Genomic DNA, 132,124 nt, shown 5'->3' on the forward strand with positions numbered 1-132,124 from the left:
TCTCTATGGTTAAGAGTCTGATTTTTTTTGTTTTGTCTCTTTTTTCCTTTGTTCATTTGTTTTGTTTCTTAAATTCCACATGTCAGTGAAATCTTATGGTATTTGTCTTTCTCTGGCCTATTTACTTAGCATTACACTATCTAGATCCATCCATGTTGTTGCAAATGGCAAGATTTTATTCCTTTTCATGGGCAAATAATATTTCACTGTGTTTGTATGTATGTATGTATACATGCCACATCTTTTTAAAAAAGATTTTATTTATTTCTTCATAAGATACATAGAGAGGCTGAGACATAGGCAGAGGAAGACTCAATCCCAGGACCCCAGGATTACAACCCTGAGCTGAAGGCAAACGCTCAACGACTGAGCCACCCAGGTGTCCCACATACCATATCTTCTTTATCCAATCATCTATTGATGGACACTTGGGCTGCTTCCATAATTTGGCTGCTGTAAATAATGCTGCAATAAACAGAGGGGTGCATATATCTTTCTTAATTAGTGTTTTCATATCCTTTGGGTATATCCAGTACCAAAATTGCTGTATCATATGGTAATTCTATTTTTAATTTTTTGAGGAACTTCCATAGTGTTTTCAATAGTGGCTGCACCAGTTTGCGTTCTCACCAACAGTGTAAGAGTCTTCCCCTTTCTCCGCATCTTTACCAACACTTGTTTCTTGCATTTTTTATCTTACTCATTCTGACAAGTTTGAAGTGATAGCTCATTGTGGTTTGGATCTCCATTTCCCTGATGCTGAGTGATACTTAGCATCTTTTCATGTGTCTGTTGGCCATCTGAATGTCTTCTTTGGAGAAATGTCTTCATGTCTTCTGCCCATTTTTAATTGGATTAATTAATTTAATTTAATTTAATTTTAATATTTTATTTATTTATTCATGAGAGACACACACAGAGAGAGAGAGAGAGAAATAGAGAGAGAGAGAGGCAGACAAAGGCAGAGCGAGAAGTAGGCTCCATGGAGGGAGCCTGATGTGGGACTCAATCCCAGGTCTCCAGGATCAGGCCCCGGGCTGAAGGTGGTGCTAAATTGCTGAGCCACTGGGGCTGCCCTAGTTTTTTTTTTTAATTAAAAAATTTTCACTTACGTTTTTTAGATGTGGAGTTGTGTAAGTTCTTTCTATATTTTGGAGACTAACCCTTTATCAGAGATGTCATTTTTGATTTTATATCTCTTGCCTCAGAAAGATATATCTAGAAAAATGTTGGTCATTATAAGAGAGAAATGACTGCCTGTGCTCTATTCTAGGATTTTTATGGTTTCAGATCTCACATTTAAGTCCTTAATCCATTTTTTTTTTGGTCCTTAATCCATTTTGAGTTTATTTTTGTGTATGGTGTAAAAAATTAGTTCAGTTTCATTCTTTTGTATGTAGCTGTCCAGGTTTCCCAATACCATTTATTGAACAAATGGATTTTCCCCATTACATATTCTTGCCTCCTTTGTCAAAGACTAATTGACCGTATAACTGTGGGTTTATTTTTGGGCTCTCTATTTTGTTCCATTGATCTATGTGTCTATTTTAGTGCCAATACTCCTGTTTTGATTTCTATAACTTCGTAGTATATCTTGTTATGTGGGATTGTGATGCCTCCAGTTTTGTTCTTTTTTAAAATTGCTTTGTCTTTTTCGGGGTCTTTTATGATAGGGATTGCATTAAATCTGTAGACTAACAACATTAAATTTGTAGATTCTATTGAGTAGTATGGACATCTAACAATATTTGTCCTCTAATTCATAAGCACAGAATATCTTTCCATTTAACTGTGTCATCTTCAGTTTCTCTTTTTAAAATACAAGCACTCTTTTTAAAATACAAGCTCAGTTGGTTAGGTGTCTGCCTTTGGCTCAGGTCCTGATCCCAGGGTCCTGGGATTGAGACCCACATTGGGCTCTCTGCTCAGTGCGGAGCCCTGCTTCTCCCTCTCTCCCTTTTCTCGTTATCTCTCTCTCAAATAAAGAAATAGAACTTCTAAAAAAAAAAGATTTTATTCACTTATTTGTGAGAGAGAACGTGAGAGCACTCAAGTAGAGGGAATGGCAGAGAGAAACGGAGAAGCAGCCTCTCTACTCATCAGGGCACCCAATGAGAGGCTTGATCTCAATACCATAGGATCATGACCTGAGCTAAAGGCAGATGCTTAACCAACTAGTCACAGAGGCACCCTCATCTTCAACTGCTTTTATCAGTATTTCATAGTTTTTAGAGTACAGGTCTTCCATCTCCTTAGTTAAGTTTATTCCTAGATATTTTATTATTTTTGGTACAATTGTAAATGTCATTGTTTTCTTAATTTCTTTTTCTGCTACTTCATTGGTGTATAGAAATACAATCGATTTCTGTATATTGATTTTTGTATTTTGTATCGTGTGACCTTACTGAATTAATTTATCAGTTCTAGTAATTTTTTTGGTGGAGTCTTTAGGGATTTCTATACATAGTATCACGTCACTGGCAAATAGTGAAAATTTTACTTCTTTCTTGCCCATTTGGATGCCTTTTATTTCTTTCTGTTGTCCGACTGCTGTAGCTAGGACTTCCAGTACTACGTTGAATAAAAGTGGTGACAGTGGACATCATTGTCTTAGTCCCAACTTAGGGGAAAAGCTCTCAGCTTTTCACCATTGAGGATGATGTTAGCTTTGGGTTTTTCATATATGGACTTTATTGTGTTAAGTTATATTCCCTCTACATCTACTTTGTTGAGTATTTATATCATGAATGGAATTTGTATTTTGTGTAATGCATTTTTGCATCTATTATGCTCATATGGTTTTTATCCTTTCTCTTGTTGATATGCTTTTCCTTGTAATAATAGCTTACTTTTATTTCAATAAAAGTAAATATGTATCACCTTTTTTTTTTTAAGATTGTATTTATTTATTCAAGAGAGAGAGAGGCAGAGACATTTAGCCAGAGAGAGAAGCAGGCTCCATTCAGGGAGCCAGATGTGGGACTCGATCCTGGGACGCCAGGATCATGCCCTGAACTGAAGGCAGATGTTCAACCGCTGAGCCACCCAGGCATCCCTGTATCATCATTCTTTTTTTTTTTTAATTAATTATTTATTTATTCATGAAAGACACAGAGACAGAGAGAGAGAGGCATAGATGCAGGCAGAGGAAGAAGCAGGCCCCATACAGGGAGCCCGACATGGGACTCGATCCCAGGACTCCAGGATTATGCTCTGGGCTGAAGGCTGGCGCTAAACTGCTGGGATCCCCTGTATCATCATTCTTAATGTCTGTAGAATATCCAACATATTTCTTTGTTCATTTATTCAATAAATATTCATATATGGACCTGGCACCAAGCTAGATTCTGGAGATGCAATCATAGGTAAGCAAGTCTTTGCAATAACAAATTTACCACAATTAATTTAATTAGTTGGACAATAAAGTTACTCAATTTTGCTGTTTTATAGAAGTTATGAGAGCACCTGACTGTCTCAGTCAGTAGACCATGCAACTCTTGATCTCAGGGTTTTGAGTGTGAGCCCTACGCTGGGTGTAGAGATTGCTTAAAAATAAAATCCTTTTAAAAAAGAGTTATGAGAAGTATCTTGTACATAAATTTTTGTGCCCCTGCTTGGATATTTCCTTTTTTTTTTTTTTTTTTTGGATATTTCCTTAAAATAAATTCCCTGAAACATTAATCAACCAGAAGTAAATAAAATATTTTAGAGGCGCCTGGGTGGCTCAGTTGGTTAAGTATCTGCCTTCGGCTCAGGTCATGATCCCAGGGTCCTGGGATTGAGTCCCAGATTGCGCTTCCTGCTCCTTGGGAAGCCTGCTTCTCCCTCTCCCTCTGCCTCCACAGAGCTTGTGCTCTCTCTCTGTCAAATAAATAATTTTTTAAAGTAAACATTAAAAAAATATTAATACAAATGCAGATTGGCTTCCAGAAACATTGTTCCGATGACGTTCCCATTAACAGTGCTTCTTGCTCCATATTCTTGCCAATACTAGTGATTAATAAGTTTTAAAATCTTTATCAATCTGATCAGCAAAAATTAAAATAAATGTTATCTCTCTCTCTTTGACAGTTCATATCTTTTGCCTTAGGATGTTTACCTTTTCCTTAGTGATTTGTAAAAATAATTATCTAGATTAAGGATTAAGGAAATTGTCACTTATTTTACAAGTATTTCCCAACTTTTTTGTCTTCGGACATAGTTTATATTTTTTCATAGTTTTGGTATTTTTAACCATACTGGACCATATTGAAATTATTCTTTTCCTACATAAAACAATTTCTCTGTGGGGATGCCTGGATGGCTCAGTCAGTTAAACGTCTGCCTTTGGCTCGGTTATAATCTCAGGGTCCTGGTATTGAGCCCCATGTCAGGCTCTCTACTGAGGTGAAGTGTACTTTTCCCTCTTCCTCTGTGCTCTTTCCCTCAAGTAAATAAACCCACAAAGCCACCAATTTCTGTGTGACTACCCATAACTTTTAATAGTGATTGATAATTAATAGGCCTATTGATTGAAAACATTTGGAAACATTGAGATCCAGGTTTTTGTGTGTCGAAACACTAATAAGACATTGTAGGTCCCCAATGAATTCCTGGCAGGGCAAGTGGAGGTCTTCAGGAGCATGTGGGAGGAAAAGGAGGTGACCTGAGAGTCCATTCCTTCACGTGGGGAGGAGTGGTTTCTTCTGGGTGGAAAATGCAAGCCAAGTGACTTGAAGAAAATGAGTGGAAAAGAGGTAACAACCAGTTTGGCTGAAAGACGTCTGGAGAGGAAGATGGGGTGGAAATCAGGGGAAAAAGAAAGAGGTTTAGAGATAATTTTTAGGAAGTTTGTCAGTATGATAGCCAGTTTTCACAAAACCTGTGGTAACAAAAACCACATTACTCACCATACTTTGAAGCTGGACTTGGACATATTCTTGGTTCAAGGCAGGCGCTGGTAAATGCAGTGCCAGCCCAAGACACCCACCTATATTTAAGGTTCCCACTGTGGTCACACTAAGGGTGATGCCCCAACATTCAATCCATTGAAAATAATCCAAGCCACTCACGGTGGCTACTCCCTTGCCAGGGCTCTCTTTAGGAATTGTGCCAATGAGTTGCCAGGAAAGTCTTCCTGGAGAAAAGCAGAGAAGTGTCTCTGCTGATGAAAGAGGACAGGGAAGCATGTGACCTTATGTTGTGTGGTCTTGAGGGGAACTTGCCTTAAAAAGAAGCTGAATGGGTGCATAGCAGAGAGAAAGACAGAAAGAAGCTGGGTCCCTAATGACATTGTCGAACCACTGAATGCACCTATCCTGAAGTCTGCCCAACTTCTACTCTCCCCGTCAAGTGAAATAATAAAAGTCCTTACTCTTTATTCCTGTGGGAGCCAGGATTTCTCTTACTTGCAGCTGAAAACATTCTAAGCAATACACAGAGTAGAATTTGAACAAGTGGGAACCCTGGCAAAAAAAGTACTGAATTCCTAAACATGATAGTCTGGACTTGCTCAAACCAAATATTTAGATTGGATCTTTTTTCAAAAGTCATTCTGAATTGTTCCTGGAATATGCTGTGTTTCCTCCCACCTCAGGGTCTTTGCACATGTTATCCCCACTGTCTAGGACATTTCCCTCCTCGGCTCTTTGTGACCTAGACTGTGGCTCAACTTCAATTCTCTATTAGAAATCAAGGGCTCCATGGGCACCTGGGTGGCTCAATGGTTGAGTGTCTGCCTTCAGCTCAGGGCATGATCCCAGGATACTGGGATCAAGTCCTGCATTGTGCTCCCCACAGGGAGCCTGCTTTTCCCTCTGCCTATGTCTATCTCTGACTCTCTCTCTCTCTGTCTCTCATGAATAAATAAATAAAATCTTAAAAAAAAAAAAAAAAAGAAGGAGAAATCAAGGGCTCCAGAAAGATTTCCCTGTGTCCTCAGGCCTGAGTAGTGTTCCTCCCGTAGGCCCTCAGAGAGCTCTGTGCTTTCCTGGGCACAGCTTTTGTCAAATTGTATTTACTTTCCTATATCTCTCTGTGCAGGCAGGGATATATCTGCTTTGGTCACCATTATCTCTGCAGTGCTGGCATATTGCCATATCACATTCTCAATATTTGTTGAATGAATGAATAAGAGAAGCATTCATTCTTTTTACTTGGGCTTTACAAAGATTTTACCTTTCACAAGAAAGCTGCAATTTGTTACAAACATAGATCCATACAGTATTTAATTGTTTTCTTTACAAAGCAGGCTCTTCAGGGCAGGTGGGTGGTTCAGTTGGTTAAGCGTCTATCTTTGGCTTGGGTCATGATCCCAGGTCTTGGGATGGAGCCCTGCTCAGTGAGCAGCCTGCTTCTCCCTCTCCTTTTGTTGCTCCCCCTGCTCTCGCTCTCTCAAATAAATAAATCAAATCTAAAATGAAATAAAAAGCAGGCTGTTCTTGAACAGAAAAGGCATTAGACAGAAACTAAAGAAACTTGAAAAAAAGACTGTACTGGATTTCAGTTAATAAAAAAAAAAAAGGCAGACTGTGCTAAGTGCTTACCATGTAGAGAGATGAAAAATTGAGATATAAAATTCACCCTTTTAAAGTGTGTAATTCAGGAACGCCTGGGTGGCTCAGCAGTTTAGCGCCTGCCTTTGGCCCAGGGCGTGATCGGGCTTCCTGCATGGAGCCTGCTTGTCCCTCTGCCTGTGTCTCTGCCTCTCTGTCTCTGTCTCTGTGTCTCTCATGAATAAATAAATAAAATCTTTTTTTAAAAAAAATGAAGTGTGTAATTCAGTGCTAGTGTTTTCATAAAATTGGGCAGCCATTACCACTATTCAATTCATCATTGATAAACATCTAGGGTGTTTTTATTTTGTGGATCTAATGAATGACGTTGCTATGAATGTTAGTGCATTAGCTTTTGTGTGCCCCTATGTTTTTAATCCTCAGAACTATATACCTAGGAGTGAAATTGCTGGGTCATGTGGTGACTCTTCATGTAACTATTTGAAGAACTGCCAAACTCATTTCCCAAGTGGCTGCACCATTTTACATTCCCACCAGTAATGCATGAGGGTTCTGATTTCTCCACATTCTAGTGAAGATCCATTTGAGTAAATTTATTTTAGGCAAACAGAATGCTGATATGCAGGAATAGGAATGATAAACCTTCTACCCATGTGTTTTAAGTGTATGAATCAAATGGTCAGTGATAACCTCACCCATCTGCCATTTGACATCTAAGAGCTCATAAGGACAAGGCAAAAGAAAAGAAAATGACTAACTTAGGAACGAATGATTGAGATAACCAAAGTTGTCTGCTTTAAAAAAAAAAAAAAAAGCATACATATTGTGTGAAGAGCCTGGAGTAAATTTCAACTTGAAAGCTACACAGCAGTGGCCTCTGGTGAGCCTCAGCATTCCCCTGCTGGGGTTCAGACGGGTCCAGGCCTGTCTGGTAGACTGAGCTGCCAGAAGCTGATTTGTGAGAGGGACCAATGAACTCAGGAGAGAGAATTCATTTAAGGGAAGAGAGACTCAAACAGAAAAGCTTATTAAATCTTCTGGTGGGAGCACAGCTCCGAATACACAGTATTCCCCAAACTCTAGTCTTGCCTCCTACATACCCAGAACTGAGTCCCAGGAGACAAAGTCCTGTGCATAAAACCTGAAAGCACTGCTTCTGTGCTTCGCATATTTGTGTCCTCCATCCCTGCCTGCTCCCCCTCTCCCCCGCCACTCCAAATCCCAGTGCCCAACGTGATGGTATTAGGAGGTGAGGCCTTTGGAAGGTGCTTATGTTGTGAGGGTAGAGCCCTCTTAAATGGGATTAGAGCTATTATAAAAGAAACCCCACGGAGTTCCCTAGCCCCTTCTGTCACGTGAGGACACAGAGGGAAGGCAGCAGCCTAACCACCCACCTGAGGCCCTTTACTAGAACCCAACCATGATATGATCTTGGACTTCCAGCCTGTGGTATTTCTGCTGTAACAGCCCGAATAGACTAAGACAATTGCTCTCCATAAAAGCTCGAAGGCAATGAATGAAAGGCAGTACTGCCTCAGTCGATATGCTACACAAAAGGGAGAGAGAACTCATGACCTCCAGAATATTCATATCCATATTGATACAGAGCAGCCCTGTGTCTCAGGGCTGGTGAAGGTGGCCATGGGCCTATAGAGGGTGGCTGACTGGTGATACTGGAGGCCACCATGAGACAACTTCACAAAATTGTATGGATAGTGAAGACAGGAGCGGTCAACATCATCAAAGAGGGGCAGGGCAGAAGAAAATGGTGGTGGTAGCTCTTGAACTTTCTGGTGAGCCCAGGTAATATGCTCTCTGGTGATTCCCAGAGGGGGCACTGATGGGGATAGAGGTGAGGAAAGATCAGGACATGTGCGGGTCATTGCTATCTGTCTGTTAAAAGTGTATAGCATCTTGGCTGGTGTGGCCTAGGAAAATATGGTCTAACTACTAATAAAACAAAATTAAAAAATAACTAGGTAGCTCAGAAATGAGCCAAACAGTTTTGAAACGAATGACTAAAAACACATTGTTCTTTTGGGATGACTGGTAGTTGTGTAAAATATATTTTTTTCCACTTCAGAAGTCTTTGCTATTGTGATAACTGATGTAATATTCGTGTTTAATGGCCTTTCCTGTTATAGGTTACTGTGTTGTTGTCACATTTGGGAACTTTCCATTGCTTCAGAGATGAACTTTCTCACAGTTTTCTATTCCATGACATTTGAGTTATAGATGAAAACGTAATTAGTGGTCCGTGGCAGGAAAAGTAAGCCGCTGATACAATATGTAACGTTCAAAAAAATGAAACAAGCTCAACTGGATCCAAGATGTTGATTTAACATAAAGCCAGCACAATGGGGGAGGTGGGTTGGGGGTGGGGTGATGAGGTGATGGGCACTGAGGGGGGCACTTGATGGGATGAGCACTAGGTGCTATACTATATGTTGGTAAATCGAACTCCAATAAAACACACACACACACACACGCACATACACACACACGCACATACACAGCCAGCACAATAGAACCTGTGAGGACAGCAGACCCTGGCATTCTCTCATCTCATGAGGGAACTGAAGATCCACATATACCACCGGTTTAACTTCATGGACATGAAACCATGTGATCACACCTCCATTTTTCTAGTAGGATGAAACACCTCAAGTTCAGGCCAAAGCCCTTTTTTGAAGATATCATAAATTATCATTAGATTCTTTTTCCATCAAAGAATACTTTCCAGGCTTCTAAGAAAGAAATAGAACAGATCTCACCTGTTCTTGGTTTGCAGTGAAGCCTGAAAACAGCTCAGGGACTGGTAGGGAGGTGTTTGTAAAACACCTGAAGGGCATCTGGGTGGCTCAGTTGGTTACAAATTCGGTTTTTCATTTCAGCTCAGCTCATCATCTCTACATGGTGAGCTAAGCCCTTGCCCAGCTCCCTGCTCTGAGTAGTCGGATTGAGATTCTCTCACTCGCCCCTCCCCCACCTCATGCCTGCACTCTCTCCCTCCTTCTCAAAATAAATAAATAAAATATTTTTTAAAAAGACACCCTATACCATCTTCCCTTTGTGTGTGGAAAACACACGGATCAAAGCAATGGTTTTCAAACCGTGGATTCAGTGGGGCACTATCTGAAATTATCCTGGGCGACTGCGGAGGAGCCACCTAGATGCAGAGCCCTCACAAAAAATCAGACTGAGTTTTGATTCCTTTTGTATGTTGGCTCTTGTCTAATATTTGTATTTGAACATAGGGATTTGCTGCTCAAAGAAGGAGGAGAAAAGAAGGGGCACCTGGGTGGCTCAGTGGTTGACCATCTGCCTTTAGCTCAGGTCATGATCCCAGCATCCTGGGATCGAGTCCTACATGGGGCTCCCTGTGTGGAGCCTGCTTCTCCCTCTACCTATGTCTCTGCCTCTCTCTCTGTGTCTCTCATGAATAAATAAATAAAATATTTTTTAAAAAAAGGAGAAAAGAGAAAGACCATGAGAAAGTGAAAGAAAGGAGATTGAGAATGAAAACCACTGGGGTTTGCTTAACTTCACTTCTGCAAATGTTATGGTTTCTCAGGAGGAGCCTTCACTTGGCTGAATCCTGCGTGTTAATCACAGTTGTAGCGAACTCTGTTGCTGTTTTCCTTACTCACACCGGGAATTCATCTACTCCTGGCTCCCAACAGATGGTCTTGGCAGGGCTTGTCATAGCTGCTTTGTCACTGAGCTGCATGGTGGAAATGGCAGAGCCCTTGGCTGGGTCTGTCCCACCAACCCCTGGCTGACCTCTCCCGCTGTACATCTCACATACAGGGGAAGAAAACTCAGGAGCCTTGGACAGGAGATGGCTGAAATGCTTGTCCTGTCCAGAATTTGCTCAGGACAGCTGAGATTAAAAGAGAATCAGGAAGGAGAGGTCAGCCATTCCTTTAAGGGCCATAAAACTTATGGAAATGCCAAAAATGACAAAGCCAGAGGGAGAGCTTGAATGTTTGGCCCCCTTAGCACTTAGCTCCCTGACCTTTGGAAACAGCATGTCAAGCAACGTGGACACTACTGAGTCCAAAACCAGCTTTGATATTTGCTGGGGTTTTGTTTTGTTTTCTTTTTGTTTTGCAGCTTTATATTTAGGCATTTTAAGACACCGTAGAGAGTCTTCTAATGTTTTCCATACATCATAATGGCATAAAACCAGGGGAGGGGCAGGGACAGCCAGAAAGAATTACAAATAGAGAATAGAAGAAAAATATGGGGAAAAGGGGAAATTTGGGTGATATCTGTGAGTATAATCAGTAACTTAATCTGTCAGTGCAAAGTTTACCCAGTTAAAAGCAAAGAGAACCAGTTAGGTCCCTGCCTCCTGAGAGCCCCTGCCCCCACCTCGGGCGAGCTTTTGGGCTCCTTGGGCAACAGGCAGACGTGTCAGTTCCTGCTGGCTTCAATCCTGTCTGGCCCCTGGAAAAACGGCCAAGCACTTGATCATTCAGCATTTCCCAGTCCTAAGCCTCCGAAGGCCACACGTGGCATTATTGGGAATTCTTTGTTTGTTAGTAGGCCTGGAATTTGCCTGCTGCACCCACATCTGGTCCCCAGATGGTGGGGCTGACCCAAGGCTTCCAGGTGTTCACTAAGTTGCAGGTTCCTTGCGCTTGTGGCCAGTTCGCCCAGACTTGTATTTTGCCTGTTTTCTCCCTGGGACTAGAATCTGATCCAGAAGCAGTCAGGAGTTGCCATGCCTGTCCTGGCTCCTGCCAGTCGGCTCATCTCTCTTCTCCCATCTTATGGTCCATTCACCCCACACCAGGCTACACTTGTTACTTTGAAAAATTTCAACCCTACAGCAAAGCTGAGAAAACAGTACAACAAAAAGCCATATACCTTTCACTTAGATTTACTAATTGTTAGCAGGTTACATTTGTTTTTCTTACTTGCTCTTTCTACACATACACATCCATACACACATGCATGCACACATGCACATACTACCATAATTGTCCCAATAATGTCTTTGTGACTATATTTTTTTCAATTCAGGATCTAATCAAGGATCATGCATTACATTTAGCTGTCTTTGATCTAAAACAGCTCACTCGCATTTAAAAAAATCTTTCTTGCCGTCAGTATTATTGAAGAGTCCAGGATTACTGTTTTGTAGAATGTCTAGTTTGGATGTCTCATTATCTCCTCCAGATTAGATGCAGTGGGACCACAAGGATGGTTTATTTTTCCCTTCCCTTGCACTGCTGCACATAGAGCATTTTTGACAGGAATACCCTATAGGTATGACTGCTTCTTAGGTATGGGCAGTGCCTTACCTTAGCTTTTCCTGCACATCACTGCACAGTGACCATCTCCCCCCACCCCCAACAGAAGGCAGAGCAGCAAGGGGGGCCAAGAAGATTGTGCTGGGCAGACCTGGGCTCCCAAGTCAGACTAGCATGATTTAGAAGGGAAACAGTTAGATGTTCCCCCTTTGGGTCCCATTTTCAGTTGTCACAGATGAACTCTCAGACACACTAGGATCTTAGAACTCTGTCATGGTCTAGTGGTGGTCAGGCTGAGAGTAGGCCCAAGAGGAAACAAATGGGGAAGAGATTCTACAGAAGATACATCTGCAGGGCTCTGGACGCCCAAAGGTTCGGGTATATAACCTTTGGTATGGGGACAGAGCTTCTGGACTCAAGCAGAGTCCAGGCAGGCAAAGGGATTGTCATGCTGGGCTTCAGACAGAGACAGGAAGGACCAAGAGTAGTTGAGACTAGATGTCTGGTTGAGTAGAGCAACTTGGCAGCTATCCATTCTCTGCATTAGCAAGGAAGCCAAGTTCCCCCTTGGAAAGGAAGCATGGGTGCTCTAAGTTTAAAAAGTCAAAGTCAAAACCCAAATCCAGAACCCTCAGCAGCTGGAAGAGAGCTTGAACTAGGAATTCCTCCAGGGCAGAAAGCCTTTCCTACTCTTTTAACAGAGCACTATGCTTGGTGGATGAGAGGCACCTAATTCCTGCTGTTGAGTGAATCAATGGATGCTAAATAAATAAATGGATATTACTTCTAAGGAAGCAGGGTCAGATTTAGTACTCAAAAGTTCAATTTAATTGGGAGGATCTAAGAGTCAATACCTAAGGGTATAGATGGGAGGATAGCAGATCAGAGCATTTTGGGATACCTAAATCAAGGATAATCCAGTTGGAGAGTGTGATTGAAGCACATTAAGTTGTTGAATGTATTATAATTTGTCCTCAATCCACCTAACTCCAGACTTTGCTTTTAGGATGACCTCATTGGTGTCCTAGTTTTCTGCATGCAGAGATCCCTTGTCCAGTCCCTACATAGCCAGAAACGTGCCTGCCCCATCAGGGACATGTTCTGCCTCCACGAAGCTGGGAATGGGGCCACCAGGATGATTATTTTTCCTCCCTTGCCCTGCCGCATGTGGTTGAAACTGAAGGTACAATGTGGGCACATACACTCATATAATATCCAGCCGTAGAGTGACATCCAAAGCTCACTCTCTAATATCATAAAAGCTGGGAAGAAATTCCAGAAATAGGAATGGAGAAATCCCATGGAAAAAAAGCCCAGGAAGCTCCTAATAAAACACAGCTTCAACATAAGGTTTTGGCACTTTCTTAAGACACGCAGGAGAGCGAGGGGTCAATGATAGAGCATTCAGCATCTGGAGTGCTAGAAGCTTCCAGCAAGATCTGTTAGACTGATAAAGAGGTTTTGGAAGATCTCTTACTGGATGTAGGCACTATACAGGGGTAAAAAAAAGCCTTGTCAGGTGATTTGGAAGAAAAGTATTTTTAAGTTGAGAGGAGTGCAATTGTATTACCATCCCCACATTTAGAGATGAATAAAAAAGGCACAAAGAAAGGAAGTGGGCTGTTCCTGGGCCTGCCATAACTACAGTCCAGCTCAGCTTCCTTATATAGGTTTCTTTTTACACACATGCTCTGAGTTTAAGTTTCTAAAACTGATGGTTTTTATTTGCAGGTTAGGCAAAACCTAATTTTTCTAAATACTCACTGAAGACAAAGCTGGCAAGACCCTAATTTGTGTTATGGCCACACCTAGTGTCCCCTCCATCCTCTCTTCCTGTCTGAGTCCCTTAAAGAAGGTGGGTGACCTCTTCATTTCTAGAAACATTCCCAACTTTCTTCTCTTTTCTTTTCTCTTCTCCTCTTCCCTTCGTCTTCCTTCTTTCCTCCCTCCCTTCCTCCCTCCCTTCCTTCCTTCCTTCCTTCCTTCCTTCCTTCCTTCCTTCCTTCCTTCCTTCCTTCCTTCCTTCCTTCCTTCCTTCCTTTTCTTTCTTTCTTGTTCTTCTTCTTTGTTTTTTTTTTTTTTTTTTTTTTTTTTTTGCCAACGTGTCAGTACAGCTGAGCCCTCCTGATCCCTGTTGGCTGCACAGATCCAGCTCCAGTTCTGTCCTTTTACTGGGGAACTGATGTCAGCCTGGCTGGATTATAGCCGGCAACCGTTCTGCTGCTAATGAATTGGCAGGGAGAACAAAACACTGCAGCTCTCCTGGAACTATTTTGTCATCTATAGTTGGAGCACAGAAGACCTTGGGTTTTGGAAAAGAACAAATGTCATTGAGTTTGCTTGTTTGCCTTAGGATGTCAGGACCCCCAGCTCACCACACCCTGAGTGTTGATCTGATTACAGAACTCATGCAACTGACAAAAGGTTAAAGAAAACTCCACCCTAGCACCATTTCCCCACTCATTTCCCGCCCTCCTGGCAATCTTGGGTCAGGAAAATTCTTATATTTATAGTCCTGTGAATGAGGTGCCAGGAGCAGCAGGGGGAAGGGCAGGAAGAGGGTGCAGGCTTGGCAGCTTCATAAGGGCTGAGTGAATCCTGGAAACCTGGGATTGAAAGAGCCCATAAGAGCATTAAGACCAATATTCTCCTCTAGAGAAACTGAAGACAGGGAGGCTGCTTGGTGTTATGGGTTGAATTGTGTCTCCCCAGAATTCACAACCAGGACCTTAGAATGTTATATTTGGAGAGAAGGTCTTTACTGAAATATAAAATGAGGTCATTGGAGTGGATCCTAATCCGATATGACTGGTGTCCTCATAAGGAGGAGAAATTTAGACCCAGAGACACATATCTCCCTGATGTACATTACCTGGGAGATAGAGAGAAGGGCATGTGAACAGGAAGACCGCCATTTACAGCCAAGGAGAGAGGCTGTGAAAAGATCCTTCCCCCATGGCCTCAGAAGGAAACAATCCTGCTGACACTTTGATTTCAGACCTCTAGCTTCCAGAACTATCAGACAATAAATTTCTGCTGTTTAAGCCAAACAGTTTGTGTTACTTTGTTACAGCAACCCTAGTAAACTATCATATCTGGCATCTTAGTTCTAGAATGGCCATGCCAGTTGGGTCTCCTGATACTCCTGCCCAAAGCTCCCTGGGTCACTTTGCCCCCTACACTGGACATATGCTATGAAAATAAAAGTACTCAAGAGAGACAGTTTGTCTAAGAATTTGAAAAGCAATATCTCTGGTCTTCCATGGTGGGATCTGTGTCTTTCAAAAGAGGGAGAAAGATGCTCCCTATATACCCTCGTCCTATTCAGTTTTAAAAGCTGCCCCCTTTTAATTCATTTTCCCAGAGCCCATGGAAGTAGGCAGTCCCTTTTCATATAATTATCCTCATTATTTATTTATTTTAAAAATTATCCTCATTTTTTAGTACTTGTCTCTTTAAAAAATTATCCACCTTTCTTTCCTTTTTTTTTTTTTTTTTTGTAAAAACATCCTTAGCTTAACTAATCTCCTCTTATGTTCAAAGTTGTGTTCCTTATTTATCATTAATAACACCTTTGGTTTCTATCAATTTAAAGTTAAGAATGGGCTTGAGGGCAGCCCGGTTGGCTCAGCGGTTTAGCGCCACCTTCAGCCCAGGGCATGATCCTGGAGACCCAGGATGGAGCCCTACATCCGGCTCCCTGCATGGAGCCTGCTTCTCCCTCTACCTGTGTCCCTGCCCCTCTCTCTCTCATTCCGTGTCTCTCATGAATAAATAAATAAAACCTTAAAAAAAAAAAAAAGAATGGCTTTGAACTTCATTTTTATGCAGATAAGCCATGGCACTTTGTTATTGGAGGAAATTTTTTAAAGAATGGGATACGGATAATTTGTAATAACTTCTCCCAAAAGGGTGAAATTCTGACCTCAAAGGAGTTAAAACAATATCATCAACAACAAAAATAGCAAGTTCTTTTCTAGTGATGTACCTCTAAAGGGCGCATTAGGAAAGCGGGGATTGAATGAGAAGATGTGAAGGCTCTGTTGTCCCTTATGTCTAGGTGCTGGGAGAGAGGCAGGGATAGGAAAGCATTTAGAGTATCTGGGAACATCCCAGCGAAATCCTGGCAGACATGTGAAGAGTGCAAGGAAAGCCACTGGAGGCATGAGGGATCAGCCAGTTGGCTCCAGAAAAACATTCTTCTTTTTTTTGTTGTTTTAATTGGGGACTTTTTTAAGTTTTTTTATTTTTATTTTATTTATTTATGATAGTCACACAGAGAGAGAGAGAGAGAGAGGCAGAGACATAGGCAGAGGGAGAAGCAGGCTCCATGCACTGGGAGCCCGACATGGGATTTGATCCCGGGTCTCCAGGATCGCGCCCTGGGCCAAAGGCAGGCGCCAAACCGCTGCGCCACCCAGGGATCCCCAGAAAAACATTGTGTGAGAAATCTGTCCCTCTGCTACCATCCCAAAATTCATCAGTTGGGCTGGCCTCTGATGTCAGGGACCAGCCCTGACACTGGCTTTACAATACAACTACTTTGTGTCAACTCTTGCATCACCAAAAAGGTATATCCATTTGGACTTATGATCAGTGGCTCCCAGAGTTTAGGATTTCATGAACCATGCCCTCCCCCCACTAAAAGGGGCAATGACAATGGTTGGCAGCTTTTAATTCTGCCAAATGAAAATATTATATAAAAATAGTATCATCTATCAACATTTCTTATAAATATGACTATTTTAACAATTTTTTATATTAAAAAGACAAAACAACAGTCTTTTCCTCAAACAACATTTGGCAATCCTCAAGTGACATATTTTTTAATGATATATTTCTAATTTTTTTTCAAATGGAAAAATCACAGCATAATATTTTATTTATCATTGCTGTCTCTGGTACTGTTCCTGGTGCTTGAGCCCTGATGAGTTCTCAGAGCAAGCCCAGTATGCTCCCGGTTTGGCTGGACAGTAGGTATGATAGAGATTCCCTACCCCGAGATTCACCTTCTCCCTTTTGTAGTTCCCTGTTTCTATAAAAACAGATGTCCTTCCCAGAAGTCTTTGCATCTCTTTTCAGAGTGAAGAATTAAAATTTGTTATTACTTAATAGTAGCTCCTTAAAATGCTTTGTTAGTTAATATAATTTCTCAAAAGGATATGTCATACCCCTCTACAAAGGTGATGTCCCCTCCTGTCTTAGGTAGAGTTGTCCCAGAAGCAGATTCTGAGATAAGGATTGAAGTTCAAGTAGGTTATCTAGAAGAGGATCTTGCTAGGGGGAATGGGGATGGAAGAATAGGCAGCCCATAGAGAGGAAGCATGAGCCTATTACCAGTTGGGCAGCTGGGAGACCCCCAAGAAACTGCAGAGAATACCTATTGGAGTGTTGTACCACAATTCCCATCTGTTACCGGTTGAGTTCTACTCCTGTAGGCATTCCCCAGCACTTGCCACCAGCCCCGTGCATAAGCCACATGAGCTCTGATAGCCATAGTAAGACTCCAGGCAGAGCCACAAAAGCCACCTGCTTTTATGCTAACAAGGAGTGCTAGAGGATGTGGGTGGGCACCAAAGGCATCTCCTGAACCCCCTCTGCAACCTCTCAAGGTTTAATATGAAATCGTGCCACTGATCCTGCCCATCAATATAGAAAGTAGGAAGACGTATGACATACTTCAGCCACTAAAGGAAAAAGGAAGGGTCTTCTTCCTCAAAGAGCCACATCTTATTTTTCCATGGGTGGCCAGACCTCCTCAAATAATCTTTGTTTCACATTTGTGGGCAAGGCTGCTGATAGATGTCATGGTGATAGAATGCTTATACTTAAGACACAAATCTCCCACCACTACCACAGAACTTTTACCAACAATGACTCAGACCAGAGATGGTAAACTGACTCCAACAGCGCATCATCTGGTAGTGGCTGCCCAGAACACTCTACTGAGAATTCTGAAGCTTGGGAGAAACAGTGGGTTGAATTACAGTTATAGGATAGCTAGGTACCAATCCATAAGGGTGAAAAAAAAAAAAATCACTGGAAAACTTCAAAACTCCAAACCTAATGAAGTGGAGAAAATTGTATTTTCAAGATCCTTTCAGGAGCATACTATATGTGTATATATGGAATTGGAAGGAATATTTTTTAAGATCCTTGGAAGGTGGGGGATCTCTGGGTGTCTCAGCCGTTTAGCGCCTGCCTTTAGCCCAGGCAGGGCCTGATCCTAGAGTCCTGGGATTGAGTCCCACATCAGGCTCCCTGCATGGCGCCTGCTTCTCCCTCTGCCTGTGTCTCTGCCTCTCTCTCTCTGTCTCTCTCTCTCTGTCTCTGTCTCTCATGAATAAATAAGAGCTTAACAAAAAAAGATCCTTGGAGGGTGAGGGACACAGAAGGCAGCGTGCTCTAGACACTTCTTGAGTATATTTGTTGGGTGGTGTTGCAGGGAGGGGGGTGCAGACAGTCTAGGTTCTTTTGTTGACATGGAAGGTAAAAAATCAGTGTAGGCAAAATGAAATTCATAGGTTAATGACTTTTTTTAAAGATTTTATTTATTTATTCATAGAGACACAGCTAGAGAGAGAGGCAGTGACACAGGCAGAGGGAGAAGCAGGCTCCATGCAGGGAGCCCGATATGGGACTCGATCCCCAGTCTCCAGGATCATGCCCTGGGCTGCAGGCGGCGCTAAACCGCTGCACCACCAGGTCTGTCCTGGTTAGTGATATTCTTAAATTGTCCTAAAGTCCCTAGTACTGGACCCTTAGAAAGTGATAAGCCTGTATAGTTAAATCCCCAGATCCATATGTGATGCAACTTTGCTGTAACAATACATGGTCCCTAAGTAGCCTTCAGAAGTTGCCGCAAGGGGCAGGTCCGATAGGCTGCAGGACTTTTATTTTGGTGAGGGGGATTCCATATGGCAGTTGCCTTTAGCTGCTACCCTTACTCTTCACATGCCTAGTGCTCTGCTCCTATTCTCCTATTAAATATTGACAAAATAAATAAGCTAGCCCCCAACCTCACGTAGTATGTGAAATCATAGATTAATGAGCTAAATGTAAAGACCAAAATTATTTTTTTTCTCCAGTCCAAAATTATTTTAAAAACTTCAATTAAAAGTTCGATAACATCCAATGTTGGCAAAGATGTGCAGGCAGGGTTACAATTTCGTAGAACTATTTCTATTAAAATTTGGACAAGCTGCCTGGGTGGTTCAGTCAGTTGAGTGTCCAAATCTTCTTGATTTACACTCAGGTCATAATCTCAGGGTTGTGAGATTGAGCCCTGTGTTGAGCCCTGTTTGGGCACAGAGTCTGCTTGTCTCTTTCTGCTCCTCCTCCAAGTGGTGTGCATGCTCTCTCTCTCTCTCTCTCTCAAATAAATAAATAAACAAACAAATAAATAAATAAAATCCTTAAAAGAATTCTTGACTTCATTTCTCATTATCTATCCTGTAAAAATACTCATGCATTGAGCTAAGATATCTTATTCACTGTAGCAGTATTTCTAGTAGTGAAAACTTGGAAATAAAATATTCTTCAGAGAAAAAATATTCCTCAAAGAAAAATTGCTAGATAAATTAAGGTACATCCTTGTAGACTGTTATACAGTTTCTAAAAAGAATAAATTTGTACATATTGACATGGAAATAGCTCGAAGACATATCACAGCTCATTTGAATTTATTTTCTTCATCTGTAAAATGGAGGGATTAAACTTAAAAAATCTCAAAGATTCCTTCAAATTTCATTCTAAAAAAAGGAAATGTCATATAGCTCAAGAATTTTGTGATCTTATAAAAACGGAATTGTCCCTTTTGCATTTTTTTCCGTGGGAAAATCTGAAATTCACAAAACCCTCTCTACTTAACTCCCTCTCTACTTTTTCTCCTTTCTCAAAGTGATATCTACTTTATTTCTCAATCCAGAGGATCAAAACATCTTGGAACCTAAAAGTAAATAAGGAAACTGAAGGTAAATATGTCTAAATAACTTCACTAAGAAAAAAAAAAATCCCGAATGCATGGGTTTCAAAGACAATACACTGCAGAGCCCACAGTGAAATGAATCATTCTCTAAACCCTCTGTACAATAATGGTGATATCTATCAGCAACGACCTGCTCAGCAGCAAAAGGGCTCTGTTTGCATCTGGGAGGAGGGGCTTAAGAAGAGGCTCCTCCTAATGAACGACTGAGATGTCCTGGTTCTAATTAGAGGGGATACCAAATTTACATGAGTCAAAAAGCAATCTCCTAGGAACTGATGAAATGTAAAGGATTTCATTTTAAACAAATAGGAAAGATAACCTAAGGAAGCAGAAGTTTTGTTTCCATTTTGACTATATTTCCATAACCACTTGAGAACCCAGAGTTCCTTTGTTGCACAAGTAAAAAAATTTGCTTGGGCAAGTTTTCTGGGCCCTCAGCTTCCTCATATGGAAAACAGGTATGGAACTTTTGACTCATCTTTCAGGGTCACTTTTGAAGAAAGGTGAATATTAGAAAAGCTTTCTGGAAACAGAAGAGAACAAATCAATCACTGAGGGAAAACCAGGACATAGAGCATAACAATAAATTATCCACTGGCTACGACAGTCCTGGATCCAATATAGACAATCATTTTGGTTCTTATTTACAGCCCAAGGGCCTCTGAAGCTCATTAGAGTCTGGAATTACTTCATACAGAGGGTTGGAAATTTCAAAGGAAAATTTCAAAAAATTTTAAAGGAAACTTCCAAATATACTAGCTGCTGTGCTCTTCACTAAATGTTAACTGTACCATTTCCTCTTTAAAATCAGGCTGAATTTTGCGCCGGCAGAGCCAAATTCTGCCTCTATCTCTGGGCAACTCTTGCTGTCGTCAATGTAGCTCTCTGTGTAGACAGGAGAGGAGAATATGGCCCATTGTCCTACCAGATGCAAATTATGGTCCTGATTCAACAAAAAACATCTGTCCTCCACGCAGGGAAAATAAGAAGAGTCTTTGAAGCCAGACTGGTCTTTTGTGACATGGCTTTCTGGCTCTCACAGAAATTCACGTTGTGGCTTGTGATTAGCAAGAGAAAGAGAGAGAGAGAGAGAAAAGAATTCTGAAACTGACCGATTTATAAATATTCTTAGTTTTGAGGCCCATGCTAATGATAAAATCTCTATTAAAGTTCACCCAGAGAGAATAAACTGATAGTATTTTGAAATAGAAAATATTTTGGCATCTGCCTTTGGCTCAGGTCGTGATCCCAGGGTTCTGGGATTGAGTCCCAGGAGAAGCCCGATGTGGGACTCCATCCCAAGACTCCAGGATCACAGCCTGACCCAAAGGCAGAGACTCAACCACTGAGCCACCTAGGTGCCCCCCAGAAAAAGACTTTAAAGAAGAAATTTTTACTTGTATTACATGACACAGTTGATTCTCTTTGGACCTTTGGGAAAACAAAACCCAATAAAAAGCTATAATACAAAAAAAAAAAAAGCTATAATACAACTGATTTTATTATTATCTATAGTTACTGATGATTGTTTCACTGAAGGTATGGGTGACTAAAATAAAGGGTTGGTGGATTACATGTAGATCATACCCTTCAAATAATAAAATATATTTTATCTCTACCTATGTGTATTAGAGTATCTTCTTGAGATTATTTATTTTTAAAGATTTTATTTATTTGAGAGAGTGAGAGAGCACCAACAGGGGGAGGGGCATCGGGAGAGGGAGCTGGCTCCCCAGTGAGCAGGGAGTCCCATGAGGGGCTCAATCCCAGGACCCTGGGATTATAACCAGTGGGAAGATACTCAACCAATTGGCCATCCAGGTGCCTCAGATTTATTTGTTTATTTATTTGAGAGAGAGAGAGAGAGAGAGAAAGCACACACACGTTTGCATGTGGGAGCAGGGGGAGGGGCAGAGAGAGAAAGAGAAAGAGAGAGAGAGAGAGAGGAGAGAGATTGAGACGATCTCAAGCATACTACCTGCTGGTCACAGAGCCTGAAGTGGGGCTCTAGGAGAGGCTCCATCCAAGGACAGTGAGATCACAAGATGAACTGAAATCAAGAGTCCGAGGCTTAACCAACTGAGCCACCCAGGTGCACCTAATAAAATATCTTAATATTAACCTATTAGAGGGGTGCCCGGGCGGCTTGGTCGGTGAAGCATGTGATTCTTGATCTTGGGATTTTGAGTTAAAGCTGCATGTCAAATGTAGGAATTACTTAAAAATAAAATCTTCAAAAAATATTACTTTATTCGAGATTTCAGTTTTTTGTGCTCTCATCCCCCTCCCATCATCCGGTGGAAGAGAGCTATGAGTAATAATAGGCAATTTCCACATAGCTGAGGAGTGCCAGGGAAGGTAGTTTGGCTGCTCTGGGTGCAGTACTGAGCCGAGTAAAGTAGGTCAGGGTTGAGAACCACTGGAACCCCTCCAAACCTTAACATTTTTTCTCAGAGAATCCCCTTGAGTGAACTTGATAAACTAAAATGATTTCTGCAGCAGGCTAAATCTGATTAACCATGAAGCATTAATCATACTCTGGCTATCAGGCAAAAAGTCATGAGAAACAAAAGGCATCAAGAGAGTCTATAAAAAGGACCTAGAAAAACAACAAAATACACCTTGGCCAGGATTTCAAATCAGGATTCAGAGTAGCAAGATATCTGAGATGATTTACACTTGCATAATAAACAATTAAAGGAAACCTCCAAATGACCAGTAAATGTGCAGAAGAGAACAATCACTTGTAATCACAGAGGCTCTGAGTGTCCCATGGGATGTCGCCTAAACTTGACCTGATGCTGCCTTTTGGGATCATCTGAGGCCTAGGAGGTGCTGAGCCCAATGGGCAGGGGTTAGAATTGCTTTGTGAGGGCTCTGCTTCCTGCAGAGGATCTGTGAGAAAGGATCCATTCATGTACCTCACTCTGAGTCCCAGGGGTGCTTTAGTCTGTGTAAGCTGTCTCAGTAGGGACTCATCCCTCAGGGTTTCAGAGATGCTATCCGCTGATTCTGCCATTATATGACGTACTATTTCCCTCATTTGGCACATCCAGCAGGACCCTCGGATATTCATAGCTTCAGGGAATTCCTGGAAAAGTCCCAGAAAAAGGCGAAATGATTTGCTACCCGCTGCAGTGGTTTGTAAGCTGGTGAGTGTCACAGTTAACTTGCTTAGGCCACAGTCTGCAGATATTTGGTTAATCACATCTGGACACTGTTGTGAGGGAATTTTTTTTTTTTAAAGATTTTATTTATTTATTCATGATAGGCACACAGAGAGAGGCAGAGACAGAAGCAGGCTCCATGCAGGGAGCCCGATGTGGGACTCGATCCCGGGACTTTAGGATCATGCCTGGACCGAAGGCAGGTGCCAAACCGCTGAGCCACCCAGGGATCCCCTGTGAGGGAATTTTTTGATGAGATTAACATCTTTGAGTATCAGGCAGATCACCCTCCATAATGTGGGTGGGCCTCACCCAATAACTTGAAGACCTCAAGAAAAAGATTGACACCCCTTGTGGAAGAGGGAATTCTGCTATCACATTGCCTTTATTTATTTTATTTATTTTTTTAAAGATTTTATTTATTCACTCACGAGAGACACACACACAGAGAGAGAGAGAGAGAGAGGCAGAGACGCAGACACAGGCAGAGGGACAAGCAGGCTCCACGCAGGGAGCCCGATGTGGGACTCGATCCCGGGTCCCCAGGATCACGCCCCCAGCCACAGATGGTGCCAAACCGCTGAGCCACCTGGGCTGCCCTCATGTTGCCTTTAGACCCTGATGCTGCAATATCCAGCCTGCTAAACTTCCCTGCAGATGGTAGTCCTGCTGGCCTCTACAATCAGGAGTCAATTCTTTAAAATAAATACCACCTCTCTCCTCCATTCTCTCTCTCTCTCTCTTTTTTTTAAAGATTTTATTTATTTATTCATGAGAGACACATAGAGGCAGAGACATAGGCAGAGAGAGAAGCAGGCTCCATGTAGGAAGCCTGATGTGGGACTCGATCCCGGGACCCCAGGATCATGACCTGAGCTGAAGGCAGACGCTCAACCTCTGAACCACCCAGGCATCTCTCTTCCATTCTCTTCTATTGGTTCTATTTCTCTGGAGAACCCTGACTGCTACAATGGGTAAGAGCTCAAATAACCCTACTTTGGGATTAGACTGAGGCAAGAACTGGGGAGTAGGGTATCTCCATTCCTTTTTATTTCTATTCAGGTTATACAATCACACTTTTGCCAAAAAAAAAAAAAAATTAATAGTCCTGATTTGGGTGACATAGTTAAATACACCAATACTTTGTGTTTCTGTGATACCCAGATATTTTACCACCCAAATTTACTTGAAAACCCCTGATCTGGGCAGCCCGGGTGGCTCAGCGGTTTAGCACTGCCTTCAGCCCAGGGTGTGATCCTGGAGACCCGGGATTCAAGTCCCATGTCAGGTTCCTAGCGTGGAGCCTGCTTCTCCCTTCTCCCTTCCCCTCTGCCTCTGTCTCTGCCTCTCTCTCTCTCTCTCTCTGTGCCTCTCATGAATAAATAAAATCTTAAAAAAAGTATCTTTAAAGTAAAAAAAAATCCTTAAAAAAAGAAACCCCTGATCTGATTGCACAAGACAAGGTTGCTTTTCTCAACCCACTGCCATGCTTCTCTTCTCAAGCAGGCGTCTGCCCCAATCCTGTTAATTATTTTCAGAAATGTAATCCTAAAACTAGGCATTTATGTATCACAGTTTAATAAAGTGTTTTCAAATACAGTATTCTAAATTCTTCTAAATAACTATATGAGTTAGGTAACAGAAATACTATTATAACCACTCCTATTTTGGAAAAGAGAAAACTGAGGATGAATCTAACTTCTGCATATCATACAGTTAATCTGCTCAGTGAGTCTAGGATAAAGCCAGGATTAGAAACCAGTTCTTCTATGCCTCACCTAGTACTTTTTCTTACCGCCCAAATATATATCTGGCCGGGTAAGCAAACTCTCTGCCAAAATAGAGTGCCAATTTAGCACCCTAACAAGGAAATTTATTGTCTGTGCTGTCACTAGTTTTTGACAAGGAGATGAGAAGAAAGGGAGGTTGGAGCACTGGGAATTAGGCCCAGCTAGTACTAGGGATGGCTGAGGGCTGGAAGTTCAGGGAGCAACTGATGAGATATCCCTATTTTTTTACAGAATGAATTCCAAGTCTATCAAAGGGCCCAGGGTTTTTTGTTTATTTTAATTCGTCCTTTCTCCTTTTTCCACTTGTCAAAATAAGTCTAACTCAAATAGACCCTACTCTGGGAAGCAATTCCTAATCACTCAGTCAAAAAAAATTTTTTTTTTTAATTTTTTCACTCAGTCAAAATTAATCACTATTTCTCCTGTGTACTCATTCACATCTTCTATTAAAGGACTACTCATATATTAAGCACGGATCTATCTCCCTAACCAGACTATGAGAGCATTAAGGGCAAGGACTGGGTCTTTTTCCATGCACTCATCCCTAGACATTTATTGCAAGCACCTCTTCTGTTGCAGACAGTGTGCTAAAAACCCAGTGGAGATAAAGTTCTTCATGCTGCTGGGGAAGCATACAAAAAGTATTAATTACAATACAGTGTGACAAACGCTATAATAAAATCATGTATGAAGTGCGGGAGCAAAGAGAAAAGGAGGCACCTAAACTATCTGGGAGAGAGTTAGGAGGGCTGATTTTCAAGTAATGCATTGAAAGATAAAAGCTTGTTGCCTGTACAAAGGAAAAAGGAATAGCAGTTTTGTATGAACTGGTGTGAGGTGAAGTTAGAAAGGAATGAAGATTTTAATTAGAAGAGCCTTAGGTACTAAGGTTGGTCCTTCTTAACCTGCCAACCAGAGTTGTTTCAAAGAGTTTTACAACACAGACTGAATAAATAAGCTGAAATATATGTGTGTATGTGTATACTTGTTTACAGTTTTGTGATATTATAATGATATATTCAAAGCTAAGCAAGTGGTATAGAAGTTATGGCAGCATTTTGCCATTATTTTTATCAATCAATAAACACTGAAAGGTTTATTGGTGTGAGGGTCTGATGGATTTTTATTACTACGAAAAGTGATCCTTAAAATTAGTTTAAGTGATGAGAAGTTGGTGAAAGGTTTTTTTTTAAGAAACCTTTATTGCTGTCTTCATAAAACATGGTATGTTTTACTTGAACACTTTAGAAGATACAGATAAACAAAAGGCAATAAAAAATATCCAATAGTCCTAGCACATAGAGGTAACTGATGTTTATATTTTATATAAATCCTAGCCCTTTATATGTGTATGGATGTATATTTATATATGTGTTTTTAATTCTATAGTTAATTGTAATCTCCCTTCACTCATAGAGACATTGTTTTTTAAGATTTTATTTATTTATTCAGGGAGAGAGACAGAGAGAGAGAGGCAGAGACACAGGGAGGCAGAGGGAGAAGCAGGCATCATACAGAGAGCCCAACGTGGGACTCGATCCAGGGTATCCAGGATCACGCCCTGGGCTGCAGGCGGCGCTAAACCGCTGCGCCACCAGGGCTGCCCCATAGAGACATTTTTTGATGTTACATTTATACCTCTGCATCACTTAAATAGCTACACAGTATTCTGTTAGATGGCTATTCCATAACTTACCTCCTATCACTGGACATTAAAGTTGTTTCTAACTTTTTCACCACAAAGAATAGGAAGATGAACATCTCTGTGTGTGTATGTCAACACTTGTCCAATTATTTCATTAGAGTATGCTCCTGGAAATGAGTCAAAGGCTCACTTTGAAGCTTTGGTGCCTATTGCCAAATAACTTATAGGAAGTCTGTGCCCACTCTTATAACTACTACATATGTTTGAGTGTCCATTTTCTACACCTTTGTCAGGGTACTAATATTATTATTATTTTAATATTTGTCAAGTAGAAAGCATTTACAATTTCTTTTCTTTTCTTTTTTTTTTTGCTAGTAAAGTTGAACTTTTTTCTTTAACAGCTTTGAGGGATAATTTATATACTATAAGATTCAACCAATGTAAGGGTACAATCCAATGATTTTGAAATTATTTAGTGGTATAACTACTACCACAATCCACTTTTGGAACATTTCTGTTGAGTAAGGGACAGGTAAGGCAAGGTAGGGAGAGACAGGTAGCAGACAACATGACTCGAGGTCATACAGGGGGCTATGTAACCCGGCTCACAGAAATTCCAGATGTGGAGAAATGTTACAGACAAGATATTAACTAGAGAGAAGGGAACATAACAAATCTACCTTGTTTGTTCTAAATATAGATGAGATATTTTCATAATATTTACAAATCCACCTTGTCTTAAATGTTATAGCAAGGTATTTACCAAGTTCTCTGATCAGTTCTATATAATAAGACCCAACATAAAAGCCCTCAGTGGCAACTGGTTGGAGACCTCTTTTACCCTAGAGAGCTTTCCTTTGGGTTCTCACCTACCCTTAATAAACTTTCACCTCACTTAATCCTTTTGTCTGCGAGATTCATTCTTCAACTCTGTGGAGACAAGAACTCTGCAACCATACAACACTGTCATCCTAGGAAGGTCCTGTTTAATGTTGAATCCCTATTCCTACACACGGTTCCAGACAGTCATTGGTTTGCTTTCTGTTCCTCTAAATTTGCCTTTCTAGACATTTCATATACATGGAACCATACAATATGTTGTGTTTTGCATCTAGCTTCTTTCACTTACATTATGTTTTTGAGGTTATCCATTAGTTTGACCCTGAACTTTTTTTCTCTTCGTGTTAATTTACAGTTTTTCCTCTGAGAACTGTCTGCTACAAAGGTCCTGGACTTTTTCCTATCGGGGCACCGAATGATTGTAGGAGCTAAGAATGTAATCAATATCATAGTAAATACAAGATTCTGGTAGCACTGGGGAGGATGACTCTGTCTTTCCAAATCTAGAACAATCAGTAAAAGTTTACTGCACGGAATTAGGCTTTATCTACATATAATAAAAGATGATGATATGGTACCAAGGAGTAATTTATTTGAATCATTTTAGTTTCCTTGAGTATCATAAATTTCTAATTTATTTTCTAAAAAAAAATGTTCAAGTAAAAAGATTTTATTTTAGGAGATCCCTGGGTGGCTCAGCAGTTTAGCGCCTGCCTTTGGCCCAGGGTGCAATCCTGGAGTCCTGGGATCGAGTCCCATGTCAGGCTCCCGGCATGGAGCCTGCTTCTCCCTCCTCCTGTGTCTCTGCCTCTTTCTTTCTCTCTCTCTCATAAATAAATAAATCTTAAAAAAAAAAAAGATTTTACTTTAGTAGAAATAGATCCTTTTTGGAATAAAGCAGAGTAAATAAATGTTGTTCTGGATAGCGTGTTTTCTTATATCAAGAGCTCTTAAAAAGCTCCTCATCCCTAAGGTTTGTTAAATAGCCATTGGACAATTAAATAGTATTCTTTGTACTTTTTATCTCTGTAAAAATTAGAAGCAACAACAACGACAACAAAAAAACACTGAAGATCTACCCAAATAAAAACTCTAATCTAAAAAATAAAAAAGTCCTATTTTGATCCCAAGTAAACCATTAATGCATATGTACTCCATGCTACTTTGCTAAATCCTGTTTGACACTTCCAGAAATAGAAGCTCAGACTTGGTAAAAGAATTCTCAAAGATAGCTAAGAAACTGTTTGACATATTGGAGGGCACAAAACTTTTCTTCATTATACCTCCTTCAGCCTCTTAATTGCCCCATCCTTGGAATAGTTTGTAGATGGTTTAAAGTTCAAGCAGCTAAAGTCCTGGCTCCTCCTTTGCATGGCTGCCTTCCTAATTTTGCATGTACTTCCTTAAGAGGGAACTCCAAATAATATAAACTTCCCGCCCCTCAAAACCTGGGTCTGCCCCTATAATAAAAGCTCTCTCACCTGTTCCAAGGGTTGTTTGTAGGTTGCTCTTCCTGGGTTGAGTGTAGATTCATTTCTGCAAGCCTTCTTTTCCATTATTTTTCCTAGACATCCTTTTAGAATATATGTTATGCAGTTAGTAAAGTGAGGATAGAAATGACTTACCTAGAATCCCATCACCTCAGCAAGTCACCCATGTTCATTCTCCTGTGGCCCTTTGCAGTTTTTGTCCACATGTCTATCTAATTTTGTGATTACCCAGGGATTTTGAAACATTTTACCTTGGGATGTCTGGGTGGCTCAATGGTTGAGCGTCTGCCTTCGAATTTGAGGCCCACATCGGGCTCCCTGCAAAGAGCCTGCTTCTCTCTCTGCCTGTGTCTTTGCCTCTGTTTCTCATGAATAAATAAAATCTTTAAAAAAAAAACAACTTTGTCTTTAAAAAAAAAAGGTTTTATCTTGATAATCATGCAACATAGAGTTGCATTTTTTTTTTAAGAAGATTTTATGTCAGAGAGAGAGAGAATAAATAGGGAGAGGGGCCAGCAGAGAGAGAGGGAGAAGCAGACTCCAGGATGAGCAGAGAGCCCGATGCAGGGCTCAATTCCAGGACCCTGGGATCACAATCTGAGGCTTAGGCAGACACTTAGGCAACTAAGCCACCCAGGGGCCCCATAAAGTTGCATTTATTGCACTTATCCTACACTTATCTCTTGAAAATGTGTATGATATGGCTACATCCCAGCCTTCAATGGAGACAGAGCAGAAGGAAAAGGTCAATGCATGGTGTTTCAGTGACACTTAAGGAAAACGACCAGCTGCTGGTACACAGGAGGGTGGGCAAAGGATGCTAAACTGTCAGGGTCACATCCAGTTTGTTCACTACTCTATACTCTGTGCTTAGCACAGGGTTTGACATTCAGTAAATTTTTAAACGTTTACTGAGGGCCTAATCCTGACTCTGACCAAACTAGTTCTGTTTTACTTATTTTGTGGGGGTGGACTGACAGATAAAATTTTTAGAAAATAGTAATTTATTGTTTTCCATTAAAGTCGAATCTCTCTCATTAACTTAATAATATATTGTGTCTTCCATGACCAAATAAAATTGGATCACTTGGGATCAAGTGAGGGCCAAAGGAGGAAAAATCCAGAGAGTATGCTATTTCCAGTTCAAATCCCAATCCTAATCCTTACTTTTATGGCCCAAGATGAATACGCATCTGGAGAAGTTTTTAATCTTTAAAAAAGACAGCCTTATTTTCTCTTTGCAGAAGAGTAGGGAAGTATACATAAATGATATTGAGGAAAAAAAGAAACTCTACTTAGGGAAGGCAGAAAATTGGAGCTCTTTATTGCCCTTAAGTGGCTCTGGAAGATTAAGACACCTAGCTCTTTGCCAGAAGTTGAAGTACACTTAGCTTAAGTGCCACATTCATTTTGTATTATTTTTGCAGGGAGCGATCACAACAGTTTATTGTCCGAAAGGGGTGATCATTTTAGATTTTAGTTAACATTAACCTAGTACATACCTTTCTCCAAAACAGAACACTAAGGGAGGGCTCCTTGCCGCCAAAGGTGACAGAAGCGGCACTCAGTGACTTGATGTGACATGCATTAAATCATTAGAGAAGCTTGACCCTGTGGAAATATGTAACTTCAGCTTCTCTCTGGCCTGAGGTCAGTGCTACTGGCAATAATAGCATTTCCTGGTAAAATTCAATTAAATAAAATCCCGGAGTTGTTTTTCTTCAAAATAATTTTGACTTAATTTCTTCTTTTATATAAAAAGACAACAAATTACATTTCAGAGAATGCTGTTTAGGTTATGAGGTTCCCGTCAGAGCTGTTTTGCAATACGTGTTTACATAATCTGAAGTGAAGTGGGCAGTCAGCTGTGAAACGCCAGCCAGGCCGCCTTGTGCGCATTTCACTTTGGATCACAAACCAATGTAACATTCTATTGTTTAAGTGTCAACTAGATTTAGGTTTTGTTTGGGACATTCAAATTGGGATAAGAAAACAAACTGCCACCACCAAATTCTAAAAAGCAATAAGGTCAGTTTAAACACGCAGCACCAATACTTTTTGCTTTTATCAATGAACTCAAACATTTGACATTTTGACTCCTGATATTTAAGTAAGTCAAGTCTTTGGAGAGAAAATTTTATGGAATCCATTTGTATTGCCCAATATGTTACTACTTATTTCCCCTATTAAGCAACTGTGCTTTGCTGTCCAAGATTCGGAGAAGTGAATAATGTACTTTTAAAAATGCAAAGAGAACAATAAATAGTATACTGAAGCAGTTAAATACTTCTCACAAAATTTCTTAGAAAAATATATTATTTATAATGATATAATACTTAGAATAGTAATTTATAATTGCCAAAATAAAAGCCATTATACTTTACATGATCTCATATGATGGTGAATGTATCAAATATCCAAAATTTTGGAGTTATTAGGAGTCTGAAAATGGGTCCTTGCTGCCTTTTTCTTTTTTTATACCAGTTCTCTCTGAAGATCCCAACTGGAAGGGGTTTTATTTTTTCCAATGGTCCCTTGTATTATAGTTAACTACATACCTAGTTCTTTACTAAAGTTCTTTTAGAATATGAATGAAATCTCACATATCTCAGACTCCTCTAAAGCACTGAATGCCGGGATCCCTGGGTGGCGCAGCGGTTTGGCGCCTGCCTTTGGCCCAGGGCGCGATCCTGGAGACCCGGGATCGATTCCCACATCAGGCTCCCGGTGCATGGAGCCTGCTTCTCTCTCTGCCTGTGTCTCTGCCTCTCTTTCTCTCTCTGTGACTATCATAAATAAATAAAAATTAAAAAAAAAAATTTAAAAAAAAAAAAAAAAAAAAAAAAAAAGCACTGAATGTAGTAGTTTATTTATTTATGGAAACGAATGTCAAAAGAGATTGCAAAATGTGAGTAAAGTGAGTTTTTCCTTTTAATACAGTCCCTATTTGTGGGTAAATTCATTCTTTACTGTAATAATTTTTTTGGGTGTGATGGGGAAACTGATTTTGGATGATTATCTGCAGGTATCAAATGTCTGAGGGCATTTCTTTGATCTTTTTGGCCCAGTATGAGCATAATCTATTTTCATCGAAACTTTCTACGGAAAACTTCTCTAAATAAGCCATTTTAAATTTTATAATGTCCTCAGTTGTGTGTTAAATCAGCAAAATTCAAAGACACTAAGGTTAGCTACATACATCAGAATGGTAAAATAAAATAAGTAAAACAAATTTAATTAGAAAATTCGAAAAGGCAAAACTAGAGAAAGTTTAAAATTATAATGTGATCCAAATGAATTCATATCTCATCATTCCAATGTATGAGCCAGGACATACACACTCCCATAGACAGCATCTGCCCAAGCTAAATGAGCCAAAGGCATCAGTTTCATGAAAAGAAACTTAAAGCAAAATCATTCAGTATAAGCCTAATGTAGCATTTTGGAAGTTCTAAATTATTTAAGTCTTTTATTTTTTTAAAGATTTTATTTATATTTTTATGAGAGACACACACACAGAGAGGCAGAGACACAGGCAGAGGGAAAAGCAGGCTCCATGCAGGAAGCCTGATGTGGCACCCGATACCGGAACTCCAGGATCACGCCCTGAGCTGAAGGCAGGCGCCAAACCACTAAGCCACCCAGGGATCCCCTTAATAAGTCTTTTAAAGAAAAAAACAAATATCCACATTCCTTCTTAATTCAGTAAATAATGCATTGTCATATTGATTTTGATTATTACATGGACAAAGATATACCAAGTTATTTTTCCATGTGTTAAAACTTTCAAGTATATTTCTGAAAAGAGGAAATGAAAATTCTGTTTCTGAAGTTTTCAGAGAGAGGGGACTAGGGATAAATAGGGACTAAACGTTAGTCTTAAGGAGTTAGGTAACTTTTGATTCCTATGTCTCTAACTGAATAAGACTGAAGTCACAAAGATGCAGGAGCTCCCAAGCATAGAGACATTTCCTCCATGTATACTCTAAGAGGTTATCATAGGGATACACTTATTGCAGAATCTTCTAATCAGGGACACCTGGGTGGCTCAGTGGTTGAGCATCTACCTCTGGCTCAGGGCATGATCCTGGGGTGCTGGAATCGAATCCTACATCAGGCTCCTCACAGGGAGCCTGCTTCTCCCTCTGCTTGTGTCTCTGTCTTTCTCTCTCTGTGTGTCTCTCATGAATAAATAAAATCTTAAAAACAAAAACAATAACTTTTGAGCCTGGCTCCATTTACTGCATATTAATGTTTGTGAAGATGAAATAACATAATGTCTGAGGTTGGCTTTAAAATATTACAGTGGAAAAGGAAAAAAAGAACAGATGAAGCAAATACAGCTTAAGATTTATAATTACTAAATATAAGGAATGGGGATTTGGGAGGGTTATCCTATTATTTTCTCTACTTTTGAGTATGCTTGAGAATTTTCATGAAACTTTTACAAAAAGAACTTTAAGAAATACCATGATTTTTCCATACATCTGTCTATGGAATAGACAGAAGTTTTTTCTCAAAGAAATTATGGGTGGTCTGAAATTTTGGGCTCTTTACCAGGCTTTAGAAAAGACCATTTCACCTTTCTTTTCTTTTTTCAAAAAGATTTTATTTGAGAGAGAGAGAGAGAGAGAGAGAGAGAGACAGAGGAGGGGGAGAAGGAGAAGCAGGCTCCCAGCTCAGCGGGAGAACGTGGGGCTCCATCCCAGGAACCTGGGATCATGACCTGAGCCGAAGGCAGATGCTTAACTGATTGAGCCACCAGGTACCCCTCACCGGTTTTTCAAAAACCATTTTGCCTATCTTTCTCAGAAATAGAAAGTAACATAAATATATCCTAGAATGTGGAATGTGTATTAACAAAATATACTTTAAAAAAAAAGATTTTATTTATTTATTCATGAAAGGCACAGAGAGAGAGGCAGAGACATAGAGGGAGAAGCAGGCTCCATGCAGGAAGCCCAATGTAGGACTTGATCCGCGGACTCCAGGATCACATCCTGAGCCCAAGGCAGACATTTAACCGCTGAGCCACTCAGGTGTCCCACAAAATATACTTTTTAACGTTAGCCTAAAATCAGAGAACTAACTTTTCAAGCTGAACATGAAGTCTATATTACATGGAAGACATGGCTTTGAATTTGGGTTTAGATTTTAGTTTGAATGAAAAAGAGGAGAGTTAATTTCAAGAATCCAGATTCCCTAATCCTTTTCTCAGATCCAAAGAGATTTTTCTTATGGGGATTTAATCTCTACCCTGTCAGTTAACAAGTAAGGCAGTGGTGGTGGTGGTGGTGGTGGGGGTCCCCTTCTTGCAAGTCTTACCTCAAAAAGGATTAGTCCTTTCTTGTGGTAAATCAACACTTCAACACCCTACAATATACTGGGCAGGAGGCCTCACTCTTCTGGACCCTTCTCCATTTCCCTTTTCCCTTGTAAGGATTCATGTACCTGAGACAGTTACTTGCTTCCTATATGCTTCCCCACTGGTACTGTCATGACATCCTGTGCAATGCTAAGGGATTCAAATAGCAAAAGAGCCCTTTTGGGTGTATGGAGACAATCATATTGGTTCCTATGCAAAATCTGGCTGGGGGTTCTAGCATTTTGACCTAAATTACTAGTACTAGATTAGAAAAAAGAAGTCAGAGGCAACAAACTCTCCTAGTTTGTTTATTTTGTGTAAGTTTCATGACCAAAGAGCCCCCCTACTGACATTCTTTCTTTCTCTTTTAAATAGAGATAAAGGATGCAGTTAAGAGTTCATTCTATTAACACTGATGCCATGGAGAATTCTTTTTACAAATGAGGTATTTGGTTTACTGTCCCAAACAGTACATGTTTGGATAAACTGCAGAAATGGTCTAGCAAGCAATAAAATGAAAGTGAATACATTGAAACATAAGACAGAAATAGCATCTGGCAATAGTTGCTGTGATACCCTGAGAATCCTTACTGTAGTCAAAATAAACCTACCCACCTTATATCCATAAAAAGCAAAACCCAGCATTTTTTCGAAGGGCATACACTTCTACTCAGAAAAGACAGTGAGAATGAAGGGGTGGTAAATTTGAAAAGAGACAAAGATCATTCTTCTTGCTCCTTTCTCCACTCTAATCCAAATTACTTATTCATGGACTACTATTCCCCACCCCCCTTTTAAAATGATTTTAGGAAGACATTTAGAATTACAGCAACAATAGCATTTACAAGTGAATTTATGTGGAGCTGTTCTCAAAGTTCAAAATGCCATGAAAGATCTTGAGAAGACCTTGAGTATTTCACATAAAAAACTGAACAATCAGGTTAGCCAGGCCCAAAATGATGATGAAAATGTGAAAGATTAATTTTGGCCATGTCAGACGGTCTTCTTGGTGGAGAGATATTATATAGATGAGAGATGGATATATGAATACAAAGGCCAGGCCGCACGCTGCTCCCGAATACCTGCAAAATAAAAACTTTTTGGGTTAATATTCACCTTGCATTTTGCTTTTTCTGATTTACAGTTAAGGTTTATATAGTATAATTTAAACCCTCTTCAGTCTGATATTGCAACAAAGTTATTTTTTATTCAACTGTTGCTGACATAAAGCATTTGAGTTGAAAACATTTTACTTCCTAAGTTAATGTAAAATATTATTTCCTGTTCATCTTTATAGCATCTGCTTGACAGAGTTTTTTATTCATCTCTCCAATTTCCATAGTTCTTCTTTGTCTCCATGTTTGTGGCTATTTCCTCAGAAACATCTGGAGATAGGCTTCCTATCTTTGATCTTTTATAAACTAATTATGCATTCTGAGTTTCTGAAGGACTGCTAGCATCTGGTTAAGAATAAGAACAGATGAGTACCTCTGTGGTGTTCAGCATAATTATCAAAGATACCTCAACACTACACTGACAGAGGAACCTGAACTTTTTTCTCCCTTACCCTATCCTCAGCTTAACAGAAACTTGTAAGTCCATTATATTCAATAAGCACAAGGCAAATACTCTCTCCTTTTGTTTCAAAAAAGTAACTCAGCCCTGCGTTCTACAGGTCGAGGAAGAGAAATCAGATCATTGTAACCTCTAGGTCTTCCATGAGAATCTGAGATCACAACTTTATTCCTCATCTACTCAACCTATCACAGTATTTTTAGAGAAAGTCTAATAACTAAAGAAAAATCTATTAAGTAAAGAGCCATCTGGGATCTAAATTCCTACCTAAACTCATACTTTATGACTGCAACTCACAGCAAAATGCCTTGAGTAGAAATGGATTAAAAAAGTTAAAAAAAAAAAAAAAAGTTAGAACACAGCCACACTGAGATGATCCCTACTGAAAAAAGAGCAGACTGTTCCTAAATCAGAAGAGAAAATTGCACAGAAGAAAAAGACATCCCAGAAGAACTGAAGAAACAAAAATTTTTGGCCCAGATATAAGTTCTGCTAAAATAAATTTAAATAAAAGTAAAAATAGCATAGTGGTTGTCTCTATTATTAAAAATATTTCAACTATTCTCAAACAAAAAAAAAGTTACAACACAGCCTTAAGAAATATAAGCGATCTCCAGGTACTCCAAGAAGTACACTATATATTAATTTTTTTTAAATTTTGGATAAAGAGAAAAAGGTACAAAGGAAATTATGAAAAAAAGAAAAAGAGAAAGGGAAAGATGTCTAAGGGATAATGAGGCTTCTAAAATCAGGAAGAAGCAGTGCAATGGAAGAAAATGAATACCTTAACAGGGAACTATATTTAAATGTTTCCAGTTTTAGGTACTCACAAAAACTTTGTACAATTAAATTAACAACAATGATGAGGACAATATCAACAAGAAAAGCATAAAAATAAAGACCCATACATGAAGGGACACAGTTCCCTTATAGGTTGTACCTTATGATTCCTCCGATGTTTGGGTAGAAACAGGCCATGATCACTCCAGCTCCCACAATAATTAGATTAAGAATCAGCACGTGGAAAATGCTAGAAGTTGAGGAGAGAATTTGGAGGAAAAAATAAAAAAAGGCAAATGATAACCATTAATACAAGAATAAAATTCATTACGAGTATCTTCAAAATGAGAATGTTTTAAACTTGATAATAAAATCAAAAAGCGGAGAAAAGAGAAGCCATCAATAGTAATCAATGCTGGTGATGGTATAATGACCCTGGTCCTTTTGTGCAAATATATGAATAGGTTAAGATTTGTAGGAATGGGCAGCCGGGATGGCTCAGCAGTTTAGTGCCCCCTTCAGCCCAGGGTGTGATCCTGGAGATCGGGGATCGAGTCCCACATCAGGCTCCCTGCATGGAGCCTGCTTCTCCCTCTGCTTGAGTCTCTGTCTTTCTCTCTGTGTCTCTCATGAATAAATAAATAAAATCTTAAAAAAAAAAAAAAAGATTTGTAGGACAGTAAACAAAAATATGAAAAAAGCTATTAGCAAAGATATTTGTGGCAAAAACATTAAGTATCCTAGATATACAGCAAGGTAACAATTTACTTGATGGAATATATTAAAAATTGTTCAAGGGACACCTGGGTGGCTCAGTGGTTGAACGTTTGCCTCTGGCTCAGGACATGTTCCTGGAGTCCCACATCAGGCACCCTGCATGGAGCTTGCTTTTCCCTCTGTTTCTGCCTCACTCTCTCGGTGTCTCTCATGATTAAATAAATAAAATCTATAACTAACTAACTAACTAACTAACTAACTAACTAACTAAATATTGTTCAAAATAACTTATCTTTGTTACCTAAATAGTAAAAATCTATCTAGGCAAGTTGGAAAAAGGGTAGCTAGATTTTTACTACACAAGAAAATCTGAAAACATTTGAAAAAATATCAGAAGGAAATATACTGAAAAGGCAGTCGTGATTGTGCTGATTTGGCATTTGGAATAATTTTTCCTGTTTTCTGTATTTCACAATCTATATTTTACAATATTTTTTGTATTTTACTTTTATAATTAGGAAACTAAATTATATTAAGGGAAAGGCAAAATGGGCAGGTTTTCATTTTCCAGATTCACCCACTTAAAGATATTCAGTGTTTACCATAAATAGAAAAATAATGTAGATAAAATTTGATGCTCAAGAAATAACTCCATTTCCCAAAAAAGATGATTCTTAAAAGCCAAATTTACACATCAAAGCTATCTTGTGAGCCCAAGTTATCAGAGGGCAATTAATCCCAGGTAAAGATTACAGAGAGAACAAAAATGAGGAAAATTATTTACACAAATAAGTAGTTAGTCATATATTCTGATGAATTACAAAGATATTCAGGCTTCCAGATCTTGCTATTTATCTAGAAACTCAACTTTAAAATTGCTCCAGAGCTTTGAGACAATGGCTGGGCCTCTGTTATTTCTATGTCATAAAAGGAAACGACTTTGTGTATTTTCCAAAGAAGTGGTTCTCATAGTATAACCACAAACCCCAGGGAAGGTCCCAATACCCTTTCAGGAAGTCACTGAGGTAAAGATTAATTTCAAATCATAAAAGACATTACTTGCTTTGCAAAAGCAATTGTGGGTAAAACTGCTGGCCCCTTAGCATAGCTAGAGGCAGTTGCACCTCTATGTATTTTTTACTGTATGCCTTACTGCCAAACACTCTCAAAAACATAGACCTTCAGAGAAAAGTAAAAATTATTAGTTTTACTAAATCTCATGCTTTGAATATACATCTTTTTTACTATTCTGTGTGATCAATTAGGAAGTATATAATACAGCATATCTGCTACCCAGTGAAGTATAATGGTTATCTTAAGGAAAAGTACTTGTGCAAGTGAGCAGGGAGCAACCTAGCCCTTTTTTCCCAAGGAATGCTATTTTTTTAAAGATTTATTTATTTATTTATTTATTTATTTATTTATTTATTGAGAGAGAGAGAGAGAGAGAGAGAGAGAGAGAGAGAAGGAGATACAGAGGGAAAAGCAGGCTCCATGCAGGCAGCCTGATGTGGGACTCGATCCCGGGTCCCTAGGATCACATCCCAGGCTGCAGGTGGCGCTAAACTGCTGCGCCACCGGGCTGCCCCAAGGAATGCTATTTTTACTTGAAAGACAGACAAACTGTGGTTCTTCAGACTTGGGTACTTGACAAGACTTAAAAAAAAATTATTTATTCATGAGAGAGAGAGAGAGAGAGAGAGAGGCAGAGACATAGGCAGAGGGAGAAGTGGGCTCTTTGCAGGAGCCCAATGCGGGACTCGATCCTGGATTCTGGGATCAGCACCTGAGCCAAAGGCAGCAACCCAACTAAGCCACACAGGTATCCTGACATTTTTTTTTTTTTTTTAAATGAGTGATTATGAGTTTTTGTCACTTCAAGGAAGGTATGTGTGGCCAATGATAAAATTTGAGTTTTCAAGTAAAAACTAGAGTTTTGGATGACACATTTGCCACTCTGAGCTTGACAGTTTTCCAGTATTTAACAGCTTCTATCTATAATGAAACTGGTTGGTTGGAACAGCTGGGTGGCTCAGAGGTTGAGCATCTGCCTTCAGCTGAGGGCCTCATCCTGGATTCCCGGGATTGAGTCCCACATCAGCTACTTGCATGGAGCCTGCTTCTCCTCCCTCTGCCTGTGTCTCTGCCTCTCTTTCTGTGTCTCCCATGAGTAAATAAATAAAATCTTAAAAAAAAAAAAAAAAGAAAAAGAAAAGAAGAAACTGGTTGGCAATATGAATGTGGGTTTTTTATTTATTTATTTATTTATTTTAATTTATTTATGATAGGCACACAGTGAGAGAGAGAGAGGCAGAGACACAGGCAGAGGGAGAAGCAGGCTCCATGCACCGGGAGCCCGACGTGGGTTTCGATCCCGGGTCTCCAGGATCACGCCCTGGGCCAAAGGCAGGCGCCAAACCGCTGCGCCACCCAGGGATCCCTGAATGTGGGTTTTGATATTATATAATGAAGTGTGTCAACATTTGGAAGACCTGCAGAACTCAGGAAATATTTTTCAAATGATTAAACATGATATAAAAACGATAGGTAAAGGATCTAAAGTATAAGACAGACCAGTAGGTTTTAATATCAGTGAGTTGCTGATTCAACTAACTTACAAGAAACTACCACTTGTTAAGGTTCAGCAGAGTATCAAATATCCATAACAACTTGAAAAGGCCATTAAATAAAAACTTTATTAATTGAAGTTTTTTAATTTAAAAAACTCCCTTTTAAATTAAATAACATATTACAACAGACTGAATGCAGAAGATAGGGGAATCCAATAATCTACTAGCAAAACAGGTATTAAAAAGAGTTTGAAAATGTTGGGGTGCCCAGCTGGCTCATTGGAAGAGCTTCAACCCTTAATCTCAGGGTCATGAGTTCAAGCTCCAAATGGGGTGTGGAAATTACTTAAATAAATACAACCTAAGAGATGTCTGGGTGGCTTAGTGGTTGAGCATCTGCCTTCCACTCAGATCATGATCCCGGGTCCGGGGATCCAGTCCCACATTGGGCTCCCCACAGGGAGCCTGCTTCTCCCTCTGCCTGTGTCTCTGCCTCTCTCTCTGTCTCTCATGAATGTATAAAATTTTAAATTAATTAATTTAAAAAAACTTAAAAAGTTTTGAAAATGTAAAACAAAAGTTTTTTTGAAACAATTATTTTTCGGGCAGCCCCAGTGGCGCAGCGGTTTAGCGCCGCCTGCAGCCCAGGGCGTGATCCTGGAGACCCGGGGATGGAGTCCCACATCGGGCTCCCTGCATGGAGCCTTGCTTCTCCCTCTGCCTGTGTCTCTGCCTCTCTCTCTAGCTGTGTCTCTATGAATAAATAAATAAAATCTAAAAAAAAACAAAAACAAAAACAATTATTTTTCATTAAGTCTGTTATTTTTATAGTTAAAAATAGAGCTGTCCTACGACTCAGCAATTGCACTGCTGGGGATTTACCCCAAAGATACAGATGCAGTGAAACGCCAGAACACCTGCACCCCAATGTTTATATCAGCAATGTCCACAATAGCCAAACTGTGGAAGGAGCCTCGGTGTCCATCGAAAGATGAATGGATAAAGAAGCTGTGGTATATGTATACAATAGAATATTACTCAGCCATTAGAAAAGACAAATACCCACCATTTGCTTCGACGTGGATGGAACTGGAGGATATTATGCTGAGTGAAATAAGTCAATCGGAGAAGGACAAACATTATATGGTCTCATTCATTTGGGGAATATAAAAAACAGTGAAAGGTAATAAAGAGGAAAGGAGTGAAAATATCAGTGAGGATGACAGAACATGAGAGACTCCTAATTCTGGGAAACGAACAAGGGGTAGTGGAAAGGGAGGTGGGCAGGGGGTTGTGGTGACTGGGTGACAGGCACTGAGGGGGGCACTTGATGGGATGAGCACTGGGTGATATGCTATATATTGGCAAATTGAACTCCAATTGAAAAAAATTTGTTATTTTTAAACAAGTAATGGTTTTATTATTGTTTTTTAAATAAGTTAATTAATATTTTAAAAATTCTGTTTTAATTTTTCATGTTAAATATTAATAGATATAACCCACATAAACTAAAGTTTATGGGGGTTCTCAATAAACTTTAAGAGTATAAAGGAAGTGCTGAGCCCAAAAATGTATGCTCCGAAATATGCAGTCCAGTAGAGCACTTGTAACTGTAGGACAAATGATAGTATGTTATTATATAGTTTGTTGGTGGTAAAGAAAGAAATGTAATGTGAACATAAAAGGGAACTTCCAGATTATTTCCAAGAGGAAAAAGCACTCTAAGAGCCACCATTATGCAAAATAATGGCAGAAAACAGGAATAATTCATTTACCCAGAATTTTTTCATCTACGACTTCACTGTATTTATTTTATTTTGGTGAATGTCAATACAACATAGGGCATAAATACAACAGGAATTTTATATGCACTAAACTCCAGCCTTCCAGATGAACAATGTTATAACTGTAGGTGTTGCTACTGTCCATGTTAGAGAGGAGGTACCTCTTGACTTTTGCTTTTACAACTTTTTGGTTTTTAAATCAACATATTTATAGTAATTATTTACTTAATGAGGGAACAGATTGCATTGGTTCACTTTAAAGAAGAACTGATTTTTATTCAAAAGTTCTCTTCATTTGAGACCGTTTATTTCAAGTAAAATAGGTTAGGACTGGGTACTTTTTAGTAGGGTGAATTTATATTAAAATTTAATGTTAGAGTAGGAGTTAACCAGGAATCCAAAATGAAGTTACATGGAAACCCTGAAGCAATATATGGAAATTTCTCTTAGATTAGGGTAAATAACTTTGAATAGATTTTAAAAAGGACTCAAAACTGCCCCATCATCAGTAAGATTAAAATATACAGCAGTAGCAAAAAAAAAAAAAAAAAAAAAAAAAAAAAAAATATACAGCAGTAGCTATAGAAGCAAATAGAAATTTAAACTTGCTACATTTCTTACCTTCAATTCTAAACAACCACGATTTAAGTAAAAATGCATGAATGTTAATAAATATACAAGAATATATTGATAACCAATAATTAAAAGTGTTGCTTCTCATTAGCCATACATTGCTAATACAAGTAACTATATTCTATTAACTTCTTGGCAATGTGTGGATTTATGGCAAACAGATCATATGATAAATATAACTGGTATGAGAGCTAACATGACTATACCAGCAGGAATTAACTTTAAATCATTCTAGATGAGGAAGTGGCTTCTAATTTTACAGCTCTTCAGGGAAAAGGACGCCTGTGATCTATCCTTAGTAACCGTTTTCATCAGGCAAATTTTTTTTTTTTTTCATCAGGCAAATTTTTACAGCAAAAGGATCAGTCACATTTTAAACTGACCTGTTTGCACAGTCATTTGTTGCTTGGCACATCTTGCTGGTCAAGAGAAGAGCCCTTACCTAGGATAAATGTCACCGAAGACATGGCCCAGTAGCTGAACACGAGCCAAATAGCCTAGGAGTGGGTATACAGTCATCATCTGGAACAGCAGGAATATCCTTGCAATGAATGACAGGATGTCACTGCTGGGGAAGTTGTCTAAAAAATTCTAATCGAAGAAAGATAATGAAGTAATGTTAAATATCAATTCAGTGTACACAAATTTATAAAATAGAATGTCTTTTGCTCATTTGGAACACAGATGCCACTCAAATTGTGGTTTGTGGACCGATACTCATCTACAAACTGTTTACTAACTATTATTTTCAATAAGCTAAGTACAGAAATTGAAATAAGTGTTTAGAAACTTTTTTACAAAAGTATTGGCCTGCAATTGATTTGACGTTGAAACAATGACAAAGGAAACTTTGCCCTTCACAGTCTCAAAAACAATGCTCTGTAAGGTACAAGCATAAATTTAATACATTTAGATGGCTAATTTAATTTAATGCTATTTGATCCTCACTAGTTCCCTTGCTTTACCTCCCTTGAAGCATCATAATACTTTCAAATTACAGATTATAGAATAATGTGAGAGTATCACCTAGAATCATTATTATTTATAGCTTATAACTAAGAAGAAAAGGATTTATTTCTATTTTCTTTGATGATTTTCTCCATTTTAGTTTGGCATCTAAAAGAAAAGTTAATTACTCAGAGTTTTTTCATTTCCTTTCAAATGTGAATACCATAGATATTCCTATTCCCAAGGGAGTGGGTTTTATATGGGATTGTTTGCATGAGGGGAATTTTCAGTAAACATCTGCCTGCCAAAGAACTTCTGGAATCATAGAAATCAAGAGAAGAACATTTCAAGCTATCATAACAGTAATAATTCAAACTTATTTCTCTTACAAGGATGAGAACATTACTAATATTAATATGCTGAAATAACTCTTATAATTCATCCCTGATAAATCATACAGTATATTCTACTACACTATTAGAGAAATTTCTTCTGACTAGAGAGAAACTCATCTGTAAAATACTATTTTTGTGGGAAATTTTGTCAGTCACATTACAGTAGAAATTGTACTATTCCCAAGGTTATGATGGGTCAAATCAAAGAACCTACTACTTGTGTAACCTTTTTTGTAAAATTTTTTCTTCTATTCTTTCCATCTCTCCTTTGGTTTTTAACAGCCACATCATCTTTTACTGCCTGCCGTACTGTACAAAAATGAATGGGACCTATCATTTAGGACTGATGAGTGAAGACATCAGATAATCCAGGACATTTCAGGATCTGCGCTTTGGAAAATAAGGAGGCTGATGTATCCTCAGTGGAGGTTTTATAAATTCATGAATAGCACTAGTAACAGTTTTCCAAACAAAGAGAAATACTATGCACATAATAGAAATGATCTATTCTGAGTACCACAAGGGGCCAGCAAGTAGAGTATGCTTTCTTCAGAGTCTCTTTAAAAATCTGTGGTGTATGTATTACACTGTTTAATGGAGTAAGAAACTGAAGTTTAGAAAGGATGGTGAAGGTGCCTAAATGTTCACATGCAGAGTAAACAGTAGAGATGGTATTCAAACCCAGGTCTATCTGGTATTATAACTTGCTACTATTTCACCCCAGCTGCTTTGCAGATATGAAGGTGTAAACAATCATAAAAAGAGAGTACCTAGTGCCTTACCTGCTCTATGCAATCTTTGGTTAATGGTGGTGAAGGAAATGAAGCAAAAACCAGGACTCCAATATAGAGGTAAGTTAATGTCACCAGCATATAAGCAATGGACAAGTCCCTCACCTGTATAAAGAGAACAAAATTACCATAATACTGAATAAATTTGCATTTAAATCTGCCTAAATTGACTAAATACGAAAATTGACAAATTCAAGATTAATCTTTTGGCTGCGTGTGGTTTTATGTACATGCCTTCTAGGTATCCAATCTGTTCACAGAAAGTAGATAAAACAAAATTCATGTACTTTTATTTTTATTGATTTATTTATTATTGTTTTGGAGCATGTAGACTAAGCTACCCTTTGGCAGATTTAGTATATTAACATAAATGGCGCCTTAACAAAAAATTATGACTAATTTCTAAGGTAATTTATTCACCAAATTATAAAACATTTGACTAAAAACAATAAAGCTGAGATGCCTGGGTGGCTCAGGGGTTGAGCATCTGCCTTTGGCTCAGGGCACGATCCTGGAGTTCTGGGATCAAGTTCCACATCGGGCTCCTGCAGAGAGCCTGTTTCTCCCTCTGTCTATGTGTCTGCCTCTCTGTCTCTCATGAATAAATAAATAAAATCTTAAATAAATAAATAAAAATAAAAATAATAAAGCTAAGGGACAACAAGAAAGCAAAACCAAACCACCTTCAGTATGATCTACAGAATTAAAAAAATTTTCTTTTAGAAAGGTGACTTTGTTAAACCATCAAAGCATGCCTGGGCTGAAAGAAACTGGCACATGTTAAAATATATTTAATAAAGAAGGAAAGCTAGTTAAAGGGCAGACAGTAAACAGGTATCACAGACAAGCTTAATAAACCTAAACAGTAAACAAAAGGAAATAAAAAAGGCAGCTGTTCAAACAGCTGCACAATGTTATTGGAACCAGTAAACAAATACAGCACATTAAATCAAGTGGGTTGCTTTCTTCCACTGCTGTTCCCACCCTCCTGACCTCCTACCCTCATGCAAAGGAAAATGCTCCAAGATATTTAATGCAGCCAGCTGTCAGATCCAAACAGAACAGATCCCACGGCTCACAAATCTGGTATCCATCATCACTAAAGTTACAGCCAAACAATTCAACACAACTAAATTATGGCAATAAGCCTATTCATCTTTCATTTTAAACACAAATTACTTTGAAAGCTAAGAAAACAGATAAGGAAAAAATTATAGACAATTCTACTTTTAGCTTGATAACACAATAAGGAAAGTGGACATTTGGCATTAGGGAACATAACTGATTTTTTTTGACAACTCTTCTTAAATAAGCTGAGTAAGAGCAGAAAGTTATAAACTAAAATGTTGATAAATTTACTTAAAAAGCAAGTTAACAAGCTATGAGAAATCCTGAGGTTAGGTCTAAGGAAAGTGGACATTTGGCATTAGGGAACATAACTGATTTTTTTTTGACAACTCTTCTTAAATAAGCTGAGTAAGAGCAGAAAGTTATAAACTAAAATGTTGATAAACTTACTTAAAAAGCAAGTTAACAAGCTATGAGAAATCCTGAGGTTAGGTCTAAATAGACAATCAGCTTGAAAACAAACCAGGGATCCCATACCCTGAATTACATAGTGGACAGGTCTATGATGCCACAGGAAGCTGGATTATGCAGGTTGGTTCTTGCACTCTCAAAGAGCTTCTAGTTGTTTAGGGCTGAGGAAGGAGAGGCTGACCAAAACTCCAGGGGGATTTCAAAGTCTTTCCTCTTTATTCTGTGAAGCTGAGGCCCCATTTCAGGCTAGACTTCAGTCATGTCCTACGGTCTTGTATAGAACGAACAGAAATGAAAGAGGCAACTATACCTTTCATATCAAAGAGTAGTAGTCTTCCATTATGAAGTTTAAAAGTCATTCTACCTTCAACCTACTCAGTGTCACTCAAAAACACAGGTAGTCTTATAAAATGCAAAATCTTGGGAGGTTAAAGCAGCTGTGTCAGAGACAGCAATACATAAAGTGGCACAGCTACCATTTCATGGACAGTCTTTAGCACCTGATTATTTTGGTCAGGCTTTCTGCAAAGATGTGTACCTTAGTAGACTTTGGGAAAGTCTGATGAAGATGATAGGCTAAGATGCAAGGGCTTCCCTGACAAATCAGTTTTCCCGTTCTTATAGCACTGTATGCATATCTGAAATAATAGCATCTACTACAGTGTATTATAGTTATTAGTTTTTTTATATAATTAGTTTTTATTATAAAAGTAATCTCTGTTAATGAATGAAAGATCTCAAGTAGAAAAAAACTGTCCCTCAACACCCAAAACATAGCCAAGGTTAATAGTTCTTGTATCATGTTGGTATTTTAATTTTTCTAAGTTGGTTCATACGACTAGACTATGAGATCCTTGAGGACAAAGACTGTGTCTTTTTCATCTTTATATCTTCAATACCCAGGACAACACCTGGAACAGAGGAGGAACCTTGTAAATGTAGAGAAAAAATAATAACCACACTGGTTATAGTTAGTAGTCAGTTATTATATTGGCTAGGTGCTAGGCTTGCACTAAGCACTTAACACATACAATCTCATTAAATACAGGTGCATTAATTTTCTTCCTTTTGTAAATAAGTAAAATAGTACAGCAAGATTACAAAACTTGTTCATGGTTACGGACTAAGTAGCTGGAAAAGTCAGTATTCAAACCAAAGATGTTATGGCTCCAAATTGCATGCCCTTGGGCAGCGCCGGTGGCTCAGTGGTTTAGCGCCCAGAGCCTGATCCTGGAGACCCAGAATCGAATCCCACATTGGGGTCCCTGCATGGAGCCTGCTTCCCCCTTTGCCTGTGTCTCTGCCTCTTTCTCTATCTCTCACGAATAGAAAAAAAAAATTGCATGCCCTCAGCTATTATAATGGAGAAATGATCAGTCTTCAATGCATTTGTATCACAGTTAATAAACAATTAAGAAAACAAGGATAAAGAGGTAATAAATTAGGAGAAATAAAGGATACAACAGATTACACATACAGGTGCAAGAGAAATACTAAAATCAGAAATTTTATTTTATAGTATTCTACATGTACATACAATACACCTAGGTCAAGAGCTGCATTGTTTTCATCTGAAACTACTCTACTGAACAGAAAATATGTTTTAATGTGAAAGCAGCTGAGTTTAGCAAGATCCTGGGAAACATGCCACCTATGAATACCATGCGCATATGTGCATTTTGCTCTTCTCTGGCTTGAATACAAGCCATCACTGTACTAGGCCTAGAGATAAAGCCTCTTAAAAGCCCATTTAATGGAAAAGGGAGGTAAAAAGGTATCTTTTAGATGAATCTCAAAAGTAAAAAATATATTTAAAAAGAGGTACAAATGACAATATGAATCCTACACATTAGGTAATCTACTCTGCCTTATGAATAAGCAATGGTTGGCAGGGTGATGGGAGGGATGCCACCTTAGAATGAGGACTAGCTTTACCAGGGGGCACAAGTGGTGCTGGAAGCACATTCTGCTTCTCGAATATGGCTTATAATTTATCCCATATACTACTTGTAGTGGAAGTACTATCCAGTGGAGCATATACTAATAAAAATGACAGAAACTGACCACATCAACCTACCCTATCATGTACATGAAAACTCCTGATGATGTGTAGTTAAGAAAACTATATGGATTCATATGAAGAAGCAAAAAGTAAATAACAAATTACGATATAATGCAAATCGTTTTTAAAGAAGTAATAGAGTGTGAAACTAAATAAAGACAGCAAAACAAAACAAAAAAGTAGTATAGGTTCTAATTCAAACATGATGAGGAAATATCAAGAGGTTAGTCCACATATCCAGGATCATTTCCTAGATGGTTAGAGACTATATCCTCCAACGATAAAGAATGGGTTGGATGATCTTCAACTCTACAACTTTTTTTTTTTTCTCTTGTGGTAATGTATGCCATACTAAGGAATAGAAATTATATCCCATTTGGTGACACTTAAAAAAATTATGGTTTCTGAAAAAAAAACCAACCATGAAATTAAGCTGAACTTAACAAACCTGGAAAATTTGATCATTACACCTGTGTAGGAGCCACATTATTTTCTTCCTTCACAAATGTCTTTAGATCCAATTGTAGTTTACACAGAAGAAAATGAGGCCTTGTTATCTTTTTTGTCTTCTCTACTGTCAAACCTTTGTTCACTGAACTCTGAACGACTAACACAACATTAAATTCAGAGTCCTTGGGCAGCCCAGTGGCTCAGCAGTTTAGCGCCGCCTTCAGTCCAGGGCCTGATCCTGGAGACCCGGAATCCAGTCCCACATTGGGCTCCCTGCATGGAGCCTGATTCTCCCTCTGCCTGTGTCTCTGCCTCTCTCTCTCCCTCTCTCATGAATAAAATCTTAAAAAAAAAAATTCAGAGTCCTTGACAAGCTTCACAATTTCTGACTTAAATCTCAAGAAAATACGATATTAACAGGACTTCTATGAGTCAAATTACTATGAAACCTGCTGAAAAGTATAATCATTAAATAAATGATAATGTTTTTCTCAGAAAATAGTATCCATTTAGCTTAATTTATGCAAATATATAAGCCAATTTCAGTATAATCAAAAGGAGAGCTTATGTATTTACATGTATTTAAAGGTTTAGAATTTTGTTGGAACAAAGTACTTTCATAAATGGTAGCTACTAAAATTTTAAGAAGTTAACATGAAGTCTAACTGATTTTTTGAAAGACTATATTTAGTATCCTAGTTTCAATTAAGATAAGAAACCATCATCTATTTAAACTTTCAAGCTTCTGTTTTAAAAATATTTCCCACAAAAGACAAAAGTTGAGTCAAATTTTATCAACTGAATCTTACATACTAGTTCAACAAAGTGATAGTCCCAAATCGGAGCAGAAACAGGCACCCATTTTATTGTATTTACATATAAAAAAACAGATTTCAAGGTCCAGTGAGTGTCCTAGTAAGAAAGACAAAGAATCTTCCTGCAACCCTTGGGAGAGCATGAACTGAAACTTCTATCCCTACATGCAGTCTTGAGCTTCTCCCACTGGGGAATGCACACCTCCAGATATACTGGTGTGCATTTCCAAAAAAGTGATTCTACTTACAAGTTTTAGGAAGCACAAACTTAAGTAGAGGCCATCCTCTGTTTTCATAGTAGTATGAGACTAAAACTGTCTGGACACTTCTTTGAGGGAGAGATGTGGTGGCAGCCACAGCACAGCTAGGATCTACTTGCTCCTGCCTTACTGCTGTTTGCTCTCACCAGGGAACAAGTTGGTCAGGAAGCTCTGCACTACAGCCATGGCTTACAGATACCAGAAGGACTCCCGTAAGATCCAAGGCGGGGATTCACTAAATGTAAATTCCCTGGAAAATCTGTGTGCTGACTTGATCAGAGGCAGAAAGGAAAGCAACACTAAAAGTAAAAGAACCAGTTTGGAAGCCCACCAAGACTCAGGATCACTACAAGAAAATTTCCTTGGGCTGAAGGTCCAAAGGACAAAGATTCTTAAGATTTTCCAAAGCTGGCTCCTGACAAGGATCCATAAACCACTAACGGACTTGCATAGTCCTTCAGAGATTATTAAGTAGATTATTTCCATCGGTATCGAACAGTTGAAGTCACTATTATAGATATTATTGTAGATACTTAGACCAACTATTTCAATAAATTATCAGTTGTTTTAAAAAATGTGTGAAGTGTTCATAATAATCTATGAGAAAAATTATGGTTGTTGACGCTCTAACAATTTTTGTCAAAACATTAAAAACTCTGACAGTTACATATGTAAAAGGAAAGGAAAAAAAAGTAAAAGTACTGTTTATTTAGTATACTATTTTTAAAAAAGATTTTTAAATTTATTTATCTGAGAGGAAAAGAGCAAGCAAGTGAGCAAGCCAGAGCACAAGCATGGAGGAGGTTAAGAAGGAGGAGCAGACTCCCCGCTGAGCAGGGAGTTTCTGCAAGGCTCCATCCCGGGACCTTGGGATCATGACCTGAGCCGTAGGCAGATGCTTAGCCAACTGAGCCACTCAGGCACCCTTAATATACTATCAGGAAACATCAGAAACATGGAGAATTAAAGTGTTTTATTTATTTGTAAAAACTTACCAAAGGCACTTTAAATTGTTTCCTCCTTCTCATGGTATAATTACAATACAGAGCAAGCATCTTTTCCATGTCATAATGAACTGTCATATTCTTTTCTTCTAAGTTTGCACCAGCTTCCACTACTTCATCCATTGTGCCTTCTAAGTTGTGAAGTATTTCTCAGAATTCTTTCAATGTGAAGTCTTCTGACATTGCCACTTCCTCAGGGACAATTTCATTCTCATCGCAACCACTTTCTTCATTCATGTTGATAAACTCATCTTCCCCAGGTTCCTCTGGCTGCACAGATGTCTTGAATATCTGCCTTTCCAGAAGCAGATGTCTCTTTTATGACCCATTTAAGTTTCATTCAAATTTCATTTCCAGCAATATCACTTTTTGTTTCATTAATGCACTTTCACCTTTATTTGCCAATTCTCTCTCTTGATTTTCCATTTTTGTAAAATATCATGTGGATTTACCACCAGGTAAGAATGAAGCAACTCAACTATTCACTTGGCTGTACGTGTATAAAGTGAATAACAGTTGTCTAATGACCAATCACTGACACTTTCAAAGAAGTGATGTGATTGGTAACAGATCATGATATAGGTCTGTTATCTATGTGGTGACTTGTGAGTCGAAGGGCAGGTAACTATTATTTTATGTAAGTACTCAAAGTTCAAATTCTGTGGAAACTAGAATTTAAACCATATTGTTAGGGAGACTGAGGTAATTTAAACTTCAAGTAACTTCAAGTAATGCATATAGGAAATGTGTAAAGTGAGGTCTGCCTGTGATTTAACTCATTACTTTAAGACCCTTCTACTAAGATAAACTAATTTATAGTACAATAAAAATGTACATGCATGCTTAAGATGAAATATGAGACTTCAATGAAATTGTGTTCTTCACCTGCAGATTCCCAAGTGTGCAAGGTGTTCTGTCATTAGGCGACTTTAGTGGTAAGGGCACACGGTAGCTCAGTGGTTGAGTGTCTGCCTTTGGCTCAGGTCGTGATCCTGGGGTCCCGGGATCAAGTCCTGTACCGGGCTCCCCATGGGGAGCCTGCTTCTCCCTCTGCCTATGTCTATGCCTCTCTCTCTCTGTGTCTCTCATGAATAAAGAATTAAAATCTTAAAAAAAAAAAAAAGGGAGACTTTAATGGTAAAGTTTGAGAAGCAGAGCCTTATGGATAGAATGATCCAATACATGAGATTCCTACCTCACAAAGTGGGTTTCTGAGGCACTTGGTCTAAGCTGGCCTAAGAAAAGAGTTGATCAGTGTAGACAGGGTGACTTAGACTGCACCAAGGAATACATTTTTTTTAAAGGAATATATTATTGAGATATGCATTATTTCCTGTGAAGATGAAGCAGATATTTGGTACATATCTTTCTAAACTTCCTAAAATTTGGGAGTAGGTAGCTTTTTCAAGGGACAATGAATCAGGGAACTTGTGAAGGAGGAAGGGGTTTAAAAGTATAGAGTTTTGGGGCACCTGGGTAGCTCAATCAGTTAAGTGTCTGCCTTTGGCTGAGGTCATGATATCTGGGTTCTGGAATCGAGCCCCTCATTCGGCTTCCTGCTCAGCAGGCAATCTGCTTCTTTTTTCTTTCTTTCTTTTCTTTTCTTTTCTTTCTTTCTTTCTTTCTTTCTTTCTTTCTTTCTTTCTTTCTTTCTTTCTCTCTCTTTTTTTCTTTTCTTTTCTTTTTTTTCTTTTCTTTTCTTTTTCTTTCTTCTTTTCTCTCTTTCTCTCCCTCCCACTTTCCTCCCCACCTCTCATTCTCTCTCAAATAAATAAATAAATCTTAAAAAAAAAGGTACAGAGCTTTATTTATTTACTTTTAAGGATTTTATTTATTCATGAGAGACACAGAGAGAGGGGCAGAGACATAGACAGAGGAAGAAGCAGGCTCCTCACAGGGAGCCTGATGTGGGACTCAATCCCTGGACTTGGGATCACACCCTGAGCGGAAGGCAGATGCTCAACCACTGCGCCATCCAGGCGTTCCTAGAGCTTTAAAAGTATATGCTCAATTTTCCCTTACATCCCAAAGTTCCAAATGCTTATTACTTAGGATAAACAAAACATTTCCAAGATAAAAACTAAATCTAAGGGTGCCTGGGTGGCTCACTCTGTTAAGTGTCTGACTTCCTTTTGGGTCATTACCTCAGAGTCCCAGGATCGAGCCCCACATCATCAAGCTCTTTGGTCAGCAGGAAGTCTGCTTATCCATCTCCCTTTGCCCCTCTCCAGGGTTGTGCTCCCTCTGTGTCTCAAATAAATAAATAATCATAAAACAAAACAAACACCAAACTAAATCTAAAGTGGGAAGGAAGATAAGAACTCTAAAAGTAAAAAACAAACAAAAAAAACCTCTACAAGTAAATTGTGCCTAAGAATAGGTATAGCAAATGATGAGACCTATTTTTTTTTTCTTTCTAAAAGATGTTTAATTTATTCATGAGTGACACAGAGAGAGGCAGAGGCATAGGCAGAGTAAGAAGCAGGCTCCCTGTGGGGAGACTGATTCAGGACTTGATCCCAGGACCCTAGGATCATGACCTGAGCCAAAGGCAGATGCTCAACCACTGAGCCACACAGGTGCCCAAATGATGAGAACTTAATTCTTAAGTTTTCCAAAAGCCATGGCAAAAATATGAACCCTTGGTGAAAAGGCAGTTTTAAAATTAAAATCTAGGGACGCCTGGGTGGATCACCAAGTTAGAGCTCGGAAAATCCAGATTAACTCAATTCTTACTCCATTCACAGGTAATGTGCCAGATGTGTTACCAGGCAACAGTAAACATGAAAATGGTAGTTTGACTTATAGTCTTGCCCCAATTTGAGAGCTAACTTCCTTCTCCTCAGAAGGATTTTTGTCTTTCTAATGACTCTGCCAAACATTAGTTGAAGTCTTCTCAGAATCCCCAGGCATAGTGAATTCTTCTTCTTTTGTATTTCAGTAACAAATGTGTAGATCTCTATTAGAACATCACTATAATTTTCATTTATATGGTTAGAAGTCATCAAACTGAATTTGAAATCTGCAGAGAAGGCCACAAGTCACTGGTTAATCTCTGCTTGCTCTGGGTTCAGTTCACTCTTCTTTCTCTGTTTCTTAAGGTAGACAGGTTAGGTTACTGATTTGAGATCTTCTTTTTTAATGTAGGTATTTACAGCTATAAATTTCCCTTTAACACTGCTTTAGCTGCATCTCTTAAATTCTGGTATGTTGTATCTTCATTTTCAAGAATTTCAAAGTATTTTCTGATTTTTCTTGTGATTTCTTCTTTGACTCACTGCTTAGGAGGCTATTTAATTTTCATGTATTTGTCAATTTTCCAAATTTCTTTGTTAGTGATTTTTAAATTCAGTTTACTGTGGTCAAAGAACATACCTGGTATGATTTCAATCCTTTTTACTTTATTGAAATTTATTCAATTTCCTAGCATATGAACTATCTTGGTATATGTTCATTAGCATTTGAAAAGAATGTGATTCAGCTGTTGCTTGAGAGAGATCTTTATAAATGTTAGTTAGATCAAGTAGGTTAATGCTGTTTTGGTTTTCTATATCCTGCTTATTTTCTATTCTATCAATGATTAAAGGAGGGGTAATGAAGTCTCCAATTCTAATACTCAATTTGTCTGCTTCTCCTTTCTGTTTTGACAGTTGCTGCTTCATTTATTAGAAGCTGTCTCTTGGTGCATATATATTTATGATTATTATGTCTTCTTGATGGGCTGATCCCTAAATATCATTACGTACTGTTGCTCTTTATCTCTGGAAATATTCCTTGTTCTGAAGTCAACTTTGTCTGGTATTAAAATAGCCACTCTACCTGTCTTACATTTAGTGTCTGCATGGTATATCTTTACATTTAAAGTATACAGTTAACCTTTGAAAAACATGTGTCTGAAATGTGCAAGTCCACTTATATGCAGATTTTCCCCCCTAGATACAGTACTCTTTCTTATGATTTTCTTAGTAATGTTTTCCTTTCTCTAGCTTTCTTTACTACAAGAATACAATATGTAATACATAAAGCATACAAAATATGTGTTAATCAACTGTTTATGTTACCAGTAAAGCTTCTGGTCAATGGTAGGCTATTAGCAATTAAGCTGTAGGGGAAAGTTATACATGAATTTATGACTGCAGCACAGTGGGAGATGATGTAGTCAGCACCCTTAACCCTCCCACCTTGTTCAAGGGTTAACTGTAGTCAGGTTTTATTTTTTAATCAGTCTGATAGCTTTTAATTGCAGGATTTAGACCATTTATATTTATTTATTTATTTATTTTTAAAATTAATTAATTAGTTAATTAATTAATTCATGAGAGATACAGAGAGGGAGAGACGTAGGCAGAGGGAGAAGCAGACTCCATGCAGGAAGCCCGATGTGGGACTTGATCCCAGGACTCCAGAATCATGCCCTGAGCTGAAGGCAGATGCTCAACCACTGAGCCACCCAGGCATCCCTAGACCATTTATATTTAAAGTAATTATCAATATGATTAGGTTTCAATCTATTGCTATTTGTTTTCCATTTGTCCCATCTGTTCTTTGTTGTTGTTTTAATATTTTAGATAACCTAGGTATTTTATTTTATTTATTTATTTAAAAAGATTTTATTTATTTATGTGACACAGAGAAAGAGAGCATAAGCAGGTGGAGTGGCAGGCAGAGGGAGAGGGAGAAGCAGGCTCTCCACTGAGCTATAACCTGGGTATTTAAAAAAGATTTTATCATCACTGTTGGCTATTAGCTATGCCTCTTTACTTTTTTAGTGATTACTCTACATCAGGGTTGACAAACTATGGTCCATGATGAAATCTGGCCCACTCTCTGTTTTGGTAAATAAAGTTTTCTTGAAACACAGCCACCATCCAGGTTCAAATACTGTTTATGGTTACTTTCACGACACAGCAGCAGAGTTAGATAGTTATAACAAAGACCATATGGCCCACAAGGCCTAAAATATTTACCATCTAGGGTGCCTGGGTGGCTCAGTCAGTTAAGCGGCTGCATTCAGTTCAGGTCATGGTCCCAGGGTCCTGGGATCAAGTCCCACACTGGGCTCCCTGCTCAGCGGGGAGCCTGCTTCTCCTTATTCCTCTGACCCTTCCTACCACTAGTGTTCTCTCTCTCTCATGAGCTTCTCAAATAAATAAAATCTTTTAAAAAATTATCATCTAAATCTTTACAGTAGAAGTTTGCTGACCACTGCTCTTTGTTTTAAATTTAAGAATTAAGATCCAGTAACAAAATTCAATTCCTCTGACAATTACTCACATTGTTTTCTTGGTTCTTGTTGTTCTTCAAGAGTGTAATAATACAGTTATGAATAAAGAAAGCAAGGGTAAGCACTCCAGTCAGCTGCGGAAACTGAAATCTTATCTCTAGGAGAAAAAGAGTGAAAACAAAAAACAAAAACAAAAGAACGACACGTTAAAACTGACAGCTAGAAAATGAAGGTTAGTAGCCAAAAGTTGGCTGCCAAAAATTAGTTTCCTCTGCTTTATCCAGGGAATAAGAATATTAAAATGTCTTTACAAAGTTGCTCAAGGCTAGCATTATACTTGAGCAAAGCACTTGAAAAGGTAAGAAAAGGAATCAAGAAATGACTACTCTGTGAGGGTACTTTACATCAGTTATTCCTTTTTGAGGTCACACAACTGGTATGTGGCACAGCAGAATTCAAATTTAGGGCCAACTTTAAAAGTCTTCTTTTTCTAACACTTGAATTTGCCAGTAAAACACCTTTAGAAAAGGAATCAAAAAAGGGAGATTTGGTCACTTAACATTTTCCAAAGGCTAATCTAAAATTATTGCTTAAAAACTAGCAATAGAATTGCTAGAAATTAACAAATGTCTACACAGAGGAAAGGTTAAACTATGATACAGTTGCTCTGTGGTATATAGTATGTAAGAATATATTCTAGAGAAAGGTTTTATTTACCCTGTGGCAAATGTTTATGATTCAAATAGCATATATATTATGATTTTACATTTATTTTAAAAAGTTTGTGTGTATATTAAGAAAAAAGACTGGAGGAATAACCATAAAAGTTTAAATAACGGTTATCGCTGGCTAGAGGGATTTATTTTAAATTAACCACTTATCTATATTCTAAATTTTCTATAATAAATCCAAAGTTACTATGAAATAAGAATAATAAAATAATAAATATTTCAAAAGCACTGCCAATTTCTGTCTTTGAAGTTTGCTAATACAAAAATGAAAAACTGCTTATATGTAGAATAACACCCAGATTTACATGAAAACAGTGCTAGATCTAGACAAAGTTGGTGACAAAATGGAGAACAACCCATCTTGAAGGACTCCTTAGTATAAAAAGGACTGTTTATCCTTTTCTTGTTTAGAAAATAAAGTCCACTGACATTTTAGGAAATGAAGTAAGGAAGTATTTAGGAAAGGAAGTAAGAATCAAGCATTGATTCTGAAAGAAATCAGGATTGTAAGATTTAAAAAATTACACAACTTAGTTTTCCACTAAATTTTTGTTGAAATGTTAGCTTTTATCTAAATTTTATTTGCAGAAGCAATTCAAAGTATATTCTTCTGGGATGCCTGGATGGCTCAGTTAAGTGTCCTACTGTTGGTTTTGGCTCAGCTCATGATCTCAGTCAGGGTTGTAAGAATAAGCCCTGTCGTGAGCTCCACAGTGGGTAGGGAGCCTGCTTAAGACTCTCAACCTCTCCTGCTGCACTCCCCCCACACCCTGTGCACACTCATTCTAAAAAAAACACAAAAAACAAAATAAAAATTTTCTCAGGAAAATTCTCCCCCTTTGTCTATAATCTTTTAAACTTTTTACATCTAAGCAATAAAATAAAATGTGGGGGCAACTCCCACTTCTGTTTAAAAAAATAAAATGTTTTCAAAAAGATTTTAGGGCAGCCCGGGGTGGCTTGGCGGTTTGGCGCCTGCCTTCGGCCTGGGGCCTGATCCTGGAGACCTGGGATCGAGTCCCACGTCGGGCTCCCTGCCTGGAGCCTGCTTCTCTCTCTACCTGTGTCTCTGCCTCTCTCTCTCTCTCTCTCTCTGTCTTTCATGAATAAATAAAATCTTTAAAAAAATAAATAAATAAAAAATAAAAACGATTTTATTTTTAAGTAATCTCTACACCCATCGTGGGGCTTGAACTTACAACTTTGAGATCAAGAACTGCATGCTCCATAAACTGAGCCAGCCAGGAGCCCCTCCAAAATCAACTCTTAATACATTGAGCATACGAGGATACACTGATCACTTCAGATCAAGAGTCAGCATTATATTTATATAATAGAGAAGTAGCATTTTTGGAAAGATGATAAAATTATTATTTACATGACTTTATTCTCTGCAGAGCAGCAACTGAAAAGCTCTTCAGTAAGAATTCAAAGTCATCGAATCACAAAAGAGAAAGAAAGGAACAAAGGAATTAAAAACAACCAGAAATCAGTTAATAAAAAGGCAATATTAAGCGTATAACTATCAATAATTATTTTAAATGTAAATGAATTAAATTCTCCAACCAAAAGATACTGAATGGGTAAAATAATAAGACTCAACCAGATGCTGCCTATTAAGAGATTCACTTCAGCTTTAAGGACACACAAAGTCCAAAAGTGAAGGGATAGAAAAAGATATTCCATGCAAGTGTAAATCAAAATAAAACAAGGCTATATGTATATCCAACAAAATAGACTTTAAATCACAGACTGGGACACTTGGGTGGCTCAACTGGTTAAATGTCTGCCTTCAACTCAGGTCGTGATGCCAGGATCCGGGATCCTGGGATCAAGCCCCATGTTGGGCTTCCTGCTCAGTGGGGAGTCTGCTTCTCCCTCTGCCCTTTCCCTCTTCTTGTGATCTCTCTCTCTCAAATAAATAAAATCTTAAAAAATATACTACAGACTGTATCAAGACACAAGGAAGGTCATTAAATAATGATAAAGGGATCAACTCATCAAGAGGGTATAATATTTGCAAATATTTATCTCCAACATAGGAGCATCTAAGTATATAAAGCAAATATGAACAAATGTGATGGGAAAAACAGATAGCAATATAATAACAGTAGAAGGCTTCAATATGCCACTTTTAACAACAAATAGATCACCCAGACAGAAAATCAATAAGGAAGCATTGGACTTAAATGACACATTACACCAGATGTACTTGATAGACACTTACAGAACATTCCATTCAATAACAGAATACACATTCTTCTCAAGTGCACATGGAACATCTCCAGGATACATCACATGTTATAGCCCATTAAATATGTCTCAACAAATTTAAGAGAATTGAAATCTTACCAAACATCTTTTCCAACCATGATGGTATGAAACTAGAAATCAACTATTAGAAAAAAAAACTGGAAAATTCACAAATATGTGGTGATTAAGTAACAATGTTACTGAACAACCAATGAGACAAAGAAGGAATCAAAAAGAGAAATCAGTATGTTGAGACAAATGAAAACGGAAACACAACTTAACAAAACTTAAAGAATGAAGCAAAAAAAGTTCTAAGAGGACAGTTTAGAGTGATAAACAATCACACTAAGAAACCAGAAAGATCTCAAATAAACACTAGATGCCTGAGTGGCTCATATGGTTGAGCATGGCTCAGGTTATGATCTCAGGGCCCTAAGGTTGAGCCCCACACTGGGCTCTGCACTCATTGGAGAGTTTGCTTGAGGATTCTCCTTCTTCCTCTGCCCCTCCCCCTGCTTGAGCATGTGCTTTCTATCTCAAATACATAAACAAATCTTTAAAAAACTCCCTCAACTTTATACCTCAAGCAATAATGAGAAAAAAGAACAAATTAACCTGAAGTAGAATAAAGGAAATAGCAACGATAAGAACAGAAATAAATGAAAGAGAGACTAAAAAAATAGAAAAAAAAATCAATAAAACTAAGCAGGGTTTTTGAAAAGATAAAATAGAAAAACATTTCGCTAGATTAAACAAGAAAAAAGAGGACTCAAATAAAAAAATTATAAATGCAAGAGAAGACAGCACAACTGATACCAAAGAAATACAAAGATTTATAAGAGACTACTGTAGGGGCAGCTGGGTGGCTCAGTGGTTGAGCGTCTGCCTTGGGCTCAGGGTGTGAGCCCAGGACCCTAGGATTGAGTCCTTATCAGGCTCTCTGAGGGGAGCCTGCTTTTCCCTCTGCCTACGTCTCTGCCTCTCTCTGTGTCTCTCATGAATAAATAAATAAAATCTTTAAAAAAAGAGACTACTGTAAACACTTATACATCAACAAATTAGACAATCTAGAAAAAATAGATAGATACATTTCTAGAAATATACAAACTACCAAGACTGAATTATAAACGGAAAATATGAACAGACCAATTTCTTTCTTTTTTTAAAAAAAGATTTTATTTATTTATTCATGAGAGACACACAGAGAGAGGCAGAGACAGAGGCAGAGGGAGAAGCAGGCTTCATGCAGGGAGCCCGACATGGGATTCAATCCCGGGTCTCCAGGATCACACCCTGGACTGAAGGCGGTGCCAAACCGCTGAGCCACCAGGGCTGCCCGAACAGACCAATTTTTTTTTTTTTAAGATTTTATTTATTTATTCATGGGAGACAGAGAGAGAGAGAGAGTTAGAGGCAGAGACACAGGCAGAGGGAGAAGCAGGCTCCATGCAGGGAGCCCAACGTGGGACTTGATCCCGCGTCTCCAGGATCCTGCCCTAGGCTGAAGGTGGCACCAAACCGCTGAGCCACCAGGGCTGCCCAACAGACCAATTTCTAATGAGGAGACTGAATCAGTAACCAGAAACCTCCCAATAAAGAAAAGTCCAGGCAAGACCAGATGTCTTCACTGGTGATTTCTACCAAATATTTGAAGAAGAATTAATACTAATCCTTTTTAAACTCTTCCAAAAAATAAAAGAGGAGGGAACACTTCCAAACTCACTTTATGAGGCCAATATTACTCTGATCCTTATATCAAATCCAGACAAGGACACTACAAAAAAAGCAAATTATAGGCCAATATCCTTGATGAAGAGGAATGTAAAAATTGTCAACAAACCATTAGCGAACTGAATTCATTAAGACATTAAAAGGATAATATGCCATGATTAAGTGGGATTTATTTTAGGGATGCAAGGATAGTTCAACATCCACAAATTAATCAATGTGATATACCACATTAATAAAACCAGGGATAAAAATCATTTGATCATCTTAATGCATGCAGAAAAAGCATTTTACAAATTTCAACATCCATTTATGATAAAAACTCTCAACAAACTGGCTACGGAGGGAATGTACGTCAACATAATAAATCCATGATCAAGATCATACTCAACAGTGAAAAGGTGAAAATTTTTCTTCCAAGATCAGGAACGAGACAGGATGCCCACTCTCACCATTTTTATTCAACACAGTATTAGAAATCCTAGCCACAACAATTAACCAAGAAAAAGAAATTAAAGTTACCCAAATTAGAAAGGAAGAAATAAAACTGTCTCCATTTGCAGATGACATAATATTATATATAGAAAACTCTAAAGACTCCACTGAAAAACTGTGAGAACTAATAAATAAATTCAGTAAAGTTTCAGGATACAAAACCAATATGTAAAAATCTCACTAACAATGAACCATTAGAAACAGAAATTAAGAGAACAATTCCAATAACAATAACATATAAAAAATAAAGTACTTAAGAATAAATTTAACCAAAGAGGTGAAAGATCTGTAAGGTGAAAAGTATGACAGTAATGAAAGAAACTGAAGAAGACACAAATAAATGGAAATATTTCATGTCCATGTTTAAAGAATTATTACTATTAAAATGGTCATGCTATCCAAAGCAATTCAATGCAATCCCTATTCAAATTCTTTTTTTTTTTTTTTAAGATTTTATTTATTCACTCATGAGAGAGACACAGAGAGAGACAGAGGCAGAGAAAGCAGGCTCCTTGCAGGGAGCCTGACGAGGGACTCAATCCTGGGACTCCAGGATCACAACCTGGGCCGAAGGCAGGGGCCAAACAGCCTAGCCACTCAGGGATTCCCCCCCTATTCAAATTCTAATGGCATTTTTCACAGAAATAGAACAAATTATCCTAAAATATGTATAGCATTGCAAAAGACCCTGAAAGCCAAAGTGGTCTTGAGGAAGAGCAAGACTGAAGGTTTCACTATCCCAGATTTGATTTTATTTTGTTTTTAAAGATTTTATTGATTTATTCATAAGAGAGAGAGAGAGAAAGAGAGGGGCAGAGACATAGGCAGGGAGAGAAGCAGGCTCCTCACAGGAAGCCCTGATGCGGGACTCAATCCCCAGACTGGGATCACACCCTCACACCCTGAGCCAAAGGCAGACACTCAACTGCTGAGCGACCCAGGTGTCCCAACACAATCCCAGATTTTATTTTATTTTTATTTTTTTATTTTCCAGATTTTAAAGTTTAGTACAAAACTATGGTAGTCAAAACAGTATGGTACTAGCAAAAAAAGAGACATAGAGATCAATGGAACAGAAGAGAGTGCCCAGAAATAAACCCATACATATATTCATTTATGTCAATTCATTTATGTCAAAGGAGCCAAAATAAAGTGGATCACTCATCACCCACCTCTGAATTATCACCTCAGCAGTGCTTTTGTACATCCAGGTTCTTTTTTGTTTTTTTGTTGTTTTTTTAAGATTTTATTTATTTATTCATAGAGACACAGAGAGAGAGAGAGAGGCAGAGACACAGGCAGAGGGAGAAGCAGGCTCCATGCAGGGAGCCGGACATGGGACTCGATCCTGGGTCTTCAGGATCACAACCCGGGCTGCAGGTGGCACTAAACCCCTGCACCACCGGGGCTGCCCCTACATCCAGGTTCTGACAGTATTTTCATTAACGCTACTTTTCTACATATTCTGTTGATTCAGAGAGTGAATAAATGAGGCTATAGCACCTCTGACCTCAACTTATATTATAATTATGCATTTGACTGTAGCAGCTCCATTATGAATCTTAGTTTTAGACAGGGAATTATAGGACTTTTTTTCCTCTACCCAATTGACCTCCTGGAGTCATTGATTATGTCCTAACTTCAGCCAACCTTAAATAAAGGGTAAGGAGTGTTTCAGAGCCACTGAAGTTATTTTTAGCTTAAAAGAAAAGGCTTTTCATGATTGGGATTTTGCCTACTTATCCTTATCTCCAATCTTTTCCCCAACTAGTATTCTTTCAATCCAGCCACCCAGATTCTTGTAATTTCCTAAATGGATCATGTTATCTTAGGCCTTAACTGTTGCTTAAACATGTTCTACTGATCTGGCATATATCCCTTCCTCCAACTTTTTTTTCACTTAAAGAACTCCTTTTGGTCCTTAGAACCTTTTCCTGATTTCTAATTCTTTTTTATTTGCAATTCCTCTATCTTATTGTGTCATATTTATCTATGCACTATGATCAATAACTCACAAATTGGTCTTACTGTTCAACTCTAAGCTCCTAGAAGGCAGTGAGCCATGTTATTTTTTTGAGAATGTATGGCACATAATCAGAAGTATTCATTTATATTCAGGATAAAGGACTTTAGCCATGTAAGTGGTCAAAATTCTATTTAAAACTGTTCAGAATGATTTTTTTTGCTAATATCTTTTAGTTTTCAATAAGCTCTCTTCAGAATAGCTGATCTTTTCTTTCAGAGCAATCAACTTCTATTACCTCTAACTGCTTCCTGAAACAACTTGTTAATTGATCCTTTTCTAACTATGACAGGTGATATCAGTGTTGTTTCTCGTCAAAAGAGAGTAAGTATTCAGCTTTTTCCAATTAATCAACAAAAACAGTTTTTGAGTAACTTAAAAACCTGAAATTCTTTTCAACAGTTTTACTGAGATATTCATATGCACTTCACCCCCTTAAAGTGTACAACCATTTTGGAAAGCCTTTTGGCAACATCTACCAAAGCAGAATGTATGCATACTCTTTGATCTTGCAATTCTACTCTTAGGTTTATGCTCTAGAGAAACCTGTCATATTTTCACCCAAAGATATGTGTAAGAATAGAGTAGAGCAATAAACATAATACTAAACAACTGGAGACAAATGTCCCTCAACAGTAAAGATCAACAAATTGTGGGTATACTTACACAATTAAATACCATTGAGAATGAACTACAAAAAGACACAACTATATGGATCAATATCACAATTTAATGCTGATTGGAAGAAGCCAGACACTAAAGAACATATGTTTTATATTCCTTTTACATGACATTAAAACCAAATCAAACCAAAATACAGACAAAACAAATCTCTGAAGTTAGAAGAATGGTTATCTTTGTAGGGAGATAGCAGCTGGTACGTATAATGAGAGCGGCTTCTGGAGTGCTAGTTTTTGCCCTGCTGCTGGGTATCTAGTATACTGTTTGTGAAAATTATCAAGCTGTATACTTAAGAGTTGTGCACTTGTATATGTTATGCTTCAATAAAAAGTTTAAAAGCAAAAACAAAAAGAATGGTAGGGCCTACAAATAAAAAATATGAAAACAGAAATTTGATTATATTTGGAAGCATTATTAAGTGTCAATGAGTGCATGGTAGAAGGTAGTCTGCTCCTAATGGAAAGCTTATAATAAAACTATTTTTATTTTTTTAATTCATTTATTCATGAGAGACACACAGAGACAGAGGCAGAGACATAGGCAGATGGGAGAAACAGGCTCCTTGCAGGGAGCCCAAAGCGGGACTTGATCCCAGAACCCTGGGATCACGCCCTGACCCAAAGCCAGACACTTAATCGCTGAGCCACCCAGGAGTCCCAATAATAAGACTTTAAAGCATATGTGGTCAGAAAATTTTTTCTGGTTGCAGATGAACACAATGCTATCATAAGGCAAATCACCACACAATCCCAGATCAATGTCTGAAATCAGTTTTAAAGCATTTAACAGTTTTTCATTTTAAAAATGTAGTCCTGGGGTGCCTGAGTGGCTCAGCTGGTTAAGCATCTGCCTTTGACTCAGGTTATGATCCAAGGGTACTGGGATCAAGCCCCATTTGGGCTCCCTGCTCAAGGGGAGCCTGCTTCTTGCTTTCCCTTTGTTGCTCCCCCGCTTATGTTCTCTCTCAAATGGATTAAAAAAAAAAAACAAAAAACAAAAACATAGTCCTAAATGTGTCTAATTGTTGAGAGTTAAACAGCATTATGGAGCTTCCAACAAAAAACAGCATTCTCTTACTTCATATCTCCCATCCTGAAGCCTATTTCCTAAAGGTAATTAATTAGAACTCATAACTATTCAGCACACTGTAAATTTATAATCTTTTAAAAAATGTTTATATTACTTTTCCTTTCTTTTTAAAATTTTAGACATAATCCATTGATTTTCCACCAGGAGACTTTAGTCCTCTTACTTTTTTTTTTTCTTTTTTAAAAGATTTTATTTATTCATGAGGACACAGAGAGAGAAGTAGAGACACAGGCAGAGAGAGAAGCAGGCTCCATGCAGGGAGCCTGATGTGGGACTTGATCCCAGATCCCGGGATCACGCCCTGAGCCAAAGGCAGACACTCAACCACTGAGCCACCCAGAGTCCCTCCTCTTACATTTTTTAAAAAAACATTTTTATTTATTTATTCACGAGAGACAGGGAGGGAGAGAGAGAGAGAGAGAGGCAGAGACACAGGCAGAGGGAGAAGCAGGCTCCATATAGAGAGCCCAATGTGGGACTCGATGCCGGGACTCCAGGATCACACCCTGAGTGGAAGGCAGACGTCCAACCGCTGAGGCACCCAGGCGTCCCAACATAATTCTTTTTTTTTTTTTTTTTAAAGATTTTATTTGTTTGAGAGAGGGAGAGAGAGTGAGCATGAGTTGGGGTGGAGGGGCAGAGGGAGAAGTAGACTCCATCCCAGTGCCCTGGTCATGATCTGAGCCAAAGGCAGACACTTAACCAACTGAGCCACCCAGGTGACCCTATCTATAATCATAATCCTAATTCTGATTTTGCAAAATCAATATTTAGTGTTTTTTTTTTAATATTTAGTGTTTTAATTTTAATGATTATTCTGTATTATTCACAGGTAAGCCATGAAATGTTTTATCAATATATTTTCTTATATAAAAATACTTTTGTTGGCTTGTTTTTATGGAGGTTTATGGAGACTGAAGTTTTTCCTTTTTTGGTTTCCTGTCTACTTAACAATAATTTTTCCTCAAATTCTACAAAAGAATGGTAAAACTCCATTTCATCTATACAATGCATCAAACAATCTTTTCCGTTTCATTTTCCTTTTGGAAGAAAATGCCTCCTGGGGCCCTCTGTTGCTGTGATCTGGGCAGGTTGCTTGCTAGGCCTGCTGCACAGCTGTTTCTTAGCATAGGCCTTCACCACTTCTCTGAGGATTTTTGTGATTTACTGCTTTTTGGTGGAGCACATTCTGCAGGGTTTTTTGTGTGTGTGTGTGAGAAAGAGTGCATGGAAGGTAAAGTTTTGTGAGACTTTACCTTCTGAAAATATCTTTGTTGTACTCTAACACTTAGGTGAGGGTATAGTGGGATTTAGAATTTTAGGTTAAAATAACTTATCCTGAGACTTCATGACATTTTTCTCTTTTAGCTTTGGAGTTGGTTAAAATGTCTGAGAGTATTCTGACTCCAGACCTTTTGTAAAACCTGTTCTTCATCCCTAGAACCTTTCAGGGTCTTTATCTACGGTGTTCAGAAATCTTACGATGATATGCTTTGGTGTGGGTTTTATTCACAGTGCTGGGCACTTTGGGGTCTGTATGTCTAGAAACTCATGTTCTTTAGTTAGTGGGAAATGTCTTAAATTATTTCTTTGATAATTTCCTCCTCCTTTCGTTTTCTCTCTGCTCCATGGAACTATTTTTAGTTATTGGGCTACCTGGATTAATTCTTTAATTTTCTTATCTTTTCTCTATTTTTCTTTCCTTCTTTCCTCTCTCCTGCTTTCCATCCCTCCTTTCTTCCATCCAACCATGATTTCTAATCTACTTTTTGGAAGTTGGCTTTATCTTCCAAATTTTCTTTGCATTCTTAACTCTTATTATATTTTTGGTTTCTAAGACCAACCTCCCTCCTTTCCTTGGCACTCAATTAATGTTTCACGGATATATCACTGTCTTTTGTCACTTTGAGAAGGTAATTTTTGGGATGTTTTCCTTTTTTTTTTTTTTTTTAAAGATTTTATTTATTCATGAGAGACAAAGAGAGGCAGAGACACAGGCAGAGGGAGAAGCAGGCTCCACGCAGGCAGCCCAATGTGGGACTTGATCCCGGAACCCCAGAATCATACCCTGAGCCAAAGCAGACGCTCAACCACTGAGCCACCCAGGTGTTCCTGTTTTCTTATTCTTTTTCCCTCTTATTCTCTTTTCCTTACAAGGTCTTCTTCCCTGGCCTAGTTTTGTTTTCAAGTCAGAGGCTTTCCACAAGTATCTAGTGATTTTTGGCTATCTTTTTTTTTTAATAATGAAAAGAAAAGTGAAGCATAAAAAAAAAGTATAGTTAGTAAACATCTAAATGGTCTGATATAAGCAAGGTACCTGCCATTTCTTTGGTAAAACCCAAATGTCCAAGATTCTAGCTCTTTCTTCTTTTTTTTTTTTAATTTTTATTTATTTATTATAGTCACAGAGAGAGAGAGAGAGGCAGAGACACAGGCAGAGGGAGAAGCAGGCTCCATGCACCGGGAGCCCGACGTGGGATTCGATCCCGGGTCTCCAGGATCGCGCCCTGGGCCAAAGGCAGGCGCCAAACCGCTGCGCCACCCAGGGATCCCCTAGCTCTTTCTTCTTGGGCATATCAGTTTCTCCAGAGGAGAATCCTGTTATCTTATACTCTCAACATTCTGGAAGCCAAAGAGTAAAGAAAAGAGAATTGAAGGGAACAAAGGGAGAGAGGAGAGTCTCACCACTCGACATAACACTTTCACTTAGTTCCTTAGTTCATTTGTTGTATTTGGAGAACCTGAGTTCTGAGCCTAATTCAGTTTCTTCCATCTTTTGATAGGTGGAGGAGGATAGTTAAAATCTATCTATTCCTGATGTAAACTTTCATGGCATTCTCCCCATTTTAAGCCCTTTTTCCTTACTCTTGCTTTCAGAGTGACCCAAATGACTCCAACTACTGAGGGTTTCAATCCCTCTCCACAGGTGCTTAAATTTCAGCTTTGTTTGCTTTGCTGTCAGTCTATCTACTAGTTTTCCAGTATCTATCAATCTGTTGCTGTCTCTTGTTTGCTGTTGTCTCTTCTATAGTCTGTGTTTGTTTTTACATTTTTTTTCTTCACAGTTGGTTTAATGAGATTAGAAGGGAGTAGGGATAAACACCTTTATTCATTCAACATTGTTTATGGACTACTCACTATGCCCTCAGAATTATTACAGGCCTCTGGGACACAACAGTAACAGACAAGTACAGAAAACAAAAACAAAGAATAACCCTTTTCACAAGATACACAAATTAAAAAAAAAAAAATACAGGTAACTCCTTACCAACTGAATTTTCATTCTCTGAATTCAAGAGCCAAATAGCTTTAGAAGCATTTTTAGAAAGTCCTTTGTTATCTTAATGTCTGCTATTTTCTGAAACTCAGGTACAAAATAGGTTAGAATAATAGATATCCCTTAATATTTCAATTCATTACTAGAATTAGTAACTTAGGGCTCCTTGGGTAGCTCAGTCAGTTAAGTGTCTGCCTTTGGCTCAGGTCATGATCCCGGAGTCCTGGGATTGAGCCCCCCATTTGACTCCCCATTCAGCAAGGAGTCTACTCTCTCTGCTTATTCCTCTGCTCATGTTCCCTTTCATTCTCTCTCAAATAAATAAATAAACCTTTAAAAAAAAAAAGAATTTGGAACTTAATAGATTTAGAAAACCAGGGATACTTGCATATGATTTGATAGTGATGAGAGCACTAAAGAAAAATAAGCCACAACAAGAAGTGGGAGTGGGTAGGAAGCCAGGGAAGGCCTCTCTAATAATAATAACCAAGTGGATATCTGAGAAAAGACAAAGGCATTTCATGTACAGGTACCAGTTAATGCAAGGATTCTGAGCAAAGGAGAGTGCTTGCCATTCTTGTGGAATAGCAGGGAAGACAGTGTGGCTGAAGTGGACTGAATAAGTAGGAAAGTAATAGGGAATGATGGCAGACAGGAAGCCAGGAGTCAGATGATATAGGACTTGTGGACTATGACAGAGGCTTGTTTTATTTTTATTTTTTAAAGATTTTTATTTATTTATTTGAGAGAGAGAAAGAGAGAGAGAGAGAGAGAGTGCATGAGCAAGGGGGTGGAGAAGAGGCAGAGGGAGAGAGGGAAGCAGGCTCCCCACTGAGCAGGGAGCCAGACAAGGGGCTTAATCCCAGGACCCTGAGATCAGGACCTGAGCCAAAGGCAGCCACTTAACCCATTGAGCCACCCAGATGCCCTGAAGCTTGCGTTATTCTAAGTGAGACAGGAAACCATTAGAGGCTTTTGAAGGTTGTTTTAAAAACATCACCCTGGCTGCTAGGTGAAGAACAGACTATAGAGGGGGAGGCAGAGTGGAAATGGTGAGACTAGTTAAGAGGCTACTACGTTAATCCAGGTGAGAGATTAGCAATTTGACTAATTCTTTCTAATGGAAATGATAAAAAGTAGTCAGATACTCAATTTATTTTAAAAGTACAGCTGACATGCTTTGTAGATATGGAGGGTAGGGGGAAAACAGTTAAGTATGATTTCTAAAGTTTGGGGCCTAAGCAAGTGGAAACCTGGGAGAAGAACAGATTAAGAATGTTGGTGTAATGTGGATAGATGAAGAAGGAAACAAATACTTGGTTTTCATAAAGAAGTTTGAAATATCTAGTGGATGTCCAAGTGGAAATGTAGAAGGGGCAGGTAGATACATAAGGATGGATCTTAGTGGAGAGATCTGGCCTAGAGATATAAAAGTGGGCCTAGTCACCATATAGATAATATATAAAGCCAGGTGACTACATGATATTTCTTAGGGAATAAAATAGGGAGAAAAGAAGTTTGAGTAAAACCCTATGATAATTCCATAACTGACTGGTCAGGAATGTGAGAAATTATTATTATTATTTTTTAAGATTTTATCTATTTATTCATGAGAGACACAGAAAGAAAGGCAGAGACAGGCAGAGGGAGAAACAGGCTTCCCATGGGGAGTCCAATGTGGGACTTGAATCCAGGACTCTGAGACCACAACCCGAGCCAAAGGCTGATATTCAACCTCTGAATCACCCAGGCGCCAGAGAAATTTTCTTAAAAGAATTAAGAGAAAATTGGGTTTAGAAGTTAAGAAAATGTTTCAAGATATAAGGAGTGACCAAATGTGCCCACGTTGCTAAGTTGAGATATGAGATATGGTCATTGGATATGAGAACTCGTCATTGGATTTTGCAAGATGGAGTTATTGGATGTCAGTGGAGTGACTGGGGCAAAAGCCTAGCTAACATGAATTCAAGGCAAAATTGAAAGAGAAGTAGAGAGTAAGAATAGACAACTCTTTCAAAGAGTTTTTCTTTAAAGGGAAGCAATAGCTAGAGGGGAATGTGGGAGCATATGAGTTTTTGTTTTTTTAGACTGAGAGATAGATTTGTATTCTAGTAGGAATAGTTCAGTAAAGGAAATATTTAATGGTACATGATTAAGAAGACAGAAGGGATAACTAGAGAAATAAAGTCCTGGAGGCAGAAAAGAATAGGATAAAACACATAGGAGTATTTTTTTCTATTTTTCCAATTATCTAGGAAGAAGGGCAATAGGATTCATTGCATTGAAAAACATTTTTGATAATAAATGTATATAAAGATTCAATCAGAACTACAAGTTTCTGTGAATTCTTCATCAGGACAGTAAACAGACTCATATTCCAAAGTTCTCTGATTCTTAATTAGCCTTACTGAAAAAGACTTATGACATATTTATGACAGATTTTCATAAAAAATTCTTCAATCATAATAAACTAATTTCAGGACCATAAATATAAACATGAGGCTTTTTAATCCTCATGATTCTCTGTATCATTCAGAAATGAAATAAAGTGAAATAAATGGTTTAATATGTATTTAAATGTTTTCTTTTCCATCTTTTAAATATTTATACTTTTTCCCCATTTCTCTCAAGTCCTATCATTAGCAGAAACGTTTATCATTAAGACTCTTAATATAAATCAGTATGGACCTAATTTTAGAAAAAAACTTCCCAGACTATTTCTATCAATGAATGGCCACTAGCTTAAAGTGGCCATTTTCATTCATGTCCAACTTTACACACAATCTTGAAGAGAAGGATGCCTTTCAAGCTCCAGTATTTCCTTTATCTTTAATTTACACTGCCTTTTTGGTCTTTATGGGCTTCTTAGAGAAATAAAAAATCAAAGCTAATGCACCCAGATGATCTGAAAATAAGTAACCATAGTAGCAAACAACTTCCAACAAACAACTTGATATACTTGGAAAACCCAGACATGCTGTAAAAAAAGAAACCAAAGGAATGGGAGACAGTTATAAATGCTGACTTCAGAGAGTAACACCAGATACTAAATGGACTTGAATTCTAGACTGCCCAAATTGCCAGGTGAAGAATAGAAAGAAAGCAGTCTTCCTAAACCAACAAGAGATTTTTGTAATGCTTTCTCCTCATGAGTTTTCAGGAGACTAGTCTAATATTCACTTCCATTTTCTAATCTGTTTTCTCATTTACATTGGCCATTCATTGCTTCACGGTGCTTTTATCATACCCCAGATCCACTGAATTTGGGTGAAATTTAAAACACTGCCAAATTATAACCATAAGAGAAAAAAGGAGGGGAGGGAATACTTAATAACCACCATCTTAATTAGCCTGAGAAACAATTAAAAAAAGAAAACTATAAGGGGAATAATGATGTTAATGAACAGTATTATCTACATATGTTAATCACTGACCGGGTTCTAAGCCTCTGAAATTCTAGGGGTATGTTTCCCCAGAAAAGTCTAGAAAATGAGTTTGATTTTTTAAATTGCATTGTAACTTCAATGAACTTCAATCCTTAACCAGAAATGATACAGAAGCCTGGTTACTCCTGAGAGAAAAGCAGAGTAATTTTAACTGCACTCCTGTTTTTAGCTTAATAGCATTAATAAAAAGTGCTCATCCAAATAAATACCATTATTTATATTACAATAATAATACTTAACAAGTTAACTAAAAGATCACATTTTTGTAATTTATTGATTCTTTATTTGGCTAAAACAGCTTACCTGGTACAAAATATTCTGTCTGCATAAACCAGTGAAATTCCAAATGAAATCCCAAGTGTATGGCCTTATAGGTGACAAGGAAAATCAAATAGAGAACAGACACTGTACCTGTGAGAAAAAATTTAGAAACCATTTATCATCTTTGTGTGTTTTACAGACTGTTTTAAAATTAAGCTTTGGGGCAGCCCTGGTGGCTCAGCAGTTTAGTGCTGCCTTCAGCCCAGGGCGTGATCCTGGAGACCCAGGATCGAGTCACACGTAGGGCTTCCTGCATGAAGCCTACTTCTCCCTCTGCCTGTGTCTCTGCCTCTCTCTCTATGTCTCTCATGAATAAATAAATAAAATCTTAAAAAATAAAAAAAGAAAAAAGAAATTAAGTCCAGTCATTATGGAGTAGAGTCAGGAAATACAAGTAGGTTTCTTTCTATAGGAATTAGACACTAATTTCTGTAAAGAAGCTATAATTGTAAAAGAAAGGGAAAGTACCAAAAAAACAAAGGGGAGGGGGAGGAAGCAAAATATTCTTAAGGAGATAATCAATCTGGTTACAAGTCTGGTGATTGTTTTAGCAAATACTTTACCAGTTTATATGCTAACTTTTAAAGAGCTGTTCCACAGGAAAGTCAGCAAGCAAATCAGGAAACCACAAATGAGCTATATAAGCTCTCTGTGGGTTCGCAGTTCAGCTGATTCAGAAATGATAAAAACAAGAGGCCAAAGCTTATATAACCACAATGCTTGATTTTCTGTGTGTGTCTGCGGCAGTCTTGCAGTGAATCCTATTGTGACACAGAGAAGTATAGAGAAATATCCTTACCTCCTCCTTTGGTCTTCTGGAAACCTCAAAAGCTACCTCCTTGATGTGATGAGTAATCTAATTATTTTATACTCTACACTGCCTACCAGGAGATCAAATCTATAGGGAGGAGGTGAAACCCTATGGTTTATTTGGGGTTATCAATTTTTTATGAACGTTATCTTTAGTTAGCCAGATCTAAGTTTCTTCTTTTTTAAAATATTTTATTTATTTATTCATGAGAGAGAGAGGCAGAGACACAGGCAGAGGGAGAAGCAGGCTCTATGCAGGGAGCCTGACATGGAACTCGATCCCGGGTCCCTGGGCTGAAGGCGGCGCTAACCCACTGAGCCACCCGGGCTGCCCCAAGATCTAAGTTTCCACTGAGGGTTCCTTTTGCCATCTTAAATTTCAGTATTACAAAAGAAGACAGGATCAAAACATTCCTTTAATGATGCAGAAATTTGTGAAATTTCTTCAGTGACTTCAGAAATTTGAAAAACCAGGCTCACAGTAAGAAGTCTGTTCCTTTAAAGGAGGTAGTAGTGTTCCAAAAAGGAAAAAGCACTAAAGAGGAAAGCAAAAGCAGAATAAACCTCAATCGGTTGAGTTAGACAGAGAATGACATTCCAGGTAGAAAGCTAAGTGATAATTCTGTGACATACTCTTAAATAGAAACTAGGAAAAAATATTCTATAACCTCCTTTAGTAAATATTCTTATCTTACGCTTTCAATCCTTAGTATTGAGAATTCCTGTAATATCCAATTTGGATCTCTCCTCCTGAAAACTTCATCTGTTTCTTCTAAGTTGTACCCACTAAGGAAATGGGGAACAATGGTTCAGTAAGGATAGAATGGGAAATCTAGTAACTCATCTTTTAAAAAAAAGAACTTGGACTTTAAATGGTCATCTGCATTTTTCTCTGTGCCGAACTCCATAAAGAAAATAAAAAAGCAGGGTAACATATGAGTGAACAAATTAAACACAGGTAAACAGGGCTGGTAGGTAAGTCTCTCCCCAGCCAGATCATATTTCCACAAAATCCAGTGTGTATTCTATTACACAGAAGCTCTATAACACAGTGCTTCAGCTTACCTAGGATATTAAATTTTGAAAAAAATGAAGGAGATTTGAAATTGAGCAGTGGCAGGAGGAGCCCTATGAGGTAAAAGGGCACTGTCTTGGACTTATTCCACCACGTTTCAAACTGCTGGAGTTCTGTGTCATTGGCGTAGAAAATCATAGAGCCATTTTCAGGACTGCCACCACTCCCAGCACTTGGACAAATCACTGCAATAGGAAAAGCATCAGATTAGAGAAGATCATGAAGAATTCAAAATGACTATCCCAGAGACTGACACTTGCTCTACCAACCTCAATTTGTATCATGAATAAGTTTCTCCTTTCTGGAAAAAATAGAAGGTTATATTTAAATATATTAGGAATCTTTTACCTACAAATAATTAAAGGTAGGAGAATTTTAAAAAATTTTGAGGTATATCTTTTTTTTTTTTTTTCTTCTTGCCCCACCCCCATCCCCACCCTCAGCCCGCGACCCCAGGCCGTATATCCTTAATTTCTATGGGAAGCTATAAAATTATCCCACCAACTATCCTTTGGTTCCACTGCCAGAGAGAAAATATTGGGTTGAATGGCATTTGATCTTATTTATACAATAATGTAAGAAATATTCAGAGTAACTGGTGCAGCCACTCTGGAAAACTGTGTGGGGGTTCCTCAAAGAGTTAAAAATAGAACTGCCCTACAATCCAGCAATGCACTGCCGGGGATTTACCCCAAAGATACAGATGAAGTGAAACACCAGAACACCTGCACCCCGATGTTTATAGCAGCAATGTCCACAGTAACCAAACTGTGGAAGGAGCCTCGGTGTCCACTGAAAGATGAATGGATAAAGAAGCTGTGGTTTATGTATACAATGGAATATTAGCCATTAGAAATGACAAATATGGGATCCTTGGGTGGCGCAGCAGTTTGGCGCCTGCCTTTGGCCCAGGGCGCGATCCTGGAGACCCGGGATCGAATCTCACATTGGGCTCCCCGTGTATGGAGCCTGCTTCTCCCTCTGCCTGTCTCTGCCTCTCTCTCTCTCTCTCTCTCTGTATGACTATCATAAATAAATAAATTAAAAAAAAAAAAAAAGAAATGACAAATACCCACCATTTGCTTCGACATGGATGGAACTGGAGGGTATTATGCTGAGTAAAATATCAATCGGAGAAGGACAAACATTTTATGGTCTCATTTGGGGAATATAAAAAATTAGTGAAAGGGAATAAAGGGGAAAGGAGAGAAAATGAGTGAAAATATCAGTGAGGGTGACAAAACTTGAGAGACCCCTAACTCTGGGAAACGAACAAGGGGTAGTGGAAAGAGGGGTGGGCTGGGGGTTGGGGTGACTGGGTGATGGGCACTTGGCGGGATGAGCACTGGGTGTTATGCTATATGTTGGCAAATTGAACTCCAATTAAAAAAAAAAGAAATATTCAGAGTGATTGTTACATTTGGGCTAATAACCCATACAAAGGCCAAAGAACAGGTTTCTTTCTTTCTTTTTAGAGGGGGGCAAGGGGCAAAGGAAGACAGAGAGAGAATCTCAAGCAAGCTCCATGCCCAGGGCACAGCCCGATGTGGGGCTCAATCTCACAACCCCAAGGTCATGATGTGAGTCAAAGTCAAGAGTCAGACAGTTAACCCACCTAGCCACCAAGCCACCCTAGAACAGGTTTCTTTTAACAATAAAACAAATCTATGGGTTTGGAATAAAAAGTGCACATCACTGAAACAGATGACATGGTATTGCCAAAAACTAATTGTTGCTTAATGCTTAAGAATCTTGAATTCTGGCAATCTGGAATAATTTTCATGGAGGTTTATCATATTTTACAGTAGCCCAACAGCTTAGATGATATCCAGAGAACTGAGAATTGAATAAAACATATTTTTTCTAACACTAATCTTCAAGGGGCAATTTCTTCTGTTGAGAGGATACAAATCATTCTGTGTTTTTTAATTTCATAGTAGTACTTTTCCTAATAATCAGCCCTTTAAAAGGAATTCTTAATGCTGATGAAAATACTACTAATAAGTAACAATCATACTCATCACTAGTCAAAGAGAAAAATGATATATTCAATTTAAGTTCTGTTTTTAATTTTATTCTCTATCCATTATATATTTGGCATGCTACAAAGCCAAACAATTTTCTTGCTTAGCCAGCATTTTGACATGTACTTTTTTCTTCTACGTCTGCACAGAGTAAATTAACTTGAATTTTTCTTGCGCTAATAATAACAGTGGTAAAGAGCACAGGCTATGGAAGTTAACTGACTGAATAGTCAATCTTGACTCTGTCACTTAGTAGTTATATATAACGTTGGGCAAGTCATTAACTTCTCTGTGCTTTGGTTTTTCCATTTACAAAGTGAAGTTAACATTATCTGCATTACAGAGGTGCTGTAAAACATTTAGAGTAATGCCTGCACACAGTAAATATCCAATGAAGGTCAGCTGTAACTTTACATTAACTGAGACTGTCATTCTACTTAACACATTGTTCAAAGAGAAGAATGTAAAGTAAATTGACTTTGCTGATGGTGCTCTCCAAATCATCAGTGTCATCACGAAATTTATGAATATATTTTAAAATTATACTGAAATACTTCAGTATAATTATTCAAAGGTGTGTGTGTATATATCCACAGAAAAGCTGGCATGGCACTCACTCATTTGCTAGTGTTAAGAAAACACAGGTTAATGAGTTTAATTAAGAGACAGAGTAAGACATTGAAACATTTGCTTCAAGAGAGGAGACTTCTGTCCATTCATTGTATCCTCATAGCCTAGAATAGTTCCTGACATAAAAGAGACCTAATAAATATATATTGAGTGGTGCCTGGGTCGCGCAGGCAGTTGAACAGCTGATTCTTAGTTTCAGCACAGGTAGTGATCTCAGGGCGGTGGGATGGAGCCCCTTATTGGGCTCAGCACAGAATCTGCTGGACTCTCTGCCCCTCCCCCTAGGCACCACACACAAGTGTGCGTGCTCTCTCTCTCTTAAATAAACTTAAAATGAGGGGAGCGAGGGAGGGCGCGGGCAACTCCTGGAGGGACGGCAGGCCGAGAGAGCAGCGCCCGGGTCTGGCGCTGAGTCTGAGTCTGCCGGACGGGAGGCGGCCCAGCTGCGGGCTTGGCCTTGGCCCCAGTCCCACCAGCATGGCCTGCCAGACCATGCGGGCCGAGACCCGGAGCTGGGCCAAAGATGACATCAAGAAGGTGATGGTGACCATCAAGAAGGTCCATCCAAGGAGATGGGAGAAGCGCTGGGTGACTGTGGGTGACACTTCCCTTCATATCTTCAAGTGGGTGCCAATGGTGGACCCCCAGGAGGAGGAACAACGGAGGGCAGGTGGCGGAACGGAGAGATCCTGAGGCCGGGAGCGGCGGGGCAGGGGCACCAGTCCCCGAGGGGGTGAAAACAGTAATCAGAGTTTCCATTCGGAAGGCTCCCTGCAAAAGGGCACCGAACCCAGCCCTGGGGGTACCCCCCAGCCCAGCTGCCCTGTGTCACCTGCTGGACCACCAGAAGGGGTCCCAGAGGATGCTCAGCCCCCACAGCTGGGCCAAGAGAGAGATCCTGAGGGCATCACTGCAGGCAGCACCCATGAACCCCCAATGCTGACCAAGGAGGAGCCTGTTCCAGAATTGCTGGAGGCTGAGGCCCCCGAAGCTTACCCCGTCTTTGAGCCAGTGCCACCTGTCCCCGATGCAGCCCAGGGTGACACAGAGGACTCGGAGGGTGCCCCCCCACTCAAGCGCATCTGCCCAAATGCCCCTGACCCCTGAGAAGCCAGCCTGCCTGTTCTGTTGCCCCAAGGGCCCCTTTGGCTTTTTACAAATAAAGACCCTTTTGTAAAAAAATAAATAAATAAAATAAACTTAAAATGATATCAATTTATTATCTTTGAAATCTAAGCACATAAATCTAAATACATAATGTAAAGATACATTAGCATTTCTTAAGCCCAATACTCTGAAATCTAAATCATTAATACATAAAGCTTTAGGTGATGTTAAAGGTTAACAGTTTAACTGTTAGGAAGGTTATATTAGCTTTTATATTCACTTTCCCTATGACTGCCATAGTAGATAAACACACAAGACACAAAGACTTATTTCTAACTAATTAAAGGAAACTTTTCAAAGAAATGAAGATTATTTTTTTCTGTATTTACTAATGTTTGTTCATTATTAAGAAAGTAGTTTACATTTGTGTATCTTAAATATTAGTGACTAATAAATGCCTAAAAAAGTTAACGACCTGAGACCTATGCTTCTAGATTTCCAAAACAATTAGCAAAGATAATGCTCTTAAAAATATATATTGACTATTTATAGGCAAATATGGATTCTACAGATGAATCTTGTCTTCATATGAATATGTGTTCATATTAACACAATCTTTTATGGAGTTTTTTTTTTTGAATTGCATTAGTTGCCAACAATTAATAGTGGCTCAGTTAACATAATGGTAGCGATGTTGAACTAATTATTCACCTAAAATAAAACAATATGTTCTACCTTAAATTCTTTCTGAAGCAAAGTGGAAATAAAAAAACAAACTAAACTGTAAATTCCAAACTACTTACCAGGGTTGCTATCATTGGTACTTAGTACAGCATCTGTGTCATTAATGTGATGAATAAAATCTGAAAATTAAAGAAAGAATATAGTTTAATACCAAAGGAAAGATGCTAAATCAATTACCCCCTAAAATCTTTGATCTATAAAAATCTTTTAAGATCTACTGTGTGGTAATATTACCATACAATGAATCAAAACTGCTTCATTATTAACACAGCTTCACTGTTCTCAGCTTTCTCTACTTAGAGGAATGATGTCATTGGCTTCATAGTTCCCATTACGGAAAACTCTTACATGATTGAAGATTTAAAAAAAAAAATCTAGCTACACAGTAAAATTTAGTTAAAGCCCTGGAATCAAGATAAAGTGTACAATAATTTTCTGATACTCACACTAATTGATGTAAGTATAGTTATATCTTATATAAAGTTTTAAAAGCCTGCAGAAGGGGAAAACCAACACTTATAACAGCAAAACTTACCTGAAGAATCACTTAAAGTTTTTGCAAAGTGTTATATATGCTTTTATAGACTGAGGATTATATAGTTATTGCTCACATTACCACGAAGCTATACTAAAGGAAGTAGTAAAGTAAAAAACATGTGCAGAATGGGAGAAGATATGTGCAAAAGAAATATATGATAAAGAATTAATATCCAAAATCTATAAAGAACTCATAGAATTCAATACCCCAAAAAACAAATAATCCAGTCAAGAAATGGACAGAAGACATGAACAGACGTTTTTTCCAAAACAGACATCCAGATGGCTAATGGACACCTGAAAAGATGCTCAACATCACTCATCATTAGGGAAATGCAAATCAAAACCACAATGAGATAGCACCTCACACCTGTCAGAATGGCTAAAATAAACAACACGGCAAACAAGAGATGTTGGTGAGGATACAGAGAAAGGGGAACCCTCTACACTATTGGTGGAATGCAAACTGTTTCTGCCACTCTGGAGAACAGTATGGAAGTTCCTAAAAACTTAAAAATAGTACTACTCTATGACCCAGCAAATGCACTACTAATACTAAGTATTTACCCAAAGGATACAAAAGTACAGATTTGGAGGGGTACGTGCATCTCAATGTTTATAGCAGCATTATCAACAATAGCCAAACTATGAAAACAGCCCAAATGTCTATCAACTGAAGAATGAATAAAGATGTGGGGTACATGTATGTGTGTGTGTGTATTACTAGATTACTCAGCCATCAAAAAGAATGGAATCTTGGGATCCCTGGGTGGCGCAGCAGTTTGGCGCCTGCCTTTGGCCCAGGGCACGATCCTGGTAGACCCGAGATCGAATCCCACATCGGGCTCCCAGTGCATGGAGCCTGCTTCTCCCTCTTCTTGTGTCTCTGCGCCTCTCTCTCTCTCTGTGACTATCATAAATAAATAAAAAATTAAAAAAAAAAAAAAGGAATCTTGCCATTTGCAATGATGTGGATGGAGCTAGAGTGCATTATGCTAAGCAAAAGAGGTCAGTCACAGAAAGACAAATACCATATAATTTCGTTCATATGTGGAATTTAAAAAACAAAACAGATGAACATAGGGGAAGAAAAAAGAGACGGAAGCAACTCACAAGAGATTCCTATTATAGAGAACAAACTGAGGGTTGATGGAGGGACATGGGTAGAAGATGGGCTAAATGGGTGATCGATATTAAAGACACCTGTTATGATCAATGGGTGTTATATTTAAGTGACGAATCACTAAACTCTACTACTGAAACCAATATTACACTATATGTTAACTAGAATTTAAATAAAAATTTGAAAAGAAAAAGTATTTGACTGCTTAAAATTCCAAAAAAGTATATGCAGATATCTGAGCATTCAAATCATTCTACCATTAACGAGAGAATGGGTAAAGAACATGTTTTCTTGATAGACTGAATTTACTTTATTCTGTTTGAGGTTAATCTTTTATAACCTTAGTAACCATTAAAAAAGTGTTTAATGTGAAAGTTAAATGAGTTGATAAAAAATGTGGGATTAGATTTTCTGGTCATAAAGCAAGTTAAGTACATGAATCACTCACCTCCATTGTATGCTTCTTACAATAATAGAGTAGTAAAAAAAAAAAAAAAAGTAGAGTAGTGCTCTAGGTTTTTATAGTATCTTCAAGGGTTATTAGTGATAAGATTGGAGGTTATCAATCATTATCTACTTCCTGATGCTGAAGATTCAAATAAGACTAGTAAAATCTTGACACCAAGATTGGTATGGTAGGGTGAATATTCTCCCCCTAAATCCATGTCCACAACAACCTTAGAATGTAACCTTATTTGGAAATAGGGTCTTTGAATATAAAATCAAGTTAAGATGAGGTCATTGAGGCCCTAAATTCAATGACTGATAGCTTTAATAAGGAGAGAAAAATTTGTACAAAGACTCACTGAGGGGTGATGTCTATGTGAGGACAGGCAGAAATTGGGTCATGTAGCCACAAGCCAGGGAATGCCAAGGATTGCCAGCAATCACCAGAAACTAAGAGGAGGCAAGGAAGTCTCCTTCCCTAAAGGCTTCAGAGGGAATGGAGCCCTAGTGGTACTTCAATTTTGGACTTCTAGTCTCCAGGACTGTGAGAGAATAAATTTCTTTTGTTTTAAGCCAAGTAGTTTATGGTAATTTGTTACAGCAGCCCTAATACAGCAAGGTTCAACAAGGACAGTATGAGAAAAAAAAGAAAAAAACATCATAGGCTAGTATCTCTTTTGAAAAGACCCAAAGGAAAAGAAAGACACAAAGTTTCTAAATAAAACAGTAGCCCCATTCCTCTTGAAAATAAATTGAATCCAGTAAGAAATTAAAAGTATATATCATGACTGCTAAATTAAGTTTATCCCAGGATATAAAAATGATTTAAATCATACAAAATGTATTCATTTAATTTACCACATTAACAACTTAAAGTAGAAAAGACTGGAGTGTCTGGATGACTCAGTTGGTTAAGCGTCTAACTCTTGGTTTTGGGTCAGGTCATGATCTCAGGGTGGTGAGATCAACCCGAATCAGGCTCTGTGCTGGGTGTAGAGTCTGCTCAGGATTCTCTTTCTGCCTGTCCCTCTGTCCCATCCCACTCTACTCACACACACTCTCTCTCTCTCAAAAAAAAAAAAAAAAAATAGAGGAAAATAGACAATTTATGATTGTCTCAAGGGATGTAGAGTATTAAGCGTCTGATAAAATCCAGCACACATTAATAAAAATTCTTAAGGAAATAATAGGCAGGAACATCTTTAAATTGCTAATGGGTGTAACCAATATCGCACAACAAACTCAATATTTAATGGTGAAAGATTTCCACAGGAACAACATAAGGATGTCTACCAGCACTGCATCTATGTAACTTTACACTTTAAAAAAGATAAATATGTCTATATATGTGTACATATAAACATTTATATGTTGTTTGTGTATACATAAGGATATATGTATATAAATATAAATGTATATATATATGTATGAATCACTTAAGTAATAATTGGGCAGGAAGTTTTCAGTACTCATGGATGATGTAACTATCTAAACAGAAAATGCAAAGTGAATCTACAAAATTAGAATCAGTAAGAGTTCAACACATCTGCTAGATTCAAGACAAAGATCCCAAAATTATTTAGGTTATTTTATAATAGCAACAATTTACTTGAATTTTTATATTTAAAAAATATATCACTACTTTCTGGGAAGACAGAATAGTTTCATGAAGGGGAGGTGGGTTTCATGGATGTATTCATCAAAGTTGTATGCCTAAAATTTATATGTTTCTATGAATAGAAGTTCTATTTAAAAAAGAGAATTGAATATATAATGGTTAATGAAGGTGAGGCGTGGGTATAAGCATAGGTCATGTTTTCTCAATGGATAAGATAATGACCCCAAGGGGGAAAAAAATCTGTTCTGAGGGTGCAAAAAAAACCCCTTACTCTTTTTATATATAAAGCACAAATATACACACAGTTCATATAGAGATAAAAGTATATCTGTGATATTAAAACAAATTGAATCAACTATATTTTCCAGAATTACAAATGACTTTACTTTATCCCAGGTCCAGAATTTAAGGCTGAAAGTAAAACAATGCAGTAGTTACTGTACTTTAAAGTAACTACTGTTAAAGCATATGATATAGATACTTACTAAAAATAAACCTTCCAGTATTAAAAAGAAAATTAGACATAAGCACCCAATAAACTATCATTGCTCCAATGAGAGATACCAAGGAGAAAAGGAGACTCGACCATTGTCCAAAGGAGCCAAAATAGTATCTGCACACATCTGGATATTCCCAGGTAGTGGTATCCACTGATGCTAAATAAAAATAAGAGAAAGAATAAAATTAGGTGTTAATCACCCATAATCATAATTAATTCAGAACACTTAATAAGATATTAAGAATATATTCCACCACCAGACATCAGACCATATAATCATATAACAGAAATTAAAACATTATAGAACAAATACATACAAAGGCCAATAAAACAGTATAGATAATATAAGTAAACTATAGTATGATAATATTTTGTAATTAATTAAAAAAATAATAAATCAAGGCTAGACAAAAATCATGACTCTGAAGATATTATTCAATATTTGGCATACTTAAATAACCTACAGAGAAAAGTTTTCCTGAGTCATACTTTATACCACATGCCAATTTCAGACAATTGAGCTAAAAATTCAAAAATTAAATAACAGAAAAGTTAGAAGACAATGTAAAAATAGATCTTGAAAGGTTATTCTTTTCTATCAAACGAAGAAATAGAAATTACAATGGAAAAGATAGGTAGATATAAACAAACTCATATTATACAAAAGCCAAATGTTGGATAGAAAAGAAAACTGACAAAAAATAATGGATAAAGGGCTAAGGCCTACAATCATGCAAAGAACTTAGCAGATCTATAAGAGCACCAAGGACCTTGAGGATAAATGGGAAAAGGATACAAATAAATAATACAATAAAGAGAAAATATACCACTGCTTAACAGAGACCAAAAACAAAAAAAACCAAAAAAACAAAAAACAAAAAACAAAAAAAAAAACAAAAAAAAAACAAAGAAGGCAAAGCCTGGTCTCTTGATTCAAAATTGCAAAAGAGGGCACCCCCAGTGGCGCAGCAGTTTAGCGCCGCCTGCAGCCCAGGGTCTGATCCTGGAGACCCGAGATCGAGTCCTGCGTCAGGCTCCCTGCGTGGAGCCCGCTTCTCCCTCTGCCTGTGTCTCTGCCTCTCAGTCTCTCTCTCTCTCTCTCTCTCTCTGAATAAATAAATTAAAAAAAAATGTTTTAAAAAAAAACAAAAAACAAAACAAAACAAAATTGCAAAAGATTCACTAAAATAATGTAGGTCTATTTAGGTCCTAAACTACTTTAAAACAATCTAAGGTATTTCCCTAATCTAGAATTTATAGAGAAGAGTAGAGGCAATGTATTATTAAACTTTGTGAATTCACTAAAATGGATATGTTCATATTCTCATATTTTTCTAGTTATATTTTCTACTTTTAGGTGATTCCAACATTTAGATCTCTTGGTAAGGAAACATCAAAAGTCACCATTAACCAATAAGAATCATAGAATTTTCTTTACTTTTTTTAAAAGATCTATTCATTTGAGAGAGAGAGAGAGGAGGAGAAAGGGAAAATTCTGAAGTAGATTCCCTGCTGAGCATGGAGCCCAACGCGGGGCCTGATCTCAGGACCTTAAGATCATAACCTGAGCTGAAATCAAGAGTCAGATGCTTAACTTACGCAGGCCACCCAAGGACCCTAGAATCACAGAATTCTCTATTTAGTTCTGGAAAAGACTTAGGACTACAAACCTCTCTGAATTTCAAAGGCAGTCACTAATACATTGACTTATCAGTTCAGTCGAATGCTACACATTAGAGAAGTAAATTCTTTAGGCACAAAATATTTAACACACGTGTGTTAACACACATGTACACATTAGTGATCTATTTCAACAAGAAATACTTATCAATATCCAAATTGCCATTTTATTTTCACCATGGCAATCTCTTACATATCATAGCTCGTGATTTCACTACTCTGTAGCAGCAATAAAGTGTTAAAATGCCCATCAGCATGATGACACACATTCCAGTAGTAAAGCCAGCCTGTTTAAAAAAAATATAGAACATATATTATCATGTCAGAATGAATGCATATGCAAAAATATTAAACACTAAATAATTATGATAAAAACATGACAATGTTAAATTATGTATTTTCTTTACTAAATGTTGTATAGATTTATTAAAACCCCTGTTGTAAAACTTACAATATAAAGAGAAAATAATTCAGGCAAAAAATGCGCTGAAAAATTATATTACCTGTTTTATGCCCCAAGGAATACTTAGTATAGATGTTCCCATCATGGTATTCCAAATCATAAAACTGAAAACACAGAGTAATAGCAGTAAATATATGGAGTCTGACTCTTTAAACATTTTAATTAAGATAAAAATTTAAATAACCAGTATTTTTCACTTACATATAGTTTAAGTTATGCTTCAAAAAGAAGTTTTACTCACATGGTTACTAAACTGGTGTTTTTACCATATCCTTCAGTGTAACTTTGAAGTTTATAAGCAGAACCCAACGGACTATATACATAGCACTCTTCTGGAGCTGGAACTACATGATCTGGGGCAATCTAGTAAAAGAAGAAATGTCATAAGAGACATGTTAGAACCAGTAAATGTGCAAAATAGGATATTTTCCATTCATCACAATACCTGACTCTAGACACAATTCTAAATATTGTGAACAAACAGCATGTATTCCTGATTAATGAATATAAAAAACCCTTTCCAAATGTAGAAGATCTAAAGGACCAAGAGTTTAAAGAATAAAAGCAATAAAATGTTCATGTGAAATGACAATTAATTTTTAAAATATGCAAATGTCAAAATATCTTTCTCTTTATTTTCAGGGTAAAGAAAGAAGAGTCAGCAAAGAGTGAGATTAAGGAAATCTGGATGGAGGAGATTTAGGCCTAAAGTGAGGGGAATTTCAAGAATCAGGGTAGTTTTAAAAAAGAGATAGGTAACAAACTCAAATCATAAAGAACTGACCTGTCAATACAAGATAAAGAAAGAAAATATAAATACAGACCATTCTTTCAAATGCTTACTAAAAGCATTTAAAAAGTAGAAGATAAAAGTGAGCTAACATAGCCTAAAGGAAGGTAAAGCAAGGATTTTTTTTTTTTTTTTAAAGATTTTATATATTCATTCATGAGAGACAGAGAGAGATGCAGAGACATAGATGGAGGGAGAAGCAGGCTCCTTGATCCCCGGACCTGGGATCACGCTCTGAGCCGAAGGCAGATGCTCAACTGCTGAGCCACCCAGGTGTCCCCGAAGCAAGGATTCTTAAAGATGGATATAGTAATCAAAGGGCAAGGAGCCAAGGAGAGGTTGGAGACACAAAGAACGACTGAATAGATACGTATTTCTTATACATAGCTCTTATCACCCAAACATATCTTCTGAATTCTACCTCCCTAGAGAGAGAAAAAAATTAGTCTCCTGGAAGAATTCTGCCCACCTCCCCGAGAATAGTACTCTGAAAACATGTAGTCCTATACACAGTAGTAAAGACGTGGGAGCTGACTGGTATAAATCAGCAATCTTTTCTCTTTAAATCAATTCTTTCATTCATTCATTGTGTGAGTTGGGGGAGGGCAGAGGGAGAAGGAAAGAGAGAATCTCAAGTAGATTCCATGCTGAACCCAGAGCCCATGTGGTGCTCCATCTCACTACGCTGAGCCAAAACCAAGAGTTGGACATTTAGCTGACTGAGCCACCCAGGCACCCCCTTTTTTTTTCTTTTTTTAAAGTAGGCTCCATGTCCAACAATGAAGGCCATCACAGAGTCTGAACTCATGACCCTGAGATGAAGACCTGAGCTGAGCTGAGGAGTCAGAGGCTTAATGGACTGAACCACACAGGTGCCCCTCAATAATCTTTTATATTTAGCATCTACTATGCATATTTTCAACTCTGTGCTAGCTTTAGTGTTCAAAAAAAAAAAAAAAACCCAAAAACAATACAGTCTACAATTTTAGGAAGCTTAAATTCCAGCTGGAAGACATATGAAGCAATTAGATAAGGCTATAAGAGAGAAAAAATTAGGTTTGGGATACTGTATTGTAGGAATGACAAAAAATTAACAGGGACTAGAATAGTTGGGGAAGATGTCAAGGAAGTGATGGAATACTGGGCCTCAGTAGGTAGACAGGATATGGACTGGCAGAAAAAGAAAAAGTGTCCAGTTCTTCTCTATGCATATAATTTGTAGTATCTTGTGGGTAAAAAATGTCTTGAATGCTATGCCTCGTGTGGCTTTGGAAACAACTATTTCTGAGAGCTAAAAAGGCATATATGGAAATGGGTCTGCTGGCATCTCTTTTACCCTTAATGCTCCTGGGTCTGAGTTCGATTATCTTCTTCAAGGGAATAAAAAGAAAACAGGGGAGGGACCATATCTGCATCAGGCAGGAGATAAACCATGATACCTAGCAAAGTTTAGAAAAAGTGAAAATCAAAAGTTACAAAAGGCAGGATAGAAGAAGCTCAAAGTTAAGAAGTTGCAGATTCTTAAGAGTCATAGACAAAATGGAGAATTGGATTCCATACTCTGGCAGTAATTTAGGGCAGTGCTTTTCTTCCTTCCTTTCTTCTTCTTCTTCTTTTTTTTTTTTTTAAAGGATTTTATTTATTTATTTGAGAGAGATAGAGAAAGCAAGAGAGTGAGTAGGACCTGGAACAGGGCAGAGGGAAAGGGAGAAGCAGACTCCCTGCTGAGCACAGAGCCCAATGCAGCGGAACTTGATCCCAGGATCCTGGGATCTTGATCTGAGCTAAAGGCAGACACTCAACTGACTGAGCCAATCAGGAGTAGGGCAGTGCTTTTCAAATTTGAATTTTCCTGTGACTGACACAGGGATATTGTTAAACACAGATTATGATTCAGTAGGTCCAGAGTAAGGACTGAGATTCTGCATTTTTAGTAAGTTCTCACTGATGCCAATATTGCTGGCCTCTGCAGGACACATTTTTATTTACAAGGATCTAGATGTTGGCAGTCAAATAATTTTCTTCTTTCCTGCATTTTAGAATAAAAATAATAAGATAATTGAGGAAATTTTCAGAAATAAGAAGGTATAACTCTGTAAAATCCTGAGACATGTGGTCTCACACTGTTCTTCCCTTAAAAATCTTCAGAAAAATAATTTTGGAATTCTCAGGAAATGAGCCTGGATGTATACATACATTCATTAAAAATGGTTATGTCTCACTGTTAACTTTAGATCACTGTTTATATATTTTGATTACTAGAGTCATCTCAACTGTCAGTTAACAAAAGCTATTCAACTTGATGTATAATGCTGACTTAATTTCCAAGCAAACAATGTCCATTCAGGCCTAGACTGGCCCAGCTGGTATCTCTGACATTTATTTCCACAAGTAGAGCCTCAGAGGTCTGAATTAGACTCAGAGATACTGGATTACTTCTACTCCAGAGGGCTTAGATAATTCTGTTATAGAACCAAGACTTTACTACAAGTACTGATATAAAGGCCTAAGGCAGGAAAAAAATGAAAAAAAAAATTGGGGAAAAAAATGACCCCACCCAGAACACTTTGGAAGTCATTACTTTGGCTATACAAAAAGAGATCTTAATAACTCACAATGCTTTAAATGAGGTATCTAGGTTCAAGAGATATCCCAGTCCTTGCCCCTCAGTATACATCTAAAGAATGTTGGTTCCTTTCTCCTTTTTTTTTTTTTTTTCTCCTTTTTTTTATTAGCTATAAAAATATCATTTTTTCCACCAAGAATGTTTTCATTTTTCTTTAAGCTTTCAAGTTTCTGAATATCTCATAAGCAACCAAATTACTTCCAATATAATTTTTGATCCTAAAATAATAATATAGATTTTAGAAGATCAAGAGTTAACAACTATGGCCCATGGTCAAATCTGGCCTTCAACCTGATATTTTACGGCCTCTTTGCTAAGAAATTTTTTTTTCTTTAAGCTTTTATTTTTTTATTCATGAGAGACACAGAGAGAGAGGCAGAGACACAGGCAGAGCTCTTAGAACTGGGGACTAGCAGAATTTAATCCAACAAATTTCTTAGGCTGTTGTCAATAGAGAGAGATTGTTTCAAATCTCTGTCATGCTTGATAAGAATGAACTAGCCTGAGATGTAAGACATGTACTAATTAATTACTATCTTGATTTTCCATGATGCTATCCTTGGAATTTGGCCAGCAAAAAGTTCAATCACTGGGAGTTTCCTTGGCTCATGCTGTTCACTGTTCATTTCAACTTAACCTTAGACAATTAGCAATGTTTGTCCCTTACCAGAGCCTTGTCTGCAGGAGCGGTGAGGCGGCTGTAGTAATGAATCCTCTTGTTCATGGCAGAGGCATGGTCGCTAACCCTCTGAATGACATCATTCACATTGACGATGTTTGTGGGCTCTATATAGAAAGGCCTAAAGAAGGGAATATACACTTGACAAAGAACATTCAGCCAGAGTTTCTGGAAGGCAGCCACTGAAGAAAATAACTTCTTGTCCTCCATTAGAAATGGGATGTACCAAGGCAAGGCATTCACTTCTCACTTTTGGTGGGAAAAGAAAAAGTCACAAAAGAAGTTTTATCCAATCCACAGACTAAGCTTTGTCTCATAATACTATTATAAACACACTTTTCTAATCTCTAGGAATTTAGCAATAGAGGAGATATAACAGAAAGAGCTTCAATCAGTTATTAAAAAGAAGTATAGCAGCTGTCAGTTTTCAACAATGAAATTTAGACCCACACAGCTTTGAATATTCTCTCAAAAAGCTTTTGGCCCTAAATCAAAGAAATTGTCATAAATGTTCCTCTACTAAAGAGTCTCCACTCCTTCTTTATGGGCCTAAGTTATTTCCTATGACAAATGAAATATCTACTTCTTGGTTCATGTACTAAAGATTAGTGATCTCAACCACTTCCCTTGTGAAACTTGTCCAAAGTGCTATCAAATGGAACATCAAGACATTAGAGATATTTGCCTCATTCTACTTTTCTTGGACTTCAATAACAAATCCCATTATGCTATTATTCATGTGTATGCTTCTTTCCCATAACTGTGTCTCAATCAACTGCAGATTCTGGTTTTCAATCATTTTCAGCCATTAACCCTGCCAGTTCCTTACCAAAACTTCCTCAATCTGCCTTCTAAGCTTCCAGTAACATACTCCAAAACTGAAAGACCAGGCAGAAAGAAGTGCCTTACTTCACTGACTCTCAAATCCCTCAAAGACACAAATAATACTGTGCCCCAAAGTACCTATATTTTACTTCTAGATTATACACAGATCCAAATAACGAAGGAAAAAAACCCTAGATTTTTCTGGTTCCATATAATTCTTCTATACTTACATTCTGAAACAAGTTTAAAATTTATGTTAGTCATAGCTGTAATCATGACAGTATGGTACTGGTGCAAAAATAGACACACAGATCCATGGAACAGAATAGAGAACCCAGAAATGGGGCCTCACCTCTATGGTCAACTAATCTTCAACAAAGCAGGAAAGAAGACAGTCTCTTCAACAAATGATGTGGGGAAAATTGGACAGCCACAGGCAGAATGACACTGGACCACTTTCTTACATCATACACTAAAATAAACTCCAAATGGAGTTTGTGGATTCCTGCCTAAATGTGAGGAATCCATCAAAATCCTAGAGAAGAACATAGGCAGCAACCTCTTTGACCTCAGCCACAGCAACTTCTTATTAGACACATCTTCAAAGGCAAGGGAAACAAAAGCAAAAATGGGGACCTCATCAAGATAAAACTTTTGTACAGCAAACAGTTGACAAAACTAAAAGACAACCTACAGAATGGGAGAAGATATTTGGAAAGGTCTTACCAGATAAAGGGGTAGTATTCAAAATCTATAAAAAACTTATCAAACTCAACACTCAAAATTACAAAAAAATCCAGTCAATGGGACACCCAGGTGGCTCAGTGGTTGAGCGCCTGCCTTCGGTCCAAGGCGTTATCCTGAAGTACTGGGATCGAGTCCCACATCAGGCTCCCTACATGGAGCCTGCTTCTCCCTCTGCCTGTTGTCTCTGCCTCTCTCTCTCTGTCTCTCATGAATAAATAAAGTCTTAAAAAAAAAATCCAGCCAAGAAATGGGCAGAAGACATGAATAGACATTTCTCCAAAGACATACAAACGGCCAATAGACACATGAAAAAATGCTCAACATCACTCGGCCTTCATGGAAATATAAATCAAAACCACAATGAGAGGGGCATCTGAATGGCTCAGTGGTTGAGATCCTGCCTTTGGCTCAGTGCATGATCCCGGGGTCCTGGTATCAGGTCCCGGATCAGGTTCTCCACAGGGAGCCTGCCTCTCCCTCTGCCTATGTCTCTGTCTCTCTCCCTGTGTCCTCATGAATAAATAAAATCTTAAAAAAAAAAAAAAACTCACAATGAGATACCACCTCATAATGGTCAGAATGGCTAAAATTAACTCAGGAAATGACAGATAACTGGCAAGGATGTGAAGAAAGGGGTACCCTCTTATACTGTTAGTGGGAATGCAAACTGTTGCAGCCACTCTGGAAGACAGCATGGGGGTGCCTCAAAAAGTTGAAAATACAGGCACCTGGGTAGCTCAGTTGGTTAAGTTTCTGCCTTCAGGTCATGATTCAAGGTCCTGGGATCAAGTCTCACATCAGACTCCCTGCTTCTCCCACTCCCCCTGTTTGTGCACTCTCTCTTTCTGTTAAAAACAAACAAACAAACCTTAAAAAAAAAAAAAAAGTTAAAAATAGAGCTACGCTATGACCCAGCAATTGCACTATTAGGTACTTATCCAAAGGATACAAACATAGTGATTTGAAGGGGCACATGTATCCCAATGTTTATAGTAGCAATGTCCACAACAGCCAAGCTATAGAAAGAGCCTAGATGTCCGCTGAAAGATAAATGGATAAAGAAGATGTGGTAGATATATACAATGGAATATTACTCAGCCATCAAAAATAACAGAATCTGGCCATTTCCATCAACATGAATGGAACTAGAGGGTATTATCTAAGCAAAATCAGAGAAAGTCACAGAAAGACAAATATCTCGTGATTTCACTCATACATGGAATTTAAGAAACAAAACATGAACATAGGAGAAGGGAAGGAAAAATAAGATGAAAATGGAGACAGAGATAAGCCATAAGAGACTCTTAGCTATAGGAAACAAACTGAGGGTTGCTAGAGGGGAGGTGGGTGGGGAGATGGGGTAACTGGGTAATGGGTATTAAGGAAGGCCCTTGATGGAATGTGCACTGGGTGTTATATGCAACTGATGAATCACTAACTTCTACCTCTGAAACTAATACTACACCGTACATTAATTAAATCAAATTTATTTTTTTATTTTTTTAAAGACTTCTTATTTATTTATTCATGAGAGACACAGAGGGAGAGGCAGAGACTTAGGCAGAGGGAGAAGCAGGCTTCCTGTGGGGAGCCTGATGTGAGACTCAATCCCAGGACCCTGGGATCATGCCCTGAGCTGAAGGCAGATGCTTTACCACTGAGCGACCCAGGTGCCCCAATTAAATCAAATTTAAATAAAAAAATTTATGTTAGTCATTTCTAGAGACATTAATCTGATCTTATGGAAGGAAGTACCTGAAAAATCAAGTGACTGAAATTTTAGTTTCGGCTATTTTCCCCACTACTAGATATTAGAGAAATGATAGTATAAATGTTAAATTTAATCTTATCGCTTGTTAGTATACAGAATCTCTGAATCTTTCTTTTGATATTTACTCTCCACCACAGTATCTAAATAAGGAAAGGTACTCTCCAGTTCAATCCAGCAGATATCTTAAAGTTGAGCACTTACTAGAGCAAATATGTGGATATAGAGATCAACATAACAATCTATTTATACTAAGGGATTTCAATAAATCTGAAGGGGATATAAAGAAAATGAAAGTGTCAGAGGCTAAGTAAACTATACCTAGTTATAAATCTGGTAGCCTTAGATAACTACCGACCCTCGCAAAGCATCACAGTGTTCTATATAATTTGTATATTTACTGTGACAGCAGTACTAAAAAGCAATGCAAAAATATTTATGTCCAGGAGACAGTTTAATCAGATCTGGAAAAAAAAAAAAGGAAAAAAAAAATCAGATCTGGGGTCACAATCACAGAGCATTCGTTTCTTTTTTTTTGCAAGAATGATACCCCACAAAATTCAAGAAAGACTTACAGCTTTAATACCAACATAAAGCGTAAAGCAGAGATTGTAACTAATCAAGGATAACTAAAAGAGACTAACAAGTATGATATTAATAAGAGGTGTGGAGGTTCTACTGGTAGCTTTTTACTCTAAAAATTCAACAGTATTAATATCAACCACTAAGTTGGCTTGAAGGACTGCTGAAAAGCAGTCCAGGAAGTGCTACATTTTTTGGCTCCTGGCCTCTAACAGAAGTGTTAACGGTACCAGTTTAGTTGGCTTGGGTACTCTGAGAACAGAATGACTCTGAAAGTTCTTCTTTTCCAACAGTTTTCATCGAGATGCTGAGTGCCTGTTCAAACAAATATTTTGGAATCTTTTCAAAACAGATTCTCTTTTAAAAATAAAGAAACTATCCATCCAATAATAATCCAAATTATTAGAAACATATGCTTAAAGCTCCATCTGAGAGAGCAAAATATATAAATTACATTTCTAAACTGAACTTCAGTTGGCTCTGAAAACACTTTTAAGATTAATAAATACAGAACAATATTAAGAGTAAAATAGTTTTGAAACTTGGGCTTTTTCTTTTGAACATGGTTTCACATGACTGCTCCCTATCAGTGTTATTTCCTATTTGAAATGTAGCTCAACTGTGCAGAAGTAAAAATAAACTAAGATATTTTATGTAGAAGTTATATTTGTTTTACCTTATAAATATGTATGATCATACTACAGAAAAAACACTTCTAACATTTAGCAAAATTTTTAAAATATTTAAAAATGTGACTCAAAATCCTATATTTTTATTTAATACTCTTATAAACAGAGAAACATTATTTCTACCTAACACCTTTTCAAAGTTCCACTCCTTAAATTCCTTTAAAAATTTTTGGCTTTTAAATCTATCTCCACCCGTCTACAGACCAGTTATGCTTCTCTGAAGTTTAATAACTCAATCCCATGATTAAGGTTCATACTCAATATGAAGACCTATGACTTAAAGATGTTCCTTTATTCACATCTCTATGAAAGCTGAAGCACTCCAACATCTGCTAGATTGGGGTAGTTTGTTAAGAAATGAAAAGGGAATCAAATATTCAAAAATCTCAAGCAAATAAACATTCAAAATAATGAGTCTGCTATACGTGTTTCTTCCTGCTTGGTAAAATGCTACAGTAAAATGATAGGTCGGATACGCAGCTTTTCAATAAAGACAGAAAAGAAGTTAAGCAAGCCATTGTACCTAGAAATTCCTTGCTGCTACAATAAAAATATTGGTGACCTGTAGCTTGCTAATGTGTTTCTCACTTCCTTTGTTGTTGTACAACGTCCTTTTTCACAAAAACGCTCTTTACACTCCAATTTCACTCAATATTATCAAAGGCTGGGCCTAAGGATTTTCTTTATAATGGTTAATTAATTTGTACCGGTTCTCAAGTTTTTTAAATATTACTTAAGTACCAAGCAAATATTAAGCATTGTTCTAAATGTTTAACAATCAATAAGACATAGAACCTACAGGATCATAATCTGCTAGAAGGTAAGCAATTCCAATCCCGAAGCAAAAAGAGAGAGAGTACTTATGAACAACAGTGGAAGCAAAAAAGAGTGAACAGAGTTGTGTGGTGCTAGGTATGTGCAGTGTACTATGTGATCAAACAGAAGGAGAAGCTAAACCATGTCTGGCAGATAACTGAGGAAGTTACAGCTGAGCTGAATCCTAAAAGATACAGAGTCAGTCAGGTATGGGAAAAAGAAGGAATGAAATAGTGTTTCCAAAAATAGTATTTCCATGTAGAAAGAACCAGGAGAGTGAGCATGATGTATTTTTGAAACTCTAAGGAGTAGAAAGAAAAGTGGTAAGACATGAGGTAAACTTGGACGAGGACATGGAGGACTTCACATCCAACAAAGGATATGATACTAAAGGGAAGAACCCCTAGTTTCCGTCTCCTTTGTCGATTCCTTCTCCAAATCCAACCCTCAAATAATCAGAGTAACCCAGGGTTTAATCCACTGACATTTTCTCTTTATCTAGACTCAATCTCTTGGTGGACCCATCTAGTCATGTAAATTTAAATATCATGTATATGGTAATGGCACTCAAACTATTATCTTTAGCCCAAACTCCTGATTCATATTATCAGACTGCTTTTGCCACCCCATCTCCTCCACCCTATCTCTTGGACCTCACTGCTTACCACACTAAACACACTAGGCTCCTGACAATTCCTGAAACGCTACAAGCATGCACCTACTCCAGGACCTTTGTTACTAATTTCAAGTAAAAACAAAGTCTCTGAAAGCCTTTCCCCTAGATATCTGCATGGCTTACTTCTTTACTTCTTTCAATTCTTTCCTCACTTGAGGAATGAGGTATTTAGATACCCTTGACAGCACAGCTAAAATTTCAGCCTATCTTTCTACCTTTGTCATTTCATGTATCTTCTCTGCTTTACAGTATCTCCTTAGCATTTATACTAATACAACATATACTTATTTATTATTGTTGCTTCCAGTAAACCTAACTTCCACAAAGGCAAGGATTTTTGTCAATGTGGTCACTCCCATATTTTCCCATAGTTCTTGGCATATCATAAAAACTCATTAGAATATGGTACGTAAAATATGGTGTATCATTTTAAGAAAAATTCTATTTTGAAATGATTTTTTAAAAGTAAACTCTACCCCCAACATGGGGCTCAAACTCATGATCTGAAGATGAAGAGTTACATGCTCCATCGACTGAGCCAATCAGGTGTCCCAACATTTTGAAGTAATTTAGGGTCACAAAGAAGTTAGAAAAATAGTACAGAGAGTTCCCCAATGTCAATATCCTCAATAACCATAGTATAATCATCAAAATCTATATTACTTTTACAATTAGCAAAAAAGTTAATGAAAAATTATGGGGAAAATTCTTTCAAGTTTTCTGTAGGTTTAAAATATTTAAAATAAAAAACTTGGGGGAGAAATGATGGAGGGAGGGAGTAACCGAAGTGTCAAATACAAATACAAAATGAGAAATAACCTGTACAAAAGTTAATTTAGTATGTTAGTGTGTTTTCCTCAAACCAATTAAAAATTTTTCAGGAGGACAGAATGATTAACCGTGTCAAATGCTACTCCTAAGTCAAATGAGATGAGAACTGATCAATGAAATGCCCACTGGTGATAGTGATAGGAGCAGTTTGAGTGGAGTAGCAAGGCAAAAGCCTGTCTGAATTAGGTTCAAGGGAAAAACTGGATACGGTGAGTATAAATAATCCTTACAAAGAGTTTTCTGTACAAAAGAGTGAAAGAAATGTAGTGGTAGCTAAGGAGTTAAGTATAAGTACTACAGAAAGCATTAAAAAAATATAACAAATATAATAATCACCCATAATCCCACAATGAGTAGTTATTAATAACACTGGCCAACCTCATTCTCCTGTAAGAAAAATGAGATTCCATTAAATGTTCACCAAAATTGCTGAAATTTTTAAACCTGACAATACCAAGCACTAGCAGGAGTAATGGAAACTCTTACTATAGTGGGAATGTAAACTGGTTTAAACTCTTGTAGAAAAGAGTTTGGCATTATCTAGTTAAGATGAATATACACATACATATATCCTTGGTAAGTTCTTGCACATGTATGCTAAGACAAACATACAATAATGTTTATAAGAATGCTATTTGTAAGAACTCCACTGGAGACAACCTAAATGTCCAACAACAGTAGAATGTATATGTAAACTTCAGATACTCACAGAATAAAATATCAGAAAGCATGGGAAAGAACTATTGTTACATTCAACTTGGATGGAAATTACAATGTTGAACAAAAATTCTAAAATAATACATACAGAATGATCTCATTGACATAAAGTACTCAAAAAGGTAAAAATGAATTCAGTATTTAGGGATGCAAAAACAATAAAGAAAAGTAGGGTAATGGTCATACAAATATCAGGAGAATGGTTACCTGTAGGGAGGAAGGAAAATGTGTTTGGTGAAGGACCTATGAGAACTTCTGGGGTGCTGCTGTTTCTATACCTTGGTGTTGCTTGCACTGGTGTTGGCTTTATAATTATTCTTTAAATTGTACATATAGGGGCGCCTGGGTGGCTCTGTTGGTTAAGTGTCTGCCTCTGGCTCAGGTGATGATCTCAGGGTCCTGGGATGGAGTCCCAGCACCACCTTGTTGGGCTCCCTGCTCAGCAGGGAGTTTACTCCCCTCCCACCTTCTCTGCCCCTCCCTCTGCTTGTTCTCTCTCTCTTTAATAAATAAATCTTTAAAAAAATTAAATTGTACACATATGCCAAATATTCTGTATATATATCATGTGATAAAAGACTTTTTAAAAATATTTTATTTATTTGAGCAAGAGAGAGTGTGTGTATGCAAGAGAAGGAGAGAGAGAGAAATGAGTGGGACTTTTACAAAAAAAGGTTTGCCACCTCCTGCCATAGACCACTGAAAGTCTCCTTAGGGACTTAAATTAGAGGTGGAGAAGTAGGACTTCTATTCCCTCTTCCTGGTAGGTAGAGAGGGTAAGCAGGGAGGAGGCTTCATGCCCTTGCCACATCTGTCATGGAGCACTGAATAGGTTTTCTCTTTAGAAATGTTTGTGACTAGATGTTAGTAAACTTCATCCAGCTTAATCCTTTAGAAAATCTACCACCTACATATTACAAACAAAACAAAAATCAAACAAAAGAACTTCAACCTCAGTCAAAACACATGATCACAACAGATGTTCTTACCCAGAGCAGTGCCTGCACAGAAAGCCCCCAAAACACCTAGCCATCAGTACTACAAATGGCCTCATTGTATTCCTGGCTGGGCTCAGCCAGACCCTACAGCACAGTTACTCACAGGGATATAATTCCACAGGGTTCTTGGTAATGCTGGCTTAGGATGGGATAAACCAGTATTTTTCCTAATGAAAAATGAGTACTGAGTTAAAAAAAAAAAAAAAAGTTAAAATCAAAATATTTATAACTGCTCATCATAGTGCTCTCTTTTTTCAGTGTGTGTCTATCTCCTTCCCTGGAGGTAGGTAGGGGTTGTGTTTGAGTACAGTACAGGAGCTTAGTGAATGTTTGCTAACTAAAGAAAACAATATAAGAAGGATAGGAGGAGGGAAGTGGAGAGGGGGGATAAAGACATAGGAGGCAGGCAGGGAGACAGCTAGGCAATAATAGGCATTAGGAATGAATTTAAACTGAATGAGTAGTATAGTAAATTATATATACTATGTGACCTCAAAAAAATCATAGAAAAGAAGGACAAGATGAAATATATCAAAATATTTCAATAATGCTTGCCTCTGTGCAATGGAATTTATTTCTTTATGCTTCTATTTTTGTCAGAAACTTCCTCATACCCACCAAAAAATCTCCACTACGTAGAGAAAAAACATGATCTGTATCATTCCACAGAAGCACAGTGATTCAAACAATGCCTTTAAGAAAATGGGTTTTCATTTTGCATATACTACTTTAATCCTAAATTATAGAAATGCCATTTTTCCTTTTCTTTTTAAAAAGATTTTTTAAAATTCATTTATTTGAGAGGGAGAGAGTCTGAGCGCTGGGGGGTAGGTGGTGGTGGTGGTGGTGGTGGTGAGGAGCAGACCCTGTGCTGCTGAGCAGAGAGCCCAATGTGGGACTCGATCCCAGGACCCAGGGATCATAACTTGAGCTGAAGGCAGACACTTAACCAACTGAGCCACTGAGGTACTCCTGAATGCTATACTTTCTGAATAACTTGGTTCTCATTATAAAAGTACTATACTGCCCATATTGAAAATAATATAGAAGTTATAGAGAAAAATGAAAACCATTCATTAGAAAAAAATCATTTCATATTTTGATGCATTTCCAAATGCACATAGACTCACATACACGTTTGTAAGCATTTAGTAAAAAGGTGTTCCATTTTAGAAAAGTAAGAGCCGAGAAGAAAGGTGAGAAAAGTGGACAGGAGAGGGAAGAGAATAGGAGGAAAAAAAAGGAATAGAGGGAGGGTATAGAAGTAGCACTGCAATCAGCAAGTTGGCCATTTGCTCCATGTCACTGATATACAGTCAAGACCCTAGTCCCATCTACTTAACATGGATGGGACATTCCTCAAAATGTAATTTATGCAGCTCTGGAAACCAACCGCCCTGGGAAAACTACTTTTCTAACTTATGTTATACTTCTCCATAATCTTTAACTATGGAACTACCGAGCCTCAGTAACCATTTCCGATCACTATTACTAGCCCCCAATCTATCTTTACAAATTATTAAATTCCTCACTTTGCTTTGTTATTTCTTCTCTCTCCCAAGACCACAAGGACTCAAAGAGTCAATTCAGGCTGCTATTCAGGAATAGTATTATTGCCAGATGAAACATAAAGAGGCCAGCTTACATATGTGCAAACTAGTAGGCATTCTAAAAAACCAGGGGCTGTGGCAGTGTGTTTGAAGGCACCAAGAATGCTGCTTATTTTTTTTTAAATTTTATTTATTTATTCATAGACACAGAGAGAGAGGGGCAGAGACACAGACAGAGGGAGAAGCAGGCTCTATGCTGGGAGCCCGATGTGGGACTCGATCCCGGGTCTCCAGGATCACAACCCAGGTTGCAGGCGGCGCCAAACCGCTGCGCCACCGGGGCTGCCCTGCTGCTTATTTTCAATACCTACCTCTATCCCGCTGGCTTACCGGATTTCTTGCAAAGTTGTCAATTACAACAACAAAAATCTAACCTTTAGGTTAGGCTTTTATATTTCTAAGATTCTCTACATTAAAATGCAAATAGCCATGGAAAGGTAATAGACTAGGTCTGTGACACATCAGATTGTTTTCCATTAAAACACTGGCGCAGCGGTTTGGCACCGCCTGCAGCCCGGGGTGTGATCCTGCGGACCCGGGATCGAGTCCCACGTTGGGCTCCCTGCATGGAGCCTGCTTCTCTCTCTGCCTGTGTCTCTGCCACTCTTTCGCTCTCTCTGAATGAATGAATGAATGAATGAATAAATAAATAAATAAATCTTTAAAAAATAAATAAATAAAACACCAAACAGGGCAGCCGGGGTGGCTCAGCGGTTTAGCGGATGGCCTAGTGCCGCCTTCGGCCCGGGGGATGGTCCTGGGGATCTGAAATCGAGTCCCGTGTTGGGCTCCCTGCGAGGAGCCCGCTTCTCCCTCTGCCTGTGTTTCTGCCTCTCTCTCCTCTCTGTGTATTCTCATGAATAAATAAATTAAAATCTTTGAAAAAATAAATAAATAAAAAACCAAATAGACAACAAATCCCTACAAGAATAGGACAGATAAATACTAGTGAAAAGGGGGTGAGGAAAAGTATGATTTACCAAGCATTGCCTAAGAGGAAACTCCTGGTAAATTATTGCCCTGGGGAACACTAGGGATACAGAGAGGAGCGTGAAAGCCCTAGGCCCTAGGAAAAATGGAAGAGGTAATGTTGGTAGAAGAAAACTGAGAAAGGGGAACTCAAAAACAAATTAACCACTTTACAATCTGGTTTCAGGCTAGTTGGAATGTTAACTCCCAAGGGGCATAATCCCAGTACAGCAGCACAGTATGAAGCAATCCTGAATACCAGCTCTATCTTTGGTTACCAAAGTCTGGGAAAAGCAGGATAACAATCTCTCAGACCAGTGATTGCCAATGGAATATATCACATATAACATGGGAGATTTCTTAACCTTTCTGTCCCTCCACCCACATTCCAAACTCCACCCCAAGCCAGGTGAAAAACTTGAGGGGGAGGAGAGGTGCAGAGAGAGAAAAGTGCACATGCATAGTTCATAGAAGTTCCTCAATGACCAAATGGTTGACATGTATTCCTTTTCTTCCTCCACTTGAGTCTAGTTAAATCCCAGTTCCACCAATGTGATAAGCAGATCCAGCACACTATCAGTTCAAAGAAGTTCTTAAAACTGTTACATTTGAACTGATAACATGATTTTGATTGCCACCTAGTGGGAGAGGGAAAATTAATCACAAGCAAAACTGAGGAAGAACAATCTAAAAGAATCAAATGTTTTCTATACTCGAATGGCCAGTTTCCCAAAGTGTGGTTACACGTAAGATAATTTTTAGGTAGCACAAGGATTAGTGCTATCTTAACTACTTGATATTTATCACAACACATATTAGAATAAAGGATAAACAATACTTAAACTCATCATTTCACAAATCTGTGAAGATGTGGCTAAATTAAGCCTAATTTTAAGAAGTAAACAGATTTGGGATCCCTGGGTGGCGCAGCAGTTTAGCGCCTGCCTTTGGCCCAGGGCGCCATCCTGGAGACCCGGGATCGAATCCCACGTCGGGCTCCCGGTGCATGGAGCCTGCTTCTCCCTCTGCCTATGTCTCTGCCTCTTTCTCTCTCTCTCTCTGTGTGACTATCATAAATAAATTTAAAAAATTAAAAAAAAAGAAGTAAACAGATTTTAAAATATATCTTATAGTATTACACAATATTGTAATGGGACATCACCAAAGTTATATGGTAACTCTAAAATGATCAATGTTTTAGAAATAGTTATCAAAGCTGGCTCTTCTAGTGGAAGATAACTTCCCTCAGTGTGTCTGAAGTGTTTTTATGCATATAAAGTGAAGTAACCCATCTTTTAATAGAACTAAAAATGTGTTTAGGTATTCCTACTTCTTTTCTCATCAAATAATAGTTCCTATTTTCTTAAACAGAAATTATTTGACAAGCAAATTGGTATTCAATACTGCAAGTCCCAATAAATATTTGCTTTCCTTAAAACATGCTTACCTAGGTAGTTATCCCATGATTATGAATAGTTGACTCTTTCTCATTTTGACAAGTTTCATTACAGAAAATATATTTCCATTTAATCTACACGGTTAAACAGATTCTCAGAAAACTGGATGAACTCCTGCCAACTTATTGCAATGGAATGCACTTTAATGACCTATGTTTTATTGTCACAGTGGTCAATTATTTATCATAGAATTTAGAGGTTTCAAAAAATCCTGAACATTCACTTAGCATTCATAAGTTCTTGTATTCACTTGATGTTGGAATACACAAGTGAAAATTATAAGATTCATTTCATTATCTTCTGTGATGGCCATTATATAAATGACAATGATACATTTCTCTGCCATCTCTAGCTTCAGAAAAGACTAAAAAATTACGTATCTGGAAAATGGAAATAGGATTATGAAGACTAGCTTACATCAATCCTCCTTCATCTCCTGGATCAGAATCTATTGCCACTATTGACAAAATTAAGATTCTGTGGGCAAGGAACAGGTATGGTGGTTGAATAGTTGTTGAGTATTTACCCAACAGCATCTGCCACATCTCCCACCGCAAGCACAGTTTCTCTCTGAGGAGGCAACTACTCTTAACATCTACTACTTAGGGGGATCCCTGGGTGGCTCGGTGGTTTGGCGCCTGTCTTCGGCCCAGGGAGTGATCCTGAAGTCCCGGGATTGAGTCCGCATCGGGCTCCCTGCATGGAGCCTGCTTCTCCTTCTGCCTGTGTCTCTGCCTCTCTGTCTCTCTGTGTCTCTCATGAATAAATAAATAAAATCTTAAAAAAAACCCAGAAACATCTAATTATTTTTCCAGAGCCACTTATACATATTGTATTATATATAGTTTTTAAATTTATTTTTACCCAAATGGTGGTACATTATATACACTGTTTTGAACTTTTTTGATTTAACAAGTTGAAGACTTGTTCCATTTTGATATGTGATAAAGCCATTTCCTTCTTTTTAATGGATGAAAAATATTCCATTTTATCAATGTGCCAAAATTTATTTATCCAGTCCTGTAAGAAAAGACATTCTGGTTGTTTTAAATCTTTTACTATTATAAAAAAATATTGTGTTAAAAACCTTGTACATATATTATTTGACATTATGAGTTAATGCTTAGAAATGAAATTGGTGAGCCATATAAACTTTGGAATTGGCTGCTGGCATTTTTGGGGTAGAAGGGAAACATTAAATTTATGGAATAAAATTTAAAGAGCATTAACTGTATTTTGGAGTCCTTCCACTGAATGCAAAATATACCTTTTCATTATATGTCATATTTTACCAATTCTAATATATACACTTCTAAAATATGGTTAGATCTCATAATCCAGTACATCTTCTAATCACTGTCAGCTGTCAGAAAAGTGGTGTCATTCCTGGTGGTATGACAGATAATTGTAATTTCTGGTCATTTCAGTCATCAAACCGTTTAAGAAGAAATATGGGCCCTAATATTGTCAGAAAACCTTCTGTGACACCTTCTGGTAAGATTAGGAAAGTGCAAGCATCCAAACTAAAAGAAAGTGTCAGCAATTTGAAAGAAAATTCTTTTAACAAATACTACATTATTAACATCCTTAATGATACAAAGGACAATTAGGTATGGGAGGGAAAAAATCCCAATTTTGATAACACCAAATCAGAAAATTGATGGCAAGGAATCATATTCTAAAGGTGAAGTATTAGTAGCTTCTTAAATGATATATTTTGTTTTTACTTTTATAATTGCATAAGAGATATATGATAAAATACCAAATAAGCTCAAGAGTTCTTTCAGTAAATTAAAAAAATATATCTTTACGAACTAAGAGATTATTGTATCAGATGTTTTGGTAGCAGTTTATCTTAGTGTTATATTACCAAAAATAAAGAACAGTTCAACTCACAATCAGCATTTCAGATATGAAAAAATACTCTAAATCTTAAAGTTTCTCTCATGTAGATTTTTTAAAAAGATTTTATTTATTCATGAGAGACACAGAGAAAGAGAGAGGCAGAGACACAGGGAGAGGGGAAAAGCAGGCTCCATGCAGGGAGCCTGACATGGGACTCCATCTCGGGTCTCCAGGACCACACATGGGGCTGAAGGCGGCGCTAAACTGCTGACCCACTGGGGCTGCCCTCTCATGTAGATTTTGCACATTGTTAAGGTTACTCTTATCTTATTTTTTTCTTTCCTTCCATTACATTCTCTTACTGGAATACTACTTTTTCTTATTTTGTAAAGAGCCACTTTACTGAATTCTCACTTACAATAATTTTGCAGTGGTTTCTTTTAGGTTTTCCAGGTATGCAATGAAATATAAATTTTAAACTCAAATTATCTTAAACTTTCTGCTGCAATTTAAGCTCAGGTAAGGATTATGTATTAGTTTTACTGTTTTATCCCCAGTACCTACCATATACCTGCACAGAGCAGGTAATCAATATATTTGTTAAATATATTACATAAATACATCTTATTTTGTAAAATTTAACCCAACCCATTCCAAAGACAGTGAGCTTAGTCAAAAAAGTCAAATGTAAAAGACAAAAGAATATTCATATTTTTCCCCTCCCACATACAAATGCTGTTAATTGGATGTTTTATATTTAAAGCTATATATATTTGGTTACATAATTAGTTCTAGTCTAATAATTAAAACTCTAATTATGAATAGTATTTTATTTTAATCTCTTACCTTTTGGATCTTAGATCTGATGAATCAAACTGGATATTCATAGGTCCAGGATTTACTTCATGATCTACCTCAGGGATGAGAAGATGCCTAGAATCACTATCCATGTTTGCCACTTTTCTTAGGCTCTAAACACTGATCAGGTCAGTCCTATATAAACCAGAAAGGATAAAAAAATATAAAACTTAATTAAAAATTATTTTCCTATTAACAGGTAATACGTTTGCATGCTTAAGATATTGGAAAAATATAGGAATTTGCTGATGATATCTTAATGAGGTATAGGGCTAAAATGTTTCATCAGAAATTAGCTAAGCTGAATTGTAGTTACCGTTTTTCTCAGCTTAATAAAAAAATAAGTGGGGCAATCCATTTCTAGTAATAAAACAGATTAGCCTATTTGGACCCATTTTGCCATAGAAAACAACTAAAACTATTCGATAAAATACAGAAAACATCTTTTGAAAAGCATCAAAAATAATGATGATAATCAGGTGATTAGTAGGTACAGTTAAGGAACCTAGTGAGGTAAATAGCTCAAGAAATTGCTTCTGCCTAGAGGGTATTTGCTGTTCAGAAAAAGATGGGACTGAGGTTTTCAAGGCCTTGTGAAGTACTTAGGAAATAGAAGACAAAACCTGGGATTTACTCAGAGCAAGGAATGATATAATAAGAAATCATCCCCTTTCCCTCCTCACAATAATATAGCTGGGACTACAAAAATCTTTACCATCAGATGAGGGATTAGCAAGCAGTAGAAGTGTCACTCCCTGACATGAGAACTACAAACCAAATTTCCTGACACTGCCCATAGGCAGTTTGTGTGTGTACACATGTGCACGCACGCATATGTGCATGCCTGTATCTGTAGAGGGGGAAGTGTTATATACTATAAACTGCACTTCATGTGGATTTGCAAGGAGGTCAAAGAACACTTAAAGTTGTGAATATAATTTAATATAATATAATATAACTTCTAGTAACTGCTAAAAACAAATGTAAATCTTTTCTTGGAGGACACACCTTGATCCTATGCCTCAAAGATCTGCTAATAACAATCTTTCAAGGATGATGAACAGTATACAGTCAAAAATAACCTAGCATGCAAAGAAATAAAATACTATTAAGTGAGAACCAGAAGAAACACCAGCTGAAATAGATTTATAAAGACTTCAACTACAGGGATTATCAAAACAAGATTAGAAAAAAAAAAAACAAATTAGAAAATAATTATGTTTCCTGTTTTTAAATAAAAGATAAAGTAGATACATATACAGTGGAATATTATTCAGCCAAAAAGAGAAACCCTGTCATTTGCAGCAATATGGCTGGATCTAGAGAAGGTAATGATAAGCAAAACAAGCCAGTCAGAGAAAGACAAATACTATATATCACTCATATGTGCAATTTAAGAAACAAAACAGCAAGAAAAGGAAAAAAAAAGAGACAAATCAAAAACAGACTCTTAACTATAGAAAACAGATGGTAACCAGAGGGGAGGTAGAGAGGTAGGTGGGGAGATGGGTGAAATAGGTGATGGGGATTAAGAAGTGCACTTATCTTGATGAGCACTGAGTAATATATGGAACTGCTGAATCACTATATTGTACGCTAAAACTAATACAGGGACATGTGGGTGGCTCAGTGGTTGAGCGTCTGCCTTCAGCTCAGGGAGTGATCTCGGGGTCCTGGGATTGAGTCCTGCATTGGCTCCCTATATGGAGCCTGCTTCTCCCTCTGCCTGTGTCTCTGCCTCTCTCTGTGTTGCTCATGAATAAAAATGGTTTTTTTCCCCTTCTTTTGCCAACTTTGTATTAATTTTTGTTTAAGGGTGCCTGGGTGGCTCAGTTGGTTAAGTGCCTGTTTTTGGCTCAGGTCATGACCCTGGCATCCTGGGATTGAGCCCTGTGACAGGCTCCCTGCTGAGTGGGGAATCTGCTTGCCCTCTTCCTCTGCCCCTCCGCACTGCTTATGCTCACTCACAAATAAATACATAAAAAATATTTAAAAAAAAAAGAATTTTTGATTTAATGGGGCGCCTGGGTAGCTCAGTCAGTTAAGTGGTGGACTCTTGATTTTAGCCTAGGTCAGGATTTCAGGGTCCTGGTATTGAGCACTCTATTAGGCTCTGTACTCAGCAGGGAGTCTAGTCTGCTTGAAGATTCTGTCTGTCTCTCTCTCTCCCTCTGCCCTTCCCCCTGCTCATGCACGCTTTCTCTCTCTCAAATCTTTAAAAAAAAAAAAAAAAGAAATTTTGATTTAATATGTATTAATTACATTAATCTCACTTTGCATATATGAAGCTCATTTCACTAAATTAGTTTATAACTTCGAATATGATTCCCAGTACATGCTGCAATAAATATATTCTGTAAAGCAAACAACAAATAAAGACAAAGTGGAGATTACCAAAAAGTAACTTAGCTTGTTTGACAAGAACCAGAATGAATTTTACCCCCCCCCTCCCCCAATAGTAAGATAGCCAAAATTTAAAACTTGATGGGTGAATTTAAAAGTTTAAAACGGGATGCCTGGATGGCTCAATGGTTGAGCATCTGCCTTTGGCTCAAGGCTTGGTCAGAGTCCTGAGATGGAGTCCCACAATGGGCTCCCCACAGGGAGCCTGTTTCTCCCTCTGCTTATGTCTCTGCCTCTCTCAAAAATAAATAAATAAAATCTTTTAAAAAATGAAAGTTCAAAACTAATGACCTAGAAGATAAATCAGAAGAAACTATCTAGAATGGCAAAAAAAGAAAAAGATAGAAAATGTGGAAGACAAGTTAAGAGACATGGGAGATATAGAAGGTCTAATATGCATGTAATTGGAGAACCATAGAGAGGAGATTTGAAGAGATAGTGCCTAAGAAGTTTCTACAATTCATTAAAGATAACAATTTGCAGATTCAAGAAGTTTAACGAATTCCAAGCAGAATTAATAAACAATATCATAGAGCAGAAAAAAAAAAAGAATTAAAATTTCAGACCAAAGGGGAAAAAAGTCAAGTGAAGGTCTTGGAATTAGTGTTCTAAGGTGTTTGTATTATCTAGATCAACATTATATTTTGAGCAATGCATGCTGCAATTTTAAAGGTAACTTTAAAACAATACATAACTTAAAATCTAGTAGAATAGAAAAAGAGAATGATAAAAAAAAATGCAGATCTAAACAAAAGCAAGAAAAGGAGAAAAACATAAAAGACCTAGGAGAAACAGCATAAAATAGAAAAGATCCTCCCATTCTTTCTTGAACCCATGCTAATCAGGCTATCTTCCCCATCACTACAGAGAAAGTGCTCTTGTTAGATTGTCAATGACTTAAATCCAATGGTCATTTTTCAGTATTTAACTCAGTTAAATACTGATATTTAACTCAGTTAATATTTAACTCAGTTAAATACTCAGTTAAACTCAGTCTTATCAGAAATAAGTGACATAAGTCAACACTTTCTTTCTTAAACTAGATTCACTAGGGTTCTAGGTTTTCTCTGCACCCCCCTGGTCTCTCCTCTTTCTTTGTCTCATTTTCTTTTTTTTTTTTTAATTTTTTTTTCTTTTTAAATTTATTTATTCATGATAGTCACACGGAGAGAGAGAGAGAGGCAGAGACACAGGCAGAGGGAGAAGCAGGCTCCAAGCACCGGGAGCCCGATGTGGGATTCGATCCCGGGTCTCCAGGATCGCGCCCTGGGCCAAAGGCAGGCGCCAAACCTGCTGCGCCACCCAGGGATCCCTTTGTCTCATTTTCTATTTATTTCTTGTGTCCTAGAATTCTTAAAATTGCAGTCTCAAGGTTCAGCCTTGGTTCTCAATCTGTATGTAATGTTATCTACCCTCAATCTGCAGGTTATATTATCCAATCTCACGGTTTTAGTAATACTATTTGCATTATATAATACAGCAGCCACTAGTCACATGTAGCTGTATATATTAATTAAAATTAAATTTAAAAATATTCAGTACTTGAGTTCACACTAACCACATTTGAAGTGTTCAACAGCCACATGTGGCTAGTGGCTACCAAACTACACAGTGTAGATATAAAACATTTCCATCACTGCAGAAAGTTCTATTGATTTAGACAATGACAACTTCCACAGTAACATTTCCAGCCAACATTTCCCTCCTGGATTTCACACTTGCATATCCAACTGTCTAATCTTTTAGATCAGACTAACATCTTTTTAAAAAAAGTTTTATTTATTTATTTAGAGAGAGTGCATACAAGCAGAGGGAGAGACAGAGGGAGAAAGAGAATCCTAAGCAAACTCGCTGCTAGGCACAGAGCCTGATGCAGGGTTCGATCTCATGACCCTGGGATCATGACCTGAGCTAAAATCAAGAGTCAGACACTCGCTCAACTGACTGAGACATGAAAGTGTCCCCACTTTAATAATATAACTGATATAGAACATTGTATTATACAATGTAATGATTCGATATATGTATATATTATTAACATCTTATTTGGATATAATGGACAATATATCCAAAACCGAACTTTTAGTTTTTTCCCCAAAAACCTATCCTACTCATTGTTTTCCTGATTTCAAATGATGGCATTTAAATACTATTTATTCAGGTCAAAATTCTTGGGGGTATCCATGACTTTTTTTCTCAGTGTACATTCAATCTATTAGGAAAATAGTGTTGGCTTTCTCTTCAAGTATATCCAGGGTCTGGCCACCATCACTTATTACCAAGATTTCTACAACAGTTTTCTGATGGAGATCCCTGCTTCTACCCTATGCCCTTACAGTCTACTCTGTACATAGCAGGCAGAGTTGTAGAGTTACAGAGAAGCATTTAATCTCACCCAATTGGTCTTTATCACTAGGCAAAATGCCATTAGTGGGCAGGGATTACGGATGCTGCTAAATATCCTACAATGAACAAGACAGCCTCCTACAACAAAGAATTATTCAGTCCTAAATGTCAATAGTTCTGAGGTTGAGAAACCCTGCTCTAGGTAAGTAGAATGTGATTTTACCTAGGTAAGTAGGTTGTGATAGGAAGGGACAGGAAAGTATCTTATATGGTGATGGCAATATTGTATTCTTCAACTTGATTCTGGTTTGCTTTATAATTTACTCTATAATTACATATATGTTTTATACACTTTTCTGTACGCATGTTGCATTTCACACATAAGCAAACACAAACACAAAGTTCCATAAAGTGAAATAAATAGGTTTTAACATTTAAAGGCAAGTGCTTTATCTTTATTCCTCAATTCTAAGTTACTATGATTATCTTCGTTTTATAAATAAGGAGACAAGGCACAGAGAAGTTAACCAATTACAAAGTTAGTAAGTGGGAGAGCTAGAATTCAAACCCAGGCAATCTAGGCTCAGAGTCTATATGCTTTGCCATTATGCTGTGCTTCTTTCCTGACTTCTTAACAAGTATAGTTTTATTGGTGCTGTATTTGTTTAACGGAGTCTTAAGACTGCTACTACTATTTTTCTAAATATAGCATTTATGACAGAGTAGAAAAAAAAAGTTTTTGAGTCAGCAATCCTTACCTGCTACTCACTACCTATGTAACTGAAGGTTAACCATTTAACCTCCATTAATTTATTTCCTCATCAGTGAAACTGAAAAAATAACTTCCACCTCACTGGTGTGGTTGATAATTAAGCAAAATGATGTGTATTATACTTAGTACTTCGTAATGGGAAAATAAATTTTCAAAAACGTATTATTATTTCTCTCAGAAAACAAACGAAAAAACTTTTTTTACGTATGCAGCCTCTTGAGGTTTTCCTCTTTTTTCTAAGTGAAAAATTCTGCAGTAGAGGTAGTGGGAGGTAGGTGAAAGTCTTCAAAATGCCACTATTAAAGTGACAAAGATGTTGGTAACATATTCCATCCCTAAAATATGTGCATTTTCTTTCCTCTGTCATTCCCTCTTCTGTTCTGTTTTCCTGCCCAGCATTTAAGCCAAAGCTCTCATTAACTTATCAGTCTTACCAGAGACAAAAAAAAAAAGTGACTTTTCAAAAAAAGTGAAATCAAAGTACTACCATCTCTAGTCATGAAGCGTTTTATTCTGTCTTCCTTTTGATAATCTCTTTTAAGATGAGACAACTAAAATATTGACTAATGGCAAACTCTGAACAATATATTCATTCAGCAACGTCACACTGAGACTCTACAATGTACTGAAGTACCGAGAAAATAAATTTTTTCTAACTCATAGTCCCCATCCTTAATAAACTTAAAAAATATTATTGGGCAAAAAAAAAAAAAATATTATTGGGCAGCTCGGGTGGCTCAGCGGTTTAGCGCTGCCTAAGACCCTGGATCAAGTTCCATGTCGGGCTCCCTGCATGGAGCCTGCTTCTCCCTCTGCTTGTGTCTCTCCTCTCTCTCTCTGTGTCTCTCATGAATAAATAAATAAAAACTTTAAAAAATATATTATTATTTTAGGAAGCCTGGAAGTCAGGTAACTTGTCCTAAATCACTTAAAAAATAAAACGTAGCAGGATGTTAATTACCAATTCCAATTTTCAGTTCATCATTTCCTACGCCAATTGTTAGTCCTGGCTGCTAAATTAACTTTGTAATAGATCAGTGCAAGATTAATCTCTTATGGTAAAAAGTTTACTTGCCTGTTTAAAACACAGATTCACAAAAAAATCAGATGTGAAGCATGAGAAATGATCCTGAATATAAAGTGTACATTATTTAATAGTAGTCGTTATTAATCTTCCAATAAGATGGAAGTAACTGAGACAAAGTTAAGTAATTGCATGAAAATAATTAGTTAAGCAAAAACACAAACTTGATCTTTCAGTTCCTCCCTTTTCATAATAAAGCTAACTAATAATTCAGTTGATTTATTTGGTCTTAAATTTTAAAACTAAAAAGCAGTATTTTACAAGATTACTTTGAACTGCTAATTATAAAAGTAGGATTGACAGTCCTATTAAACTTCCTTAATTTCAAACTGTCAATGACTAACTTGAAAAAACTGTTTCCTGGATATAAGGAGTGAAAATATATAAAATATCAATGAAAAATACATTTTAAATTAAGGTAGATATAGCACAGAAATTAAAAACTTGGGAAATAAAGATATTGTAGAGAAGTTATACTGTGTATTGGTTTGACTTCAAGTCTACTTGTTCACAATTTAAGTGAACTGTTATAATCCATCTGTTTATGACAAAGGTCAAAAAAGTGTTGTTTTAGAAGTACAGTCATTTTGATATAAACAAAGTAAGTTGTGCTAGGATGTCATCATCTCATCTGTTTTCACTGATAAGAACTCAGGAGCTCAACTGCTTATCAATAAAAACATATGAACATGCAACTATGGCAAGAGGGTATCTGTACTATAAATAGTGAGTATGTGAGGACTACTAGTGTGTTTGGCATAGCCAAGGTGACTGCTGATCTAAAATAGCTCTCCAAAGACCTGGAGGCAATTAGATCCTGCTGAGGCAAAGGCTACTTTTGTCTGCAGTGGCAAAAGCTGTGTAGCAGCCCAGAAGATCATCTTGCCCATCAACAGGGACATTGATCCTCCCTAACAACATGCTCTAACGGGAGACGTTTACTTTTGTGCAGGCAGCTGGACATTAGCTCTGGTTGGCTAAGCTGTCTTTCCCAAGTACCAACTCCAAAAAGGTACACCTTAACTAAATTTGGACTTCATTCCTTTCACCTACCCTTGTCTTGAACAAGCGTATGGGTAGTTTATCACTGATTTGGAATATGTTATATCTTTGTTGGCTTATTAAGAGGCATTATTCTGTATACTATTGGCTTGTGAAATTCCCACAGTGAACCTACGTTAAATAAACCACTGGCAAATACAATCTCAGTCTCAGCATTAATTTGCCTCCTGAAAAAAACCCGGTTATTAGCTTTACAGAATTTTAAAAAATATTCTCTCAGTTTCAAAAATTAAACATTTTAGGAATTGAAAAGATGATTGTCAGCCAGGATCCTCTCATTAAAGAGTACATAAGAACCGGGGGAATATTCATTCAAAACAATTTAAGCACACAAAAATTTTTCTAAAAATCTATAAATTCCTTTGTGTAAACATTTAGAAGCATGCCAGGCACTGTTATACTCCGTAGATAAGTTTGCTATTATTTCTGAACTTAATAAAACCAAACTTAATGAAATTTGTATACTGTAAGAGAAAAGTCATCAATTGAATTGATAAATGCTAGAGAAAAATTTTAATATTGATGAGGAGACACAATCTTATTGCTCCTCAATCTCTAAAAACTGATAAAATCACCTTCAGAAAGTATTGTCAGGGTGTTCTTTATTTGAATTATACACAATGGTTAATTTGAGGCATGGCCTACACTGGTACATTAAGTAGAGTGTGGTCGTTTCCAGTATACTGTGGTGTCTGCCCAGACTTCTGTTTTTAACCAATACTCTCTGCAGTATAGGTTTCTATACTGAACTGAGAATGTGGCTGAGTTTAGGAAGAGAGGATTCTTTTAACTCCTGGAGATTAATACTTTTGCTAAGATTAAATGTTAGGAAACCCAGAACAAGAAAAATCTAGAAAGGTCCTTGGATTTCAGTCAGCCTTACCAGAAATGATAATCAAATTTACGGAAAACATGAAAGGTGTTCAGGATTTGACATAAAGGTTACAGTTTGGGATCCCTGGGTGGCGCAGCGGTTTGGCGCCTGCCTTTGGCCCAGGGCGCGATCCTGGAGACCTGGGATCGAATCCCACGTCGGGCTCCCAGTGCATGGAGCCTGCTTCTCCCTCTGCCTGTGTCTCTGACTCTCTCTCTCTCTCTGTATGACTATCATAAATTAAAAAAAAAAAAAAAAAAAGTTAAAGGTTTCAGTTTAATCACATACATGTATTTGTTCTGAGCAAATCTGAAATGTTGTGACACTGTCAAATTAGCTCTTTATTCCAAATAAGCAAGAACACTGATAATACCTCAATGATCTAAATAAGTTGTAAATGAGCCTGAAGTCTCTAGTGCTTTTCAAAGATTTAATAATATGCAAGTATATATGGGACGCCTGGGTGGCTCAGTGGTTGAGCACCTCCCTTCAGCTCAGGGCATGATCCTGGGGTCCCAGAATTGAGTCCCACATCGGGCTCCCTGCATGGAGCCTGCTTCTCCCTCTGCCTGTGTCTCTGCCTCTCTCTGTCTCTCAAGAATAAATAAATAAAATCTTAAAAAAATTCAAGTAAATACAAAGAATTGTAAGAAAATTGGTAATTTTTAGTTGCCTCAATTAGTCGACTAGCCTGAATTTCAAATACCCCAAGAATGCTATTTTGAAGGAAATGTAATGCTTTTTGGAATCTTGATGAGTACAACTACAAGATATTCTGAAGTCTGATGAATTAGACTGAGAGGCAAATTAGAGTCCCACAACTAATATTATATAGGTAATAACACATAACAGCACCATCAATGAATAACTAAAATGTTGAATACTTCTATACCATTAATTTGCCATAGACATAACACTGATACAGGGAGCTAAACGTGAAAGATGACATAAACAGATATACTCATTTCTAATGCTCACTCAATCCTCCGAGTTTTAAAACAAAGTCCCAGGGATCCCTGGGTGGCTCAGTGGTTTAGTGCCTGCCTTTGGCCCAGGGTGTGATCCTGGAGTCCCGGGATCAAGTCCCGTGTCCGGCTCCCTGCATGGAGCCTGCCTCTCTCTCTCAGTGTCTCTCATGAATAAATAAATAAAATCTTAAAAAAAAATAAAATAAAAAAAAATAAAACAAAGTCCCAGAAGCAAGACTGTTAAGGTCAAAGCAAAGTCTTTTAATAATAAGTCCCACTTACTTTAAAATTGGTTTCAGTATGAAGTCTCAAGAGGAAAATGACAATTTACTGACCTGCTTGCTGATACCTGCATTGAAAAAGCCATAAAAAGGACATAGAAAGCAACCAAAGAAAGTTCATATGACATTATTTTAAAAGGTGCTGATCTGTGAGTTTCAGTATATTTCAAAGGATGTCAGCTCTTTTCCACACTAGGCTCAGAAGTGTCCTTTTACAATTCTTTGCAAAAGCTAATCTATTGTATCTAGCCAAGATGCTAGCAACAATCTGCAATAGGACCTATCAAGTATTTGTCCAAGAAATGTAGAGCTGACCCCTGAACAAAGTAGAAGTTAAAGGCACTTACCACAACCCTGCAGTTGAAAATGCAAATGTAGCTTTTGACTTCCCCCGCCAAACTTTACTAATAGCCTACTTTTGCCTGGAAGCCTTACTGACAGCATAAATAGTTGATTAACACATATTTTGTATATTGTACATGTTATAGAGTATTCTTACATAAAAGCTAGAGAAAACAAAATGTTATTAAGAAAGTCATAAGAAAAATACATTTACAGTACTGTACTGTAAAAAATTCATGTAAAAATGGACCTGTGCAGTTCAAGCTTGAGTTACAGATCAGTTGAATTATGGACCCACTATACAAGTATTTATATGCTCTTTTTGAGAGACTGAAAATTAGTATTACCTAATACCCTTGCATATGGTAGAGGTTGCAATACTATATTTATATTCAGCTTAGCAGAGCAGGGGTTGACAAACTTTTTCTGTAAAGGGCCAAATAATAAATATTTAGGCTTCGTGAGCCTTATGATCTCTGCAGCTACTCAACTCTGTCCTTTGGCACATAAGACAATATATAAATGAGTGAACATGGGTGTGTTTCAATAAGACTCTATAAAAAATACATCTGGCAGTAATAGTCATAGCAATTTGGTTGTAGTTTACTCACCTCTGTACTATGTTAATGTAAATAAAAGCCAATGGAACCATATCATAAAAAAGGCAGCTTGGTGAAAAAAGTTATGCTATGTATATGTGTTTTTTTCTATATAAGTCTGTAACTGCTATAAAGTGTGGTAACAAACTTATCTCAACCTCTTCCTTATAAATCATGTAATGGTCAGCCAATAAGAGTTATACTGCTCCAATTCTGATGAAACATGCTTCCAAATTGATCAATTAATGCTTCAAAAGGTGTTAAATTTGACAGTCCTGGAGGGCAATGTAGTCTGATAAACAAATTACCAGCCAAAACAATGCAATGGCACCAACGAACCTCTCCTCCCACACTGGGAACTGAAACTTAAGTGTATTATAAAATGCAGGCCCAGTAGCAGTTTTTAACCTCTTAATGATATTTTTAACTTTTATATTCATATCTCCTTCTTTAAAAAAATATTATAATGATTTTATTTCGTAATTCAGGTGAGTATTCCCGTCCTCTTATGCTGTTTACCCTTCACTATAAATACTTAAGGTATTGTAAAATCACAATTAACATACTATTTTTATGTGACTGAGATATACAGCATTTAGGATTGAGAGAAGCAACCTAAGGCTGAGTGTTCTCAGAGCTCAAGTGGGCATACAGTGGGAAAGGAAAGGTGACAGCTTAATTTACTACCAACCTTTTACATTACTATGAAGTTTGTAGAGATTTTTCTTCAAGTTAAGACAGCGGTTTCTTTGATTTATTGAGACGTTTAAAAACTTTCCCTTCAGCGGTTGCTTATTATTTTGCACACATAAGCATTTTTAAATATGTATATATTTTTTATTGGAGTTCGATTTGCCAACACATAGTATGACACTATAACACCCAGGGCTCATCCCATCAAGTGCCCCCCTCAGTGCCCGTCACCCAGCCACCCCATACCCCTGCCCACCTCCCCTTCCACCACTCCTTGTTCGTTTCCCAGAGTTAGGAATCTCTCTCATGGTTTGTCACCCTCTCTGATTTATCATTATATGGTTTCACTCATACGGGGAATATAAAAAAAAATTGTGAAAGGGATTATAGGGTAAAGGAGAGAAAATGAGTACGTAAGCATTAAAAAGAAAAAAGGAGGAGTAACACGTTTGCTGATCTACAGATCTCAGCAGTAGATTAAGGCACTACTTCAGAGTCATGAAATTTCGGTTTTAGTCCAGTTGGCAATTAACTGGCTGGCTGGTCATGCGCGAAGCAGTTTCTCCAACTTGGTGGACCGTCGTTTCCTCCTAAGTCCAGTAAGGAGAATGTGCTTGGCTAGCTTTTGAGGCTTTTCTCAAGGGCCTCTTCCAGTTCCAGTATTCTAAGACAGCTAAGATGTAAAGTCACCTACTCCCATCAAGACACCCTCTCTCACGTTAGAGACCCGGGTGGGGGTGGGGGAGGGGGAGGGGGAGGGGAACGGATGAGGAATGCGGCGAGGACTTCAAGGGTTTCGGGCCCGCCACCCATCTGTGGTCCTCGCTCAAGGCACGAAGGTGTTTCCTCCCCATCTCCTTTCTCCAGCTCTTCCCAACTCGAGGTAGGGAAAAGGCTCTCCGGCTCTCGCAATGATTCCAGTTCTCCTCTTTCTCACCCGGGGGTTTACCTCCCGTCCCCCCGCCTCTCTCCGAAGGCTCTAACAGGCACTGACTCCCTCACAGCCCCTCGAATTCTCTCAGCCCCCGCAGGAGCCGCCAGAGCCCGGAGAGAAGCGCGCGCCGCCCTTCCGGAGGGGTCTCTTCGGTCCCCGACTTCGGCCTCACCGCTCCCCCAAGAAGCAACTGTTCGACGCGCTTCATTAAGGAACTTCCCCGGTGACAGCCGGCTCCACAGCAAGCTCAGCGGCTCCCGCCGCTCCTCTCTGTCCCCTCCACTTCCTCCGGAAGGGTGATTTTTGCAAGACCAGGAAACATGCCCTACCTGCGTCGGCCAAGCTCTCAATCTCGGAGAAGTTAGGGAGAAGGCGGAGACCCCTTCCCAAATCCTCTCAACTTGCGGCAGCAGGGCTTCTCTTCCCTTGAACAGGAAGAGGCAACAGCCTGGGCCGCGGGGGCCGCCGGGGGATGGAGTTCTGAGCGCTTTAAGCCGACCGCCGCTGTGACACCTCCCGCCCCTGGGGACTACAACTCCCAGAGGCCTCTGCGATAGCCAACAAGCCTCTCGCCGCAGAGCCCAATCGTCCGGCTTTGGAAGGCGGGGCGGTCCAGGGACGCAAATCTCATCTCTGTTCCTTGCTGTTCGGCCTTGGCGGCTATGCTAGCCTGAGGTCCGAAAGCATAGGAGAAGAAATGCCGTCTCCTGCAGTCCTTACACCTCCAGAAGGCACATAAGAAGGGGTTGACGTGGCATCTCATCTAGGGACTGAACTCCCGTTATCTCTTTTCGGGGTCCTGTGGCTAGTGTTCTGTACCGTCGTCACGTGCTTGAATCCCACCGCCCGCGGGGAAAACTGGGTTGGAAAACTGGATTGGCACTCTCACTCTCTTGTCTAGACGCTTAGTTTTTTGTTGTTTCTTTTTGCTGTTGTTGTTGTTTCTTTTAATGCGTTGAAGAATTCTTCTCTAGGCTAAAAGAGGGGCTTTGGGAACCTTTTAGCCCATTCTCCACATACCTAGTAATTTCTCCCAAAGCCACCCCAAATTAACCTGTATCTAAGTAAAATTACTGTGCTTGTTGTAAAAAGCCAGCTCAATTAAAGTCCCACGGAAAGCATATAGCAACACGTAAGCCCTTCTTACATAGGAAGCCAGTAGCTTTCTTTTTTCTTTTTAGAATACCAGAAGGAAAACAACAACAACAACAACAAATGTCATGGGATAAAGAACCCCTAATTAATGAATCCAGATTTAATAGCTAATACTGAGCGGCAAGCATTTTACATATAATACCTCTTTAAGTCTCTACCATGATTCTAGAAATGTGCATTATCCTCATTTTACAATGAAACAGTCCTATAGAATTTAAGTAACTTACCAAGTCAAACAACTATTAAGTGGCAGAAGAATCAGATTTCCAGCTAAGGTCTTATTTCAAAGCCTGAGTTTTTTTTTTTTTTTTTTTTAATAGACTTTAAAGATTTTTTAAAATTTTATTTTAAATTTTATTCGGAGAGGGAGGGACAGGGACACAGGCAGAGGGAGAAGCCGGCTCCACACAGATGAGCCAGATGTAGGACTCGATCCCTGGTCTCCAGGATCAGGCCCTGGGTCAAAGGCGGCGCTAAACCGCTGAGTCACCCGCACCGCCCAAAGCCTGAGAGCTTAAACACCGCCAAACATTGCCTTTATTGTTGGGGGCTTGACAACAGGCAGATGATGCAATGAATACTGCCATTATGGCCCGTAAAAGTTATTTTGCTAGGGGTGTCCTTATTCAAAACTTTTTGCAATTACTCTTTGGCTTGCCTTCAAATAAGCAGAACGTTCTTTTGATAACTTCGGTGATAGCAAACATTTCTTCTTTCTCTGAATTCCAGATTGAGAAAATAATTTTAGGTAAAACTGAAAACACAAAATGAATGGTACAAAATGACAGTGCAAATGGCAAAGTAGGGAACTTCAAAACACTGCCTCCGTAAAAGCAACAAACAAACCGGCAGACCTACTGGAATCCACTTTTTTTTTGGAACTCTGGCATCTAATAAAAAGATGTTAAAAAACGGGGGAACATTTAAGAAAAGACTGCTGAATTTTGGCAAGAGAGCTCTGTGATCATCTCCTACTCTTCAGGTTAGCAGCGACCTTGAAGAAAAAAGCTTATGTTCCTGGTGTAGATTGCTGGTACCTGAGGGAACTTAGTCTCAGGGAATTGTAATTATGCGTTTTGACGTATCAGGTGGTTCCCTGAAGGCTTGGCTCAAGGGATTGCCTTTATACTGCCTGCCTTGGAATGTCCCCAGGGCCGAGGCAGCTTCCCAGGCCTTTATGTTTGTAGAAAGCATTTAAAGTGAACATATTAAAAAATAATAATAATAAAAAAAAATAAAGTGAACATATTAGTCACTAATATTGAGTTGACTAAGTTGTTAGGACCAAACAAATTAATAAGCATTTATGTTCTGACAACTTAGTAGCCATTTAAATATATATACATAATTGAAAGAAAAATATTTTAATTCATTCTTAAATAGCCGCAATTGTTTACTAATGGGATGTGTACGTCTGTTGGGCACTGCATAACTTCTCAAACCTTGAAATCAGGTAGGATACCACTATTCTTGTTTCCTATTTCACACTGGATTTTGCACAACACTTGCTTGAGAACATAGCAACCACTGACAACTCAACCGCATAGAGATGATGTTATCCAAAAGAAATTTAACTTAATCTAATGTTGAATTTATGAATTATCTCAGTGTGGTAGTTCACATGGTATCTGACAGCTGTTGCTGGTTTTCCTCAAAAATTTAAAATCCCTGGGGCACCTTGATGCCTTGAGTCGATTAAGCATCCAACTCTTGGTTTTGGCTCAGGTGCTGATCTCATGGCTGGTGAGATAGAGCCTCATGTCCGTGCTTTGTACTTAGCAGGACTCTGCTTGGATATTCTCTCCCTCTGCCCCTTCCCCAGCCCCAGTGTGCATTCGTGCATGCTTTCTCTCTAAAATAAATAAATAAGTATTTGAAAAAAACCTACTATACTCTGGGGGTCCCTATGAGTTCCCTGTGGTACTCTCACAGTTTGGGAACTGCAGGTTACTATTATTTCTACAACAAAGATGGTCACATTTTCTCTATAAAGGGCCCAGTAGTAATTATTTGGGACTTTGGGCCATATGGTCTCTGTCATCAACTATTCAATTCTGTCTTTATGGCATAAAAGGCGCCAACATAGACAATGTGTAAACAAATGGAGTGGCTGTATTCTAATTTATTTATAGAAACAGGTACTGAGCTGGATTTATCCCCAGGATTATAATTTTCTGACCATCAGCCTAGAGGATCGAGGGTGGAGATTTTTATGTATTAGTTGAAATTCTTCTAAGGAGAAGAATTTTTTCTCAATGATTTGGTTACATCAAGATAAAATATATTTGGTAAATATAGTATAAGCACTTGCATCTTTCTTTTTTAACAGTTTTCAAAATGAGTTGGTTGCCTAGCATCTTCCAAAGGTGACATTGAAGTTTTTTGTTTCTATTTTTTATTATTAAAAATATACTTGATGTGTTTCAATCCTTTGAAGATACGTACATATATATATTTAAATTTAAAATAATTTCAAGTTTACAAAAAAGTTTCAAAGATAGTGCAAAAAAATCCAATATATTCTTTACTCGGAGTTATCAATTGTTAACATTTTGTCATATTTATTTTAGTCTCTCCCTTCCTCCCTCTTTCTGACTCCTCAATTTCTCTCTCTCTCTCCACATACATTTTTCCCTAAACTATTTGAAATTACATTGTGTACCATATACCTCTGCTCCTAAATTCTTTAGTGTGTATTTTCCAAGAAAAGGATTTTTACAGTATAATGGTCAGAACTAGAACTTTAAAAAATGTATACAATGCTTTCATTTAATCTACAAGCCGATGGCATATTTCACCCATTATTTCAATGATGTTCTTTTTAAGAGGTTTTGTTTTGGGTCTTTTTTCCTCATCCAGAACCCAATACAAGATTGGTCTTGCATTGCATTTAGTCTTCATGTCTCTCTACCTCCTTTATCCTGGAATGGCTCTGTAAGACTTTCTCTTTCATGACATTGATGTTTTTGAAGAGGGCAGGCCTTTAGATTCAAGTTATGCATTTTTGGTAGGATTAATACATGAGTATTGTAGTAGAGTCTTTCTCAATGCATCATACCATAGGGGACATGATATTAACTGATGCTAAAGATTCTAATATTAATTCCAACATGAAAGAAGAGTTTCCCATACCATCAACCAATTCTTGGACACCAACTGAGTATTCTACAATTTAACTCAATTTTGAACCATCTACCTGGAGATAGCTCCAGATCCACAGGTTAAAGGCTTAGTCCTACATGAATTCCCACCCGCTCTACCCACTCAGACACCCCTTGAAAGTCCGGATTGTCCCTTGTGCTTCTGACCAACTGGCTGTAGAGATCAGAGATTCCCATGACTTTCTCCTTAGGTTTGACTAATTTGCTAGTGTGGTTCCTAGAATTCAGAGAAATATTTTACTTAGTAGATTATTAATTTATTGTAAAAGACTGTAACTCAGGAACAGCCATATGGAAGAACTACAGAGGGCAAGGTATGGGGAAAGGGTATAGAGTTTCCATGCCCTCTCCAAGTGCATCATTCTCCTTAAATTCCCATGTGCTCACCAACCTGGAAGCTCTCTGAACTCCATCCTTTTTGATTTTTAAGGAGGTTTCATATTACATAGATAATATATTTTTAAAAAGATTTTTATTTATTTATTCATGAGAGACACAGAGAAAGGGAGAGACATAGGCAGAGAGAGAAGCAGGTTCCCTGAGATCTGGGATCACACCCAGAGCCGAAGGCAGATGCTCTACCACTGATCCACACAGGCATCCTTGCATAGATACCATTGATTAAGTCATTGGCCCCTGGTAATTGAACTCAACCTTTAGCCCCTCTTCTCTTGCCCAAGGTGGAAAGTGGGGGAACTGAAAATTCCAACTCTCTAAATACCTACTTGGCTCCAGTGGCAACCAGCCCCATCCTTAAGTGTGGTACAAAAATCACTTCATTAACACAGCAAAAAAATCTTTATCACCCTCATCACTTAGGAAATTCTAAGAGTTTTAGCTCTGTGCCAGAAAGGGGTCAAAGACCAAATATCTATTTCTCAGTATAATCGTAGCATCACCGGTACATATTGGCCATCGTTGAAAACTAGTCTCCAAGCTCTTCAGTGAACCATGTCTCCACTTTTCATGTCCTCATATAGTTCCCTCTCCTGGAATCTCCACTGGCTCTGTGATTTTTTTTGTTTTTTGTTTTTTTTTTTTTTTTGAATGTGACAGATGTGACACTGTTTCTTCTTATTCTAGGTCTGAAGCAGCCTTGCAGTTTCTGGCTTGATCTTTTGGAATGCTGTCCTTGGAATGTTTGTTCACTTGGAATCCTCACTCTAGGGGTAGCTCAATCCTTGAGGAAGTTCAGGTTACCCACTTGGAGAAAGAGAGATGCCTGACCAACCCCCAACTTTTCCAACTATCCTGGCCAAGTGATCTGAGTAAAGAAGCCATATTGAATATTTAACATAATTAAAATGGAAACTTCAGATGAAATAAATTCCAGACAATATCTGATCATAACTACATGAGTAATCCCACCTGAGCCCACTTAATCCACAGAAACTTGAAAGGTAGTAACATACTGATTTAAACCATTAAATTTTGGAGGAGTTTGTTATGCAACAATAGATAAGCAGAATGCTGATTTTTAACTTTGATCCCTTGGTTAAGATAGTGCCTACCAGGTTTCTCCATTCTGCAGTTACTGCTTTTCCTTTATAATTAATAATTTGTGGAGAGACATTTTAAGACCTTATTAATGTCCTTTTCTTTACCAAACTTTCAACTGCTAGTTTTAGGAAGCCAGAATCAAAAGTTGCAGAAGTGATGATTTTACATCAAAACTTTCAGCTCTTCTACATGTATTAGCACTCTGCTGTAAGAAAAAGCTTTGCTTCCTTTTTTACTTATATATTACCAGTATATATGTATGGGTTTTTATTTTTATTCATTTGTGAGTTATCTGTATTATTATCATTTTTACTTTGATGTTCAGATTGTCCCAGATTTGGCTGGTGGGAGGCTATTTCAGTTGGCTCCTTAGTATTTTGGTTGTTTTTGAAAGCTTCCTTACTTTTTGGTGTCAGTTGATGTTTCAGGCTGATCTTGTAGATTTCCTGCCCCAGACTTCCTGTCTCCCCCCCCCCGCAACAGTGTTGATTTCTTGTAATGGGAAATAGTATTTAGAGACCACAGTCTGTGTGCTACCAGGCTCATTGCTAAGGGGTTGGTCATTGTTCTAGGCTTCTCAAGTGGAAAGAGTTAGGAAATACTTAAATTTTTTTTTTTATTAGGAGTTAATGTATCATGAATTCATATGAATATTTTCTTTTTTTAAAGATTTTAATATTATTATTTCATTGAGAAAGAGAGCAGAGCAAGAGAAAGAGCACATGACTGAGGGGAGGGGCAGAGACAGAAACAGAGAGTCAGAGAGACAGAGAAACAGGTTCCCCACTTGAGCAAGGAGCCCCATGAAGGGCTCAATCCCAGGACACTGGGATTATGACCTGAGCAAAAGGCAGATGCTTAACCGACTGAGCCACCCAGGCACTCCCATACTAATATTTCAACTCACATTTGGAAGATAGCATTAATTCTTACTTTCTTTGAATTCCTATTTCAGTCTTTTTTCTTGCACTGAAAAATCTTAGTTCTTAAACAACATTAATTTTATTGCTAACAATATGATTATAGAATTTTTCTGCAATTCTTTTGTCTTATTTTGCCTTTTGTCCCACTAAAGACGTATGGCCAAATTACTGTATTTTGGAGCACTTGGAATAATTCTTCACTCTGTGGCTAAGGCACTAACTCAATGTGTATTTGTGTGTATATGTTTCCTTTTGCTTTAAAATTTAAGATTGCTTTTTTTTTTAAAAAAGATTTTATTTATTTATTTATTTATTCATGAGAGACACAGTGAGAGAGAAAGACAGAGACACAGGCAGAGGGAGAAGCAGGCTCCATGCAGGAGCCCGATGTGGACCCGATCCTGGGACTCCAGGATCATACCCTAGGCCAAAGGCAGGTGCCAAACCCCTGAGCCACCCAGGGATCCCCAAGATTGCTATTATTTATTTATTTTATTATTTATTTATTATTTATTTAGATTGCTCTTTAAATTGTAATTTTATTTTGTTTTATAATTTTGTTGACAGTCATATGGTTTCACAATCAAATTCACTTGCTTAGAGAAGTCTAGCACATACTCTTACCCTTCTCAACCTGTTACTTCTTTTCTTTTTTATAAGTAGCAACTTTATAAATTTTGGTTTCTCCTCCATTTTAAAAAATATAAGCAAATATATCTCTTTTTAGGTAAATGCTATCATACCACTCTACCTGCCTTTTTCCAATAAAATAGATCCTAATGATCATTTCATAGCATATTTAGAGATTATCCTCTCTCTCTCTCTCTCTGTCTCTTTCTCTCTCTCTTTTTTTTTAGTAGCAACAGAGTACTCTGAAGAATATGCCACTGCAAAATACGCCACTTTCGCATATTGATTATTTTTTACCTTATTTTAAAAATTGTTTTAAGGATTTTATTTATTTATATGATGCACACACAGAGAGAGACAGAGGACATGCAGGGGGAGCAGCAGAGGGAGAGGAAGAAGCAGGCCATCCACTGAGCAAAGAGCCAACATGGGGCTCAATCCCAGGACACTGTGATCATGACCTGAGCCGAAGGCAGATGTGCCTGGTAACTTAGCCACCATGCACTCCTGATTATTACTATTTTTTGTTTAAATTCAATTAGTTAACATATAGTACATCATTAGTTTTAGATGTAGTTTTTATTGGTTGTGTGTAACACCCAGTGCTCATCACATCCCATGCCCTCCTTAATGCCTGTCCGTTAATGCCAGTTAATGCCCACCTCTCCTTCAGCAACCCTCAGTTTGTTTCCCAGAGTTAAGAGTCTCACATGATTTGTCTCCCTCTCTGATTTTATCCCATTCAGTTTTCCTTCTCTTCCCTTATGGTCCTCTATACTATTTCTTATATTCTGCATATGAGCCAAACCATATGATAATTATCTTTATCTGACTGATTTATATCACTTAGCAAAATACCTTCAAGTTCCATCCACATCGATGTAATGGTACGTATTCATCCTTTCTGATGACTGAGTAGTATTCCATTGTATTTATATACCAAATCTTAATCCATTCATCTGCCAGAGGACATCTCAGCTCCTTCTGCAGTTCGGCTATTGTGGACATTGCTGCTATGAACATTGGGGTGCAGGTGCCCCTTCGTTTCATCGCATCTGTATCTTTGGGGTAAATACCGAGTTGTGCAATTGCTAGGGCATAGGGTAGCTCTATTTTTAACTTCTTGAGGAACCTCCACATTGTTTTCCAGAGTGGCTGTACCAGCTTCATTCCTACCAACATTGTAAGAGCGTTCCCCTTTCTCCACATCCTTGCCAACTCTTGTTTTTTCTTGTCTTGTTAATTTTAGCCATTCTCACTGGTAAAGTGGTATCTCATTGTGGTTTTGATTTGTATTCATGATGCCCCCACCTTTGGTTTTCTTTTCCAACATTCCTCTGGCTATTAGAGGTCTTGTCTGGTTGCATACAAATTTTAGGATCATTTGTTCTAGCTCTTTGAAAAATGTCAGTGGGATTTTGATAGGGATTGCATAGACAATTCCGATTGATAGGGTGGCAGACATTTTAAATATTTATTCTTCCAATCCATGAGCATGGAATGTTTTCCATCTTTTTGTGTCTCCCTCAATTTTTCATAAGTGTTCTGTAGTTTTAGAGTACAGATCCTTTACCTCTTTGGTTAGGTTTATTCCTAGGCATCTTATGGTTTTTGGTGCAATTGTAAATGGAATCAATTTTTTAATATCTCTTTCTTTAGCCTCATTGTTAGTATATAGAAATGCAACTGATTTCTGTGCATTGATTTTGTATCCTGCTATGTCGCTGAATTGCTATGTGGGTTCTAGCAATTTTGGAGTGAAGTCTCTGGGTTCTCCACATAAGGTATGTCATCTACAAAGAGTGAGAGTTTGATTTGTTCTTTGCCAATCGGAATGCCTTTTCTTTCTTTTTGCTGTCTGATTGCTGAGGCTAGGACTTGCAGCAATCAGACAGCAAAAAGAAATGGCTATGTTGAACAGTAGTGGGTAGAGTGGCCATCCCTGTTGTGTTCCTGACCTTAGGGGAGAAGCTCTCAGTTTTTCTCCATTGAGAATGATATTCACTGTGGGTTTGTTTTTTGTTGATGGCTTTTATGATATTGAGGTATGTTCCCTTTATACCTACTCTTTTTTTAAAGAGTTTATTTATTTATTCATGGGAGACACAGAGACAGAGAGGCAGACACAGGCAGAGGGAGGAGAAGTAGGCTCCATGCAAAGAGCCCGATGTGGGACTCAATCCTGGAAATCCAGGATCAGGCCCTGAGCCAAAGGCAGACACTCAATTGCTGAGCCATCCAGGAGTCCCACTATCCCCACTCTTTGAAAAGTTTTAATCAAGAAAGGATGCTGTGTTTTGTGAAATGCTTTTTCTGTATCAGTTGAGAGGATCATCTGGTTTTTGTCTTTTCTTTTATTAATGTGATCTATTTTTGATTTTTTAAAAAAGATTTAATTTATTTATTCATGAGAGACAAAGAGATAGATAGATGATAGATAGATAGATAGATAGATAGATAGATAGATAGATAGATAGATAGAGGGGTAGGGCAGAGATACAGGCAGAGGGAGAAGCAGGCCCCATGCAGGGAGCCCGACCTGGGACTTGATCCTGGGTCTCCAGGATCAGGCCCTGGACTGAAGGTGGCGCTAAACCACTGAGCCCCCCAGGCTGCCCTGTATTTTTGATTTGTAAATGTTGAACCACCTTTGCATCCTAGGGATAAATCCCACTTGGTCGTCCCACATAATCCTTATAATGTACTGTTGGATCCTATTAGCTAGTATCTTAGTGAATATTTTGACATCTAAGTTAATCAGGGATATTGGTCTGTAATTCTCCTTTTTGATGGGGTCTTTGTCTGGTTTAGGGATCAAGGTAATTTTGGCATCATAGAACAAGTTTGGAAGTTTTCCTTCCATTTGTATTTTTTGAAACAGCTCAGTAGAATAGATATTATTTCTTCTTTATTTTTTACTTATTATTATTATCATTATCATTACTATTATTATTTCTTCTTTAAATGTTTGGTAGAATTCCTCTGGGAAGCCACCTGGCCCTGGACTCTTGTTTTTTGGGAGGTTTTTGATGACTACTTCAAATTCCTTGTTGGTTATTGGTCTGTTTAGGTTTTCAATTTCTTCCTATTTCAGTTTTGGTAATGTATAAGTTTCCAGGAATGCATCCATTTCTTCCAGATTGCCTAATGTGCTGGTATAGTTGTTCATAATATGTATAATATGTTCTTTTTTGTTTCTTTTTTTTTTATTGGAGTTCAATTTGCCAACATATAGCATAACCCCCAGTGCTCATCCCATCAAGTGCCCCCATCAGTGCCCGTCATCCAGTCACCCCCACCCATCTCCCTTTCTACCACCCCTTGTTCGTTTCCCAGAGTTAGGAGTCTCTCACATTCCTTCTCCCTTTCTGATATTTCCCACTCATTTTTTCTCCTTTCCCCTTTATTCCCTTTCACTATTTTTTATATTCCCCAAATGAATAATACCATATAATGTTTGTCCTTCTCCAATTGACTTATTTCACTCAGCATCATACCCTTCAGTTGCATCCACATTGAAGCAAACGGTGGGTATTTGTCCTTTCTGATGGCTGAGTAATATTCCATTGTATACATATACCACATCTTCTTTATCCATTCATCTTTCAATGGACACCGAGGCTCCTTCCACAGTTTGGCTATTGTGGACATTGCTGCTATAAACATCGGGGTGCAGGTGTCCTGGCATTTCACTGCATCTGTATCTTTGGGATAAATCCCCAGCAGTGCAATTGCTGGGTCATAGGGCAGATCTATTTTTAACTCTTTGAGGAACCTCCACACAGTTTTCCGGATAATATGTTATTAAAATTGTTTGTATATCCTTGGTGCTAATCGTGATCTCTTCTTTCTCTCTCTCTCTTTTTCTCTTTCTTTCTTTCTTTCTTTCTTTCTTTCTTTCTTTCTTTCTCTTTCTTTCTTTCTTTCTTCTTTCTTCTTTCCTTTTTTTTTGATCTCTTTTGCATTCATGATTTTATTAATTTGGATCATTTCTCTTTTCTTTTTGATAAGTCTGACTAGGGTTTTATCTATTTTATTAATTCTTTCAAAGAACCAGCTCCTAGTTTTGTTGACCTGTTCCTATTATTCTTCTGGTTTCTATTTCATTGATTTCTGTTCTAATCTTTATTATTTCTCTTCTCCTCTATGGTTTAGGCATTATTTGCTGTTCTTTCTCCAGGTCCTTTAGGTGTAAGATCGGGTTGTGTATTTGAGATTTTTCTAATTTTTGAGAGGGGTTTGTATTGAGAAGCATTCCTTCTTAGGACTGCCTTTGCTGTATCCCAAAGGTTATAAACAGTTGTGCTTTCATTTTTATTAGTTTGCATGAATCTTTTAAATTCTTCTTTAATTTCCTGGTTGACCCATTCATTCTTTAGTAGAATCCTTTTTAATTTGCAAGTGTTTGAGTTCTTTCCAAATTTCCTCTTGTGATAGAGTTCAAGTTTCAAAGCATTGTGGTCTGAAAATATGCAGGGAATAATCCCAATCTTTTGGTATTGGTTGAGACCTGATTTGTGAACCAGTATGGGATCTATTCTGGAGAAATTTCCATGTGCAGTTGCTTTAGAATGGAATGTTCTGTATATGTTTGTGAAGTCCATCTGGTCCAGTGTGTCATTCAAAGCTCTTGTTTCTTTGCTGATCTTCTCTTAGGTGCTCTGCCCATTGCTGTGAGTAGGGTGTTGTAGTCTCCTACTATTAATATATTATTATCTATGTGTTTCTTTACTTTGGTTGTTAATTGGCTGATATAGTTGTCTGCTCCCACAGTAGGAACATAAATATTTATAAATGTTAGATCTTCTTATTAACAAGAAGTATGAGATAGTGTCCCTCTTCATCTCTTACCACAGTCTTTGGTTAAAATCTAATTTGTCTGATATGAGGATTGCTACCTCAGCATTCTTTTGAGGTCCGTTTACATGGTAAATGTTTCTCCACCCCTCATTTTCAGTCTAGAGGTATTTTGAGGTCTAAAATTAGTCTCTTGTAGACAGGATATGGATGGGTCTTGCTTTTTTATCCAATCTGATATCCTGTGTCTTGGTTGGAACATTCAGTCCATTTACATTCAGACTAACTATTGAAAGAGATGCATTTACTGCCATTGTATTACCTGTAAAGTCACTGTTTCTGTAGACTGTCTCTGTTTTTTCCTGGTCTATGTTACTCTTGGGCTCTCTCTTCACTTACAGGATCCCCCTTAATATTTCTCGCAGGGCAGGCCTGGTGGTCGCATATTTTTTCAGTTTCTGTCTGCCTTGGAAGCTCTTTATCTCTCCTTCCATTTTGAATGACTGCCTTGCTGGATAAAGTATTCTTGGCTGCATGTTTTTCTCATTGAGTACCCTGGATATATCATGCCAGCCCTTTCTGGCCTGGTAGGTTTCTGTGGATAGGTCTGCTGTCATTCTAATGTTTCTCCCTCTGTATGTTAAGAATCTCTTGTTTTGAGCTGCTTTCAGGTTTTTCTCTTTATCTCTGAAATTTGCAAGCTTCACTATTACATGTTGGGGTGTTGATCGATTTTTATTTATTTTTGGAGAGGTCCTCTCTGCCTCTTGGCCGTGAATCCCTGTTTCTTTCCCCATAGGGAAATTCTCAGCTATGATTTACTCAAATATACCTTCTGTTTGCACCCCTCCACCCTCAGGCACTCCAATAATTCTGATGTTGGTTCTTTTCATAGAATCACTGATTTCTCAAAGTCTCTCCTCATGAATTGTTTTCTCTTTTCCTCAGCTTCCTTCCTTTCCATCTATTTGTATTCTATGTCTCTTACTTTCTCTTCTGCCTTATTTACCCTAGCTGTTAGAGCATCCAATTTAGACTGCATTTCAGTTCGAACATTTTAATTTTGACTTGATTAGATCTCATTTCTGCACTAAGAGATTTTCTAGTGTCTTTATGCATTTTTCAAGCCCCACTAGTAACTTTAATTGTTATCCTGAATTCCATCTCTGACATTTTGCTTAAATCCATATTGATTAGATCTGTGGCAGAGGGTATTACCTCTAGTTCTTTCTTTTGTTGTGAATTCCTCCTTCTAGTCATTTTGTCCAGAGAAGAATGAATCAACAAGTAAGAAGAATAAAAAATATCAACCATGACGCAAGTAAAATATACACTAGATAAATGTGATGAAATCAGAGAGCAAAACAGAAAAACAAAAGAAAAAGCAAAAGAAAAAAGTGGAGGGGAGAGAGAATATAATATCACAGGGTGGACAAAGCAGGGTAATCCACTTGTTTCTGAGTATATTTTGATCTCTGTATTAGAAGACACTAAATCCCAAAATTATAAAGAAAGTATATATAAATATACTGGAATGGAATTGAATAGAGTGAAAGGAAGACAAAAATGAAGTATATATCTATAAGATGTAAATATAAAAAATGAAAGTTAAAAAGAGACTTAAACAGTAAATAAAAAACTAGTTGAAAATGGAAAAGGGGGAAAAAGAAATAGAAAATTTAAAATTGAAAGATAAATGATTAATCATGAGAAAAAACCTCTAATTCTTTTCTTCTTCTTTTTTTTTTTTTTTTTTTTAGATTTTTATTTATTTATTCATGAGAGAGACAGAGGCAGAGACAGAGGCAGAGGGAGAAGCAGGCTCCATGCAGGGAGCCCAATGTGGGACTCCATCCCTGGACTGTTGGATCATGCCCTGAGCTGAAGGCAGATGCTCAACAGCTGAGCCACCCAGGCATCCCCAAACCCCAAATTCTATATACTATTTCCCCCTGGAGTTTTATAGTCCTGTGGGGTCTATAAGTTTGCTGTTCCTTGTTCTTCCTGCTGGTCTTACGGGGGAGGGGCCTGCTGCGCTGCTCCTCAGGTGTCTTTGCCTGAGTAGAGTAGCCCTGCCCCTTGCCAGGGGGCCAAGATTCAGTGTAAGCTGGTCCTCAGTGTGGCTTTTGTTCCCTGAAGGCTTTCCACGCCCCTTTAGAGGATCCAAATAAAAATGGCTGTGCCCTGATCTCCAGCCCCAGAACGAAAGATCATGGTCCCTTGTCTTCGGGGAAACCCTCAGAGATAACGATCTTCACTTTGGTGTTTGCCACAGTCCGCTGACTCCTACAGTGCGTGCAACACTGATCCTCCGAGGGGAAGGCAGAGCGTCTCACCCCACTGCACTTCGTAGGGCACTGGCACTGAGAGCGGCAGCCAGATTGTGTTCACATCTGCTCCACCCCTCTGGGGGAAGTCAGAGTGTTGCCCAGGATTATCTTTTGTAAGGGCTTTGCCCTGACAGCTGTTGTCGGGTTGTGAGCGCATCTGCTCTGCCCCTCCCAGGGGAGGGCAGAGGGTCTCCACATTCTAGTCCTTTGCAGGTTCCCCAGGGATAGAGCAGTCCCTTGATTACTAGTGGTCTGTGGCAAACCAAGTTGAGAGCAACCTCCTGGGCTCGCTGACCCCAACCAGTTTCCCCATTCCACTGCTTGGGAACTCCACTGGCTCAGGCCCTCGTTAATTCTGTGACTCTGGGGATCCTGAGACTACGCTGTCCCACCTAGAACTGAGCACTGTTCAAGCAGGGATGTCTCACAGTGGAGCAGATTTCTAAGGGTTCTGATTTTGTCCTCCAGGGCTATAACACTTTCCACTAGTGGAGCCCCCCTGCCCCACTTATCTTCCGATGTCTCCCCTTAGGTTCACTTGTCCACATCTCCTACCTTTCAAAAAGTCATTGCTTTTTTACTTGTAGAGTTCCAGATATTCTTTTTTTTATAACCCTTGTTGAATTTATGGATGTTCAGAACGCTTTCATAGTTATCTAGCTAAATTCAAGGAACCAGATGAAGAGTCCCCCACTCTCCCATCGTCTTGCCTCTCTCCTGGCATACTATTTCGAATTAAATGTACTCGAGAAGCAGCTGCTGGAGGAAGGACTCTCCGAGCTTCTTTTGTGTCCCCAAAAACATATGAAATGTTATCCACCACCCTCATACTGGGAAGGAAGAATGGATCCTTATCACCAAAGATAGGGAACTTAGGGCTGAGAAGGCTATATAAGCAGCGTTTGTTATTTCTTCATCAATTTACTACCTTAGGTCCAAATATTTTTGTCTTGTCAGTGCTTCACAGATTTATTGCTTATCTAAAAGGTATAAAAGCTTTCTGCTTTGATCATTTCTTTGAATCTCTTATTTTTATGGGGTCTTCTCTACATATGAAATTAACTTGTTTTTTCTCCTGTTAATCAGTCTTATGTCAATTTAATTGTTAGACCAGCCAAAGAACCTAGAAAATAAGTGGGAAAAATTTTCCACTCTGCAACTACATGGGTGGTATTCATCTTGTTAATTAGAGACTTTTGAGTTTTTCAGTCTTTACCTTTTAGTTCTTCAATTAATAACTTTGTGTATATACCCTTTTTACCCTTTTATATTTTCTGACAGTGTGTGTTTGAGATAAATTCCAGGAATAGGATTACTGGATCCGAGGGCAAATGTGCATGTAATTTTGATAGATATTGACAAATTACCTTCCCTCAGGACTAGGCCATGATGCATCACCA

General features: G+C 38.0%; 1 protein-coding gene and 1 pseudogene across 11 annotated transcripts; one reads left to right on the forward strand and one right to left on the reverse strand.

Annotated features, from left to right (window-relative positions):
- Positions 1–34,331: 34,331 nt before the first annotated feature.
- On the reverse strand, positions 34,332–116,701 carry SLC38A9 (solute carrier family 38 member 9). Of its 11 annotated transcripts, XM_038530614.1 has the most exons (17): positions 116,558–116,646; positions 103,859–104,005; positions 92,635–92,719; positions 92,144–92,286; positions 88,471–88,731; positions 84,629–84,750; positions 84,428–84,491; positions 84,118–84,211; positions 82,231–82,401; positions 78,080–78,139; positions 73,506–73,700; positions 71,613–71,720; positions 55,637–55,743; positions 44,224–44,337; positions 42,541–42,689; positions 36,555–36,644; positions 34,332–35,121 (listed from the first exon to the last, which is right to left on the reverse strand). In XM_038530614.1, the coding sequence occupies exons 5-17, from the start codon at positions 88,690–88,692 to the stop codon at positions 34,956–34,958; spliced, it is 1,662 nt and encodes a 553-aa protein (XP_038386542.1). In that variant the 5' UTR covers positions 88,693–88,731; positions 92,144–92,286; positions 92,635–92,719; positions 103,859–104,005; positions 116,558–116,646; the 3' UTR covers positions 34,332–34,955. The 11 variants fall into 11 exon arrangements, 10 of the variants coding, with proteins under 10 accessions (XP_038386542.1, XP_038386546.1, XP_038386540.1 ...); XM_038530618.1 differs by lacking the exon at positions 92,144–92,286 and having other exon boundaries at positions 88,471–88,603; XM_038530612.1 differs by lacking the exon at positions 92,144–92,286.
- Positions 76,647–77,314, forward strand: LOC100688947 (annotated as a pseudogene).
- Positions 116,702–132,124: the final 15,423 nt, after the last annotated feature.

Source organism: Canis lupus, chromosome 2 (assembly GCF_011100685.1).
Source record: "Canis lupus familiaris isolate Mischka breed German Shepherd chromosome 2, alternate assembly UU_Cfam_GSD_1.0, whole genome shotgun sequence".
Classification (NCBI taxonomy): domain Eukaryota; kingdom Metazoa; phylum Chordata; class Mammalia; order Carnivora; family Canidae; genus Canis; species Canis lupus.

What these genes read in the sequence shown, in the direction of transcription:
- SLC38A9 (XM_038530610.1), bottom strand. Translation starts at nt 103,962, where the DNA reads ATGGATAGTGATTCTAGGCATCTTCTCATCCCTGAGGTAGATCATGAA. An exon ending in AACACCAGTTTAGTAACCAT is followed by an intron (nt 84,492 to 84,628) that starts GTGAGTAAAACT and finishes CTGTGTTTTCAG; the next exon opens with TTTTATGATTTGGAATACCA. An exon ending in TACTGGAAGGTTTATTTTTA is followed by an intron (nt 78,140 to 82,230) that starts GTAAGTATCTAT and finishes TTTAATTTTCAG; the next exon opens with ATTTTATTCATCACATTAAT.